This window comes from Pongo pygmaeus, chromosome 21, assembly GCF_028885625.2.
Source record: "Pongo pygmaeus isolate AG05252 chromosome 21, NHGRI_mPonPyg2-v2.0_pri, whole genome shotgun sequence".
In the NCBI taxonomy this organism is placed as follows: domain Eukaryota; kingdom Metazoa; phylum Chordata; class Mammalia; order Primates; family Hominidae; genus Pongo; species Pongo pygmaeus.
The window spans coordinates 56,183,333-56,327,511 of NC_072394.2; the positions used below are offsets into that span (position 1 = coordinate 56,183,333).

The 144,179-nt window shown below is 44.1% G+C and overlaps 1 protein-coding gene, 1 long non-coding RNA gene and 1 other non-coding gene across 11 annotated transcripts; 1 reads left to right on the forward strand and 2 right to left on the reverse strand.

Annotated features, from left to right (window-relative positions):
* Window positions 1-24,929: 24,929 nt before the first annotated feature.
* On the reverse strand, window positions 24,930-62,969 carry ZNF217 (zinc finger protein 217). 7 transcript variants are annotated; one of them, XM_063659416.1, is made up of 7 exons: window positions 62,767-62,969; window positions 61,358-61,448; window positions 54,675-54,747; window positions 38,520-40,308; window positions 35,365-35,481; window positions 32,778-34,331; window positions 24,930-27,130 (listed from the first exon to the last, which is right to left on the reverse strand). In XM_063659416.1, exons 4-7 carry the CDS (start codon window positions 39,964-39,966, stop codon window positions 26,982-26,984), a joined length of 3,267 nt encoding a protein of 1,088 aa, XP_063515486.1. In that variant the 5' UTR covers window positions 39,967-40,308; window positions 54,675-54,747; window positions 61,358-61,448; window positions 62,767-62,969; the 3' UTR covers window positions 24,930-26,981. The 7 variants fall into 7 exon arrangements, with proteins under 7 accessions (XP_063515486.1, XP_063515487.1, XP_063515485.1 ...); XM_054467386.2 differs by lacking the exons at window positions 54,675-54,747; window positions 61,358-61,448; window positions 62,767-62,969 and adding exons at window positions 29,568-29,700; window positions 51,218-51,444 and having other exon boundaries at window positions 27,114-27,130; XM_063659418.1 differs by lacking the exons at window positions 54,675-54,747; window positions 61,358-61,448; window positions 62,767-62,969 and adding exons at window positions 29,568-29,700; window positions 50,853-51,391 and having other exon boundaries at window positions 27,114-27,130.
* On the forward strand, window positions 61,087-92,415 carry LOC129021652 (uncharacterized). 3 transcript variants are annotated; one of them, XR_008496104.1, is made up of 6 exons: window positions 61,087-61,514; window positions 67,017-67,099; window positions 69,052-69,162; window positions 71,103-71,263; window positions 88,373-88,467; window positions 92,354-92,415. It is a non-coding gene; the product is annotated as an uncharacterized LOC129021652 (long non-coding RNA). The 3 variants fall into 3 exon arrangements; XR_008496105.1 differs by lacking the exon at window positions 67,017-67,099; XR_008496106.1 differs by lacking the exon at window positions 67,017-67,099 and having other exon boundaries at window positions 71,125-71,263.
* Window positions 92,416-126,088: 33,673 nt separating this feature from the next.
* Window positions 126,089-126,150, reverse strand: LOC129022169 (U7 small nuclear RNA). The gene has a single exon (XR_008496257.1). It is a non-coding gene; the product is annotated as a U7 small nuclear RNA (small nuclear RNA).
* Window positions 126,151-144,179: the final 18,029 nt, after the last annotated feature.

A 144,179-nucleotide genomic window follows, 5' to 3' on the forward strand; every position in this document is an offset into this window, starting at 1 on the left:
ACAATATAATATATTATATATTATATACAATATAATATATTATATATTATATACAATATAATATATTATATATATAATATTATATTATATAATATATTATATATTATATTATATATAATATAATATATTATATATTATATATTATATATAATATATTATATATTATATATAATTTTATATATATTATATATTATATATTATATATAATTTTATATATATTATATATTATATATAATTTTATATATATTATATATTATATTATATTTATATATATTATATATTATATATTATATTTATATATATTATATATATTATATATTTTTATATATTATATTTTTACATATTATATATTATATATTATATTTTATATATTATATATTATATATATAAATATTATATATTATATATAAATATGTATTATATATGAATATATATTATATATAAATATATTATATATGAATATATATTATATATAAATATATTATATATTATATAAATATTATATAATATATAATATAGATATATAATATAGATAATAGATAATATATAATATATAATATATAACATATTTTATAATATATAATATATAACATATTTTATAATATATAATATATATTATTTATATATAATATATATTTATATATTATATATTATATAAATATAATATATATTATATATAATATATTTATTATATATATATGTCAGACTCTCAGTCAAGTAAAGTTGCATCAATACTAAGTTTAATGAGTATTTTTTTCTATCTTTGTTGTGCTAAAGTGCATGGTAAATCCCCAAGAGCTGCACCTATTATCCAGTGGTGAATCTTTTTATTAATTATAAACATCTTATTAATAATAATAATATAATTAATGTTACTACATGTTGTCCTTCTGCCAGAAACTATGCTTAGCATTTTGTAGGGATTAACGCATTTGCTGGGCACAGTTATTCATGCTTGTAATCCCAGCACTTTGGGAGGCTGAGGCAAGAATATCGCTTGAGCCCAGGAGTTCAAGACCAGCCTGGTAATATAGTGAAACCCCATCTGTATGAAAAACAATAGAAAAAATTAGCAGGGCATGGTGGTGCATGCTTGTAGTCCCAGCTACTCGGGAGGCTGAGGTAGGAGGGTTGCTTGAGCCCGGGAAGTCAAGAATACAGTGAGCTGTGATCGTGCCACTGTACTCCTGCCTGGGCAACAGAGCAAGACCCTGTCTCAAAAAAACACAAAACATGGATTCTTCACTAGAGTTAAGAATTTGTGAGATAAGAATCATTGTTAATAAGTTATTCTACAACATTATTGTGCCAAAGAACACGGTTTTGGAAATGCAACTCTAGACCCTAGAACAGGGTTTCTCTGCCTCAGCACTATTGATATTCCAAAGCTTCTTTGTTACCAGCACTGTTCTGTGCATTGTAGGATGTTTAGCAGCATCCCTGGGCTCTACTCAAGATGCTAGGAGCACCCTCCCAACCCAATTTTGATTACCCAGGATGTCTCCAGACATTGCCATATGTCCCATGGGAGGCAAAATTGCTCCCACTCAAGAACCACTGCTGCAGGCTGCTCCAAAGGCAGTGAGTTATCTCAATTCATTGTTCACAGTCCGTTACAGATAGAACTCCTGGTTCTACTCTTTCCCCTTCTTACTACTGCACTCGACTAGCCTTAACCAATAAATTAAAATATATATATAATATTTTTATATAATATGTTATAACATAAAATATGTACATGAAATTATATGTGGGTCAGGGTGTGGTGGCTCATGCCTGTAATCCCAGCACTTTGGGAGGCTGAGGTGGGGGGATCACGAGGTCAAGAGATCGAGACCATCCTGGCCAACATAGTGAAACCCCGTCTCTACTAAAAATACAAAAATTAGCTAGGCATGGTGACACACCTGTAGTCCCAGCTACTCGGGAGGCTGAGGCAGGAGAATGGCGTGAACCCGGGAGGCGGAGCTTGCAGTGAGCAGAGATCACGCCACTGCACTCCAGCCTGGCAACAGAGCGAGACTCCGTCTCAAAAATATGTGTGTGTGTGTGTGTGTGTATGTATATATAATATATATAATTATGTTTATAACATTATATGTATTATATATACAATTATATATTTTTAAAAGAACCACTGCTATAGAGTCTGGAGGAATGTGTGCAGATTTTTTAGTGGAAACTGTCAGAATGATCTTTTAACTGGATTTGAACAAACTTAGTCCTGGGACACTATCTTAAAAACAATTGGTACTCATGGCTTATGGTGTAATCAACAAAACAAGTATTGCTATCTCTGATAAATCATCATGTGTGCTCCTTGTAACACTTTCTGAGATATTCTAAAATATTCTAGCCTTTGACCCAGTAATTCCACTTCTGAAAAATCTAACCATGAGGAAATCGGAAATGTGCACAAAGGTAAATGCACAAAAATATCAACATAGTGTTTCTATAAATAACGAACACTACAAAGAAACCAAGACTAAGCTTAGGGTATTGGTGTCAAAATGTATGTTTCATTCATCAGTGGAAGGCGTTACATTGTTCAAAAATTATGACTACAAAGAATATTAATAACTGGGGGAATGTTTTCTCTTATACCATTAAGTAAACGAAAGAGGACCCAATTTTGATTATAAAGTTTAATCTTGGCCAGGCGCAGTGGCTCACTCCTGTAATCCCAGCACTTTGGGAGGTCAAGGCATGTGGATCACCTGAGGCCAGGAGTTCAAGACCAATTTGGCCAAAATGGCGAAACCTCGTCTCTGCTAAAAATACAAAACTTAGCTGGGTGTGGTGACAGGCACCTGTAGTCCCAGCTACTTGGGAGGCTGAAGCGCAAGAATTGCTTGAACCCGGGAGGCAGAGGTTGCACTGAGCCCAGATCGCGCCCCTGCACACCAGCCTGGGCAACAGAGCAAAACCTTGTCTTAAAAAAAAAAAAAAAAAAAAAAAATTCAATCTCAAAACAAAATGTTAATGTATAAAAAGAACAGTGCTCAAATGTTAATACTTCAAAACTGTGAGATTAGATTGGGCGTGGTGGCTCACGCCTGTAATCCCAGCACTTTGGGAGGCTGAGGTGGGTGGATCACTTGAGGTCAGGAGTTTGAGACCAGCCTGACTAATATGGTGAAACCCCATCTCTACTAAAATTACAAAAATTAGCCAGGCATGTTGGCATGTGCCTATAGTCCCAGATACTCGGGAGGCTGAGGCAGGAGAATTGCTTGAACCTGGGAGGTAGATGTTGCAGTGAGCCAAGATCGTGCCACTGTACTCCAGCCTGGGTGACAGAGCAAAACTCTGTCTCAAAAAAAAAAAAAACTGGGAGATTATGAGTATTTTCTTTTTCTATGCCCAGCTAGGGATAGTTCTTAATTTGCCAAGAAACCTGTCTCTTTTCTAGAGCAACTGAAGAAACCAGAGAAGAGTAAAGCTCATTCGTTGCTACTGTTTGGATCCACTCCTTAGCACTGTGTCCTCACTAGCTGTGTACCGGTGCAAGGTCTGGTGTCCTCATCTATAAAATGGGGATGATAAAAGTTCCTTTCTCAAACGTAGTTGTAACATTTAAATGAGACAATGCATGAAAAATGCATGGCCCATTGGACATGCTCCATAACAGCGAACTATTTCCCGGTCTGTGGAAATGTACAATGTGTTCGGGGAAATTCAGATGAGTTATTCTTTCTTTGTTATCTTGATTTCCTTAAGAATTTTTCTCAAACCAAAAGAATTAACACCTTTAAAACAATGCCTTCCAACACTGATCTTTATGCAAGTCTCAGTGAAGTTTTCACTGATTTGTTTTTCATGAGGGTTTTTTTTTTTCCATTTAAAGGACAGTCCTTTAGTGTTCAATTATGTTTTTCCAACTGTCTTGCTTTCTCTTTTGTGAAATTATGGTGAGAGTAAACGCCAGCTGGATTTTTTGAATACCCTATCTTACCTGGCAAAATCAAAACTTGGTATCCTTACAATGGCATCAGTTTTTTTCAACGTTACTGGTTAATGAATTCCAAAACTCTGGGAGCTCTGGCTGTCCACCCAAATTAAAGGTTTTCCTGGACGCTTACTTTCATCTGCCACTGTTGTTGCTGTTGTTGTTGTTTTGTTGTTGAGACAGGTTCTCAGTTTGCTGCCCAGGCTAGAGTGCAGTGGCACCATCACAGCTCACTGCAGCCTCAACCTCCCAGACGCCAGCAATCCTCACATGTCAGCTTCCCGAGTAGATGGGACCACAGATGCATGCCACTGCATCTGGCTAATTTTTCATTTTTTGTAGAGATAGAGTCTTGCTCTATTGCCCAGACTGGTCTCGAACTCCTTGTTTCAAGCAATCCTCCTGCCTTGGCCTGCCAAAGTGTTGGGATTATATGCGTTAGCCACCAAGCCAGGCTTCATCTGCTTTTCAAGTAAGCATGTCATGCAATTGCCTGCCCTACCAAAAAAAAAAAAAAAACAGAAAGTTCTTCGGAGGCTAAGCAGTGCCCTTTCCTTTGGGTCATCATCTGTGTGTGACAACATAAGTACTGGGGGAATCAACTTGGCATCTTATGGGGCAGCTCCAGATGCAATTGTCCAGTAGACAGGAGTGTATGCAGGAAGCCCTTGCTCTCCAGCTTAACAGGTCAGAATCCTCACTGTGACGGTATGAGCCAATGGCTGGTCTGGTTTACATTTGTTTACCCAGAGTTCTACAGTTGCTGATTAATTTCCTAAGGTTGGCCTAGAAATCCAGTAGCTGGTTTATTTTAGTTTCTCTTGCAGCCTTTGTTTCCAAGTTGCAACCGAATGCTATCCTTAGCTAATACTTCCCTCGTGTGGACAGAAGCTGCATTACCAATACCTGGGAGGAAAAGCCTTTTCCTCTGATCCCATTTGAAGTCCTCTCTCTAATGGGCTGCCTTTATTAAAACTAAAAGCTGTCTCTACCTGCGTCTGGGTTCTGAGTGCTGTAGAGAGAGAAGGTAACCCAACTGAGTAGAGACTGCTCTAGGTTGTGAGTACGAATCGAGGCTTCACTGCTGGGATGACGCCCCCTCAGGCCTCAGTTTCCTAATAAATAGAACAGGCCGGGCGCGGTAGCTCATGCCTGGAATCCCAACACTTTGGGAGGCCGAGGTGGCAGATCACGAGGTCAGGAGATCGAGACCATCCTGGCTAACACAGTGAAACCCCGTCTCTACTAAAAATACAAAAATTAGCCGGGTGTGGTGGCGGGCGCCTGTAGTCCCAGCTACTCGGGAGGCTGAGGCAGGAGGATGGCGTGAACCGGGGAGGCGGAGCTTGCAGTGAGCGGAGATCGTGCCACTGCACTCCAGCCTGGGTGACAGAGCGAGACTCCGTCTCAAATAAATAAATTAATTAATTAAAAAATAAAATAAAATAGAACAGTAGCCTTCACACACTAGGTATAAGATAGAAAAGTTAAAAGGAAAATACAGCATATTCTCCTAGGCATAAATAAAATTCAATAAACATTCACTATAACTCAGTTCTTGTAGAAATTCAATTATATGCCCAGAATTTGTGTCACATATATAACAAAGTTTCAAATGTATTCAAATGTTACAGTTAATAAGATACAAAGCCATTCACTAGACCAATAAATGTCTTGGTAGCCTTTGTTATTAAGGGTTGCCTCAACTAATATCATTCATTCATTTATTCAAAATATATTTATTTAGGCCGGACATGGTGTCTCATGCCTGGAATCCCAGCACCTTGGAAAGCCAAGGCAGAAGGATCACTTGAGCCCAGGAATTTAAAACCAGCCTGAACAACATGGCATTACCCTATCTATACCAAAAAATACAAAAATTAGCCAGGCATGGTGGTACATGCCTGTAGTCTCAGCTACTCAGGAGGCTGAGGTGGGAGGATCACTTGAACCCAGAGGGTGGAGGCTGCAGTGAGCCAAGGCTGCACCATTGCACTCCACACTGGGCAACAGAGTGAGACCCTGTCTCAGAAACAAAACAAAAAACAAAACAAAACAAAACAAAAAACCCAAAATATATTTATTTAGATGTATTCACTGAAGAGTTAGCCAGGCATGATGGCTCACACCTGTTATCCAGCACCTTGGGAGGCCAAAGAAGGAGGATTACTTGAGGCCAGGAGTTTGACACCAGCCTGAGCAAAATAATGAGACTTTGTTCCTGCAAAGAAATTCAAAAATTAGCTGGGTATGGTGACATGTGCCTATAATCCCAGCTGCTCAGAGGGCTGAGATAGGAGGATCCCTGGAAGTTTGAGGTTTCAGTGAGCTATGATTGGGACACTACACTCCAGCCTGTGCAACAGAGCAAGACCATCTTAAAAAAAAAAAAAAAAAGCAAGTACTATTATTTAGACTAAAAGTCTAGGAAAGAGTATCACACTAATATAGGGTCTTAATATTGCAAAGTAAAAGAAAAAAGGAGCAGGGTGACCCACGTGAGGAAGCAGTTCCACTCCTAGTTATACACTCAAAGAACTTAAAAAAGACATTCAGACAAAAACTTGTCCAGCAATGTTCAGAGCATTACTCACAATAGCTAAAGATGGAGACCATCCAATGTCCATACTGATGAATGGATAAACAAAACGTGGCCTGCATTAGTCCATTCTTACATTACTATAAAGAAATACCTGGCCAGGCGCGGTGGCTCACGCCTGTAATCCCTAAACTCTGGGAGGCCAAGGTGGGCGGATCACGAGGTCAGGAGCCCGAGACCAGCCTGACCAACACGGTGAAACCCCGTCTCTACTAAAAATACAAAAATTAGCCAGGCGTGGTGGCGGGCACCTGTAATCCCAGCTACTTAGGAAGCTGAAGCAGGAGAATCATGTGAACCTGGGAGGCGGAGGTTGCAGTGAGCCTAGATCGTGCCATTGAACTCCAGTCTGGGGACAGAGTGAGACTCCGTCTCAGAAAAAAATAAAGAAAGAAAGAAATACCTGAGACTGGGTAATTTATAAAGAAGAGAGGTTTATTGACTCATGGTTCTGCAGGCTGTACAGGAAGCATAGCAGCTTCTACTTTTAGGGAGGCCTCAGGAAACCTACAATCATGGTAGAAAGCAAAGCGGGAGAGAAGCGTCTCAAATGGCGGGAGCAGGAGAAAGAGTTGGGTGGGGGTGCTACACACTCTTAAACAACTATATCTCATGAGAACTCACTATCATGAGAACAACACAAGAAGATGGTGCTAAACCATTCATGAGGATCCACCCCCATGATCCAGTCACCTCCCACCAGATCCCACCTCCAACACTGAGGATTACAAGTGAACATGATATTTGGGTGGGAACACAGATCCAAAGCATATGTTGGTCTATCCACATCACGGAATATTATTCAACTATAAAAAGGAATGAAACACTGATCCACGCTCCACCATGAGTAAGCCTCAAAAACATTATGCTAAGTCCCAGCTGGGCTCAGCGGCTCACGTCTGTAATCCCAACTTTGGGAGGCTTAGGTGGGAGGATCACTTGACCCCAGGAGTTCCCGACCAGCCTGAGCAACATAGTAAGACCTCCTTGTCTCCTCAAAAAATAAAAATAAAAAAAATTACCCGAGTATTGTGGTGAACACCTGGGACCCCAGCTACTCAGGAGGCTGAGGCAGGCAGGAGGATCACTTGAGCCCAGGAGGTCGGAGCTGCAGTGAGCTGCGATTGCGCCACTGCACTCCAGCCTGGGTGACAGAGCAAGACCTTGTCTCGGAAAAAAAAAAAAAAAAGTTACACTAAGGGCAAGAAACCAGACACAAAAAGCCACATAATTCCAGTCATATGGAATGTCCAGAATAGGTAAATCCATGCAGACAGAAGCTAGATTAGTGGCTGCCAGGGGCTAGGGGAGGGAAGGATGGGGAGTGGTGGCCTAACTGGGCTTCCTTTTGAGACAATGGAAGTATTTTGAAAATTGATAATAGAGGTGGTGGTTGTACAACGTCGTTGAGTGTACTAACAGCTACTGAATCGTACACTTTAATACAGTTTTTCTTTTTTAATTTTTTCTTCTTTTTACATATATTTTGTTTATTGGCCTCCAGCTTTGCATAATGTGGTATATTTTATGTTTTGTAAATTTTACCTCAATATAAATAAACATATACATTTTCAAAACATTTTTAAATGTGTGTGATGTACTGATGAAGAGAACTCAGGCCCTCGAGCCCAGCAGTCTGTTTCCAGTCCCAACTCAGCCATGTGCCAGCTTTTGTGTGTGTGTGTGTGTGTGACGGAGTTTCTCTCTTGTTGCCCAGGCTGGAGTGCAATGCAGCAATCTGGGCTCACTGCAACCTCCCTCTCCCGGGTTCAAGCGATTCACCTGCCTCAGCCTCCCGAGTAGCTGGGATTACAGGCATACACCACCACCACACCCGGCTAATTTTGTATTTTTAGTAGAAACCTCAGGTGATCTGCTCGCCTCAGCCTCCCAAAGTGCTGGGATTACAGGCATGAGCCACCGCGCCCAGCCCATGCGCCAGCTTTATAACCTTGAACATATTCCTTAACCACTCAAGGGCTCGGTTTCTCACCTGAAAATGGAAGAATATGTAGTTCCTTTTCTTTTGGTTTTGTTTAGTTTTGTTTGTGACAGGGATCTCATGCCGTTGGCCGGGCTGGAATGCAGAGGTGCGATCATAGCTCACTGTACCCTTGAACTCCTGGGCTCAAGCAATCCTCCCACCTCAGCCTCCAGAGTAGCTCAGACTACAGGCACACGCCACGAGGCCTGGTTAATTTTTAAATTTTTTGTAGAGATGAGGTCTCACTACGTTTTCCAGGCTGGTCTCAAACTCCTGGGCTCAAGCAGTTCTCCCGCTTCGGCCTCCCAAAGCTCTGGGATTACATGTAGTTCCTTTCCATGAGTTTGTTGTGAAGCTTAAACAACACATTTATCACAATTAACATAGCATCAGGATCAGAGTGAGGGCTTTGTAGCAAAGTTTTTGTTTTGTTTTGTTATTTGGAATCAGTGGAGCAAAAGCACACACACACACACACACACACACACACACACACAGCCTTTGAAGTGAGACACGCGTTTGAATTTTGGCTCTGCCACCTACAGCCTGGACCACATTGGGTAAAGCTGTTTAGACTCTCAAATCCTCAGTTTCCCTGCTCCTTAAGTACAGGATCACATCTGACCTTCCTCATTAATACTGAATCACTTTAATTTAAGCAACGCCTGCATATATGACTGCTCACTAAAATATTATCTGTTGAGGCTGGCGTGGTGGCTCGCTCCTGTAATCCCAGCACTTACGGAGGCACAGGCAGGCGGATCACTTGAGGCCAGGAGTTCAAGACCAGCCTGGCCAACATGGTGAAACTCCGTCTCTACCAAAACTACAAAAGTTAACCAGTCATGGTGGTGCACACTTGTAATCCCAGCTACTCAGGAGGCTGAGGCAGGAGAATTGCTTGAACCTGGGAGGCAGAGGTTGCAGTGAGCTGAGATTGCGCCACTGCACTCCAGCCTAGGCAACAGAGCGAGACTCCATACCAAAATTAAAAAAAAAAAAAATCATTGAAATGATAAAATAGAATCTTAAATTTTCCAGTTATTTTATAGGTTATGATAATCAAACATGTGACAACATTAAGCACCCTGGTAGAGGCAAGATTTGCCAGGTGGCTCTCACATACCCCTGCCTCCCACAATACTACCCCCGCCTCCCATGATATGATGAGATGACAAGGCACTTTACCTCTGCATTATACTCCGCAAAACCCGTAATCCCAGACAATCATGAGAAAACATCAGACAAACCCAGATAGGCAGACATTCTACAAAACACCAACGAGTCCTTCCCAACATTGTCCATGGCATGAAAAACAAGGAAAATCTAAGAAATGGTCACAGACCAGAGAAGACTACAAGAGGCATGATGACGGAATGCAAGGTAGGATCCTGGGACAGAAAAAAAATCCCACCACTAATGGGAAAACTAGGGAATTCTAAATACAGTAATATACCAGTGTTAATTTCTTAGTGTTGACAGATGCATTGTGCTTATGTAAGATGGTAGCACTAGGGCCAGCTGGGTGCAGGGTTGGAACTTGGGTTGGAATTCGGGAACTTTCTGCAATCTCTTTACAACTGTCCTGTGAATATGAAATTATTCCAGGCTGGGCGCGGTGGCTTAAGCCTGTAATCCCAGCACTTTCGGAGGCCAAGGGCAGGAGGATCACTTAAGGTCAGGGATTCAATACAAGCCCAGCCAACATGGTGAAACCCTGTCTCTACTAAAAGTGCAAAACTTAGCCAGATGTGGTGGCGCCTGTAGTCCCATCTACTTGGGAGGCTGAGGCATGAGAATGGCTTGAACCTGGGAGGCGGAGGTTGCAGTGAGCCAAGATCGCACCACCGCACTCCAGCCTGGGTGACAGAGCAAGACTAAAACTGAAAAAAAAAAAAAAAAATCCCAAAATAAAAAAGTTTTTTTAAAAAAGTGTGTATATAGGCTGTGCACAGTGGCTCACACCTATAATCCCAGCCCTTTGGGAGGCCAAGGTGGGAGGATCACAAGGTCAGGAGTTCGAGAACAGCCTGGCCAACATGGTGAAACCCCGTCTCCACTAAAAATACAAAAATTAGCTGGGCACGGTGGCGGGCGCCTATAATTCCAGCTACTTGGGAGGCTGAGACAGGAGAATTGCTTGAACCCAGGAGGCAGAGGTTGCAGTGAGCCAAGATTGTGCCACTGCACTCCAGCCTGGGTGACAGACTCCATCTCGGGGTGATGGGGGCAGTGGGGGGGGTAGTGTGTGTGTAAAAACGTTTTGTGAGCTATAAAATGCAGCCGAGGTGACCTTCCTGTAGCCTCCTGGTCCTCTAATGACCTCTGGCCTGTTGCCACCTCTGCAGCCTGCCAGTCCGATTTGCCTAAAACTAATTCACTGAATAATCAAATATCAAATGATCATTTCACTGACTTTTCCAATTGTGTTTTTAACAGCTTTTTTAAAAGCAAGAATATTTTAACAGCTTTAACAGAAAAGTACAATTTTGATTGCTGATTATGAAATGCAATTGTCTGAATAGTAGCTAACCAAAGCTGATATGCTGTCTGAGAAGCTGCTGGAAGAATCCTGAACATGCTAGAAAGTTGGCAAAATTGAAATCAATACAAACTAAAACATTCCCTTATGAAGTGTTACTTTTTCCAACCAAAATTCCAACTTTTTTTATTTTTTTGAGACGTAGTTTCACTCTTGTTGCCCAGGCTGGAGTGCAATGGCCCAGTCTCAGCTCACTGCAACCTCTACCTCCCAGGTTGAAGCGATTCTCCTGCCTCAGCCTCCTGAGTAGCTGGGATTACAGGCACCCGCCACCATGCCTGGCTAATTTTTGTATTTTTAGTAGAGACGGGGTTTTAGCATGTTGGTCAGCCTGGTCTCGAACTCCTCACCTCAGGCAATCCGCCTGCCTCGAACTCCCAAAGTGCTGGGATTACAGGCATGAGCCACTGCACCCAGCCTCCAACATTCTTTATACAGTAGGGTAGGTTTGGCAATTCATGTTCTTTCAAATGCTTTTTTTTTTGACAGAGTCTTGCCTTGTCGCCAGGCTGGAGTACAGTGGCGTGATCTCGTCTTACTGCAACCTCCGCCTCCCAGTTTCAAGCGATTCTCCTGCCTCCACCTCCTGAGTAGCTGGGACTACAGGCGCCTGCCACTATACCCAACTAATTTTTGTCTTTTTAGTAGAGACAGGGTTTCACCATGTTGGCCAGGATGGTCTCGATCTCTTGACCTCATGATCCGCCCAACTTAGCCTCCCAAAGTGCTGAGATTACAGGCGTGAGCCACCACACCCAGCCTTCAAATGTTATTGAATAACATGTTCTATTTTATTTATTAGGCAAATTTTAGTTCATTTTTGTCAATTTCACCAATGGCCTATCAGCCTTGTTTTTGTTTTTCTAAAAATGAACATTTTTAATTAAGTTTAATTTACATAATTTTATTTATTACACTATTTCTGCAGCTCGTACGATGTACTGGGCACAATGTCGTGTGCTTGGAAGAGAGTTATGAACCAAACCGAAGTCATCCTTGACCTCCAGGAGTTTGTGGTGTGCCAAGGGCTGAGGGCAAATAAACTGATGCTCACAGCCCTGTGAGTAACAGGAAAGTGGGAATGCTTCGGGATCAGGCAGCAGAGGAGGCCCTACATGTGGGGGCAGCCACAGCTAAGAAAGAACAGCCAGGTGAGATCTGAAAAATGAATAGAAGTTTTTTGGTTTTTTTTTTTTTTTGAGACAGAGTCTTATTTTTTCGGGCATCACTTGAGGTTGGGAGTCTGAAACCAGCCTGGCCAACATGGTGAAACTCCATCTCTACTAAAAATACAAAAATTAGCCAGGCGTGGTGGCACGCACCTGTAATCTCAGCTGCTCGGGAAGCTGAAACAGGAGAATCTCTTGAACCCAGGAGGCGGAGGTTGCAGTGAGCCAAGATCACGCCACTGCACTCCAGCCTGGGTGACAGAGCGAAACTCAGTCTAAAAAAGAAAAAAGAAAAGAAAACTCAAAGCCCATCATTGTTTGAACCCACAAGATTCAAGTCTAATTTCAAAAAGGAGGGGACCAGGCCACCCTGAAATAAGATTTTTAGAGCATTTCTAATGTGGAATTCACATTATTGCAAATTGGGTACATACTAAGGAACTCTAACAAGCCTCTAATTCACAACTTCAGATTTGCACAATTCAGATTTGCAGAAAATAAGACCTTACTGTGTCAGCTAAAGTCCAAACAGACCGAATGCTACTTCTCAAGGTATTTCAACTTCTCAACTCCAGGTGTCTTTTGTATCGTAGATGAAAGGAGGCCATTGGGCTGGTTATGACTTATGACTATTTGCTTTATATTAAGGATCAGCAAAAATCAGTAAGAGTCACTAGAGGGTTTCACTTTTTTTTTTTTTTTTTTTTGGAGACGGAGGTTCACTCTTGTTGCCCAGGCTGGAGTGCAATGGCATGATCTCAGCTCACTGCAGCCTCTGCCTCCCAGGTTTAAGAAATTCTCCTGCCTCAGCCTCTGGAGTAGCTAGGATTACAGGCGCCCAGCACCACACTCGGCTAATTTTTGTATTTTTAGTAGAGACGGGGTTTCACCATGTTGGTCAGGCTGGTCTCAAACTCCTGACCTCAGGTGATCTGCTCACCTCGGCCTCCCAAAGTGCTGGGATTCCAGGTGTGAGCCACCATGCCCGGCCAGGGTTTCACTTTTGAATGTGCGCTGCATTCACCTGATCACCTTCAACTCTAACTGATAGTATCAAGGACAAACCAATAAAAGTTCAACCAAAAGTCTGTCTTGCCATTGATTTTTAATATTGCATGTCCACTTCTGGTCAATGAAATGGTAGATCTTGTCATTCTGCGACTTTGCACTCTTCATTGTCTTTTTTTTTTTTTTTTTTTTTCAGACAGGGTCTCACTCTGCTGTCCAAGCTGGAGTGCTGTGGTTAATCATGACTCACTGCAGCCTTGGCCTCCTGGGCTCAAGTGATCCTCCTGCCTCAGCCTCCAGAGTCTCTGGGACTACAGGCATGTGCCACCACCCCTGGCTAACTTTTTTGGTATTTTTTATAGAGACAGGGTCTCACTATGTTGCTTAGTCTGCTCTCAAACTTGTGGGCTCAAGCAATCCTCCCACTTCAGCCCCACAAAGTGCTGAGATTACAAGCATGGGCCATCATGCCTGGCCTCTTCAGTGTCTTTTTATTGACCACAAGATAATGCCCAAATTTCCTTAACCAGCTCACTGCCACCTCCTCAGCCTCTTCATACCCTTTTCTGGCAGAAAACTCCTTACTCAAGGGCATCCCCCTCCTGATGATCCCCGAAACGTGCCTTGTTGCCTTTAACCTCCTCCCAAGAGGGAAGTTCAGAGGGAACAGCAGATGCAAACCCTCCCAGATCCTTGTGCAAGCCTCAGATTAGACAGTTCTTCTTCCAGGAAGCCCTCCCAACCCTCCTCCTGGGGGTCGGGGGCACTGACAGATGAAACCTTCCAGAAATGGCAATCAAGTTCAACGAGGTGGGAGGAGCAGCTCCCGTCAACCCCGTCGGTGTCTCCGCTGTATTAATATTCAGCCTCATTTGGAGTTAACATCAATGATGCAATGGCCCCCGGGTCAGACACCATAATGGAAAACACAGCTGTGCTAAGTCCACTCACTTAAATCCTCTGCTAAACCTCCCCACAGCTCCCCATCACACTTAGAGCAAAAGCTAAAAATTGGGCTGGGTATGGTGGCTCACACCTATAATCTCAGCACTTTGGCAGGCCAAGGTGGGCAGATCACCTGAAGTCAGTAGTTCAAGACCACCTGGCCAACACGGTGAAACCTCATTTCTACTAAAAATTACAAAAATTAGCCGAGCATGGTGGCACATGCTTGTAGTCCCAGCTACTTGGGAGGCTGATGTGGGAGAATCTCTTGAACCCGGGAGTTAGAGGTTGCAGTGAGCTGAGATCCCACCATTGCACTCCAGCCTAGGCGACAAGAGAAACATTCCATCTCAAAAATAAAATAAAACAGGCCGGATGTGATGGCTCATGCCTGCAATCCCAGCACTTTGGGAGGCCGAGGCAGGTGGGTCACGAGGTCAGGAGTTCAAGACCAGCCTGGCCAAGATGGTGAAACCCTGTCTCTACTAAAAATACAAAAAGCTTAGCCGGGCGTGGTGGCAGGCGCCTGTAATCCCAGCCACTCGGGAGGCTGAGGCAGAGAATTGCTTGAACCCGGGAGGGGGAGGTTGCAGTGAGCCGAGACAGCACCACTGCACTCCAGCCTGGGCAATGGAGCGAGATTCATCTCAAAAAATAAAAATAAAAAATAAAATAAAAATTGGGCTGGGTGTGGTGGCTCACGCTTGTAATCTAAACACTTTGGGAGGCCGAGGTGGGCAAATCACCTGATGTCAGTTCGAGACCACCTGGTCAACATGGCAAAACCCCATTTCTACTAAAAATTACAAAAATTAGCCGGGCCTGGTGGTGAATGCCTATAGTCCCAGCTTCTTGGGAGGCTGAGGCCAGAGAATCACTTGAACCCGGGCAGCAGCGTGGGCAGCAGAGGCTGCAGTGAGCCGAGATCATGCCACTGTACTCCAGCCTGGGTGACAGAGCCACAATCTGTCTCAAAAAAAAAAAAAAGGAGGTGTATTGTGAGTCATAACCTCAATTTGTTCATACTTTACTCTGCTATTTTTTCCTTTTTTAAAATTGAAGTATAATACAGCCAGGTATGGTGGCTCGTGCCTGTAATCCCAGTACTGTGGGAGGCTGAGGCAGGAGGATTGCTTGAGGCTAGAAGTTCAAGACCAGCCTGGTCAACAGATCATCTCTACCAAAGAAAAGTTTTTAGAAGATTTTTTAAAATTAGTCAGGCATGGTGGTGCATTCCTGTAGTCTAAGCTACTCAGGAGGCTGAGGCAGGAGGATCACTTGAGCTCAGGAGTTGGAGGCTGCAGTGAGCTATGATCACACCACTGCACCCCAGCATCCCAGTGACAGAGTGAGACCCTCTCTGTAAAACAAACAAAAAAACTGAAGTTTATACATATATATATAAACACAAAAAGTGCCCAAATCATAAGTGTAGACTTCAATTTATTTTCACAACATAAACCAGCGCCCAGACCATGGAACGAAAGGTCTAGAATCCCAAGCGTGTCTGTACCTGCTTGCTGTTTGCCCACCACCACCAGCATAGCACACACCATCCTGACTTCCAGCAGCATAGGCTAGTGCTACCCATTTTTGTCATTTGCATGAGTGAAGTCATACAGAACACACTCCTTTTTGTCTGGCGTCTTTTGCTCTGCATTATGTTTGCAAAGTTTCTCCATGTTGTTGTATGATTGTAGATCATCCGTTCTTGTCACTGTATACTGACCACTGCAAGGAGATGCCACAGTTTACTCATCCATTCCATTCTTGGCAGGCTTTTGCACCTTTGCTATTTTTACTTTTTTGTTTGTTTGTTTTGTAGAGATGAGGTCTCGCTATGTTGCCCAAGCTGTTCTTGAATTCCTGGGCTCAAGCGATCCTCCCACCTAGGCTTCCCAAAGTGCTGGGTTTACAGGCAAGAGCCACTGCGCCCAGTTTATGCTATTTTAAAGTACCAAACTATTGGTATTATTGTTCATGTACTACCATTATTTCTGTACTTAACAAAATCTGTAACCAGAATAATTGACATCACATGGCACACTCAAGGAGGTATTTGTGGCATTAAAGTTGCATCTGGGCTGGGCGCGGTTGCTCACACCTGTAATCCCAGCATTTGGGAGGTCAAGGTGGGCGGCTCACTTGAGGCCAGGAGTTCGAGACCAGCCTGGCCATCATGGCGAACCCCATCTCTACTAAAAATACAAAAATTAGCCAGGTGTGGTGGCACACACCTGTAGTCCCAGCTACTCAGGAGGCTGAGGCATGAGAATCAATTGAACTTGGGAGGCAGAGGTTGCAGTGAGCTGAGATTGCGCCACCGCACTCCAGCCTGGAAGACAAAGTGAGACTCTGTCTCAAAACAAAACGAAACAAAAAACAAAACAAATAAAGTTGCATCTGAATAGAAGTTCAAGAAGCCTTGTGATCTCTGTCATCCTGAGTTTCATTCCCATTTGGGGCGAATGGTGAGTTGGATCATTTTCCTTGCTAGTCATGTTTAGGTCCCACAAACCACACTAAGCCTGGTCCATTTCCAGAAGTTTTTTTTGTTTTTGTTTTTTTTGTGTTTGTTTGTTTTTTTGAGACGAAGTTTCTCTCTTGTTGCCCAGCCTGGAATGCAATGGCACAATCTCAGCTCACCACAACCTCCGCCTCCTGGGTTCAAGTGATTCTCCTGCCTCAGCCTCCCGAGTAGCTGGGATTACAGGCATGTGCCACCACACCCAGCTAATTTTGTATTTTTAGTAGAGATGGGGTTTCTCCATATTGGTCAGGCTGATCTCGAACTCCTGACCTCAGGTGATCCGCCTGCCTCGGCCTCCCAAAGTGCTGGGATCACAGACATGAGCCACTGCATCCGGCCCAGAAGTTCTTGATGGATCCATCTGCAAATGAGGGATAGAGGGAAGAGAAGTGGGGAGATGAGAAGGCAGGAGGAAGGGGTGAGAGAACCAGGAGAGGGGAGCGGCTCCAGGCTCAACCCCACCCCGCCTGGAGCTTGAGCAACTCCTTCCCTTCCTTCAGGACTGGCTTTCTCCCTTTTCCCTCCAGGGCCAAATCCTGTCTCTTAGGACTTGACTCCTCCTTCCCAGGGTCATTTACTTTCCCCTGGGCTTTCTTGCCTTACATCCTCCCTAGAAAATACAAGCCCTGCCCCTGGAGCTCTCAGAGCCCAGCACCTGGGGCAAAGTGGAGAACACAATGGCAGTGAGAGTTCCTTTTTTTCTTCTTTTAATTAAATTGGGTTTTTGGGGCCAGGAGTGGTGGCTCACATCTGTAATTCCAGCACTTTGGGAGGCTGAGGCGGGCGGATCACTTAAGGTCACGAGTTGGAGACCAGCCTGGCCAAGACGATGAAACCCTGTCTCTACTAAAAATACAAAAATTAGCCAGGCGTGGTGGTGCATGCCTATAATACCAGCTACTCAGGAGGCTGAGGCAGGAGAATCGATTGAACCCTGGGAGGCAGAGGTTGCAGTGAGCCAAGGTCATTCCACTGCACTCCAGCCTGGGTGACAGAGCAAAGCAAGACTCTGTCAAAAACAACAAAGGAAGGAAGGGAGGGAGGGAGAAGGAAGGAAGGAAGGAAAGAAAGAGAGGGAGGGAGGAAGGAAGGAAGGAAGGAAAGAAAGAAAGAAAGAAAAAGAAACTGGGCTTTTGGCATCACTGGAAATAAATATCCAAATAACAGCGGTCATTTTGCTCTGCTGTTACAATCACTAAGTGCAAGGACTACACTAGGTAATGAACATACAAGCTAGCTCAAGGAACTTTTAATTTTTTTTGAATTATAAAAAATTTAAAGTTTATTAAAAGCATTACTAATAGAGTTTCATCTTTTCTGCTGCATTTGAAATAACACAAATGTTCCCCGCAGCATTTGAAATAACACAAATGTTCCATCTTTGAAAACTTGCTCCAACTATCAAAGTTGAATTTCAAAGCTGGTAGAACAAGGATCTGGCGAACTTTGTTAACACCCGTGCCACCTGGAGGTGACACTTTACAGCACTAAGTAAAATGCCCCGTCAGTGGTCAGTTAGTTCCATTGAGAAAAATAGCCTTGAATAGTTCAGATGTTCAATTATTGGTGGTCTTCAGGAACGCACTTCTCCCCTACAATCTGGCAGAAGTGTGTTGTGCTCATCGCCTTCTTCATAACTAGAGACTGGTTTGGTTCCCAATGCAACCAAATCTTCATTACTGCTTCAGCTAAATTCATACACATAACCATTTTGCAAAACTCACCCAGCCTGGGCAACATAGCAAGACCCTACCTCTACAAAAAAAAAAAAAACACAGAAATTAGGCCGGGTGAAGTGGCTCACAGTTGTAATCCCAGCACTTTGGGAGGCTGAGGCAGCAGATCACTTGAGATCAGGAGTTCGAAACCAGCCTAGCCAACATGGCAAAACCCTGTCTCTACTAAAAATATAAAAATCAGTTGGGTGTGGTGGCATGTACCTGTAATCCCAGCTACTCAGGAGGCTGAGGTGGGAGGATCACTTAAACCAGGGAGGCAGAGGTTGCAATCAGCCAAGATCACACCACTGCACTCTGCACCTAGGTGACAGACTGAATTCTGTCTCAAAAAAAAAAAAGATTAGCCGAGCATGGTGGCAAGCACCTGTAGTTCCAGCTGCTGGACAGGCAGAGCGGGGAGAATCCCTTAAACCCAGGTCAAGCCATGATCGCACCACTGTACTTCAGCCTGGGAGACAGAGTGAGACTCTGCCTCAAAGAAAAACAAGTTATTATTATTTTTTCCATTGAGATGGTTTTGCTCTGCTGCCCAGACTGGATAGAGTGCAGTGGTACAATCATAGCTCACTGCAGCCTCAACCTTCTGGGCTCAAGTGATCCTCCCACCTCAACCTCCTGAGTAGCTAGAACTACAGGTTTGCAACACCATGCCCAGCTAATTATTTTATGTTATTTTATGTTATTTTATTTTATTTTATTTTATTTTATGTACAGACAGAGGTCTCATTCTGTTGCCCAGGCTGGTCTCGAGCTCCTGGCCTTAAGCAATCCTCCCATCTCGGCCTTCCAAAGTGCTGGGACTACAGCCATGCACCACCATGGCCGGCTAATTTTTGTATTTTTTGTAGAGATGAGGTCTCTCCATGTTCCCCGGGCTGGTCTCAAATTCCTGGGCTCAAGCGATCCACCCTCCTTGGCCTGCTGAAGTGCTGGGATTATAGGCAAGAGCCACCACGCCTGGCTACCTGGCTAAAAGATTTTTTCTTTTTTTTTTTTTTTTTTTTTTTTTTGAGACGGAGTCTCACTCTTTCACTGAGGCTGGCATGCAATGGCACAACCTCAGCTCACTGCAACCTCTGCCTTCTGGGTTCAAGCGATTCTCCTGCCTCAGCCTCCCAAGTAGCTGGGATTACAGGTGAGTACCACCACACCTGGCTAATTTTTGTATTTTTAGTAGAAATGGGGTTTCACCATGTTGGCCATGCTGGTCTCCCGACCTCAGATGATCTGCCCACCTTGGCCTCCCAAAGAGCTGGAATTACAGGAGTGAGCCACTGCGCCCAGCCAGATTTTCTTTATATTAACATGTAGTGGGATTATTGTTGTTCTTGAATTTGTAAGTTATTTAATAGTTTTCCATATCTATTAAGGTAAATATCAATAGCTGTAACCTATTCCTTTTTTTTTTTTTTTTTTTTGAGACAGAGTCTCGCTCTGTCGCCCAGGTTGGAGTGCAGTGGCATGATCTCGGCTCACCGCGAGCTCCGTCTCCCAGGTTCATGCCATTTTCCTGCCTCAGCCTCCCAAGTAGCTGGGACTACAGGCACCCGCCACCACGCCCGGCTAATTTTCTGATATTTTTAGTAGAGACGGGGTTTCACCACGTTAGCCAGGATGGTCTCGACCTCCTGACCTCGTGATCCGCCCGCCTCGGCCTCCCAAAGTGCTGGGATTACAGGCGTGAGCCACCACGCCTGGCCAAGATTCTTCATAAAGCATTAATTACATGGCCACCTCCTTTCATCCTCTAGGACCTGTTAGGTCCTGTCCTGACCACCCAGCTCTCGTGGGTTCTCCTAATTATTCTCTGTCTCCTGCTGATTTCCTCCCCCGCCTCTACAGCAGGGCCATAACTGGTCTGTTGACCTTTTCTCCCCTCCCCTCCCTTCCCCTCCCCTCCCCTCCCTTCCCCTCCCCTCCCCTCCCTTCCCCTCCCCTCCCCTCCCTTCCCCTCCCCTCCCCTCCCTTCCCCTCCCCTCCCCTCCCTTCCCCTCCCCTCCCCTCCCCTCCCTTCCCCTCCCCTCCCCCAGCCCTTTTCTTTTTTTTTTTTTTTTTTTTTTTTTTTTTTTTTTTTTTTTTTTTGAGATGGAGTCTCACTCTGTCGCCCAGGCTGGAGTGCAGTGGTGCATTCTCAGCTCACTGCAAGCTCCACCTCTTGGGTTCAAGCCATTCTCCTGCCTCAGCCTCCCGAGTAGCTGGGACCACAGGCGCCCACCACCATGCCTGGCTAATTTTTTGTATTTTTTAGTAGAGATGGGGTTTCACTGTGTTAGCCAGGATGGTCTTGATCTCCTGACCTCGTGATCCGCCCGCCTCGGCCTCCCAAAGAACTGGGATTACAGGCTTGAGCCACCGCACCCGGCCTAGCCCTTTTCTTTTCTTTCCTTTTTTGAGACAGAGTCTTGCTGTGTCACCCAGGCTGGAGTGCAGTGGCACGATCTTGGCTCACTGCAATCTCCTCCCACCAAGTTCAAGCAATTCTTGTGTCTCAGCCTTCCAAGTAGCTGGGATTACAGGCGCACACCACAAAACCCAGCTAATTCTTGTAGTTTCAGTAGAGACAGGGCTTTACCATGTTGGCCAGGCTGGTTTGGAACTTCTGACCTCAAGTGATCCACCGGCCTGGGGCTCCCAAAGTGCTGGAGTTACAGGCATGAGCCACCGCGCCCAGCCATGATGACCTATTTTCAATATATCTTCCACCACCAGCAACCCCACAAAGACAGCCCCATGACAGTAGGAAATGCTACCTGGTTCATGAGACATATGTCCCTGGCACCCAGCCAGTACTAGCCCTAAGTGCCTGGCACTTAGTGAAAACTCAGTAAAGATATACTGAAGAAATAAAAGCAGGTAGAGAAAAGACCACCAACTTCAACCTCTCCAAAGTAGATTTCTTCGAGTCATTTGATGTTCAGCAGAAAACCGTGTTCTTTTTAAAAATTTTTTTTCAGCATTTTGTTCCTGACTCTGTGTGTGTGTGTGTGTGTGTGTGTCTGTGTGCTGTTTCATTCTCCAGGAAAACAATGAAAGTGCTAAAATCAGCCTGTGCTAGTGTGGACTGTAAACTCCTTTTTATGTAAGAAAGGGAGATATAAATAGACCTGCAAATATGCCTGTGTTTTCAAAAAGAAATAATGAAAAGACAAATCAAAAATTAATTTTTAGGCTGGGCGCAGTGGCTCACACCTGTAATCCTAGCACTTTGGGAGGCTGAGACAGATGGATCACCTAAGCTCAGGAATTCAAGACCAGCCTGACCAATATGGTGAAACCCCATCTCCAGTAAAAATACAAAAATTAGCCGGGCTTGGTGGCGTGCGCCTGCAATCCCTGCTACTCAGGAGGCTGAGGCAGGAGAATTGCTTGAACCGGGAGGCGGAAGTTGCAGTAAGCCGAGATCATGCCACTGCACTCCAGCCTGGGCTACAGAGAAAGACTCATTCTTAGAAAAAAAAATTATAATTTTTAAAAATGGTTACTTTAGGCCGGGCGTGGTGGCTCACGCCTGTAATCCCAGCACTTTGGGAGGCCAAGGCGGGTGGATCATGAGGTCAGGAGATCTAGATCATCCTGGCTAACACGGTGAAACCTGGTATCTGCTAAATATACCAAAAAAAAAAACATTAGCCGGGCATGGTGCTGGGCGCCTGTAGTCCCAGCTACTCGGGAGGCTGAGGCAGGAGAATGGCGTGAACCCGGGAGGCAGAGCTTGCAGTGAGCGGAGATCGGGCCACTGGCACTCCAGCCTGGGTGACAGAGCGAGACTCCGTCCGAAAAAAAAAAAAAAAGTTTACTTTATAGATGGCGAAAGAACAGGGTGAAAGGATGAAAAGCTAGACCTCTCTGATTATACCTGGTTTTCTAGTTTTGACTTTGAAACTATGTAGATGTCTTGCATAACAAAACATTAAAAAACAGCACAGCAGCGTCTAAAGATGGAAAACGATGATTCTGCATATGAAGGGATTGGCATAGCCACACACAGTTTCAACAGGCTCAGTGATGCCCACTTGGTATTCCTTCAGTGGAATCTGCCCAGTAGAGACCAGTGTCCACTGGAGGGCTTGACTTGCTGGGCCCCACTTGCAGAGTTCCTGATGGAGCATGTCCAGGGCAAAGCCAGTAATCTGCATTTCTAACAATTTCTTAATGATTTTGCCAGTCAGGGACAACTTGAAAACTATAGACCAACAGAACTATAAGAAATCTGAGGCCAGGCGCGGTGGCTCACGCCTGTAATTTCAGCACTTTGGGAGGCCGAGGCGGGCGGATCAGGAGGTCAAGAGATCGAGACCATCATGGCTAATACAGTGAAATCCCATCTCTACTAAAAATACAAAAAATTAGCCGGATGTGGTTGTGGGCGCCTGTAGTTCCAGCTACTCAGGAGGCTGAGGCAGGAGAATGGTGTGAACCCAGGAGGTAGAGCTTGCAGTGTGCTGAGATGGCGCAACTGCACTCCAGCCTGGGAGACTGAGCGAGACTCCATCTCAAAAAAAAAAGAAATCTGAAAGGTTCATTGAGCAGTGATAAGAGTAATAACATCGGCATTGTTTCTGTTATATATAGTAGGTTAAAGCCAGGAACCCAGCTTTTCAGAAAATCAAAAATCAAATCAAAGAAAACTCTAAAACGTGAGTTGGAAATAGCAGTATAATTCACTGAGGTTTCCTTTTTGATAATATTGATTTCCTTTCCCTACATTAAAAAGGCCAGGAGCACAACCACCCAGGTAGGACTGAGTGCCCCTTACGCCCAAATTGCCCTAATTACTGCTTCCCATAAAAGGAACCCAGGATTCTTGGATAAATGACGGTTCCCAGGTGTGGGTCAGTACAGGTGGGATTTGGAACATCTCGGGTTTTGTTTTGGGGTTTGTTTTTAGAGACTGAGTCTCACCCTGTTGCTCAGGCTGGAGTACAGTGGTGCGATCCCGGCTCACTCCAACCTCTGCCTCCCGGGTTCAAGCAACTGTCCTGCCTCAGCCTCCCTAGTAGCTGGGATTACAGGCACCTGCCACCACACCTGGTTAATTTTTGTATTTTAGTAGAGACGGGTTTCACAGTTAATTTTTGTATTTTACTAGAGATGGGGTTTCACCGTGTTGGCCAGGCTGGTCTGGAACACCTGACCTCAGGTGATCCGCCCGCCTCAGCCTCCCAAAGTGCTGGGATTACAGTTATGAGCCACCATGCCCAGCCAGAACATGTTTTAACAAAAAGTTAAGAAGCCTTCAGACTTTTGTCCTGCAAACACTGGGCCAACTTGGAACTCCCACTGACCAGAAACAAAGAGACTTGAGGCATCAAAATGATGACCACATGCTCCCAACACATCAAGTGTATAAGACTTGTAAGCTCATACCAAAAATGTAAAAGCTTATTCCTGGGTCACCTCTGGAGAATGCTGGCACCAACTCATCCTCAAAGCTGGTAATCAAGAGGAATAAAAAACAAACAAAACAAGCATTTCTCCTTTTTTTGATTGAAACTGTTTCAGGGTAACCAAATAATCATAAGGAAGCTCTTCTTAATAGAATTTCAATTAACAGATGTGGAATTTTAGGAAGTCTTTAAAAGTGACTTTTGCAACATCAATGGCAGCTAAAATCCTAAGAAGGTTGGTGGGCTGGGCGTGGTAGGTCACGTCTGTAATCCCAGCACTTTGGAAGGCCGAGGCAAGTGGACCACTTGAGGTCAGGAGTTCAAGACCAGCCTGACCAACATGGCGAAACCCTGTCTCTACTAAAAATACAAAGATTAGCAGGGCGTGGTGGCACACGCCTGTAATCCCAGATACTCGGGAAGCTGTGGCAGGAGAATCTCTTGAATCCTGGAGGCAGAGGTTGCAGCAAGGAGAGATTGTGCCAGTGCAGTCCAGCCTGGGCGACAGAGCAAGACTCTAACTCAAAAAAAGAAAAAAAGTGTGGGGTTTCTTTAGTTTTTGAGACAGAGTCTCGCTCTGTTGCCCAGGCTGGAGTGCAATGGTGAGATCTCAGCTCACTGCAGCCTTTGCCTCCCGGGTTCAGGTGATTTCTCATGCCTCAGCCTCTTGAGTAGCTGGGACCACAGGTGCACACCACCACACTCAGCTAATTTTTGTATTTTTAGTAAAGACGAGGTTTCACCATGTTGGCCAGGCTGGTCTCAAACTCTTGGTTTCAAGTGATCCACCTGCCTTGGCCTTCCAAAGGGCTGGGATTACAGGCGTGAGCCACGTGCTGGCCTTAAAATTGTGTTTATAAGCCAGGCATGATGGCTCCATACTCGGGAGGCTGAGACCTGGAGGATCAGTTGAGCCCAGGGGTTCAAGGCTGCAGTGAGCCGTGATTGCACCACTGCACTCCAGCCTGAGTGAGAGAGAGAGCACATCTCAAAAAAAAAAAAAATAAGAAAGAAAACTAAAAAGTTAAATGAAACAAAATCACAAACCAGAAACACAATAAACACTAACACTCAAGATTGCAAAACACCAAATCTATATTTACACTTCCACATATAATAACATAACTTTAAGCTGAAATATATCATAAATAAAACAAGTAATGTCTACTGTTTGACAACTTAAGTATCAACAATTAAAATAAATCAAACTGGAATGAAATAAATACATAAACAAAAATCCAACGAATTGTACCTCTATTATATGTACTGTTGTCTCAAAGAAAAAAAATATAAAACCAGTAGTATACCAATAGTTAATACTGATGGACACAAAAACATATTTTGAAGTACAAAGGGCTGTAGGAAAATAATTGGTATTTTTATACATTCAGAAATGTGGTTAAAAAGAGAAATCTGAAAAGCCCAAAAACTTCCAGCATAATACAAATTGACTTGTTTTCAAATAGATTTGGTGATTCTTTTTTTTAAATACAGGTTTAAATTCCAGCCCTCTATTATCACATACCCCCTTTAAGATTTATGGTTCTAGTCACAGCAAGCTCTCTGTAACACTCATTGGATTAGGCAAAGATTGAGTCAATCATCTTGCAAATGTGTTAATCTTCAAAAATAGGCTATAAAAGTGCAAAACTATGAAAACAAAATCTAGATTATGTACATATGGCTCAGCTTGTGAACAGGAAAAAAAGGTCAATAGTGTACACTTTCCTGATACAAAGCACTTCATTGCAATGCCAGCAGACTGATCTCAAAATGAGTTCTCCCTTGTAACACGGGAGCTAAGACTTCTATCAAGGAGGACCTCCTACGTTGCATAATTTAAAAAAAAAAAAATAATCTTCTAGGATTACCCTTGCTCTATGGAGAACAGCGAGGCCAGAAAAATGAACAGTGCAAATTTATTTTTGAAACAGTTTCTTAATAAAATATTTTGTGGTCACTAAGCCCATGTACTAATACACTCAGCCATGGACAGCACATTAAAGAACAAAAGTTTAAAATATCTAGGAAGCCAGCTGGTGGCCATCTTCTCTAAAACTCAAATTGCATGTGCACTGACAAAAATGTTACTGCTTCAAAACAACCAAAAATGGGAAAATAACTGAGGTCTAGAAACAGATTTTCTCTTTCTAGACTCCCAGCAGGCTCGGCCAGCAGTTCCTTATTCAGAATCAATGTGTCTATAATCAACTCTAGTATGTCCACAGTTCACCCAAATGCCAGATACATTAAGACTACCAAATACAAACCTAAAATGTTCCCCCCAAAATTTCCCTTAAAACTGTTCCCCAATACCTGCAATTCACAGGTATAATTTAGCATTTTTGTTTTTATATACTAATTTAGGCAAACCCCCCGCCACTGAATCTTCCAACAAAAATGATTAATTTGATAGAAACAAATTTAAATAACTGCACATACAGTTTCTTATGTTTACACAATGTGTGGCTGCTCTACAGAGAAAATGCTTGTCTGTAGACACACTCTCTTAAAAATCCTACAAGCCATCCCAACTCCCTCAGTCAAGGTTCCTGGAGGTTCCAGGACAATCTGGAGAGGCGAGGAAGAAGGTGCCTTCCCCAGCTGAGATGCTCAAAGTTGCAATAAAATGCTGCCAACTTCCGAATGGCTGACCTCGATATCTGCAGCACATATCATAGAGGGTCAATACTTCCATTAACAATTTTAAGACAACAATAGATTTGGGTGGATTCAACATAATACAAAATCATTGACAGTTTAAAAAAAAAAACAAACATACATTTTAAATGAAAGAGCACAATAGCAGAAACTGCTCCAAGTGATGAGCTGTATTAGAGAAAAGGAATACACACAGTATTTGAACAAGCAGGTTTACAACTTAGATATTTACAGATTTTTACCTGAGGTGCAAGCATTATATACTTTTCCCCCATCCCGCCCCACCCAACCCAAATGATTTCTCTTCAGCAGCGCTCAAGTATGCAAAAATTCCACTTCTTATTTGGTCAATTCTAAAAAAAATATTATTCAGGGACAAAATAGAGATTTCCAGTCCCCATGTATGTAGGTTCCAACTGTTCCAACTAGTTTTTATTGCTATTTGGTACAAAAGTTAACAGAACAACTTTACAAAACTGTAGTGTTCCTTGCAGATTCCTTATATGTTTTATGTACAGTACAATCACAGCTTATTTCAGTAGCTTTCACCATTCGCTTCTCAAAAGATGAAGTAAATTTTAATTTCATGGAGAATAAGCACTGACATCCACCAAGACCTAAGGAAAAAACATTTTTAAAATGATTAACATCAAAACTGAATACAGTGAATACAGTTCAGAAAATTCTTTCTTTAAAAAAGTATAATAAATAGAACCAAATTGACCTAGAAATGCAATGGGTTCTGTTTTTTGTTGTTGTTATTTTTGAGACAGTCTTGCTCTGTCGCCCAGGCTGGAGTGCAGTGGCGCAATCTCGGCTCACTGCAACCTCTACCTCCCGGGTTCAAGCGATTCTCCTGCCTCAGCCTCCCAAGTAGCTGGGACTACAGGCATGCACCACCACGCCCGGCTAATTTTTTTGTATTTTTAGTAGAGAAGGGTTTCACCATGCTGGCCAGGCTGGTCTTTAACTCCTGACTTCAAGTGATCCACCCGCCTCGGCCTCCCAAAGTGCTGGATTCCAGGTGTGAGCCACCGTGCCCGGCCCTGGGTTCTATTTAAGTTCAACTTTTGCCATGAAAGTATTAGGAGAATGACTAACTAGATAATGCTGCAAACTGTGGAGCTGCTTTTAGTAATTTAACTGAGATGACTTAACCAAGAATCAGAATTGAGTAAAAGGCAATTGCCATGCACAAGAAAATCCCAGCTACTCAGGAGGCTGCAGTGGGAGGACTGCTTGAGCCCAGGAGTTTGAGGCTGCAGTGAGCCAAGATCACGCCACTGCACTCCAGACCCTGTCTCAAACAAACAAAACCAATATGTGAGCTGGTCCTAAGGATCAGAAAGAAGAGGTTGGAAAGCAAAGACAGTGCAGGCAGGATGTTCTCCAGGTGAAGGAAACACAAGCAGAGAAGCTCAGAGCTCCCCGAGAGACACCAGCTCCAGATACAGGAGCATGGCTGTTTGCAACTACTTGATCAGTTGTAATGGATGCTGCAAGTAACCTGCTACCAAAATCTGCTCCTCATAATTCATACACGTTATTTTTATCCTTTAATATAGAGTGGACTGAATCTTATTCCTGTAATGACAAAGCTTTACTCCCTCGTGTTCTTCATCTATCATCCTAAGCAGGAGAAAAGGCTGCAGAACCACACAAGGCTCACGCTGCCCGGGGAGAACATCATCTCAGTTCCCATGAGTCCCAGCGAAAATATGACAGAGAAATTCTGTCCTGGACCACGAGCATCTTTTCATCTTCGTATCCTAGCAGCCAGCAGGCACGTGGTGAAGAGGCTGCTCAACAAATATACAGTGACGGTTTCACAGGACAAGAGTTATCTGAGAAAGAACTAAATCTGCCCGTGAGCCCCAAGCTTTCCATTTAATCTTATTGTTGAATGAGTCATAGTATAACCTGTACACACACATCACACCTTCTGCCCAAACTAATTAACTAAATATAAACTAACAAAACCAACATGCATAATTCTGATACTACTACTTGAGCCTTACGGGATGGGGGTGCACTACAGTGAGACCTTTAACATGTGAACCACATGCTCACGTACTTGCTCCTGTCCCAGTTCCCCTCCAACAGATAAGTACTTGCCAAGTCTTTGAACAAGTTCTTAAACTAGAACGCTGGGCATAGAACCTGGATCTTTGCAGACTTAGGACAAAAACCAGGCTCCTGCCTCTCACAGGCAGAGGGGGGCTTTGAGCAAACTGCATAATCCATGCCTCGGTCTTATCTGAAAAGCATGCACAATATCTCCTAATGCTGGGTCACAAACTTTTTCTGTAAAGGGCCAGACGGTAAATAGTTTCAGCTTTGCAGGCCACGTGGTCTGTCACAACTGCCCGACTTTGTTGCTGCAGCAAGGAGCCAGCCACAGACAATATGTAACAGACGGGCATGGTCATGTTCCAATAAAACTTTATTGATGACGATGCATGAAAAGCTAGTTTGCTCATCCCTTACCTAAGCCCTCTGCTGCAACAGAATTAAATGAGATCTTGATTATAAAACACTTCATTCAATGCCTGGCACAAAGTAAATGCTCAGTAAATTCCAGTCACTATGACTGTTTTTCCTATTATCTTCACTAATATCCAAAGATCCTGAGGACTCTAATTTTAAAACACCTAAAAAATCAAAATCCAACTTAAAAGCAATTTTGTTACATTATATTAGACAAGCTAATGGTTTATTTCCGATCAAGTGAAATCAATCCCGCCCCCCTTTTTTTTAGACGGAGACTCGCTCTGTCACCCAGGCTAGACTGCAGTGGTGCAATCTGCTCACTGCAACCTCCGCCTCCTGGGTTTGTTCAAGTGATTTTCCTGCCTCAGCCTCCTAAGTAGCTGGGACTACAAGCACCCGCCACCACGCCCGGCTGATTTGTGTATTTTTAGTACAGACAGGGGTTTCACCATGTTGGCCAAGCTGGTCTCAAATGCTCGATCTCAGGTGATCCGCCCGCCCTGACCTCCCAAATGGCCACCGCGCTCAGCCAATCCGGTGTTTTTAATTGAAACATATGCTCACCTTTTCTCCCCCTAATTAGTGAATCAAGTTTTTTTGTCATTTGGTCGATAATGTGCATTCCCAATAAAATTCTCATAGTTTCTCTTCTGTGCCATGCTGTTAGATAAGTGTTGATATGACACAGGCCTTTTTCCTGATTGAAAAAAAAAACATGTTTAGAGTTAAGGTCCAACAATTAGGTAAGGTGTGTATAGGTTGTTAGAAGTCAATTTGCAAAATTCCTGACACTGATAATGTAATCACAACACAAAAGTCACACAGTCCCATGCAAGTGTTTTCAGTTACAGCTGAATTGTGTTTATGACACTTGTTAGCACAGAATTTGGTTGATGTCACTAAAATTAAAATTGTCTGGGCTGTCACTAGAAGGAATTAAAAAGCTGGAAAAAAATGACATCACAAAATACTTGAAACGTATATGCATCATGAACCAAACTATGTAAAAGTGTTGCTTTTTTTTTTTTTTTTTTAAATCATTTAAAAGGGGATTTGCCAGCATGGGCAATATGGTGAGACCTCTTCTCTACTAAAAATAAAAAATTAGCTGGGTATGATGGCATGCACCTTTATTCCCAGCTACTCGGAAGGCTGAGACAGAAGGACGGAAGGATTGCTTGAGCCCCGGAGGTCGAGGCTGCAGTGAGCCATGATTGCCCCACTGCATTCCAGCCTGGGCAACAGAGTGTGACCCTGTCTCAAAGAGAGCGGGAAAAAAAAAAGAGGATCTGACTTGCAACACACAGAGCCTTTTCCCCCTTTAAGTAAAGACAAAGTTTTGATTCATGTCCATTTTAAGCACCATGGGGGGGAAATGAAGATTTTTAACCAAAAGGCAGTAAAAATTACTATTTCATCACAATTTTTATAAAATCTGCTGGAGTGTCTGAAAGCAATTGTTTTTTAATTTGCTATCTCTACTGAACCAATCAGCATCAAGCAATTCTTGATAGAGTGTTGTCACCACACAGAATCCTCAGTTTGAAACTAACACAAATTGAAATGTGTAAAACTGAATCTGTTTCTTTGGGGAACACAAACCAGTAGAGCTTCTATGTGATAAAGGAAGACACTGCGGTTTGATCAACTTTGCCAAGGGGAAGATGTCCCTGGGACACTGAGCTACTTTTTTACACATACAGGTACGTGCCAGACACCTGTACGAAGTGACACCACCAGGACACGTTTCTATGGGGAAAATCCCAGTCATCTATGAGGTTAACAATCTACCTATGGGGGAAATAAGGTTGGTTTTAAATTAATACAGTTGTCCCTCAGTATCCGAAGGGGCACTGGCTCCAGGACCACCCACCCCCACCACCCCGGCCAAGAGATACCAAAATCCATGGACGCTCAGGTCCCTAATATAAAAGTGTCGTATCTGCAGTATTCATTGTATTTGTAGTACTATTTTTTCTTTTTTTTTTTTTTTTTTGAGATGGAGTCTCGCTCTGTCGCCCAGGCTGGAGTGCAATGGCGCAATCTCAGCTCACCGCAACCTCCGCCTCCCAGGTTCAAGTGATTCTCTTGCCTCGGCCTCTCAAGTAGCTGGGATTACAGGCATGCGCCACCACACCCAGCTAATTTTGTATTTTTAGCAGAGACGAGGTTTCTCCATGTTGGTCAGGCTGGTTCCCAAAGTCCTGGGATTACAGGCGTGAGCCATGGCGCCCGGCCTTGTAGTACTATTAATTTACAGTATCATAGTGTAACCTATTCACATCCTCCCACATACTTACTTCTTACTTATTTATTTATTTATTTATTTATTTGAGACAGAGTCTCACTCTTTAGCCCAGGCTGGAGTGCAACGGTGCAATCTAGACTTACTCACTGCAATCTCTGCATCCCCGGTTCAAGTGATTCTCATGCCTAAGCCTCCCAAACAGCTGGGATTACAGGGGCACACCAAACACCCAGCCAATTTTTGTATTTTTAGTAGAGACGGGGTTTCACCATGTTGACCAGTCTGGTCTCCCAACTCCTGGCCTCAATCGAGCTGCCCGCTTCAGCCTCCCAAAGTACTGGGATTACAGACGTGAGCCACCACATCCAGCACCTCCCATACACTTTAAATCATCTCTACACTGCTGGGCATGGTGGCTCATGCTTGTAATCCCAGCACTTTGTGAAGCCAAGACAGGCGGATCACCTAAGGTCAGGAGTTTGAGGCCAGCCTGACCAACATGGCGAATCAGTTGAACCCAGGAGAAGGAGGCTGCAGTGAGCCGAGAACATTCCGAGATCGCGCCACTGCACTCCAGCCTGGGGAACAAGAGCAAAACTCTGTCTCAAAAAAAAAAAAAAAAGAAAACCCGCAACTCTAGGTGGATTGGCACTGACTACTGAGCACACCATACATGTGCAAAGGAAGAAAACGGGCTGTGATGAAGTGAGGCAAGCTGGGGCCTCAATTGGCTGCATCTGGAATTTCAACAGCAAGACAAGAATGGACTAGACAGACCAGTGTTCTCACCCACTGTTTCCATGATCACTCCCACAACAGAAAAATAAAATCAACAAGAAAAATTACTCAAGAATAAGGCTGGGCATGGTGGCTCACGCCTGTAATCCTGGCATTCTGGGAGGCCGAGGCAGGAGGATCACTTGAGGCCAGGGGTTTCAGACCAGCCCGGGCAACAAAGCAAATCCCTGTCTCTACAAAAAAATAAATTTAAGTTAGCCAAGCGTGGTGGAGTGCATCTATAGTCTAAGATACTTGGGAGGTCAACACAGGAGGATCACCTGAGGCCAGGAGTTCAAGACCAGCCGGGGCAACTCCATCTCTACAAAAAAAATTTAAAAATCAGCTGTGCATGGTAGCAGCACATATAGTCTCAGCTACCTGGGAAGCTGAGGCAGAAGGATCTCTTGAACTCAGGAATTCAAGACTACAGTAAGCTATGATGACACCGCTGCACTCCAAACTAGATGACGGAGCAAGACCCTTTCTCTAAAAATAAAATAAGACTAAACAAATCAAAAGAATAAAATACACAGGGTTATGAGTTAAACCCACAGAGTTAAGTAAGCTTGGGAGGACCACAAACCACTGCCGGATCTAAGAATGCTTCTCTCTGTGACCCCCAAGAACTTTTGGCTGCCTATCCCCCACCCTTGGGAGTGGTACCATCTCCACTGAGAATGCATGGATTAGCTATTAGTCACTGTACGCATCAGTGCCATTTAAACACAACGCCCCTCAGGCAATACCTTCTAACGTCGAGCTGGATGCTGGACTACCAGCAGGCACACATGTGTAAAGTGGCCCGGAGCCACCATAGGGCTTCTGAACAGTCAGCACATTTGGAGAATCGACCTCACTGGAGCTCAGGAACCTTGGTTTGGGAGGCAGCGCCTGCGACGGATACACACAGTCCTGCGGTAACAGTGATGTGATGCCTCTGACCATATGGTACTTGGGAAGGTCATAGCCTCTTCTGTAATTGGCCCCGGGCTGGTCAACATCAAGGGCAACCACGCTGGACTTCAGTCTTTTCGGAAGGGGCTCACCAAATTCTGCTGCAGTGTTGCTGGCACTCCGATTACAGAAATAGTCTCTTCCTGGAGGTGCCCACGGGCTGTCACTCTTGGCAGGGAAGTCAATGGAACCATTGATGTTACTGCTGCCGAGGGCGGGCTGCGAAGGAGCTACTGGGAGAGGTTTCAATTTTGTCTCGGGTCTTTTTGTCTTATCCGGTGCAGGGGAAACACTGGTTTTAGGAAACATCTCAGATTGCTGTTGCCTGGTGGCGGCCCCTTGGACCCCCACATTCTGCTGTGGTCTGTGGGACTTCAGGTTACTTGGGGCTAAAGTGCTAGAGTCTATCCCTGAAGTCAGAGGGGCCTTGCCTGGCCCAGGAGGGCTCTGCTTCCCCTTCGCAGATGGCAGGGATTTGGACTGCGCCGGGAAAGCAGACTTGGGCTTGGGTTTACAGAAACTAGAGAGGGGAGGCACGTCTTTTCCCAGCAACGCTGGCGGGCATCCGGTACGTCGACTTCTAAGCAAGGACTTGTTTCGACAGTTTTTATGAACGTCAGGATTGTATTTATGCTCCAGTCTCTGGTGCATCATTAAAACTTCTGGATAAAATGTCTTGAAGGTACAAAATGGACAGGTGATACTTGGAATTAAACTTTTACTCAAAGAAATTGCCGGGCAATTGTGAAGAGCCCCCAGGGATAAATTTAAAGGTTTTTCGTGACAATCCACACTTGGCCTGTATCTGCAGTCAGCTGCATTCTCCGTTTGCTTCTCTTTGGGGCTAACTTCAAGGTTATGGGTGGTACTGCCATCCGGAGGAGGAGTAACATCCGCCTTGGTTCTACAGATGAGGTTATTTGCCTGAGTTTCAACTGCTGATCTCTTTTTTAACAGGTCCAGGTAAGCAGGGGTAGGGTTTTTATTCACTTTATCAGCACTGTCATCAGCTGCATTTTTATGGAAATCCTGAGTATCTTTGTGTGCTGGTGAGAGGACAGCGCTGCCCAGAACATTCTGAAAAACAGAAGGCATCTCCTTAAGCTGCTTTGCAGGTGGACTGCCTGTAACATCTTTGGCACCATCAAAAAATCTTTTCAAATTTTTGGTTTGCGCACTGTCAGCGGTTAATAGTGCATCTTCAGTGTCCTGATTTTTACCATCGTTCTTGACTTCAGCAGCAACATCAGTTTGTTTTTCCTTGTGATGTCTCTCCAAGTGATACCTCAGAGATGTCTTCTGGGCTGCAGCATATTCACAAAATTCACATTTGTATGGTTTTTCACCTAAGGCAAGAAATGGCACTTTATTACAGAAGTGTATGAAAAGCATTGAAATAGATCAAATATCTATTTATTGAGAAAACAGGCTTCTTTCCTCCTTTTGCTTTCTCGATCTACTATCACGTAGGATTTCTCATCAGTTCTTTATCACCCTTACTATAAATATTTGAAATTGTGAATACCTATCTTCAATAGAAAAATTAACAGCAACACTTCTAACTTATTTAATCTTCCTAACAGCCCTAGGGAAATATGTATTATTCTACTTTTACAGCAAAGAAAACTAAAAGCACAAAAAGGTTACATAACTTGCCCAAGGGTACACAGATAGTAAGTGGAAGAGATGAAATTTCAAATCTACGCAGCCTCCTACATCATGATGTCACAGCTCCTTTCACAATCTCGACTACTAAATAGATTCTCATTTCATTCTCAATCATAAAGACATAAGATGCAGCATTTTAAAATACTGTAGCTTTTAATAAGATAAGAGTCAGGATACAGCAGTCATAAACTAAACAAATGAACTTTGTCTGGGCGCGGTGGCTCACGCCTATAATCCCAGCACTATGGAAGGCCAAGGTGAGCAGATCACTTGAGGTCAGGAGTTCGAAACCAGCCTGGCCAGCATGGTGAAACCCCATCTCCACTAAAAATACAGAAATTAGCCGGGTGTGGTGGCAGGTACCTGTAATCCCAACTACTGCGGAGGCTGAGGCAGGAGTATTGCTTGAACCAGGGAGGCAGAGGCTGCAGTGAGCCGAAATTGCACCACTGCACTCCAGCCTAGGTGACAAAGCAAGACTCCGTCTCAAAAAACAAAAAAGAAAGAAAAGAAATGAACTGCAAATAAGAACAATGGCTCAAGTTACAATGGCACTAAAAGAATAAAAATAACCACTGCAATCAACATGCTACATATTTATCCTTAAGCTAGTCCAAGGATCTGGCAGAGTATCTGAACAACAACAAAAAAAAATTAGATAACTACATAAAATTTAACTAATGCATGGTTAAAAAAATAAAAGTTCTTTACCTGTATGCGTTCTGAGATGAATATTGAGGTAATAATTTGAACGGAAAAATTTTCCACAATAACTACACTCTCTTGAAGATGTAAGATGCTTTATTTTTCCTCCATCATCATTTTTATCTTAAAGGAAAAACAAAAATTTTTATATAAGAAGGTAGCTGAAGTACATGAATAAGGCATGCTGACTTAAATATTCTTGACATAAACATTTTTGGAAAGCATGAAAAAATTCTTTTATATAACATCGGGTTAGAACAAAAAGGCTAGACACACACCAAATGCTGTTTTGAGGTTCTTTGAAGTTTTAGAGTGTTGTAACATGGTTTTGTTTTGTTTTTTTCTGGGTACAGCAGAGTACACTATTAAATATTCAGTTCTTCGTTTGCCTTAATCACAAGAAAGATCATTTAATAGACTGAATTGCCCGGGCAGCTTCCGGTTCTCAGTATCTCTGAGCAGACAGGATCTGGCAAACTGAAGGTGGACATACATACTGGCGGGAAAAATGATCTTCTTCAGAATAATTTAGAAAAATGAGCCAATTACAAACCGTCAACTTCCCAAACACCAGGGGAAAAAAATAAGCCGTTTAAGGTTAGGATTAAACAACTGACCACTAGAGGGCAGCAAGCACAACTTAATCTTCAACAGAAAAGAAAGTTGGGCTTTGGGCAAGCACCTAGGAAAGTTTGTCAAAATTTAGCAAAGTTTTGGAAAGCAGGCTGTATTGTCCACAAACACTCATGTGGGCGAAACAGATCTGACAAATGAAAACCTGTCCCCAAATGACACAGTGTTTGGCTTTAGGCTTTGCAGGACAACAGGACAATGTGTCTCACGTGCATCAGTCAAGTCCACTGGAAGGAGGACGGAACTTCAAACACACCAGCCCTCCAGAAGACAATCAGAGGTGCTGCCGTTAAAATACCACCCCCAAAACACATGAATGTTTAAGTTTTAAATAAATGTCCCCTTACTGTAGATCATATCACTATCCACCTGTAAGACAGAGACACCCTTGATCTATAGTGTCTTAAAGAAAGAAAAAAAAATTTACTTGATCTTAAATCTTAAAAAAGCCAGGGTGATAGTACAATATGATAAATCTAGACTACTAAGATAATATAAGTTTAGGAAAATCAATTCCCCAAATACAGAATGGCCAGCTTTTTTTTCTTAGAATCATACCCAAACTAGCTGGGTTTATAACTGGGCGTTGTTGCAATTTCCGACTCCCAACTATGTGTCAGGATTTATGGTATGTTGCGTCATATCCAAAAAGCTATGAAATGCTTTTTCTTTAGAACAAAGGACATGACATTTCCACATCTACCTGGTTCCCGCTCTTTCAAGCATCACCTCTGACTTTACAGTTATATTTTTTAAAGGACCGTGATCTTTTTACAAATAGGCTGTTGAAATTGTCCTTGGGAAGTGGAAGACAAGGGACAATGAAGCATTTTGCAAACAGGGAAATAGTAGCAAAGAAAGGTTAAGCAACTCGTAATTGGTCACAAACAACGCAGTGGTAGAACCAGAACTCAACGCCAAGCCGGGGTGCTCCCACCCACAGCCAGGCATTCTGTCCTGCCTGACAATCTAGCCCATGTTTTCCACACCACCTACCAGTAACTGGCCTTTTCATTTCTTTCAGGGAACTGGGGCATCTCATGGGGCCCCTACAACAGTACCGGCACTAGCAGAAACCACTTAGCTAACTGGAGTCTGTGTTTAAAGCCTCTTTTTATGATGCCATTAAGACACTAGATTTGTAGTATGCTAAGTGCTGGGTTTCCTGTGTCCCAGGAAACTCAAAAACATTCTAAAGATTTGATATACAGACTACAGTTCTCACATCAATCACATGATCAGAAAAGGAACTGGCACTGGCTAAAGACCAGGTGAAGGAAGAGTCCAGTCAATCGTGTGGGCAAATTCATCGTGGGTGTCATAAACACAGTTTTCCAAAGAATTCAAGCACACAGTCAAGTTACACTGAGAGGAGGAGGCACTTGTTTTAACCGAGGACCACTTTAATAGATGCTTCCCTAAGACCGATTCATGTTCCCATCATTCACTTGTCAATTATGGCCTGCCCATCAGGGGTCTTTTCAACTGTTTTAAGCAGCAACATCCTCTACTCAAACAAAATATTAAACTGTGATAGGAGAAGCTCTGGCTACAGTGAGGATGGGCGCAACTCCAAACACAGGTGGAATCCTTCGCCCTAGATAACGCCCACCAGGGCTCAGGAATATTATGTGAGCATGCCTTCACAGTGATTGCCTTCTCTTTCTATAAATGCCATTAGTACACTGAAAATTTTGCTGAGCACATGAGCCTTCTTAAAAATGTCTTTGGTGTGCTCACATTCCTTGTATTTTATGACAAATCATTTGGGTTCCTGAAGTACCTATTAATGGATAGCAGCTTGCCAGACAGAAACGACAAACGGACAGCACCAAATGGCTGCCCAAATAATATTCCTGGCTCTAGTTGATCATCACTCCCAGTACCTTTTATGGCCACTAGAAATTCACTACAGATAAGATCAGAAACGCCAGAAAAACTTAAGTGAAGGCTAGGGTCTCTCAATGCTGAAACTACTGACATTTGGGACCAGATAATTCTCTGATGATGGGGCTGTCCTGTGCACTGTACCATACTGAGCAGTGTCCCTGGCCTCTGCCCACTGGATGCCAGCAGGCACGCATGCACGCACACGTGGATGCACACACCCACACACACAGTATGACAACCAAAATGCCTCCAGACATCGCCAGATACTGATTGGGAGCAAAATCGCCCCAGTTAAGAAGCAGTGCATTTGGTCTGGATGCACAAGTTATTTAAAAAAAAAAAAAAAAAAAAAAAAAAAAAGTGTGTTTTGTGAGCAAAACATTACACGTTTAAAAAAAAAAAAAAGATTTTCAGAACAAGGAGACCTCTTAACTGAACCCTGTTATTACAGAAATGAGAAAAATAAGGCCCTGAGAGGTTAAATGACTTACACAGAGTGATACCAAAAACAGCCTGGACTTAACTCTGGCTCTCCAAACCCCACTCCTGGCCAGCGTTGTCTGAAGATGGGAATAGAGAGGGGGAGACAGACAGACAGACACAGGCGGAACAGCACGAGACGGAGACAGGCAGCTTACCCAGATGGATTCCTTCGGGAAGCCCATCCTCAGATCCGTCTTCAGAACCACCTTCCCCGCGATCCACGGCTCCATTTTCATCCAGAGGGGCGGCGAGGTCAGGAGAACACGTCTCCGGCTGCCTCCCGTCCACAGACATGGTGGGCGACTCCGCGCCGGCCCTCCGGTCCTTCTTGTGGACCCTGGAGTGCAAGACCAGCTGGTGGTAGGTTCTGAAAGCTTTGCCGCACTCGGAGCAGTGTGTGGGCTTCTCCTTGCTACTGGGTAACTTGGGATCCGCGTCCACAGAGGGCGCTTCGCCGTGGGAGTGTTTGCACTTCTCTTTCTCTTGCGAGAGGCCTGTACAACTGCCCTTATTTGTTTTGGCCTTTCCAGAACCTTCCGAATGGCTTTTATTCGCATTCCAAATTTCTCCAAGCTCCTTCTCGGAACTCGAATCATCGTTGTCGGTGCTCCCTTCTTGCCCCGACGATTCCTTCACTTCTTCTTGGCCCGACGATTCCTTCACTTCTTCTTGGCAAATGGCAACTTTTCCTTTGGTAGCCAGCTGCCAAGCCTGGAAGGTGGTGAACGGATCAAGCTGAGGTATGCATCTGACAGGCTTCTTCCCCGTTTCGGGGTGAGATTTTGGTCTCAAGTTGAACAACTGCAGGAAGTCTTCCCTCGAGGACGGCATTCCTCCTTGTGGAGAGTCTGTCTGCGCGCTGCTGGTACCGAAAGCAGTTTTTTTGGTGTGCACCTTGCGGTGCTCAATTAGACTTTCTTTATTTGGAAATAGGAAGCCACAAACCATGCAGATTTTGTAAGGAGAGGAGATGCTCTCGGCCGCGTGCACCTGGACGACCTCGTTGATCGTTGCTGGACTCTCCAAGCCTTGCTGCAGTTTGCCCCTGGACCCCGATTTGCCATTATGTGTCCGCATGTGATTTTTAAGAAACCAAGGCTCCTTGAATCTTCTTCCGCACATGTTACACCCGTAAGTGAAAGAATCTTTGTGTGTTCTCATGTGGATCTCAACATCAAAAGCGACTCTAAATGTCTGCCCGCATACCTCACAGCTAAATTCTTCATTTTCCTTGCAGTTCTTCTCCTTGGGAGGTTCTGTTCGCACTTGACTTTTATCAAGCGGACTAAGATACTCTGCTTCAACCCGAAGAACTGCTGGTTCACAGAGGGTAGGCCGGTGTTGCATTAAGACATGTTTATTAAGGTCTTCTGAATGTGTGAAGGTCTGGCTGCAGAACATGCAATCCAAGGGCATATACCCCTCGATTTGGATGACATTTTTTTCTTGCGTAGCTCGGAATGGAACAACAGCGGTCCCTTTCATTGACATGGCGTCCTCCATCTCCATCTGACTGCCAAGAGAGCTGCCAATCACTTCTGGCCCATCCATGTACATTAAGAGGGACTGAGTTGGCATGTTTCCTGTCACTTTTGATTGCATATAATCTCAAAGTTCCGTTGGGGAATTTCTGGAGTTGGAATAAGGCCACTTGTAAGACTTGTCACTCACCCCTCTAACAGCCCTGGGCTTCGAAAACCAGAGCAAATATTTATTATAAAAGTTCAAAAGAAAGTGTATAGTCCTCTAACTTCTTCGAACTTTTAGGAAGCTCAGTGGTGGTGTCACTGGTTCTTTCCACAAACAAGGCATACAGGCTCCCCAATGCCTTGATTCAAATATGAATCAGCACAAAGCATTAGTTCTCTTTGTCTCCATTGAATGAGTGTTTCAATTGAGCAAAAAGTCAATCCCAGCAACCTGGAGACAAGGGATTTCCAAACCCTAGAGGAAAAAAAACAGAAACGGTTAGCTACACTCAGAGCAAAGAGAAGGCTGGTGTGGGTGAGTCATACGGTCTTTTCCACGCAGCAGAGAAGGTACCTAATTCAATTGCTTCACTTTTAACTAATATATAAGGCATCCTGTTAAACATGCTTGTTAATTAAATCACTGGCATTTTATCCAGTCAGTACACTTATTAAATCAGAATTTCATCCAGTTAAAATCCAGTTTAAGTCAGTGCTTTACCGACTTAAATCTAAAATGTCAAGTTTTAGGTCAGAAATTGTTAAATTCAGCTGAATACATTTTAAATGCCACTAAAATGCACATGTGGATGCCATCAACAGCCTCCCTAAATCTAAAGACTACAAGAACTGTGAAAATTAAGATGAAAAAATTAAAACACTTTAGTAAACTAAAATATTTTAAATCCAGTGTATACAAAACAATTTAAAATGTTTCATATACAAACAAATCTGCATCCAACCCCCTTAGAGATTTTGCACATACAGAGGTCAACAAAATGAGCACAGAAATACAGAAACTTTTCTCCTAAAATCCCCATTCAAGAAATACGAAACACCTCAGAATGGTCACTCATCTTGGCCAGGGGAACCCTGATATATTTTGGTTCACTGGATATTCGAAACCTCAATCCACTGTTCAAATCCCGGCTTGCTTTCAACAACTTTCTGCCTTCAGCAAGCACTGGGTGGGGCTTCCTAGTCCAAACAACAAATAGGGAAAGACATACACAAAGCTCCTTTGTAAAATGTATAGATTTAAAATAAAATCCTCAACAGGGCTGTTTCAACATGGCTTAGTCTTTCATCAGAAAATGGGTCCTCTCATTTTTTTAATCTACCTTTCACATCATGCACTGGCCAGGTGGAAAATTTATTTAGCTCTGCTGCTTCTGGTTTAGAAGCTAATTTTCACTCCTGGAGAAGAATTAACTTCTAAAGCCAATACCCTCTGCCTTTATGGCAAACATTGGATAGGCATTGTTTTTAAATAGTCCCAACTACTTAAAACTTAAGTCAGTTAATTCCACCCAAGAAAACCAAAAGGCATGCAAACTACTCCTAGCAAAGTAACCTTAAAAAACAAAAGCATACTTTACTTTCCTCCTTCTCTCTACTTCCTTAAAGAGCAAGGAGGGCCTGTAGGCTCAGAGAAGCCAAGGAAACATCTCCTCCTTTACACTCCGAAATAGAAATTCTCATACTCCTTGTTATCTTTAGTTTTGAATAAACTAGATCTTTAACATTAAGCTTTTCTAAATAAGACTGCAGATCAAAGATTAGGGTAAAGGAAAGAATGTCCTGAAGTCTTTTCTTTGTTGCTATCACAATGGAGGAGGATCAACACATGGGCTGGTGACCAGCTTGGTGTGATATAATAGAACACTCCAGAGACCCGAGTTCTAGTCACAACCTTCAAGGTGTCACTGCCACATACCACATCTTTCTATTATCTATTTAATGCAGTTGGTTAAACTATAGGATGGCCTTTACAGTTCCAATATTCTACTGAAAAGAATATTCAATTACTCTGCTAATCATAATGTGAAGTGACTTAGGTTTCTATACATAGAAGCTTAAGTTTCATTTGCTTATTCAACAAGTATTTACTGAATGCCAGCGTCCCAGGCAAAGTTTTAACTGAATAACAGCACATACCCTAGAAAAACAGTTATCAAATTCTGACAACGCTGTTCTCCTTGGCCAAGAACAAAGACTCATTTATTTGAGGTCCTTCCTACTTTTAGATGCTAAAATACACTTATTTTTTAAAAAATCAAATAGTGGCAATAGGCAATAGTGGAGTTTTTGTTTTTTTTTTTTTAATGTCCTTATTTAGCAAAATCAAAGTTAGGTGAGAATTTGGAAAAAAAAAAAAAAAAACTAAGTTAGTCCCTATGTCAGCTCTCAACATTATTACTGTATTTTAGAAACTTGACTAATATGTGAAACTAATTTTGGGGAACTCCACTTCTCTACTGACATCCTTTCCAAAAAGAGACACCAGCTCTACACTCAGTCTCGGGATTAGAAATATGATGTGAGGCTGGGCATAGTGGCTCACACCTGTACTCCCAATGCTTTGGGAAGCTGAAGTGGGTGGATCACTTGAGGCCAGGAGTTGGAGACCAGCCTGGCCAACATGGTGAAACCCCTTATCTGCTAAAAATACAAAAATTAGCTGGGCATGGTGATACACACCTGTAATCCCAGCTACTTGGGAATCACTTGAACCCAGGAGGTGGAGGTTGCAGTGAGCCAAGAGTGCGCCACTGCATTCCAGCCTGGGCAACAGAGCGAGACTTTGCCTCCCCACCCCCCCCAAAAAAAAAGAAATATGATGGAGTGTAACTTTATTATTTCCCACTCAGGGAAATAATAAAGCATAACTTAGTTACTGAAAATATTTATTAATAGAAAGATGTTTTGGTTCCAATTCTCAATTATCTGGGTTAAAGAAGTTACCATCACTCTTCACACAAGACCTTGTAGGATTATTTCTCTGCAGTGAAGGACAATGAAGGAAGTTTAGTGGGAAACGATCTTAGGATAGAGGAAGCTTCCACTTTGCCTGGGAGGGTGAACAGCCTGGGAGACCTGGAGATGAGGGCAAGCATTCTAGGCCAACGGGTCTTCTTGTTTGGTCAGATGGGGAAGGAAACCCTCCTGGCAAAACAGCAGCAATTCTTTCTCCAGGAAAGCTTCTAAGACTGGACTCTAATAGTCAATTGTGACCAACTGTCCTAGGCTTCCAGGGCCACAGCAATCCTTAGGCACCCCAAATGTGCCATCCCTGACTACCCAGCACACCCCTACCCCCAAAGCATTGTGACAGCTCAAGGATGACTTCCTCTGAAAACCTCTGTCCAGATCTAAAACCATCCTGTTTGTTTGCTTGTAACTGTCTTTTTCTAAAAGTAACACCTCAGGATGGACTCTGTTGCCTTGTCCACTGCTGCTCCCCAATGCCTGGAACAAGGTGCCTGACACAGGATTAGGCACTGGACACATAGCTGGTGAATAAACATCACGGAATTAGCACACGTGTAGAATCAGTACGCACATGTTTGGCCAGTCACTAACCATAACTGATCAGAAATTTAAATTAACTTGCACATTCATCAAAACTTGTACATGGCTATCAGTGACTGCCATCTAATTGCCATTCTGCAACTTCAAGAGTGCAATTTCAAGAGCGTAATTTAAAAAATCGTATTTAATCGCACCATAAAGCTGATCAGCACAAGCAAGAAAAAAAAAAAAACTGCACTATTTGGATTTATACTCACTCTCCTTACGACCCTCCAAAACAAAAATGCTGGGCATCCTAGGGCTATCTCTGACAGCAAATGCCTTCAGCTTTCTTAGAAACTGCTAACATTCTAGACAAAACACTTCCTTAAACTCTAAAACAATGAATAATACTTTAAACCAGGTTTACATCGCTTAAAACCAATTTGCTCATCAGTAATCGTTAAAGTGGTTGTAACAATAAAGACGTTAATAACAGAATACAGCAAAATAGAAATTCTAATCTACTAACAGCAAATCACCATTCCAATTGAATGGGGTGTGTGCACAAACACAAGCCTTCCCAGAAGCCTCCAGCTCTCCACACTCCTGCACACAGAAGGCAGCAGTAAACCGATGGCACTGCTGATAAAGTAAATTGTCTTTCTCGACAAAGAACTGGAGGGGAAAAGGAGGATATTATAATCCAACACTATAATCTAAATGCTTCTAGCTTGCAAGAAAGTGAGCATTATGAACACGCTAAGCTTACTGAAAAGTACTTCACAAAAATGTTTTCCAATGTTTAAAAACATTTTAAAATCTTTACTCAGGTAAACAACAGAACTTAACTCATATACCCCCTAACACCTAAGGCAAGTGGGCTATTGAGTATAGCCATATTTTGAAAGAAACTTCTGTTGGGATTATTTAAGTAGATACTTTTAAAATTTACCAGAGCATAATCTTTGAAATCCAGTAGGAACCATATTGCTAGAAAAGGCTGGAATAGAAGTGTGATGTTCTTTAGGTCACTGATTACACACTGATTCGTGACTAAGCTACTATGAATTCTACCACTACCTGTAGCTCTTGAAATCAGCAAATAGGACACATCGGACACCGCTTAATAAAAAGCACAGCAATCTGTGCTTAAGTACAACTAACTAGGTACAACAGCCACTTTGCTGACAATTACTGTAACTTGGGAATATTTTTCTTTACATCCTGATGTAGTCAAACTGTTAGAAACAGCACAGCCTCTTTGTTTCTTCTGCTTAACAGGTTATCTTACATTGTTGATATGGAATATGTATCTACCATAATATGAAGCAATAAGGTATTCAAAGTCCTCAAAAACACAGAAAAATTATATTTATACACAATTTGTCATACTGCTAATAAAGCTACTTTTTCCCCTTACCGAGGTGTCCAAATAAGGAGTTATTAAAAAATTCAACTTAAATTGCTATTCTCTGGCCAATGCATTTGTACCCTGAAAACTACAAAATTATCTTCAAGACCTGGCTAGAAGTTTACATTTTCTCTGAAAGTTTTTCCTGTCTTTTACACACAGTATTTTTTCTTAATCTGACAAGTGGAGAAAACTCTGCATAGCCATCTACTAAAAATCAAAAAGCTACAGGTTTTTTTATTTTTAATGCTCTAAATTCTTCAACACTGTTTCAAGGAAATTACTAGGGGTCACACCCATGAGGCTAAATGGTCAACCCAACTTTCCTAATTTAGCTGTGGAAAGATGCTTCCAAGTTAAGCGAAAGAAAAAGATTGGAATATTCAAAGTTTATATTTAAGGTTACAACCTAAACTCTTCAACTTGGGATGCTTGTAAAGGAAATAATTTCATTTTGCTGAAACTGTTCATAAATTACCAATTTTAAATACGATTAGAGACCAAAGTACTATAAAAATATAATCATATAGCATATTTGAGTGTCATTAACTAGAAACTGCCTGAATTCATCCTAAATCAGTTAAGGTCAGTTAAGGGATCTTAGTAAGAACATACTAAAGTATAAAATACTAGTTTTAGTTTCAATATTAACAGATACTGTCATCCGCAAAGTGGTTTTTAAAAATATCCTGATCTGAAAAAAAGTTATAATATAAGGAAAGTGAATTTTTAAAAACTTTAAGCAAGATTAAGCATTGCTATCTCTTTCTCCTTTTACTACTACTTAACCAATACAACCTTAAATATCTGTAAAAATTTGACAGGCCTAACTGCACCAAAAAAAGATTTCAGCAAATTAATTAACTGTTAATAAACTTGTTCTATCTTTACCTGCACTAACTCTCTGCAATGAAAACACCGAACGTGTGTATACACACATCTATCTATATATATACACACACACAAATAACTATGCCCACTACCAGACCACTACACCATACCACTTTTTCCAATGAGCGCTCTGAATTAAACACAATTCAAGTAACCTAGTTAAATACAAGCTTAGGCAATGCCTTTTAAGGCATAAGATTGTTCTTTTGCAAGATTTAAATATTCCCCTCCCCATCCTATCTTTTGCTGACTACATACTAAAGTTATATATCTGGCTCTTTCCAGTTACCTGTTTGCTTTCAAAATCAAGGGGAAAAGTCTCCTTTCAATTAATAATACAATCATTGTTCAGTAGATTTATAAACTGAAGAAAAACTCTATATTGATTACAAAAGAAGAAAAATACTTCCTTCAGTATAACTGAGATGCTTTATGTTATCCTTATTTGATAGAGGTAGAAGTAAAAGTAACTATTATTTCTAATTATTTCTGATTCAAGAAATGTCTAGAGTCTACATTTCCAGTCCATTTTACTACATTTTCAATTCCAAAGGTTTCCAGACACACCAGAAAATAATGGAACACCAATACAGAAACACTACACGAATCCGTTAAAAACCTAGCTTCTGAGTCTGGGGGAGCTTTTCTATAGGAAGTACAGTCATGTGGAGGTCAGAAACAAGTTTTGTAAAGCTTAATAAGAACAAAGGCTAAGTAAGGAATCCAACTAACTCTCACATACAACTTCTTCAGCTGTCTTTTCAGGTTTAGTAATTTTATTTCTCAACTTTATCATAAAATTACCAAACTGTCCCCAAATTTCCAGTAACTCAGTTATGCTGATACCCTGGGCAGGAAGTAATGGAGATGTTCAGAACAGTCAGTCAACAAATGTTCAAATGGAAAGCATTCCAACGTTAAATATAAAAGGGTAATACGTGGCGGCAGCTGGCTAGCGGGGGCTTCCCCCCTATTTATCTGGAAGATAGATGTGTACAAGAATTGAGCATGTCATCATGAGCTGCAGATTTTAGGAAAGAATGGTCCCTGTTCTTCCACTTCCTTAAAGTCAGATTTCTATCTCTCCTCGTGGTCTAAATTCAAAAACCTTTGCCCCAGATACTACTGCAAATTTGTCTGTTATTACTGGTTGGGGAAAAATAACCCAGTTCACCTTACTCCAAAAACATCAGCATTTCAGAAAAGTTTTTATACTGCCTCTAAAATGAGGCCATTAAGTGATATTCAATAATCAGGCTTCCTTCACCCGAATTTAAGAAATTTCCTGCCGTTTTTGTGTAATAAATTTCTTTTCTTCCATGTGCATTTAAATTTTAACACCCCTCCCCCCCGCAGAATCTGGAGAAGAGGTGTGCGCATCAAGACCCCCCCACCCGCCATTGTCTCAAGTTTAATTTACATGCTGTAACCAAACCCTTCACTCTTTAGAATATTTAACAAGATTGAGATTCCTTTAATTCCATTTTGGTAGCTGTTCTGTAAATACCTTTCAGGTTTTTATTTTTTAATATCCCAGTAATCTAAAAACTATTCTGTTTTTAGATTTCAATTATAGTAACTATTTAAAATCTTATTACGTTTATTTTATTAGTGGAATACTCAGTTTATGCAACTGTCTCATGTTTTTCATTCCTACTTTCTAATTCTAAGGCTTGAAAACAGCCATTGCTCAGTCCTTCAGCTTCACCTTCCCAATTCATTCATTAAACATTCTGCTCAGGGATTAAACTGAAATGGGAAATTAGGAAGGAACCATTTAAAACAAATCATACCCAGCAACCTCAAAATCTATAACATACAGGCCATATGGGCATACAGGAGATGGGACAATTTGAATTTTTTTTTAAGCAAATGGAAACAAAGCTTCATATAAAACATAAAAAGGGTCCAATCATTTACTTTCAAATAGAGTCAGCTAAAAGTAGCTCCTTTTTTAAAGTGGCATCTTTTAGGCAGTCAAGAGTCATTAAAACTACTCCAAAGTTCTTATCAACCAATATCATGTTTGTGACAACTGTGAGAAAAGAATGTAATTTTATAAAGTGGGAAAACAGCACATCTTTTGGGACCCCTGAGGCTCTAATCAGGCATCTCAGAATTAAGAGTGCTCCAGGGTTGGGAAATGGCTACCCTGCTGTGGCGAAAACATGCCATTTCATAATAAATGTTGTCAAGAGAGAAAAAAGTGATTAGCATGTATCTGCAATGAGGAGATAGAAGGACTTAGTCATTGCCAGGCCATTATATTCCTTAATTATTTCATCAGTTTATAAGTGACTTGATGATTAAGTCTTATTTTCAGATTTCCTCCAAAACAAGTCCACTGGAAGGGGATTAGGGGCTCCTACTCCTCCCTGAAGTTTTCCTGCCAAAAATGGAGGCTCACAAAGAAAATGCAAATCTACCCCCACCTTAAAAAAGTAAAGGCAGTCAAAGTCAAAACCTTCGCTGCTCCTCCTTCCTCCCCTACTACCTGGAAAAAAATTTTGACCGGTTACCAAAATAGATTCCTCAGGGTAAAGGGGAGAAAAGTTTTCTACAAATTTTTTCTAAGTGGTGTATTAGTTCCTTTTTTTGAGTAAGAAGTGAAAGGGAATAGGAACCCAACACAACTGCTAAACTTCGATCTCACAAGTTATTAAAAAACAGCAAAGGTCAAACTGCAAAGCGTTAGAAAAGTGTTGTGAAGACAAAAGGATTAAAAGAAGTGGGCCACTAAAGAAAAAAGTGTGTGTCCTTCACCCATAGAAGTCATATCTTGTCCTCTACTTCCTCCTTCTGTAGGCAAATAAAGACACAATTCTAAAGGACTAGCTTTCCTCATCACGCCAAATAATTAAAATTCCAAACAGATTATTAATCCTATTCTAACAATTAAAATAAATGATAAATCTGCCTTGTAACTACTGACAACTGAATTTTAGATAAGTCACTGCCTCTTGAATTTAAATATAACCGATTAAAAATGGCAGCAACATCAGGGTTAAGAAACAAAACGAAACACTATTAGTCTCTAGAACACTGAACAAAACAATATCTAAAATAAATATGACTTCTCAGAAGGAAAAAAAGTTATCTACCATTAAGGACACACCTTAAAAGTTCTTAGCACACATTAAGTAAGCACAAACTAGTGGCTTGCCTGTTATATTTTCAGACAAAAAGCAATGAGGTTATTCCTCTGCACTTGTCACTGCAGACACATAAAGGCTTTCAGAAACTACATCTATTACTCATTGTCTATCATAAAACTTAGCATTTTAAGTCTTGTTTGATATCAATCAAGAAAGAACATCCACTTCAGGGGAAAGAAGTACAGTAAAATAAGAACATTGTAAATGTCCTTCTTGACACATACAAAGAAAAGGTAAAAGGCCTCCTAAGACCCCTACCTAGTGGCCAGGCCTGGACGGCAGCTGTTGCTACCTCGCCTTTTCTTTTGTTGAGCTTAATCTCATGTCAAGTCATTCAACCAACTCAAAAGCGATGAAGACATAATTGAATCAACCTGAACTAAATCAGACCTAGGCTTCTTAAAACATACAGCTTAATGCTTCCAAACGATCTAGAAAACTAAGAAACCTAGCTACGCTGTAGGACACAGAGTGGCCAATAATACAGGACCCCCAAACCGGCCAGTGGACCACTGCAACCGCCATTTACTTCCTCCGTGTTTAGGAATGTTCAACGCTCCAAGCCCCATACGCTGATTCAGGAAGATAAACTGAGGCTCAAGGAATTTCGAAGTGGCACAATACACCAAAGCCTTAAACCTGAAATGACTATCCTTTTCTGGGGGGTAGGGGGGGAAGAAAAAGAAAAAAAAGTTTCTGGGGCTCTCAGGGTGGCCCGGATGCCAGGGTCCCAGAAGTGGCCTTTTCTAGCTCCTGTAACTAAACCTGGCGGAAAACTCCCCGCCTGCTCACCCCACCCCCACCCGCCCAAGAATGCGCCTTCCCGTCTTCGATGGCCCTACCCAGAATCCCAAAATGTGGGTTCCAACCGGGGCCCTGAACCTCTTCTCAAATCCCCGGGACCCAGGTTCCGGCGCGCGCCCCGCGTGCCGGGTCTTGCCCCTCGGGCGGGACCGCCCAGGCAGCCCCAAATCCAGCCTCCCGGGCCCCCAGCAGCGCCCTCCGCCCCTCCACCATCCCGTCCGGCTCGCAGTCGGGGCCAAATCGAGAGACAAGAGGGCTGTGCCTGAAACTGAGCGGTTTCACCACTCGGCACCTACTGGCAGAAACTTCCCTTAAAAAAAAAAAAAAGAAAGAAAGAAAAAAAAAGCAGCAGCACTTTTGGGCTAGCATTTCAATCCTTCCTGCTCTTTAGAGTTCCCAGTTCTGCTTCCAGCTGGCTTTGGGTGTTCCACTAGAATTGAGTTGTAAAGATATTCTTTAAGTGTTTACAGAACATTAAGACTTAAAAAAAAAATCTTTAAAATTAGAGGAGGAAAAAAAAAGCCACCTTATCGCACACATCCAGGAAACACAGCCCCGTGCATCCCTGCTCAGGAATGAGCAGGCGCCCCGGGACTCCCGGGGACAGATTTTTGGGCACCCGAGGGAGTCACGGGGCGCGCGTCGGGGTCCGCGGCGAGGCCCAGCCCCTCCCGCGGTCCCTTAGACGCGCCCTCCGCCCAGCCCGTGTGGACCGTCCCGGCCATTGTTTACGGGGGATGCCCGTCCGGACGCATTGTTTTGGCCGTTTCCAATTTGCCCCGACCCTTCCCAGGGCATCGCGGGGGACCCCACGCCGACGTCCCCCCTCCGCCCGCGCCCCAAGGGCCGACTGGGCAAATTGGGAGACCCACCCCACGGGGCGACCCAACTTTTCGAAACAGCCCCCCACCGCCCACCCCCGCAGAGCCCCGGACCCCCGCTCCCGGCGGAGATTCAGGGAACCCCGCACCCCAAGCCCTTCTGAATCGTGCAGCGTGAGTGTGACGGCCAAGAGCGGATACAGCCCGGGATCGCCCGCACCTTCCCGCGGGCGGAAGCGCAGGAGCCGGCTGGGGAGGGGGCGCCCTAGAGGAGCGGATAGAAAGCTGAGACGGGGAACTGGGGTCATCCTGGAGCGGGGGGGACAAGACAACGAGAGCCGGGCGCCTCGGGGGCGGCGCGGGAGCCTCCGCAGGACCGGGCGGGCGCCCCGGCTGGCGCGGGCGGGGGGCGCGCCCCCTTTACCTGCGGCTCCGGCTCCTCGGCCATTTCCTCGCGCGGCGGCGGCCGGGACTGAGCTGACACCACTCGGGCCGGCCGGGTTTGAATGAGGAGGAGCGGGCGCGGAGGGGAGGGGGCGGGGAGGGCGGAGGGAGGGAGGGAGGCAAGGAGGCGTCGCGGAGTTTCTCTCGGCCTTTTGTGCGGACACCTCCCGGATTCCGCGCCCGCACCCGGCCCCCCAAAAGACACGGGGAGCCCCGGGCGAGGGGTGCAGCCATCCGCTGAGGCGCCTAGCGCCTTCGCGCCTCCAAGAACCCCCCCCAATAAAAAAGGAGCGTCCCCCACCCCCACCCCCGCCCCCGCCCGGAGGATTTAGGGGCCGGGCTCACCTCGGGCGCGGGGCTAAGGTGAGCGGGGCGGGGGTGCGCACGGGGGGCAAAGACGCGGGCGCCCCCTACTCGTCCGCGCGGGGACAGTGCAGGCGCGGGGGGTCCCTAGAGCCGCCGGGGCGCGGCGCGTCCGGCGCTGGGGGACTGTTGGGTCAGAAAGTGTTCAGGGAGCAGCTGTTGCGCCCTCCCTCGGCCCCGCCGCTCAGAGACGCCCCGCCCACTGCCTTCACCGGCCGCCCGGCCCCGCCCCTGCCCCGCCCCAGCGCCCACGTGACTAGCATAGGCGCGCCCCCGCTCCGCCCCCCGCCGCAGACTCCGCCTCCGGGACGCGAGCGAGCGGCGAGCACGCGCACTCACAGTTCTCGCCCGGCGACTCCCGCGCACGCGCGCGCCGTGCCACCCTTCCCGCGCCCCCCGCCCCGCACCCCTCCTCCCGCCATCCGGCTTAACGTGGCGGGCGCGCGCCGCGGCGGTAGCCGTGACAGGTACCCGGGGAGGGGGGGGTTGCCGCGAGGGTGTGCGCAGGCGCAGACCCGGGCTCCGTCCCCTCCGCCCCCTCCTCTGCAAGGTGTGCCCGGGCGAGGGGAGGGGCCCGCGGCCCGAACCCCTGGGTCACCCCGAATTACAAACAAAAACCTTAACGCCGTTGCTCGCGGGTTAGAAGGCAGCTGTGCGCGAAAAACACCTCATATTTTCTTCAAGCGTGAGGAAGGTCGAGAAGATAAACAGTTTTTAAATGAGTATCTTCAGAAAGCTATTTAATTGTTCTGATTTTTTTTTTTCTGAAAGGGCTGGGCTTGCGCTATTCTAACTTGAGATTTCTAAACTTAGCCTAGGTTCCAAGAATCTACTTGGTTTTGATAGAAATCCATTTGGAGGAAACCGGGGACAAAAAAAGTGGGGACAAAAAAAAAATAAAAAACCGCTACCCTTTCCCCTCCTCCCTACGCACAACTCATTTAAAGCGTTTCCCAACTGTTTTTTTTTCCTTAGTGAAAAAAAGGACAAAAAAAGATCCTGATTCCTAAGGCCTGTGATATTTCCCCATTTTAAGTAAGCCTCGAGGAACCATAGACATAACAAGCACATCCACAATTTTTCTACCCCAAAATGCAAACTAATGCAAATGTGAAATGGATCTATGCAAGTCGCTACCAACAAAATAGCCAAGTATTTGTTTTTACTGGCCTTCGGCATATCCAAAATGAAAAAACTTTAAAACACATCAAGAAAAGCATTTAAAATATCTATTTTCTAAATCAAAAGAACGCACTACAGAAACGATACGGAGCCGGTAAGCAATGCAATCTTAATAAATAGGAAAAGGAATTTGAGAAGACAGCTCAGCAAAGGGGAAGAATTTGCCAAGGGTCATGTTTTGCTGTCATTTTATATATAACTACTAACCCCACATATGGTCTGGTTAGTCTTTTTTAAAAAGGAAGCGAATCAATTACTCACAATTAATTAGCAGTGCCAGTAGATTCTTAGGCCAGCACTAAAAAACTAAATTGGGTGAATTTTTTTTCACTCAAGTCCACTGATATTGATCACTTTTAGTATTAGGATTCCTTTTCTGACAAAAGATGAATACCTTCCTTCAAAAATATATGTTTTAATCTTATTGTCACATTCTAAAACACAGTCCAAAAACACTTCATAAACAAGAAACTTCATTTAACTTTATGAAAACAAATGACTATGAGCCTTGCTACACAACAAAGAAACTATGAACAAGTGGAACCAGGTTGAGCCTTAAGTGTAGCCTCATTCTACATGTTAATGGATAACCTTTGAACTCTGAGACCTTGAATGCTGTAAACACAATAGCACTGATAGTTAAAAATTCTAGTGTCAAAATCGAGCAAAAAGAGAAGTCCAAACTTTTCAGGGGGAATAGGGAAACAATCAAATATTTTGACAAATAATCGTTTCAGTAAGAACAAGGAGATTCCTGGCTCTCAGACCTTGTTGCTACTGAATTGTTTTCTGAGCAAAAACGGTTGTGCTTGTTTTCCCCCTGTGCCCTCCAAAGTTACCACTTTCTTCACATTATAGCATCATGATTTGTTACTGTTTCGCCGCCTCCCTCAAAAAAAAAAAAGAGAGCGCCTTATTATGTTGTAGCTTTTAAAATTGAAAGATGATTATATTCACTGATCTGTCTGCTGAGAGTTTTATTTATATGTGATCCTCCTTATGTTTGAGCAAAGAATTACAAAGAACCTTGTCCTGGAGTCGTGCCAACGAAACTGGGAAATCGTTGCAAAATTCTGCCAGTGACTGACTGCTGGGTTGCAAATACATACTGTGTTTTCAGAAGGACATAGAGGGATCTGAATTCGCCCGGGAGGGCTTCCCTGAGACACATTTTTCCCTTAGAATGTGAGACTCATACTTCCCATTTATTTGGAAAGCATGTGTAGTTCAAACAATTAAAATATGGAAACTCCAAAAGTAACAGGAGAACACTGGAAACATTTGGTTTTGTAATAAAAGCTAGGAACTCATACTGCACGAAGTGAACATTGGTCTTCCTATGCTTAGCTCCACCCACAAGAAATCCAGCTTCGCCATCACTCCCTGCCTAGGCCATCTCTAAAGGAGTCAGGTGCTACTAGATGCCAGCAAAAAAAACAAAGAAGGGAACCAAAAAAAAAGCTCTGCACATGGTACTTGGAGAAGGGGCAGAAAAGCCCCACTTCACCTTGTTTCAATGCAGCAAACATCAGCTACACCTCATTTTTCACAATTATCCAAACAGGCCCTCCTTAAGACATATTTCCTAGTATGCGCTTATAAAATCACACCATTATCTCTAATTTAATCCTAGTGATATAAGGCCTCTTCGTTTAGCCAACATCTGATTTTCTATCCAGATCCTGCCAGTCACAGCATGCTCAGATCTAGTAACATAACAAAAAAAAAAAAAAAAAGAAAAAAAACCCAAAACTTTTGATTTGCTGTATTTAACACTTACTGGAATCCTCTTTTGAGACTCAGCCTTAATTAGAAGAACAGAATGAGGTATGATCTTCTTATTTCACAAGACTTGATTTTACTGTGGAACTATTATAGAAAAACTATTTGGAAACTGTGTGTAAATCCCTGGAGCTGAAACAGAGCCAACATAGATACGGGACGTAAAAGAATTCAGTGTTCAGAGCAGGAAAACCTGAAAAACTGCAGTGAGGAGTTAGCAGGAAAAGAACATGAAAAAGTTAGGCAAACCTGCCAGCATCTGCGAACTACAAAGGACATTTGAGAAGGAAACAGGGACAGCCCTTTGTACAAGACTAAATGCACTAAAGTAAGTAGGAATAACAAACAGCTCAAAGGAGCACTACATTGCTCTTTTCTATTAAGTTTCTTGATCCCATGCAAGTCACTCTTCTGTAAAGTATCACAATAATATACGATAAAAAATAGAGAGAGAGATATATATAGCAGAACTTACCTTTCAGAAGAGAAGGCAGGGTCTGGAACCTGATAACTCTGTAGGACTTCACTCTACCTGGCTCCGAACAATACTGGAAGAGATGTGATTGCTGGTTTTTATAAGCACAGCAAAAAGGGAGGGGTCAAGAATAAGGCTTAATTTAAATAAAGGTTTCAGTACCCTCCCAACTTGATTGGATTAGTCAATCTTGATGAGGTTGACAGCATTTTTTAACTGGATTTGTCCTATTCGATGAGTGCTCTCCCCCATTGCAAGCACAACTCATGACTCCTCTAATATTCTGGATAGTTTTCTGAAATTACCTTCACTCAAAATGTTAATGTAAACTCTCTTAAAAATTGCACACAAAACACAACACTGGGAACACCTCTTTAAAGTTTTCTGCCTTCATTAGATATTCCAAACAGGAAGCTTTGGAATGAGGGACGGAGGGGAAGAAGAAGGTAACTAACATTATTGAAATTCAATCATCATTATAATCTCAAGCCAAAATCTTAAAATCTAATCAGGATAATTTCATCTCCATCTACTCCACTGTACACAGACCTTGCATCCGTCAGCAAACCTTCATATGTCTTAATGGTGTCCATTTATCTTTATCTCTAACAAAAGCCTACACCAGGTACCACTGGCAGGTGCCATGCACGTGAACGCAGAGTCTGCTGTTGGAAATGTGTTGGGAAGGGAGAGTTCCCGGTGAGAATTATGTACATTTAGGAGCTTTCCAAATACTGATGGCATGTTGAGCCATCAGACTGGATAAAATCGCCCGAAAGAGGTGCTAGTATTGGGCCCTTGGGTGGTTCAGCGCCTGGAAGTCAAGGAGAAGAGAAAGAGAGCAAAGGGGACTGAGAGGGAGCAGGCAGTCAGGTCTGAGGGACCTCAGGAGAGCATGGGGACCCAAATGCAAGGGAAGAAAGGGTGTCAGCTCCATCACATGTTCTCCTCCAGACAGAGACAGTATTGTATATGCAGGTTTCTCCAAACTTCTTCCTTTCTAGGTTTCCCTTAATGCTTTCTTTACCTATAATCCAAGACTTTTACCCAAAAAGACTTTTACCGTGGATATCAGATAAATTCACCACCCCTTAATGGCTTCCTATTGCCTTGAGGGAAAAAAAACTCCACAGCTCCCCCCACCAGCTCTGCAGATCTGGTCCCTGCCTAACTCCAGCCTCAAGTCCTAGCAAGCCCTTCACTGAGGCATCTAAACTCCAGCCTTCTCTCTGACCTAGAACCTTCAGCCCTGGGGTTCCCCTTGCCCAGCACCTCCTTTCTCATTCTCTTCAAGAACTTGGCTTCTATTCTTTCTGAGAGTGGTTTAAAACCCCTAGTTCCCTGGGAGGGGGAGGCTCTGACATAGTGCCCTGGTTATGAACATCTTCTCTCCAATAACTTGGGCTCAGATACTCAGATTCTACCTCTGGAGAGCTGCATAATCCTAGAATATTATTTAATCTCTCTCAGGTTTCAGTTTCCTTATCTATAAAAGGGGAATGATGAAGAAGACAATTATAATAATTGTTTGTGTTACTTATATAAGTAATAGTCACATTTCTTCAAGACTCTGGAGAATGAAATGAGACACACTACAAAGCTTGTGAGCCTAGAGTTTTGGGGGCCCTGGCACCGTTCTAGGCATGGGAGATAGAACAGTAAGCAAAACAAATGAATTCCTTGTCCCATTGGGGCTTATCTTCTTGAGGGAAGCAGACAACACACCGGTAGTTATATTTGCAACCTACTGGGACTGGGTCATAGGAGAGGGGAAAAGCCTGCTGTTTTAGACTGAGGCTCCCTGAGGAGCAGAGACCTCCCAGGAAGTCAGGTGGCAAATCATACCAGGATGGGGAGGAGTGTTCCATTCATTCAGAGGGAACAGAAGGTGAGAAGGACCAAAGAGGAAGAGAGCCAAGCTTGGAGAAAGAACTGGAAGGCAGCCAGTGTGTCTGGGGGCCATGGAATGAAGACAAGGTAGGGACAGAGGAGCAAGAAATCAAGGCAGGCCCGTGTGAAGACCGGGGATTTGACTCTCGTTGCAGCAGGATTATCAGTGATCAGTTCTCTGTTCCCTAGTATTTGCCACATCTGCAACACTTGAAAGAGCTCTTTCCTGCCTTGCAGTTGGGTCCCCATGCCCTCCTGATCTCCATCAGTCCTCGCTGTTTGCTCCCTCCTAGTCCCCTTGGCTCCGTCTTTAGACTCTGTTCCTTGACTTCCAGGTGCTGACATGCCCAGGGCCCAATGCTAGCAACACTTTCTTACTCATGTGATTTTATCCAGTCCGAAGGTTCAACATGCCATCAATATTTGGAAAGCTCCTAAATGTCCATATTTCCCACCTGAAACTCTTCCCCTCAACTCCCAAAACACATTTCCAACTGCTGATTTCGTCTCTACATGGAAGGTCCCTGTGTTTACAGGGCAGAAATGTAGACCGTCCCATTCTAAGCGGCCACAATTGACCTTTTCAAAAGTCGTCGTCTGGTTATGTCATAGCCCTCATGCGTCTTAGAATAAAAACAAATTCCCGATAACACAGCCCTCATGCGTCTTAGAATAAAAACAAAGTTCCCGGCTGGGCGAGATGGCTTGCGAGATGGCTCACGTCTGTAATTCATAATTCCAGCACTTTGGGAGTGAGAGTTGGGAGGACTGATTGAGTCCAGGTGTTTGAGACCAGCCCGGGCAACATAGCGAGACCCCATGTCTACAAAAAAATAAAAAATTAGCCGTTGTGTGCCTATACTCCCATCTACTCAGGAGGATGAGGTGGGAGGATGACCTGAGCCAGGGAGGCTGAGGCTGCAATAAGCTGAGATTGTGCCACTGTACTCAGCCTGGGCAACAGAGTAAGATCCTGTCTCAGAAAACAACAATGAAACAAAAGACAACAACAACAAAACAAAACAAAAGTCCTGAGAACATGGCTGTCAAGATCTGGTGGGCCATGCTAAGACTCTGGGATTTATTCCAAGAGCACTGGGAAGCCACTAAAGGAAATGGAAATAAAACCAAAAGAACCATTGAACGTCAAGTAAGTGTTTCTTTCCCAAGAGATATTACTGTCTCCCAAAAGACCCCATCCTGGTTTAACAAAGAGGACATGAAACTGTAAGAAGTTGGAGTCCTGACGGGTGCGGTGGCTCACGCCTGTAATCCCAGCACTTTGGGAGGCCGAGGTGGGTGGATCACGAGTTCAGCAGTTCGAGACCAGCCTGACCAACATGGTGAAACCCTGTCTCTACTAAAAATACAAAGGGAGGCAGAGGTTGCAGTGAGCTGCGATCGCGCCACTGCACTCCAGCCTGGGCGACAGAGTGACACCCTGTCTCAAAAAAAAAAAAAAAAAAAAAGGAGAGAAAAGAGAAAACTAAGGCTCAGGATCATTAAGTAACCTGCCTGAGGTCACACAGCTAACAATTTGTTTCCCTACTTTCCCGACTACAATGAAGCCAATGCACCAGTTGAACCCAAGGTCAGACTCCCCCTTTATCACCAACCTAAATTTCCTCAATTCTAAGAATTGACACTGATGCATATTTCTTGACCCCCTATTTCCAGGATGTTTACCAGTTATGTGTGGCTCTGGGGCAAGGTTGAAACCTCTGCACCCACTGTCCTCCCCTCCCCACATTCTGGAACAGCAATACAGTGTTTCACTTGGTTGCCTGAGGGCTAGTTTCCTCCCGTGTCACTCCCCTGAGTTCTTGGTATACCTGTATTCAGGACCCTCTTCTTCACCAGACTGTAACAGACTGTAAATCTTTTTTGGTTTTTTTTTTTTTTGAGACGGAGTTTTGCTCTTATTGCCCAGGCTGTAGTGCAATGACGCAACCTCGGCTCACTGCAGCCTCCACCTCCCGGGTTCAAGCAATTCTCCTGCCTCAGCCTCCTGAGTAGCTGGGATCACAGGCGCCCGCCAACATGCCCGGCTAATTTTTTGTATTTTTAGTAGAAACAGGGTTTCGCCATGTTGGCCAGGCTGGTCTCGAACTCCTAACCTCAGGTGATCCGCCCGCCTTGGCCTCCCAAAATGGTGGGATTATAGGCATGAGTCACCACGCCCAGCTGAAATCGCTTTTGAAAGGGAAACCAGGCATGGTGGCTCATGCCTATAATCCCAGCACTTTGGGAGGCCGAGGCGCTCACCTAAACCTGAGAGTTCAAGACCAGCCTGGGCAATGTGGCGAAACCCTGTCTCTACAAAATACAAAAATTATTACAAAATTAGCCAGGAGTGGTGGCAGGCACCTGTAATCCCAGCTACTCAAGAGTCTGAGACAGGAGATCACTTGAACCCAGGAGGCAGAGGTTGCAGTGAGCCAAGATCATGCCATTGCACTCCAGCCTAGGCAAAAAGAGTGAAACTGTCTTAAATAAAATAAAATAAAAATTTGCCGGGCTTGGTGGCACACGCCTATAATCCCAGCTACTCAGGAGGCTGAGATGGGAAGATAATTTGAGCCCAAGAGGTCGAGGCTGCAGTGAGCAGTGTTCGTGCCACTGCACTCCAGCCTGGCCGACAGTCTCAAAAAATAAAATAAATGAATAAGAAGAACAGGGAGGAGAAGAGGAGGGATAAGAAGGGGAAAAACAGACCAGGCTCGGTGGGAAGCCAGCACTTTGGGAGGCAGAGGCAGGAGGATCACGTGAGGTCAGGAATTCCAGACTAGCCTGGCCAACATGGTGAAACCCTGTTTCTACTAGAAGTACAAAAATTAGCCGGGCATGGTGGTACATGTCTGTAATCCCAGCTCCTCGGGAGACTGAGGCAGGAGAATCGCTTGAACCCCGGAGACGGAAGTTGCAGTAAGCAGAGATGGAGCCACTGCACTCCAGCCTGGGCAACAGACTGTGCCTCAAAATAATAATGATAATAAAAGGGGAAAAACAAAATGATTTACTGCACCCCCGCTATGTGCCACTCTCAGCTCCAAAGCTGATTTATATTATGGTGTTACTTAGTTCTCCTGATAACCTTCATGCTTAAATCCATTTGCAGATGAGGAAACTGGGGCCTGAGGTTAACTTTCTGACTTAATTCTCTTACTTGAAGATCTACAGCTAGAAGAAAGTGGGATTCTAGCCCAGATCCAATGCCAAAAGCCATGCTGACTCATACCATTCTTTTCTGTCCTAAGTGGTTGACCTTGGCCTTAGGAAAACAGAATAATAATAACAATCACTGATTAGGCATTGACTCTGGGGCAAGCACACCATCCTCCATTTTGAGATCCCCCAGCAGAGTTAGAATCCAAGTCTCCCAGAGTACAAAGTGGCACCTAGGAGCGGTGACCCCCGCAGCAGGTCAGGGCTCAGCTCTTGAAAATGGCTCTCTGGGTTCAAACCAAAACTCGATTCCCCAGCTGTGCTGCTTTGGGACTTCCTTTGAATTCTCTTTGACTCCATTTTCCCCATTTTACAGATGGGGATAATAGAACTCCCTAACGGCTGGGCGCGGTGTCTCCCGTTTGTAATCCTAGCACTTTGGGAGGCCGAGGTGGGCAGGTCGCTTGAGCTCAGGAGTTCGAGACCAATCTGGGCAGCATAGCGAGACCCCTCTTCGCCATCTCTACAAAAAATACAAAAATGAGCCAGGCATGGTGGCTGAAGCCTGTAATCCTAGCACTTTGGGAGCCCGAGGCAGGAGGATTGCTTGAGTCCAGGAGTTCAAGACCAGCCCTGGCAACATAGTGAGACCCCATCTCAATTTATTAAAAAAAAAAAAAAAAAAAGAATAAAAATTAATAGGCTGGGTGCGGTGGCTCAGAAAAAAAAAAAAAAAATATATATATATATATATATATATATATATATGCCAGGCATGGTGGCTCACGCCTGTAATCCCAGCACTTTGGGAGACCAAGGTGGGTGGATCACTTGAAGTCAGGAGTTCAAGCCCAGGCTGGCCAGCATGGTGAAACCCTGTCTCTACTAAAAATACAAAAATTATTTTTTTGTATTTGAGACTCCATGTCAAAAAGTTAAATTAAATTAAAAAATAGTCGGGTGCGGTGGCTCACACCTGTAATCCCAGCACTTTGGGAGGCTGAGGCAGACAGGGCGGATCACCTGAGGTCAGGAGAAACCCCGTCTCTACTAAAAATACAAAAAATCAGCCAGGCTTTGCGGCCTGTGCCTGTAATCGTAGCTACTCGAGAGGCTGAGGTAGGAGAATCGCTTGAACCCGGGAAGTGGAGGCTGCAGTGAGATGGTGCCACTGCACTCCAGCCTGGGCGACAGAGCAAGACTCCGTCCGTCTCAATAATTAATTAATTAATTAATTAAAATATAAAAATAAAATCTAAAAAATGGTACTCGCTGACAAGTGAATTTGGGAGCAATAAGCAAGACCTCACTCGTGGTAATAACGGGCGCGGGGTGGGGGAAGTCGGGGGGTGGCACACAGCGCTCCATTAAGTCATGCCGTTATGATCACGACCACCGCCCGCGGCCGCAGAACCTGCCCGCTCTGCACACCAGGGCGGACACCCACAGACGCGTCCTTCACCCGCGCAGGGACCTGCCAGGGGCGCTTACACCGGAGGGTGTTCAGAGCAGGAAAGGAAGAGATCAAATCTGAACCCGGATCCGTCTCCTACAGAACCTGAGTCGCTCAATCATCAGCTAGATCGCCCAGTGTAGACAAAGCAAGTGGAATTCTTTGAGGAGTATACCTTGAGCTGGGCAATCCTCATAGAAGGTGGGAGACGACCGGCCCTTCAGTGTTCCTGGGGCATCTTCTCCAAAGTGGAGGTCGAGGCAGGCCTAGGAGGAAAGAGAGGCAACTGCGGACGACCCCTCCGCAGAGAAGGTGAAACCGACGAGCTCCAGGTAGGTGTGTCCTCCCCAACCACACCCTCCCAACAGGGCGCTGAGACCGGGGAAGGCCGGAGATGAGATTAGGGTCAGAGCCACACCCCTGACTGGCGTACAGGACAAACTGAAGCCACGCGTCTACACTGGCGCTTGGAACTGAGTTGGCCCAAAGCTGCTTCACCGCTTCCAGCGGAGGGCTTAAAGCGGTCCCCCATCACTTACACAGCGGGTTTTCTCAGAACCCAGTCTCCAGAGACCGCCTGGATTCAAATCCTGCCGCCGCCCTTAACCGCTGGGAGACCCGGGCCTTGGCCTCACCTTCTTCCCAGCCTCACCTGCAGAATGGGTGGGTTCCGAGAGTTAAATGCCCTCATCACCATGAAGCCTGAAAACGGTGCCTGGCACATGGCGATACGCAATAAACGTCCGCCAAAATGACGTTAGCCAGGATTCGCCCCGGAAGGCTGCCTGTTCTCATACAGCCCTTCAATGAGGGCTAATCCCTTTGGCTCCTTTAACAACTTTTTTTTAATGTGGTTAGCACATTTTGTTGACTTTTTTTTTTTTTTTTTAACAAAGACCAAGTCAGCATGTCCTCTTAAAAATATCTTAAGAGATTATGTTTTGTTCCTACTTGCTTTGAGGAATGACTTCGTCCTGGTTGAGTGGGGTGAAAACAGTGAAATGCGAACAAGGATAATAAGACCATCTTTCCTGTTCTGTTTCTTAAAAAAGGAAAGGAGGGAGGAATTAAAAATTCACATGCTGGATTTTAAAGACTGTCTTGCTAAGTATTTTCTTATCAACTTCCTTCTCTTTTTTTTTTTTTGTCCTCATATAAACATAACAGTAGTTGAGTTTTTCCTTTCTTCTTGACTCAAAAAAAAAAAACTGACACATAAACTTCTCCAAACCAATACAGCTGAATTTTCTACAAAGATTTGTAACTGATATGATATATTCCTTAAAGAAAATAAGAATGCTCTGAACAGAAATAAACGGTTTCTGCAGCAGTTTTATTTGAAGCCCACAAATAAAAACAGCATGTCCCCAAGGAAACAAAATAGAATTTGGAGTCGCAGCTAAAATGGCTCTGCCCTAATCCTCTCTTACCCAGTACTGTGGGGTTTGTTTACAGGAAACCCTTGCCACGAGAAGTTTTCTGCTAGTTTTCAACCGTATTTTGGCATCATCAACTCAGGCATATGGAAACAAATTAAATATTCACCTTTAAAAAAATTACAAAGTAAACGAAGAGAACGCTGACCTGTTCCTTTCTACCTTCTTCAGGATGGGTAGAGGCATGAAGAAATGCAGGCTCCCCTCCCCCTCCGGGCCGCGCTTCCCGGCTGGGTGGAAACTATCTCATTACCACATTTTCAACAAGTAGACCAGTTTCCTCCTTTAATCAAAGTTACTTTGTGGTTGTTTGGCAGTCTGCGCATGCCATGTTTTTATAGCTATAGAAAATGCGTATTTATTTATTTTGAGATGACTATGACCATATGACAAACCTAAGTCAGCCTCTTATAGCCAGCCAATGATTTATAAGAGCTCTGAAAAGCCCGGCCTTTAAACATTTTAATAGAGGCTCTCTCATCCTTTGTAAGTGGAAGTGTAAATTGGTACAGTCCTTTTGTAAACAACTCAATGAGACAAGTCAAGGGCCTTACAAATGTTCATACATTTGGATGCAGCAATAACACTCCTGGAATCAATCCTAAGGAAACAGCCCTAATGTAGGAAAAGGTGTTAGGAACAAAGATCTTCGTGGTAACAAGATTCACTACGAGCGGGAGAGCAATATACGTTCACTCTCCATGCATGTGTGGAGGCACACAAATAAAGGAGTGGTTAGTCATCCAAGTTAGGTATCCCCACACGATTACACACAGCCATTTTAAAATTAGTTTTGAAAAATAGGCCATTGGGAAATATTTATAGTAGCAAATGAAAAAACCGAGATGCAAAGTTGTATTTTTAATGAACTCTAATTTTTTTATCAGTAACGAAAAAAGGATGCAATATACATAAAAATATTAAAATTGATTTTATCAGAAAAATTTTAGTACAGACTGAATATTATATGAAAACAAAAAAACTTTATTTCATTAGCTGTGATAATGGCACGGATTATCACAGAATATGTATATATATATATTTAAAGATGTATACTGAAGCATATAGAAGAATGACATGACATATGAGAATTTATAATACTTTAGTAAATTAAAAAACAAGAGAATTGAACCAAAGGTGGTTAACATCTTGAAACTAGAACTTGGCCGGGCACAGTGGCTCATGCCTGTAATCCCAGCACTTTGGGAGGCCGAGGCAGGTGGATCACGAGGTCGGGATATCGAGACCATCCTGGCTAACACGGTGAAACCCCATCTCTACTAAAAATACAAAAAATTAGCCGGGCGTGGTGGTGGGCGCCTGTAGTCCCAGCTATTCAGGAGGCTGAGGAGAATGGCGTGAACCCCGAAGGCAGAGATTGCAGTGAGCTGAGATCACGCCACTGCACTCCAGCCTGGGCAACAGAGCGAGACTCCGTCCCAAAAAAAAAAAAAAGAAACTAGAACTGGGCCTCAGGTATGGGGGTTACTCATTATACTATTTTTATTATTCTCTCTACTTTTGCCTACATTTCAAAATTTTTATTAAAATTGTTTCTTTTTTTCTTTTTTTACCCTTAATCCTATGATGGGTTATATTTAAAAAAATTTTTAATGTTTGTTTTTCAATAATGGAATATGTACGACCCTTTTTCTACTTTCTATTTTTCTCTATTTTTCATAATATACTTATATTAGCTTTGAAATAAATTAACATTTATTTTACCAAAAAGAAATTAAAAATAAGAATAGTAAACAGTTCCACAGAAAAGTTTTTCTTGCCGTGTAATTCTAGTGAATCCTCAGAATTCTATGATAAGCCTGTGTACCTTAAAATGTGAGCTTCTAAATGGTCCAAATCTTTTGGGACGGCACCGTGCCATCTGAGACTGCTGTAAATACGATCAGCTGATAAAAAGGCCAGCTGCAACTAACCATTTTAAAGATTAGGAACCATTTAAAAACACACACACACACACCACCTCTTGCCTCTTAAGTGTTAAGTGGCAAGATACTCTGGTTTATTTCTAAAGTTTCATGCAATAATCACGTAAGCACTAAGCGGGACAGAATTCTACATACCGCCAAGCTGACTCAGAAAGAAGGGTTCCACATTCCTTAATTAGCAGCATCAGAAAAGCACCACTTCCTGCAGTGGAGTTCCCATTTCATCCAGCTACTCCACTGGCTCGGTACATCCTCAAGTTCACGTAAAAGATTTTCATGAAGTCTGGAGACACAGTGTTATTTAATTTATTTCATTTTACTTTGTTTTGTTTTATCCTACTTTATTCTATTATACTCTATCCAATTGTATGTATTCTAATTTTTACACATTGAAGATGTTTGTAATGACGTAGATGCTTTGTTTCCAGACTTTATGGATGTCTGTATATACTGAAATCACAGTTGGTGGCAGAGTAGGTGAACACTTGACCAACTTGAAAATACAGCTTTCACTTTGGGAGGCCAAGGCGGGAGGATCACTTGAGCCCAGGAGTTTGAGACCAGCCTGAACAACATAGTGAGACCCCCCATCTCTATTTTTAATCTTTCTTTTTTTTTTTTTTTTTTTTTAAGACAGAATCTCACTCTGTCGCCCAGGCTGCAGTGCAGTGGAATGATCTCGGCTCACTGCAACCTCCCTGTCCCGGATTGAAGCAATTCTCATGTCTCAGCCTCCCGAGTAGCTGGGACTACAGGCGTGCACCACCACGCTTGGCTAATTTTTGTATTTTTAGTAGAGATGAGGTTTCACCATGTTGGCCAGGCTGTTCTCGATCTCCTGACCTCAAGTGACCTGCCCACCTAAAACTCCCAAATTGCTGGGATTACAGGCGTGAGCAGCACACACCCCCACAGCCCCCACCACCCCCACACACACCCCCACGGCCACCACCACCACCAGTCATCTCTGTTTTTTAAACAAAACAAAATACAGCTTTCTTTATTATTAACAGTCAAAAGATTCAAAGTCCTAGACCAGAAGTTTCTTTTTTAGTACCTATGACTTAAGTTTATGATTTGGATTAAAGTTCTCTGGCAGAACTCCTACAGGATGCCAAAGCCTGAGGAGGATTTCCAAACAAGATTACATGGTTTTCCAATGGGATACATTTGATCACGTGTGAAAACGTGGTGGCAGCACTACTGCAAACTTAAATGAAAGGGCGAATTCTCAGGAAACACATTCTACTTGTAAATATTGGATGTAACCATTGTAACAGTTATTTACTTTTAACTTCAGAGGTTTTAAAGAAATGTAGCTGGGCGCGGTGGCTCACGCCTGTAATCTCAGTACTTTGGGAGGCTGAGGCAGGCGGATCACCTGAGGTAAGGAGTTCAAGACCAGCCTGGCCAACATGGTGAAACCCCATCTCTACTAAAAATACAAAAATTAGCCGGGCATGGTGGCAGGCGCCTGTATGTAATTCCAGCTACTCAGGAGGCTGAGGCAGGAGAATCGCTTGAACCCAGGAGGTGGAGGTTGCAGTGAGCCAAGATCGCACCATTGCACTCCAGCCTGGGTGACAGAGCAAGACTCAAAAAAAAAAATTTCTAGACTTTTTTTCCTTTTTCCTTTTCTAAGCTTTTGTATGTCTGTCTTAGTTTTCAAGTTGTGCAGCAAAACACTGTAGATCCATTACAGAAACACTAAAATTTTAGGGTATAAGAATTCAAAGCTTCTATTATCTGGAACACAAGGGCACCCCTCATTGCCAGTGTATTCTATTGTGTTCTGTTTGCATAGAATCCAGCCTAAATGCTGCCCACCTGGAGTGAGTTGCTAGATGGACTGAAATAATCCTAGCAAACTTGTAATGGTTTGGGCACAACCACTGCTCCTTTGCCATCTAGCTGGTACTGCTGCTGTTACCAGGTCTGTTAGGTAGCAACCGATGAGGCCTCCTGGCCTTGTTGATATTTCTTTGCCTATCAGTGGATCGTTAGTTGGAGTATTTCCTTAGTCACAGACCGGCCTTTTATTGGGATGTTCTCAGTAGGAACTACATTTGCAGATAACAGATGGTTATTTAAATAAGAATGTGAAAAATATATATACTCTTTCTCTTCGGGGGCCTAAGATGGTTTTTGCTGATTCTTAAACCTGTAGATGTTTTCAGGAGTGGATATCTGATTTTTTTTAAATCTCTCTTATGACATTTAAATGTTTAAGTTGTTTGAAAACATTTACATTTTCTGACCAGCCAGCAACACTTAAAATCTTCCATAGTTCCTAAGATTAAGAAAATAGGAGAAAGTTAGAGAGATTTGGCAAAGTATGTAATAACCTAGCAAGGAAATTCTTGAGCAAGAGTATATGGGTTTGAATTTATTGGAACATTTGAAAGCAATTAAATTTTTTTTTCCTCCAAACTTATTTTTGTCCTTTTTAAAGCACACACAGGCACACAACTGAAAAAGACCATTGCAAGTAAAATGAATCATTAAGCTGTTCAAGCCTAGAAACCACCACCAGAGGTATTTATAGCATTATTAGGGTGGAGTATCTATAATCCATTCTCAGACTTATTATAAGTTTCAAGATCCACCCTTTGAAAAGCTAATCCTATCCTCAATCCTCAAATTTAATTAGTATTTATTGATCTTATATGGAACGTCCAGCACAGTGTTAAAAAGGACCGTCTTCATCAAAAAAAAAGAAAAAGAAAAAAACAAAAAAATGGAAAAAAATAAAGAAATTAAAGAAAAAGCAAATAAAATAAAAGGTACCATCTTCCAAATGTGAGAATAGGTGCTCAAATGGTATCTATGGTTCAACTACACATGTGTGTTGAACAAACATAAATAGCATATAGTAGAAGCCACTGTAAATGAATCAGAATGATTCAGGTTAACTTTACAGTAAACTAGAAGAACACTGCTATTAGGTCTGCGTATCTGCCATATTTCAAATACAAGAGTCCTCACATTTTACAGGGTCACTTAGGAAAGATTAGAGGACACACTCTAATATGCAATGTATTTTTTTTTTTTTTTTTTTTTTTTGAGATGGAGTCTCACTCTGTCACCCAGGCTGGAGTGCAGTGGCACAATCTTGGCTCACTGCAACCTCCACCTCCTGGGTTTAAGCAATTCTTTGCCTCAGCCTCCTGAGTAGCTGGGATTACAGGCACCCACCACCACACCGGATAATTTTTGTATTTTTAGTAGAAATGGGGTTTCACCATCTTGGCCAGGCTGGTCTTAAACTCCTGACCTTGTGATCCGCCCGCCTGGGCCTCCCAAAGTGCTGGGATTACAGGCGTAAGCCACCATGCCTGGCCAATTCTTTTTTTGTTGTTGTTCTGGTCATGCAATGTATAATTCTTTTTTGTTTGTTTGTTTGTTTTGAGAAGGAGTCTTTGCTCTGTCGCCCTGGCTGGAGTGCAGTGGCGCGATCTCGGCTCACTGCAAGCTTCACCTCCTGGGTTCAGGCCATTCTCCTGCCTCAGCCTCCTGAGTAGCTGGGACTATAGGTGCCCGCCACCATGTCCAGCTAATTTTTTTTGTATTTTTTAGTAGAGACGGGGTTTCACCATGTTAGCCAGGATGGTCTCAATATCCTGACCTCGTGATCCACCTGCCTCAGCCTCCCAAAGTGCTGGGATTACAGGGGTGAGCCACCACGCCTGGCCTTTTTTTTTTTTTTTTTTTTTTTTTGAGACGGAGTCTCACTCTATTGGCCAGGCTGGAGTGCAATGGCATGATCTCAACTCACTGCAACCTCTGCCTCCTGGAGTCAAGCAATTCTCCTGCCTCAGCCTACGAAGTAGCTGGGATTACAGGCACCTGCCACTACGCCCAGATAATTTTTGTATTTTTAGTAGAGATGGGGTTTCACTATGTTGGCCAGGCTGGTCTCGAACTCCTGACCTCAGGTGATCTGCCTGCCTCAGCCTCCCAAAGTGCTGGGATTACAGGCATGAGCCACTGTGCCCGACCGCAATGTATAATTCTTAAAGAATACTTTTTTATTTTTATGATTAGAAAGCCTTACTTGGCTGGGCATCTGTAATCCCAGCGCTTTGGAAGGCTGAGGCAGGAGGATTGCTCGAGGCCAGGATTTGGAGGTTGCAATGAGCCATGACTGTGCCACTGCAAGCCAGCTCGGGCAGCAGAGCAACACCCTGTCGCAAAAAAAAATCAAGCCCTACATATCATTATAGAAAATTTCAAAATTGCACCCATAAACCCAACACATAACATGCAGAAATAACCACTGCTCCAATTTTGCTGCCTTCTTGCAGCTTTAAAAAAAAAAATGGCCATAAGTGACATTTTGGGCTGGATGATAAAAAGGAAAAAAAAATGGCCATATGTATCTTCAAAATATGTACAACTCTTATGTATTAATAAAAAAATTAAAATGGCATAGTACTTAATTGAACCCTACTCTTTATCTGATACTTTACAATGATCATTTCTCTTAGGTGTCAAAAATAATATAAGACCAGGCATGATGGCTCACACCTGGAATCCCAGCACACCGGGAGGCCAAGGCTGAAGGATGACTAGAGCCCAGGATTTCAAGACCAGACTGGGTAACATGGCAGAACCATGTCTCTACTAAAACTACGAAACATTATCCGGGTGTGGTGGCATGTGCCTGTAGTCCCAGCTACCTGGGAGACTGAGTTAGGAGGATCACCTGAGACTGAGAGTTAGAGGCTGCAATGAGCCATGATCACGCCGCTGCACTCCAGCCTGGGCAACAGAGCAAGACTCTCTCTCTAATGATTGATAGTAATAATAATGTAAAGCTTTTTTTTTTTTTTTTTTTGAGTCAGGGTCTTGCTTTGCACTGTCCCCCAGGGTGGAGTACAATGTCAGGATCATGGCTGAGACTGAAAGCTCATGCCACCACGCCCAGCTATTCTTGGCTTTTTTTTTTTTTGATGGAGTCTCGCTCTGTCACCCAGGTTGGAGTGCAGTGGCAAAATCTCGGCTCACTGCAACCTCCACCTCCCAGGTTCAAGCGATTCTCCTGTCTCAGCCTCCCGAGTAGCTGGGAATACTAGCACGCGCCATCAAGTCCGGCTAAATTTTGTATTTTTAGTAGAGATGGGGTTTCGCCATTTGGTCAGGCTGGTCTCGAACTCCTGACCTCAGGTGATTCACCCACCTCAGCCTGCAAAGTGCTGGGATTACAGGCTTGAGCCACCGCGCCCGGCCATCTTTGCATTTTTATACAAATAAAAATAAGTAAACGGGCTGGGCGCGGTGGCTCATGCCTGTGATCCCAGCACTTTGGGAGGCCAAGGCGGGTGGATCACTTGAGGTGAGGAGTTCAAGATCAGCCTGGCCAAATCGTGAAACCCGGTCTCTACTAAAAATACCAAAAGAAATTAGCCGAATGTGGTGGCTGGTGCCTGTAATTCCAGCTGCTCAGGAGGCTGAGGCAGGAGAATCGCTTGAACCTGGGAGGCAGAGGTTGCAGTAAGCTGAGATCACGCCAATGCACTCCAGCCTGGGCGACAAGAGCGAAACTCTGTCTCATAAATAAATAATTAAATAATCTTTATCCTGGTCCTAGGGATGACCCTGCAAGGAGAAGAGGACTCGAGAGTCAGGGGAACCACATTTGTTGGGGAGAGACTGACTTTTCTCTGTGTACCTTTTGATAACAGAATTATGTTTTAACTTCATAAAAGATACATACGTCGATTTTTTTTTTTTTTTTTTTTTGAGACAGAGTCTTGCTCTGCCGCCCAGGCTGGATTGCAGTGGCGCGATCTCCACTCACTGCAAGCTCCTCCTCCCGGGTTCATGCCATTCTCCTGCCTCAGCCTCCCGAGTAGCTGGGACTATAGTTGCCCGCCACCACGCCCGGCTAATGTTTTGTACTTTTTTAGTAGAGATGGGGTTTCACCATATTAGCCAGGATAGTCTCGATTTGCTGACCTCGTGATCCGCCCTCCTCGGCCTCCCAAAGTGCTGGGATTACAGGCGTGAGCCACTGCGCCCGGCTCTTCTCTTGTTTTTTATTTTAGAATCAATTTTTTCAGGGTTAGGGCAGGGGTGGGGTGAAGGACACAGTAACTAATCATAAGACACCTCTATTTTGCCCTTGAGTAGATTCTCAGAAAAGCCTTGACAACACTCCCAGTACTAGATGGCCTAACCAAATAAAATAAATCTTTAGGCCCGGCATGGTGGCTCACGCCTGTAATCCCAGCACTTTGGGAGGCTGAGGCGGGCAGATCACGAGGTCAGGAGATTGAGACCAACCCGGCTAACATGGGGAAACCCCGTCTTTACTAAAAATACAAAAAATTAGCCCGGCATGGTGGCAGATGCCTGTAGTCCAGCTACTTAGGAGGCTGAGGCAGGAGAATTTCTTGAACCCGGGAGGCAGAGGTCGCAGTGAGCTGAGATCACACTACTGCACTCCAGTCTGGGCAACAGAGCGAGACTCTGTCTCAAAAAAATAAAATAAAAATAAATAAATAAATCTTTACACTATTTGTGGTTTATATTCTAGGGCTTTTTCACTCATTCCCTAGGCATGTGGGACCTCGAGGATGGCGAATCAGCTACCGGGAGGTGGCTTAAGTAGGATTTGCTGCCAGCTAAAGCGTGAGATGCTATTGCGTGTGCAAGGCAAGGCTTTCTTCAGCGGCATCATCTTCCAAAATAGCCCAGGTATATCTCACTGGAATTAAACCAGGCTGCAGGTGGCCTTTCCTCATACTTGACCAATCACGTGATTAATTTAGATCTGTTCTGAAGTATTTATTTAAATCCATTCTCTCCCTGAGTAGGTGTGAACTTTCCTCATCCTACTATTTCCTTGAAATATTTCCACCTTACATGAATGAGCCATTGCACTGGAGCAAGTTTTCTTCCAGAACATAAAATAGATCGTGTGTATTCACACAAATGTAAAAATGATGCACAATTTGAGCTTTCCTTCAAAGAAAATAACAGTGATTCTGGTTTTCATTCCTGGTATTAAACGTTGCAAGATTGGTAATTTGATATCCAGCATGAGAATCTAACATGGGGTGCCTCTCTTTGTCTATCTCTATTCTATTTCTTTTTTTTTTTTTTTTTTTTTTGAGATGGAATCTTGCCCTTGTCGCCCAGGCTGGAGTGCAATGGTGCAATCTCGGCTCACTACCACCTCTGCCTCCCGGATTCAAGCGGTTCTCCTGCCTCAATCTCCTGAGTAGCTGGGATTACAGGCGCCCACCACCAAGCTCAACTAATTTTTGTATTTTTAGTAGAGACGGGGCTTCGCCATGTTGGCCAGGTTGGTCTCGAACTCCTGACCTCAAGTGATCCACCTCTCAGCCTCCCAAAGTGCTGGGATTAAAGGCGTTGAGCCACTGTGCCTGGCCCTCTATTCTGTTTTAATCCAACTGTATGTCTGGTTTGAGGAAATAGCCAGGGACCCATGCTGTGATTAGCCCAACAACCCAAGCAGGGCTGACTCCTGAAGCCAGAGTAGTAACAGAATCAGTTCTGGCCTGGCTGGTCATGGTGGCTCACACCTGTAGTCCCAGCACTTTGGCCAACTGAGGCGGGGGCAGGTCACTTGAGGTCAGGAGTTCGAGACCAGACCGGCCAACGTGGCAAAACCCCATCTCTACTAAAGACACACAAGAAATTGGCAGGGTGTTGTGCCGCACGCCTGTAATCCCAGCTACTCAGGAGGTGGAGGCAGAAGAACCACTTGAATCCGGGAGGCAGAGGTTGCAGTGAGCCGAGATCGCGCCACTGCACTCCAGCCTGGGTGACAGAGGGAGACTCCATCTCAAAATAAATAAATAACTAAATAAATAGGCCGGGCACGGGGGCTCACGCCTGTAATCCCAGCAATTTGGGAGGCTGAGGCAGGTGGATCACGAGGTCAGGAGATTGAGACCATCCTGGCTAACACGGTGAAACCCCGTCTATACTAAAAATAAAAAAATTAGCCGGGCATAGTGGCAGGCACCTGTAGTCCCAGCTACTCGGGAGGCTGAGACAGGAAAATGGCATGAACCCAGGAGGCAGAGCTTGCAGTGAGCCGAGATCGCGCCATTGCACTCCAGCCTGGGCGACAGAGCCAGACTCCATCTCAAAAAATAAATAAATAAATAAATAAATAATCAGTCCTGACCTAACACAACAGACATGAATGGCAAAAAGTTTGATTGTGCAATTTTCTCCATAAGAGGACCTGAGGCAGGTCCTATGCTTGCTGTCTACATTCTAGAAAATAATTTCAATGTATTTTGGATTCATCCATACTAAGCAGTTTTTGCTTTGTTAACTGTTTCACCTTATGAGATTTTTATTTTGAGAACAACGTGTGGTGAACGTTGCGATTTTTTCTCTTCCTCCTCTTTTTTTTCCCTTCTGCTTTAGAAACAAGGTAAGTTTGTATGCAAATAGAGTTCAGGGCGACCACAGTAACATTCTCAGCTTTATTTACTGAATTACAGAGTCTCCCTTCACTTGATTAAGTCCATTTGCATATCTTTAACATGAGAAACACTTTATTCCATTAATGAGTCATTTGAGACATCTTCAGAGTTTATAGCTCCGAAGCTAGATTCGACCATACCAATGCTGAAAGAATGGATGTCTTCTGTATGAAAACTTAGGGGTTGTTTATGTGCAGAGAAAGAGAGAGACGGACAAATAGAGGTCTTTTTAAAAAAAATTCTAAAACTGAAATGTGCTCAAATGAATTAAAGATATTTGAAATATATTTATGTATGTATTTCTAACTAAAGAAATATATAGTATAACATTCTCATTCTATGAATAGGCTATTTCCTTTTGTGCTGCATATAATTAGTTTTCAAAGAATAATAACTATATGTTTACTATTTTTATTTTTTTAATTTAATTTAATTTTTTTAATTTGAGACGGAGTCTTGCTTTGTTGCCCAGACTGGAGTGCAGTGGCACGATTTCGGCTCGCCACAACCTCCACCTCCTGGGTTCTAGCGATTCTCCTGCTTCAGCCTCCTGAGTAGCTGGGATTACAGGTGTGCACCACCACACCCAGCTAATTTTTGTATTTTTAGTAGAGATGGGGTTTCACCATGTTGGCCAGACTGGTCTTGAACTGCTGACCTTGTGATCCACCCGCCAAGGCCTCCCAAAGTGCTGGGATTACAGGCGTGAGCCACCACGCCCGGCCTATTTTATTATTTTTTATTTTATTTTTGGAGAGCAATGGCGCAATCTCGGCTCACTGAAACCTCGACCTCCCGAATTCAAGCGATTCCCTTGCCTCCCGGAGTAGCTGGGACTACAGGTGCCCACCACCACGCTTCGCTAATTTTTGTATTTTTATTAGAGACAGGGTTTCACCATGAGGGCCAGGCTGGTCTCGAACTCCTGACCTCAAGTGATCTGCCAGTCTCGGCCTCCCAAAGTGCTGGGAATACAGGCTGTGAGCCACTGCGCCTGGCCTGAATTTTTATTTTTTTTTGAGATGGAGTCTCGCTCTGTCGCCCTGGCTGGAGTTCAGTGGCAGGATCCCAGCTCACTGCAACCTCCGCCTCCTGGTTTCAAGCAATTCTTCTGCCTCAGTCTCCTGAGTAGCTGGGATTATAGGCATGTGCCACCACACCCAGCTAATTTTTTGTATTTTTGGTAGAGACGGGTTTCACCATGTTGGCCAGGCTGGTCTCGAACTCCTGACCTCAAGTGATCTGCCTGCCTCAGCCTCTCAAAGTGCCGGGATTATAGGCATGAGCCACCGCGCCTGGCTGAATATTTTTAAATAGGAAAACAAAAGAGAGAGAAAAAGAAAGACAATCTCAATGCTTTTCTCAGAAAGAACAGGAAGCCTCAAGGAGGAAGTAGGTGACAGTTTATTTTTCAACAAGCACACGTTATCAAGTGAATGAAATTCCTCTGGAAGCTATAAAATTGAAGATTGGAGGATGGCAGTGTTCAGATAGCATGAAAGGCTGCTCACTATTTAGGAATTTTTTTCAAAGCTAAGTTATTAATGAAAGCCAATTATTTGCACTTTTCCAGAAGGAAACACTGAGTCATTCATGAAATGATCTAAGATTTCGAAACTTGCTTACACCATTTTTTTCCCCTCCTCCTTTCTTACCTGTGCCAAAAACAGAAAAGCCAACTACTCACTGGGGCCTAAATCCAGGGAACCTGCACCAAATTAGCTCAAGACTGGAGTAATTTAACAGACTCGTAATGCCCCGAAGGCTTAGGTCCTACCAGGATGGTAAATTCTGAAGTGCCTCTATTGCCCCCGCAGGATGCAGAGCACAGGGGCCTGGTCCCCACCTCTGGAGGGCCTGTGATTAACTGGTTCTGGCTCAGTAATTATTTAGCCATATCCCTGGCCTGCCTCCAAGTTTCAAGTGGAACAGCAAAAGGGCGTGGGCCCGCAGATAGGCAGGACCGTGTTCCTAGGAGGCATTACTTATTTACAGCCAGATCCCTACGGAATTTGGCCAGAGATGGGATACAGATGAGAATGTGTTTGGCTAGGAAATACTGACTTCTTGTTGCATTTATGGAAAGTTTGTGAGCTTAGGCCAGTAAACCATGTCAAAAACATAGTCAACAAATGTTTGTTTCAGGAGTAAACTGTGAGTGAGGTGGTTTTAACCTAGGGACAGCTTCATTCTGTTTCTTTCCTGGTGAGACAGTATTTCTAGGTACTTTTTAAAAAACATAAATTGAGGCAAATTCACTAAGAGTCAAACCACTGAAGCTTCTGGTTAGGCCGTCAGTGGAAGCTGCTTATTTCATCTTCACAAACAACTGTAAGTCCATGTAGATAAATAATGTAGACAAGGAAACAATGTTTTGATCCAAACAATACAGAAAAGCTTGGAATTGTGCCTCCTTAACGTAATACCTTATGTTTGCATTGTTCTGTTAAAAGGATTTTACAGATACATGATCTTAAAATGTCACTGCAAGGTACAGAGGGGAAGTTGAATGTCCCATTTCACAGATTAGAAAACGGTGGCTCAGAGAGACCATGACCTTCCGAAGGTCACAAAATTAGTACATTGCAAAGTCCATGCTTAAATCCAGGGCCCCTGGCAAGAGTGCTGAGCTTGCCCCTTACAAACTGGATCTGAATGTTCCCTTCTGTATACCAGGACTCTGTGAACTTATATGTCCTTTGGTTTTGCATTAAACCTGAGCTTTTAGCTCCTAGAATTCACAAGGAATATTCAAGTCTATTTCCACTCCCTACCTTGAAGCTCCTGGTCTGTTTTCACAACAGGGGATGTGCCTATTTGAGAAGGAAGTGGTCTAGAGTCTGGTATTAGTGTAAAATGGCTTCCTCTTTTTCTCCTTGAATTTATTCTGGTAGTATTTTATCCCAATACTCGTCCCCCGCACCAAAAAAATCCCAAATTCTGCAACACATTTGAGGAACTTAAAAAAAAAAAAAAAAAAGAAAAACCTTTCTCATCCACTAAGATGTTACTAATGATCACCAGTGATTTTTTAATTCCCTTTGAATATGTGTGTATTTTTCAGTTTTTTTTTAAACAATGATATAGGGTGGGGTTTTCTAACATTTAGGGAAAAATTATTTTTTAAAAATCTTATTATTTTTGTGTAATTCACATGGTGTAATTCACACAATGGGTGGTTATTACTAACACCAGTAGGAAAAAATATCACAGGAGCTCCGTGACAAACCCTTAGGCAGGGTTTAGGTCTCACTAATTTAGAATACGCCTGGTAAGCACTGGTTAAAAATTGATGATCCCGGGAAGTCTTTCTCAAACGATTTTTGTAAAATACCTAGGAGACCTTGAACAGTCTGTTACGGAGGTTTCCAATCCTGGGGAGAAGGACAGAGGGTGGCGTTCACGAGGGATACTGCCTATTACTCAGCTAAAAGTCCCCTTGGCTCTGCCCTCCTCCTCGTGCTGTGAACTGGGAGGAGTCAGCGTTTTCTCTCCCTAACTGGCATTTTTACTGGCAGAATACTTGTCTTTTGTGAACGTTTTCATTTTCAAGATATATAAAAGAAAACTTTGTTCTTTAGTAAGTGATTTTCTCCCCCGACAGGGAGAAGGGTTACAAATCCCTCCCTCTCCAGCGGAGTTTTCTTATCTCTTATTTACAGAGCAGTAGCCATTTTGGGGAGGGGGAAAAGTTATCAGCAACTCACGTCCTAATAATGGCAGATATTTTTCTTAAGCCCTCACCATGTCCCAAGCACTCTCCCAAGAGTTTTACATGTATTAACTCAGTTAATCCTTCCTACAGCCTTATGGTATACGTGCTATTAGGATCCCGATTTTACTGAGGAAGAGACTGAGGAACAGAAATGTAAACTAACCTGCCGAGATCACACAGCTAAGCACCATGCCCTGACCTATTTTTCTTTGCCGCCCGGAGGTATTCATGCAGCCTGCAAACCTTCAATGAAGTTTCCGTGGCTGGGATTAGCTCTCTGACCTCTGTCCCAGAGGCAGAATTTTTTTCTAATCTCACGAGTATAGGTGAAAGTCAGAGTCTCATTACAGATTGAGACTGAACAGAAAGTTGGAATCCATTGAAAAAGAGGTGTGTGACACTGATCAAGGCCAACACTTTTATTTTTGCCCATTTATACTTCCTTAAAAATCTATGAGCCAACACTGTTCTTACAACACAAACATGCAGTGGTTCCCTAGCCAGGTCAGGTCAGCTAGAAAATACAACATACACTCTTGAACAACTAGATTTATTTCAACCCAATTTTCAATGTTTATATAATTCAATTGTAAAATGTTAAAACTTGGGGGATTTTATTCACCAGCTGAAGGACTCACAGTTACTATCTTAAAAAACAGCAATGAATAAGCAAACTATAAACTAACAAAAAACCAAGCACAACAAAACAAACAGAAAATTAGGTTTAATCATAATGCTTGGGAGAATATGTATTTGGCTTAATTACATTTTCTTCTTCTTTTTTTTTTGAGATGGAGTTTCGCTCTTGTTGCCCAGGCTGGAGTACAATGGCACGATCTCAGCTCACTGCAACCTCCGCCTCCTGGGTTCAAGCGATTCTCCTGTCTCAGCCTCATAAGTAGCTGGGATTGGCCGGGTGCGGTGGCTCACACCTGTAATCCCAGCACTTTGGGAGGCCGAGGCGGGTGGATCACGAGGTCAGGAGTTCAAGACCAGCCTGGCCAAGAAGGTGAAACCCCGTCTTTACTAAAAATACAAAAAATTAGCCGGGTGCAGTGGCAGGCACCTGTAATCCCAGTTACTTGGAAGGCTGAGGCAGAAGAATCGCTTGAACTCGGAGGGCAGAGGTTGCAGTGAGCTGAGATCGCGCCACTGCACTCCAGCCTGGCGACAGAGTGAGATTCCGTCTCAAAAAAAAAAAATAAAGAAAAGTAGCTGGAATTACAGGTGCCTGCCACCACATCCGGCTAATTTTTGCATTTTTAGTAGACACAGGGTTTCATCATATTGGTCAGGCTGGTCTCAAACTCCTGACCTCAGGTGATCCACCTGCCTCCGCCTCTCAAAGTGCTGGGATTTCAGGCGTGAGCCACCATGCCTGGCCAATTATATTTTCTAGTTACTCAGCTATCTACAAATAAAGGTTTTGTTTCATCTTTACATATTTTAAATATGTCTTACTATATATTTATATGTATATATAAATATTTCTTGTACTCAATATGTAAGAAATAGTTTTCCATCTTTAAACATGTTTAATATGGTAAACATCCTTTTTTATGAAACAAGATTGAATATCAATAAACTAAACCACAAGTAGAAAAAACTGTCATTTTTCATGGAGAATTCACAGTTCTTTAATGCTCTCATTCTGAATCTGAATAATCATTCATGATGAAATAGAAAGTACAAATAAGTTTTACCCACATGGGCTCTTCATAACATTCCCTGGAGGCTTCCTTTTTCCCACCAAATCTTTAATATCAGTTCTGTCCTTATGATTTATCTCTTCCTCCTTCAAAAGAGAAAGTAAAAAAAAAAAAAAAAAAAAAAAATTAAAGGCTTTTTTTTTTTTTTGAGACGAAGTCTCACTCTATCGCCCAGGCTGGAGTGCAGTGGGGCGATCTTGGCTCACTTCAACCTCCACCCCCTGGGTTCAAGTGATTCTCTGGCCTCAGCCTCCCGAATAGCTGGGATTACAGGCACCTGCCACCGTGCCCGGCTAATTGTTTTATTTTTAGTAGAGACTGGGTTTCACCATCTTGGCCAGGCTGGTCTTGAACTCCTGATCTCGTGATCCACCCACCTTGGCCTCCCAAAATGCTAAGATTACAGGCATGAGCCACCGCGCCTGGCCTAAAGGCTCAGTTTTTATACATACACACACACACATATTTTTTAATGTGGCACACACTATATAGAATATTGCAGTGCAATTTTAACAAGAGAAAGAAAAATGATCTTTGAGATACAATTGAAATTGAAGTACACAGAACTTATATTGTTCATTAAAAATTGTCTTTATTATACAGTTTCTAAACACTGAAGGACACAGGCAAAAGCTATGACCAGCATAAATTTAATTAAGCTTTCTATTCTGTGTATGATGAGAAGAACCGAAGTCTGTCATTTTAAAGTGAACTCCGTGTAAATCCCAAGAGAAAAGTGTAAATGATTTTACTGTATGGAAAAGTTCCGTGAACTTTGAAATTCTTACTGAGCATAATAGACTCATACTGATCAAACCAGGCCAGGTGAAGTGACTCACACCTGTAATCCCAGCACTTTGGGAGGCCAAGGTGTGAGGATCACTTGAGCCCAGGAGTTTGAGACCAGCCTGGGCAACAAAATGGCACCTCATCTCTATGAAAAAAAAGGAAAATTAAAAATTAGCTGAATGTGGTGGTGCACACTTGTGGTCCCAGCTACACAGGAGGCTAAGGGCAGGAGGCTTGCTTGAGCCAAAAAGGTCAAGGCTGCAGTGAGCTATGATCACACCACTGCACTCCAGACTGGGCAAAAGAGTGAGCCCCTGTGTCTAAATAAATAAATAAGAAAAAGCCAAACCCCATGATGCAAAAGATTTTGCCAGTCCCTCTGCACCAAGAAGTGGTGTTCCCTCACCACAAACAGAAGATGTTTCATTCAGGAAATCCTTCACTAAAGGAAAACATAGTAAGCCAATGCAGCCAAAAAAATCATCTATGCAAAGTCCATGGCTGCCTTCTATCTTTAGCATTACAGATCTCAGAATCAAATAGATACAGGCTGAGTGGGGTGGTTTACATCTGTAATCCCAGCATTCTGGGAGGCCAAGCTGGGAGGATCATTTGAGGCCAGGAGTTGAAGACCAGCCTGGGCAAAATAGCAAGACCCCATCTCTATTACACTTACTATTTTTTTGTCTTTTTTTTTTTTTTTTCATTTTTGTGGAGAACGGGTCCTCCCTATATTGCCTAGGCAGGTCTCGAACTCCTGGGCTAAAGCTATCCTCCTGCCTCTGCCTCCCTGAAAGCTGGGATTATAGGCATGAGCCATTGTGCCCAGACTTGAGTGGAGTTATACTTTTTTTTTGGTCTTCTTTTTTTTTTTTTTTCATCTCTATTAAAAATAAATAAGGCTGGGCGCAGTGGCTCACAGCTGTAATCCCAGCAGTCTGGGAGGCCGAGGTGGGTGGATCACCTGAGGTCAGGAGTTCAAGACCAGCATGAGCAACATGGTGAAATCCCGTCTCTACTAAAAATACAAAAAATTCCCCAGGCGTGGTGACACATGCCTGTAGTCCTAGCTACTTGGGAGGCTGAGCAAGAGAATTGCTTGAACCTGGGAGGCGGAGGTTGCAGTGAGTCGAGATCGCACTATTGCACTCCAGTCTGGGTAACAAGAGCGAAACTCTGTCTCAAAAATAAATAAATAAATAAAAATAAATAAAAACAAATAAAAGACAAATAGATAAAGAAAGAGGTATATGACATGACTGATCTGTAATCTGAGAAAAATCCTGTCAGTGTGCAATACATGAAAATCTTACCCTGGGCCGGGCGCTGTGGCTCATGCCTGTAATCCCAGCACTTTGGGACGCCGAGGTGGGCAGATCACCTGAGGTCAGGAGTTCAAGACCAGCCTGACTAACATGGGGAAACCCCGTCTCTACTAAAAATACAAAATTAGCCAGGCGTGGTGGCACATGCCTGTAATCCCAGCTACTCGGGAAGCTGAGGCAGGAGAATTGCTTGAACCTGGGATGCGGAGGTTGCAGTGAGCTGAGATAGCGCCATTGCACTACAGCCTCGGCAATAAGAGCAAAACTCCGTCTCAAAAAAAGAAAAGAAAAGAAAAGAAAAGAAGATCTTGCACTGATGGACAACCATTCAACAACACAGATCTATCAAAGACCTACTCTGCCAGGCAATGCTTTAGGGCTTTGGAGCATGTTGATATATAACACCCATGACGTCCTTGAAAATATATTCTTACAGCCATAAGTAACAAAATGGGAGCCTTACAAAATATGACCAGGCGTGTGTGTTTTCCTTATTCACTGAAAGCATATTGACCAATCATTGTGTCAGTGTTTGTATTGGTGCAGAAATGCAGTATTGCCACAAAAAGCATGGTCCTAACTGGAGTCAACATTTTAGCAAAGTAAACAGACATTAACAATGGTTCTCAACCATTTGTAAGCATTAGAATAATCAAAAGCTTGGTTCAAAATGCACATTGGCTTGCCTGTCCCTGGGAGACTGAGATCTCACACTCTAGTGTCACCCCCACGGATGCAGAGGCAGGTGCCCTGGGCTCACACGTTCTAGAAGGTAATTAACTACGATAAGAATAAATTCTCAGTAGAAAACTTGGACTGGGTGTGGTGATTCACGCCTATAATCCCAGGACTTTTTGTTTTGTTTTGTTTTTTTGAGATGGAGTGTCACTCTTGTTGCCCAGGCTGGAGTGCAATGGCCCGATCTCAGCTCTCTGCAACCTCCACCTCCCGGGATCAAGTGATTCTCCTGCCTTAACTTCCTGAGCAGCTGGGATTACAGGTGCCTGCCACCACACCTGGCTAATTTTTGTATCTTTAGTAGAGACAGGGTTGCACCATGTTGGCCAGGCTGGTCTCGAACTCCTGACCTCCAGTGATCCACGCGCCTCAGCCTCCGAAAGTGCTAAGATTACAGGCATCAGCCACTGTGCCCGGCCATCCCAGCACTTTGGGAGGCTGAGATGAGAGGGTCACTTGAGCCCAGTAGTTCCAGACCAGCCTGGGCAACATAGTGAGACACTATCTCTACCAGGAATAAACAAAATTAGCCTGGTGTGCCTGTAGTCCTGGCTACTCGGGAGGCTGAGGTGGGAAGATCACTTCAGCCTGGGAAGTCAGGCTCAGTGAGGAAATGAGGAAGGTAGTGAGGCGAGGCTGTGCCACTGCCTTTCAGCCTGAGCCACAGCCTGTCTCTAATAAAAGAAAAGAAAACTTGGCCAGGCGCGGTGGCTCACGCCTGTAATCCCAGCACTTTGGGAGGCCAAGACAGGCGGATCACGAGGTCAAGAGATTGAGACCATCCTGGCTACGGTGAAACCCCGTCTCTACTAAAAATACAAAAAAAATTAGCCGGGTGTGGTGGCGGCGCCTGTGATCTCAGCTAACTCAGGAGGCTGAGGCAGGAGAATGGCGTGAACCCGGGAGGCAGAGCTTGCAGTGAGACGAGATCGCACCACTGCACTCCAGGCTGGGCAACAGAGCGAGAGAGAGAGACACTGTCTCAAAAAAGAAAAGAAAACTTGCGTAGTGTTTGCAAGTCAGCTTCTCCTTGGCACAGGAAATACAATACCCGAGGCCCATGATAATTTTAGGGGCCCACAAAAATATTTTTATTTTAATTTATTTTAAGGACAGAAGAGAACATGAATAATATTCATATATATAGTAATATAAAGTATTCATATATAATATATAGTAATGAATTCAGCCGAATTATATTTCCTCTTCAGGCCAATGTAGTCGTAAAATATAATTTTTCATATCCTTTTATGGAGGAAGGGGTCCACAAAGGCAAATATATCTCAGGCCCTTAAGAGTCATGATTGGGCTGTGTATGCTATGGAAACCTGTAAAGAGCTTGGAGGTGGTGGGAGTTTGGACGAGGCTTCTAGGTAGGAGGGACCCATTGAGTGGAGACCTGAAGGGAGAATAGAAATCAACTATGCTAAAGTCAGGGCAGAGGCCGGGCATAATGGCTCACGCCTATAATCCCAATACTTTCAGAGTCCAAGGCAGGTGGATTACTTGAGATCAGGAGTTTGAGACTAGCATGGACAACATGGTGAAACCCCATCTCCACTAAAAATTAGTCAGGCGTGGTGGCATGTGCCTGTAATCCCAGCTACCTGGGAGGCTGAGGCAGAAGAATTGCTTGAACCAGGGAGGCGGAGGCTGCAGTGAGCCAAGATCGTACCACAGCACTCCAGCCTGGGCAACAGAGCGAGACTCCATCTCAAAAAAAGATAATATTAATAATAAATAAATAAAAAATAAAGGCAGGACAGGGAGGAATGAGCACTGAGAAGGTAGAACAAGGAAGAGTTTTCTTTTCTTTTTTTTTTTTTGAGACAGAGTCCTACTCTGTCATCCAGGCTGGAGTGTAGTTTTCTAAGTAGAGGGAACAGGACGTGCAAAGCCCCTGGAGTAGGAAGAAACAGGAACATTTGAAGAACTAAAAGAAGAAGAAAGTAACACTGGTTAGAGAAACTGCAGCCAGAGGAAGAATAGTGTGAAAAGAAACAGAAGCCAGTCAATGCTGGGCTTATAGACAATGGGAAAAGATGGTCTGTTTTTTTCTCTCCTTTGCCTGATCTCTAGTTTGCTTACAAGAGGAGATAAAGATTTCCTTTTATTGGTTTGCAAATTGTACATGAGTACATGAGTATCTACTTTATCTTTTTTTTTTTTGAGACAGTTGCGCTCTTATTGCCCAGGCTGGAGTGCAATGGCGCGATCTCGGCTCACCGCAACCTCCGCCTCCTGGGTTCAAGTGATTCTCCTGCCTCAGGCTCCCAAGTAACTGGGATTACAGGCATGCGCCACCACGCCCAGCTAATTTTGTATTTTTAGTAGAGACGGAGTTTCTCCATGTTGGTCAGGCTGTTCTCGAACTCCCAACCTCAGGTGATCCACCCACCTCGGCCTCCCAAAGTTCTGGGATTACAGGCGTGAGCCACCTCGCCAGGCTAGTTATTATCTTTTTTTCTTTCTTTTTTTTGAGAAAAGATCTCACTGTGTTGCCCAAGGTGGACTACAGTGGCATGAACATGGCACACTGCAGCCTTGACCTCCTAGGCTCAAGCGATCCTCCCGCCTCAGCCTCCCAAAGTGCTAGGATTACAGGCATGAGCCACCACACCTGGCCAGTTATTATCTTTTTAGTGCTAATAACCATCCAGGTTTTGGTTGTTTGTTAGGATTTGGAGATATCTCTGAAAAAAGAAGGAAGAAAGCGTTCATGTTTCTTCATATAGAATGAACCAATTTATAAAAAAAAGAAATGAACCAACTTCTTTGTCTTTCAGAAGTTTTCTTAGATACTGAGATTTGATAGTTAGGCAGGATAATCCAGTTGTCATCATGACTATTATAATTTGAAATGTTCCCAAAAGCGCGTGAATGTGAGCCGATATGCAGCTGGGAGGGGCTGGGGGATGTGCTGTGGGTCTCCTGCGGTGAGGGGCTCCTGCCGGGAGCTCTGAGAAGCCTCCGCAGAATCAGCCGTCGGGCTCCTTCAGCAGCAGCTCCCCTTATCTGTGCCAACGACCAGGGGCCCAACTCAAGGGTGCCAGCCCGTCTTCTGCCAACACAGACTGTGGGATTCTGAGAGTTAGGAGCCTGGGGCCCCCTGGGGTGGGGTGGTCAGGGTGAGCAGGTGGGCTCTGTGAGCCTGTTTCCCCATGCCCTAACTCACCCCAATCCCTGGGTGAGGACAGAGCTCCTGAAGGCCACTGAAGGAGGTGCAGCACACTCCACCTGGGTGGCCCGCCGCAGCTCAGCCCTCTTCCTGCCAGCAAGAAGCCTCTGCCTGTGCTCCTTAAGTTAGCCATCCTCACGCCCCCAGGCAGCTCTGAGACTGAGCCAGGGCCACTGGCAGCGCCCAGACCTCGACCCTTCTCAGACCGAGGTTCCACCACCTCACACCGAGGAGGCAAGGAGGGAAGACCAAAGGCTAGAGGACTGTCTTGGTGGCCCTGGGCGAGTCTTGAACTTTGGTGCCACCATCTGCAAAAGGGAGGAGAGAATGCCTGCGCGGTGCAGCTACGTGGATACGCAGTGAAGACCCGCACGGTGGGACGCCTGGCACTTAACAATGGTAGCATCGTTTTCAGTGCCCAGGAAGAAGGCAGCTGGGACAGGGAAAGGGCCACCACCCCACACCCAAGCCCATACAACAGGAGAGCCACTTTCAGCAGCTCTGAGAAGGAGAGACTTGTGGCCAAGTCAAGAAAGTAAGGTCTGGGCCCAGCGCGGTGGCTCACGCCTGTAATCCCAGCGCTTTGGGAGGCCGAGGCCGAAGGCAGGGGGGGGTGGGGGGGGTGAGGGGGTGGGGTGGGGGGTGGATCACTTGAGGTCAGGGGTTTAAGACCAGCCTGACCAACATGGTGAAACCTCACCTCTACTAAAAATACAAAAATTAGGGCCGGGCGCGGTGGCTCACGCCTGTAATCCCAGCACTTTGGGAGGCCGAGGCGGGCGGATCACAGGGTCAGGAGATCGAGACCAACCTGGCTAACACAGTGAAACCCCATCTCTACTAAAAATACAAAAAAAAAAAAAAAAAAAAAAAAATTAGCCTGGTGTGGTGGCAGGCGCCTGTAGTCCCAGCTACTCAGGAGGCTGAGGCAGGAGAATGGCGTGACCCCGGGAGGTGGAGCTTGCAGTGAGCCGAGATCGTGCCACTGCACTCCAGTCTGGGCGACAGAGCAAGACTCCGTCTCAAAAAAAAAAAAAAAAAAAAAAAGTAAGGTCTGTATCTGCCGACCCCACCCTTCTCCGAAGCCCTCTCTGAGCAAAGCCTTAAGAAACTCTTCTCTTGTTCACTTTTCTTTTGCGGCTTTCACATTTTGGTAAGACTTGGCCAAATAGCTGCTCGAGATAATCAATCACTGGTGGACAGGTTTCTGCTGAGTGAGGTTTCTGCTGAGTGGGGCGACTCAAGGCACGGTCACGTAGGCGGCACCTGTACGCTGCATCCTCATACGACTGCGTGACCATGCCTCTGATTGTGTGCGTGTGTGCGTATCTAAGTATGAGATGCATCCGGGCATGTCAGGGTGTGTACATGTTCGGAAGAGTGTGTAGGAGATTTCCTGTGTGCCGCTCCCTGAATGGAGGAGAGGGGAAGGGTCTTACCTCGCTGAATCCCTTTCCATTGCTGGAAAGAACACCTGGGCAGGAGCGGCCCCAAGACCCGGCCCAGGCCCTCGGAAGGGAGCCTGAAGGGTTAATCCGTACCCTGTATTAACCAGGGTCAACCCAGCGGCTGACCCGCCTCTTCCCTGCTCCTTTGCCATTTCTAGCACCTGGCTTACTTCCTGGCACACAGTAAGGGTTCAATAAATGTATGCTGAGAAAAAAGAAATGTTCCCAAAAGCTTTATGTCTGACTGTAAACATATTCATGAAGACTTTAGTTTCACAATACTTACTCTTTACCGTTATAGAACAAAGGTAATGTATTTTGGTAACTGCGAGGTAAAAGGAGAATTAAAACTGTAAATACAGGCCTCCTTCGGTATTTATGGGGGATTAAGTTCTAGGCCCTCCCATAGATACCAAAATTCACAGACACTCAAGTTCCTTATATAAAATGGTGTACCATTTACATATAACCTAAACATATTCTCCAGTATACTTTGTCATGTCATCTCTAGAGTCCTTTTTTTTTTTTTTTTTTGAGACAGAGTCTTGCTCTGTCGCCTAGGCTGGAGTGCAATGGCGTGATCTCAGCTCACTGCAACCTCCGTCTCCCGGGTTCAAGCAATTCTCCTGCCTCAGCCTCCTGAGTAGCTGGGATTACAGGTGCGTGCCACCACGCCTGGCTAATTTTTGTATTTTTAGTAGAGACCGGTTTCCACCACTTTGGTCAGGCTGGTTTCAAACTCCTGACCTCATCATCTGCCTGCCTCAGCCTCCCAAAGTGCTAGGATTACAGGCGTGAGCCGCCACACCAGCCTCTTTTTTGTTTTTGTTTTTTTTTGAGACGGAGTCTCGCTCTGTTGCTCAGGCTGGAATGCAGTGGCGAGATCTCAGCTAACGACAACCTCTGACTCCCCGGGTTCAAGCAATTTTCCTGCCTCAACCTCCCGAGTAGTTGGGACTACAGGCACATGCCACCATGCCCAACTAATTTTTGTATTTTTAGTGGAGACGGGGTTTCACTATGTTGGCCAGGCTGGTCTCCATCTCCTGACCTCGTGATCTGCCGTCCTGGGCCTCCCAAAGTGCTGGGATTACAGGCATCAACCACCTCACCTGGACCCAACTTATTTATTCTTTATTCTTTTTTTTTTTTGAGACGGAGTCTTGCTCTGTGGCCCAGGCTGGAGTGCAGTGGTGCGATCTCGGCTCACTGCAAGCTCCGCCTCCCGGGTTCACGCCATTCTCCTGCATCAGCCTCCCAAGTAGCTAGGACTACAGGCACCTGCCACCATGCCCAGCTAATTTTTTGTATTTTTAGTAGAGACGGGGTTTCACCGTGTTAGCCAAGATGGTCTTGATTTCCTGACCTCGTGATCCGCATGCCTTGGCCTCCCAAAGTGCTGGGATTACAGGCGTGAACCACCGCGCCCGGCCCCAGCTTATTTATTCTTAATATCCACTAGGCCAAATACAGTGGCGCATGCCTATAATCCCAGCAAATTGGGAGACCAAAATGAGAGCCTGGCTTGAGCCCAGGAGTTTGAGGCTGTAGTGGGCTATGATCGTGCCACTGCATTCCAGCCTGGACAACAGAGCAAGAACCTGTCTTTATTTATTTATTTATTTATTTATTATTTGTTTATTTATTTATTTATTGAGACAGAGTCTTGCTCTGTCACCAGGCTGGAGTGCAGTGGCGCCATCTCGGGTCACTGCAACCTCTGCCTCCTGGGTTCAAGCAATTCTCCTGCTTCAGCCTCCTGAGTAGCTGGGATTACAGGTGCCTGCCACCATGACTGGTTAATTTTTGTATTTTTTAGTAGAGATGAGGTTTCACCATGTTGGCCAGGCTGGTCGTGAACTCCTGACCTCTGGTGATCCACCTGCCTCGGTCTCCCAAAGTGCTGGGATTATAGGCGTGAGCCACCGCGCTCAGCCAGGACTACTTTTTAAAATAGTAAAGGCTGGGCACGGGCACAGTGACTCACCCCTGTTATCCCAACACCTTGGGAGGCTGAGTCTGGAGGGTCACTTGAGCCCAGTGGGTTCCACACAAGCCTCGAAAACATAATGAGACCCTGTTATTTTTTACAAATCGTAAAGATTTGTAAAATCTTTGTAACATTGTGCCATTGCACCCCACCTTGGCCACAGAGCAAGACATTTTCTCAAAAAATAATAATTCGTTAAGAACTTAGACAAGGTCTATACATTGCGCTTGGTTGTTATTCTGCATCTATCATATATGAAGCCTGAAGCCTGATGCTGGTGCAGGGTGTGTAACTAAGAAAAGCACCTTCCTCTCCCCGCCTTGCTCCTTGGAGACGAGGCTCAAGGCTCCAGGGTGAAGAATTAAGTTGATCATCACAACAGCAGTAGCCTCCTAAGCACTCTCTGCAGCTCCACCCCAACTTCCCCTCTGGGCTCTTCTCTTCACAGGTGCCATTCATGCCACTGATCTTTGTTGAGCTCCTACTGTATGCCAGATACGTCAGGACACATTACTGCAAACAGAAACCTTGGTCTTCATGGAGGTAACAGCTTAGGGGTTTAGGAGGGGAGATTTTTAAAAAATGATAAACAAGATAGTAAGTTAAATATAGAAAAGACAGATGATGATAAGCTGTTAAGAAAGAAGGATAGGGCCGGGTGCAGTGGCTCATGCCTATAATTCCAGTGCTTTGGTAGGGCAAGCTGGGTGAATCGCTTGAGGCCAGGAGCTACAAGCGATGTTGCTAGCCTGGACAACATAGCAAGACTCCGTCTCTACAAAGAAAACAAATTTGAGCAACATTTTTAAAAATTAGCTGAGCAGCCAGGCACAGTGGCTCATGCCTGTAATCCTAGAACTTTGGGAGGCCGAGGTGGGCAGATCACCTGAGGTCAGGAGTTCCAGGCCAGCCTGACCAACATGGAGAAACACCATCTCTACTAAAAGTAGAAAAATTAGCCGGGCGTGGTGGTGCATGCCTGTAATCCCAGCTACTCAGGAGGCTGAGGCAGGAGAATTGCTTGAACCCGGGAAATGAAGGTTGCAGTGAGCCAAGATCATGCCATTGCACTCCAGCCTGGGCACCAAGAGGAAAACTCCATCTCAAAATAAATAAATAAATAAACAAAAATAAAAATAAAAATTAGCTGGGCAGGCCAGGAGCAGTGGCTCAAACCTGTAATCTCAGCACTTTGGGAGGCCAAGGCGGGCAGATCACCTGAGGTCAGGAGTTTGAGACCAGCCTGGCCAACATGGTGAAACCCTGTCTCTTCTAAAAATACAAAAATTAGCCAGGTGTGGTGGTGCATTCCTGTAATCCCAGCTACTCAGGAGGCTGAGGCAGGAGAGTTGCTTGAACCCGGAAGGGAGAGGTTGCAGTGAACCGAGGTCGCATCATTGCACTCCAGCCTGGGTGACAAGAGCAAGACTTTGTCTCAAAAAAAAAAAAAAAATTAGCTGGGCGTGGTGGTGCCCACCTGTATTCCCAGCTACTTGGGAGGCTGAGGCAGAAGGAATCCCTTGAACCTAGGTGTTCAAGGCAGCAATGGGCTAGGATTGTGCCACTGCATTCCAGCCTGGGTGACGAGAGAGAGAGAAGAAACAGCGAGCCAGGCACGGTGGCTCACGCCTGTAATCCCAGCACTTTGCAAGGCCAAGGCGGGTGGATCACGAGGTCAGGAGATCGAGACCATTGTGGCTAACAGGGTGAAACCCCGTCTCTACTAAAAATACAAAAAGTTAGCCGGGTGTGGTGGTGGGCGCTTGTAGTCCTAGCTACTTGGGAGGCTGAGGTAGGAGAATGGCGTGAACCCAGGAGGCGGAGCTTGCAGTGAGCTGAGATCATGCCACTGCACTCCAGCCTGGGGCGACAGAGCAAGACTCCATCTCAAAAAAAAAAAAAAAAGAAGGAAAGAAAAAGAAAGAAAGAAGGGGGGGAGGAAGGAAGGAGAGAAAGAAAGAAAGAAAAAAGAAAGAAAGAAAAAGAAAGAGAGAGAGAAAAAAGAATCCCCTTTGAATTCTGAAGAAAATGTCATTTTGAAAGAAAGAAAGAAAAGGCTGTGGATGGTAGCTCATGCCTGTAACCCCAGCACTTTCAGAGGCTGAGGCAAGAGGATTGCTTGAGGTCAGGAGTTTGAGACCAGCCTGGGCAACAAACCCAGCATGACCCTGTTTCTACAAATAATTTTAAAAAGCTATTCAGGCATGGTGGCGCATGCCTGTGGTGGTCCCAGCCACTCAGGAGGCTGAGATGGGGGGATCACTTGAGCCCAGGATGTTGAGGCTGCAGTGAGCTATAACCATGCCATTGCACTTCAGCCTGGGCAACAGAATGACCTCTGACTCCAAAAATAAATAAATAAATAACAAAATAAAACAAAAATAAAAAATATAATTTTCCAGGCACAGTGGCTCACGCCTGTAATCCCAGCACTTTGAGAGGGGGGAGGCCGAGGCGGACGATCACCTGAAGTCGGGAGTTTGAGACCAGCCTGACCAACGTGGAGAAACCCTGTCTCTATTAAAAATACAAAATTAGTTGGGCCTGGTGGCACATGCCTGTAATCCCAGCTACTCGGGAGGCTGATGCAGGAGAATTGCTTGAACTCAGGAGGCGAAGGTTGTGGTGAGCTGAGATTGTGCCATTGCACTGCAGCCTGGGCAACAAGAGCGAAACTCTGTCTCAAAAAGAAATAAAATAATAACAGTAATAATAATAATATTCATTTGTTTGAATAGAACCCAGATAATGTCTATACATTGTGCTTGGTTGATATGGTTTTTTTTTCATTGTTGTTAATAGAGACATGGTTTTGCTCTGTTTCCCAGGTTGGAGCACAGTGGCACCATCATAGCTCACTACAGCCTGGAACTCCTGAGCTCAAGTTATCCTCTTGCCTCAGCCTCTCCAGTAGCTGGAACTACAGGCTTGTGCCACCATGCCCAGCTAATTTTTTAAAATTTTTGGTAAAGACGGGGTCTCACTATGGTGGCCAGGCTGTAGTGTAGTGGTTATTCACAGACACAATCATGGCACACTACAGCCTTGAAATTCTAGCCTCAAGCAATCGTCTCACCTCATCCTCCTGAGTAGCTAGGACTACAAGCATTTGCCATCATGCCTGCTCAGAAAAAAAATCAACATTAACAAAATTAAGAATTAAGTTCTTCAGTGACGGAAGCCACATTTCAAGTGTTCAATAACAACATGTAGGCCGGGCGCGGTGGCTCATGCCTGTAATCCCAGCACTCTGGGAGGCTGAGGCGGGCGGATCACAAGGTCAGGAGATCGAGACCATCCTGGCTAACATGGTGAAACCCCATCTCTACTAAAAATACAAAAAATTAGCCAGGCGTGGTGGTGGGTGCCTGTAGTCCCAGCTACTCAGGAGGCTGAGGCAGGAGAATGACGTGAATCCGGAAGGCGGGGCTTGCAGTGAGCCGAGATCGCACCACTGCACTCCAGCCTGGGCGACATAGCGAGACTACGTCTCAAAAAAAAAAAAAAAACAACAACAACATGTGGCCCAACATGTGGCCTGACCCTACCATCTTGGACAGCACAAATGTAGATTTCTACCATCACAGGAAGTTCAGTTGGACAGCATTGCTCTGTAGGATTCATCTGACTCTGTTTTTCATAGATAGATAGATAGATAGATAGATAGACAGATTTTTTTTTTTTTTTTTTTTTTTGAGATGGAGTCTTGCTCTGACACCTAGGCTGCGGTGCAGGGGCGGAATCTCAGCTCACTGCAACCTCCTTATCTCAGGTTCAAGCGATTCTCCTACCTCAGCCTCCCAAGTAGCTGGGATTACAGATGCCCACCACCACTCCCCACTAATTTTTGTATTTTTAGTAGAGACAGGGTTTCACCATGTTGGCCAGGCTGGTCTCAAACTCCTGACCTCAAGTGATCCACCCGCCTTGGCCTCCCAAAGTGCTGGGATTACAAGCATGAGCCACTGCACCAGGTCATGTTTTTATTTATTTTTTATTAGATACTGGGTCTTGCTATATTGCCAGAGCTGGTCTCAAACTCCTGGGCTCAAATGACCCTCCCGCCTCAGCCTCCCAAAATGCTATTTTTCCTTTTAACGTGTTAGAGAAACCTGGACACATGTCTGTAGAAGTTCCCCACATTTTAAACTCTAGTGATTTCCAACTCCCTGGTGTCGTTGAACCTGTTTCTCCATTCTCTGTACTTCCTGTAAACCAGGAGTTAGACCTAGAGGCTTGATTAGATGCAGGGTTGATTCTTGGGAGCAGTTGAAGATGACAGGCAACCTAATTCTCGGTATTGTGTTAGAAAGCACACAGAGTGAGTGGAATCTAGAAGGATGTACACCAGCACGTTATCAGTAGTTATTTTGGGGAAGTAGGGTGACCTTATTTTTGCTGATCTAAATTTTATTATTTTTTTTCACAGTGAGCATGCCTTTTTCCCGAAAAATAAAAAATAGTTGGTGTTTACTGCAAATCGTATGCCAAATACTGTGTTGAGAGATTCATTTACATGAACTCATAGAACCCTCAGGACAAGTTTATGAGGTATCTACCATCTATGTTCTGCAGTATTTATTTATTTATTTATTTATTTATTTGAGATGGAGTCTCACTCTGTTTTCCAGTGTGGAGTGCAGTGGTGCAATCTCGGCTCACTGCAACCTCTGCCTCCCAGGTTGAAGTGATTCTCCTACCTCAGCCACCCGAGTAGCTGGGATTGCAGGCATGTGCCACCATGCCTGGCTAATTTTTGTGTTTTTAGTAGAGATGGGAGTTTCACCACGTTGGCCAGACTGGTCTCGAACTCCTGACCTAAGGCGATCCACCTGCCTCAGCCTCCCAAAGTGCTGGGATTACAGGCGTGAGCCACTGTGCCTGGCTGCAGTAAACATTCAGAAATATGAAGTAACTTGCCCGAGTTCATATGGTTGGTCTTGGGTAAAGCTAGATTGTATCTCTCAACTCTCTGACTCTGAAGGGATTCTGATTTTGGAAAGCGTGGCATGCAACCCGAGAGACTTAATTTCTTTCTGGAAGATTCCCTCAAGTTATTCTGATGCAGACCCAGGCCTGAGAACCACAGCCTCTCTGCCCACCACATAATGTCACCATCCATAAAACATCTGCTCTCCAGGCTAAATTTGCTCTCAGCTGAAAAGTATTCTGTGCGCATGAGATGTGAAGCCTGAAGCACGATGCTGGCGCAGTGTACCCAACAAGAGCACCTTCCTCTCCCCGCCTTGCTCCTTGGAGACCAGGCTCCAGGCTCCAGGCTGAAGAATCAAGTTGATCATCACAACAGCAGTAGCCTCCTAAGCACTCTCTGCACCTCCACCCCAACTTCCCCTCCGGGCTCTTCTCTTCACAGGTGCCATTCATGCCACTGATCTTTGTTGAGTTCCCACTATATGCCAGATACGTCAGGACACATTACTGCAAACAGACAGAAACCTTGGTCTTCATGGAGGTAACAGCTTAGGGGTTTGGGAGGGGTCAGTAAAAAAAAGATAAACAAGATAGTAAGTTAAATATAGAGAAAGGCAGATGATGATAAGCTGTTAAGAAAGAAGGATAGGGCTGGGTGCAGTGGCTCCTGCCTGTAATTCCAGTGCTTTGGTAGGGCAAACTGGGAGAATCGCTTGAGGCCTGGAACTCAAGAGCAGCCTGGACAACATAGCAAGACTCCATCTCTTAAAAAAAAATTTTTTTTTGAGACAGAGTTTCGCTTTTGTTGCCCAGGCTGGAGTGCAATGGTATAATCTGGGCTCACTACAACCTCCGCCTCCCCAGTTCAAGTGATTCTCCTGTCTCAGCCTCCCAAGTAGCTAGTATTACAGGCACATGCCACCACACCCGGCTAATTTTTGTATTTTTAGTAGAGATGGGGTTTCATCATATTGATCAGGCTGGTCTTGAACTCCTGACCTCAGGTGATCCACCCGCCTCGGCCTCCCAAAGTGCTGGGATTACAGGCGTGAGCCACAGAGCCCGGCCACACACACAAAAAAGAAAAAAAATTAACAAATTAACCAGACATGTTGGCGCCCAGTTGTACTCTCAGCTACTTCAGAGGCAGGCTAAGGCAGGAGAATCCCTTGAGCCCAGGAGTTCGAGGCAGCAGTGAGCTAGGAATGTGCCACTGCACTCCAGCCTGGATGACAGAGTGAGACAGAGAGAGAGAGAGGAAAGAAAAAGGAAGGAAGGAAGGAGAGAAAGAAAGAGAAGAAAGGAAAAGCTGGCCACAGAAAGAAAAGAGAAAGAAGAGAAGAGAAAAAAGAAAAGAAAAGAAATGAAATGAAATGAAAAGGAAGAAAAGAAAAGGCCGGGTACAGTGCCTCATGCCTGCAATTTAAGCACTTTGGTAGGCTGAGACAGGAGGATTGCTTGAGGCTAGGAGTTTGAGACCAGCCTGGGCAACGTACCAAGACCCTGTCTCTACAAAAATTTTTAAAAAGTTATCCAGGCTTGGTGGCACATGCCTGTGGTCCCAGCCACTCAGGAGGCTGAGATGGAAGGATCACCTGAGCCCAGGAGGCTGAGTCTGCAGTGAGCCATGATCATGCCATTGCCCTCTAGCTTGGGCAATAGAGCAAGACCCTGTCTCAAAAACAAAAAAAAACAAAAAAAAGAGGAAGAAGAAGAAAAAGAGGAAGAAGAAGGAGGAGGAGGAGGAAAGGAAGGAAGGAAGGAAGGAAGAAAGGAAGGAAAATGAAAAGGGATAGGTTGAATAGGGATTGTGTGTGTGTGTAATTTTTGAGAGCATGACCAGGGAAGTACTCCCTAAGGCAGGAGTCAACTAATTACGGACTGAGGCCAAATTCAGCCTACTGCCTGTTTATGTACAATGGCAAGCTAAGAATTGTCTTACATTTTTAAATAGTTGAAAAAAGTCAAAGGAAGAATGTTTTCTGACACCTGAAAGTAACTTATGTGACATTGTTTTTCAGTGCCCACAATGAAGTTTCTTTTTTTTTTTTTTTTCTTTTTTTCACCCTGAGTCCCGATCTGTTGCCCAGACTGGAGTTCAGTGGAATGATCTCGGCTCACTGCAACCTCTGCCTCCCGGGCTCAAGCAATTCTCCTGCCTCAGCCTCCCAGGTAGCTGGGATTACAGGGGTGTGCCACCACGCCTGGCTAATTTTTGTATTTTTAGTAGAGATGGGGCCAGGCTGGTCTTGAACTCCTGACCTCAGGTAATCCACCCTCCTTGGCCTCCCAAAGTGCTGGGATTACAGACGTGAGCTGCCGCGCCCGGCATAAATGAAGTTTTATTGGAACACAGCTATGCTCATTGGTTTACTTACTGTCTGTGGTTGCTTTTGCCTGACAAAGGCAGAGTTGAGTATCTGCCACAGAGACCCTGTAAAATATCCACTCTCCGGCTTTTTTGTTTGTTTGTTTGAGAGGGAGTTTCGCTCTTGTTGCCCAGGCTGGAGTGCAATGGCGCGATCTTGGCTTACTGCAACCTCCACCTCCTGGGTTCAAGCGATTCTCCTGCCTCAGTCTCCCGAGTAGCTGGGACTACAGGCGCTCAACACCATGCCACCACGCCTGGCTAATTTTTTGTATTTTTAGTAGAGAAGAGGTTTCACCGTGTTAGCCAGGATGGTCTTGATCTTCCGACCTCAGGTGATCCGCCCTCCTCGGCCTCCCAAAGTGCTGGGATTATAGGCATGAGCCACCACACCCAGCCTACTCTCTGGTTTTTTACAGTTCGCTGACTCCTGCCCTAAGATGTCATTAGAAGAGACACCTGAGGCAGGTGAGGGAGCCAGTCATGCATTTATCTGGAGGAATATTCTAGCAGATGTCACAGCAAATGAAAAGACCCTGAAATAGGATGTCTGCTGTGTTCTTGGCAAGGCATGAAACTCACTATGACTGGAGCAGAGTGGATGAGGTCAGAAAGCAAGGATGGACCAGATCATGCACAGTCTTTGCTCCTAGCCTGAGGCAGATGGGAGTCATGGCAGGGGTGTGTGTGTGTGTGTGTGTGTGTGTGTGTGTGTGAGAGATAGGGTTTTGCTCTGTCATCCAGGCTGGAGCACGGTGGTGCAATCATAGCTCACTGCAGCCTCGACCTCCTGGGCTCAAGTGATCCTCCCACCTCATTCTCCCCAGTAGCTGGGACTACAGACATGAGCCACCATGCCTGGCTAATTTTAAAATTTCTTGTAGAGACAGTATCTGGCTACGTTGCCCAGGCTGGTCTTAAACTCCTGTCCTCAGGTGATCCCCTCACCTTGGCTTCCCAAGGTGCTGGGATTATAGCTGTGAGCCACTGCACCCGCCCGCCATGGCAGTTTTGAGGCAAGGGGTGATGTGGTCTGGCTCATTTTTAACAGGATCTCTCTATTTTAAGAATAGACTGGCTGGGCGCAGTGGTTCACACCTATAATCCCAGCTCTTTGGGAGGCCGATGCGTGTAGATCACCTGAGGTTGAGATCAGCCTGGCCACAATGGCGAAACCCCGTCTCTACTAAAAATACAAAACTTAGCCAGGTGTAGTGGCGTTTGCCTGTAATCCCAGCTACTTGGGAGGCTGAGGCAGGAGAATAGCTCGAATCTGGGAGGCAGAGGTTGCAGTGAGCCGAGATTACGCCACTCCACTCCAGCCTGGGTGACAGAGTGAGACTCCATCTCAAAAAAAAAAAAAAAAAAAAGAATAGAGTGAAAGATAGAGTTAAAAGGAGGGCAAGAATGGAAACAGTGAAACTAGCAATGGAGGCATTCTAATAATCTGGATGACAGATGATGAGGGGTTGAGCCAGGGAGCTGACAGAGGAGCTGGAATTTATCTAGTGGGATTCTAGACCCATGTTGAAGGTATAATTGACAGGATTTGCTCTAGACTAGACACATGAGGGAGCAGTCAGGGATGACTCCGAGGTTTCTGGCCTAAGCCAATAAATGCTGGACTCTCCTTTACCAGAACTGAGAAGACTGTGGGAGGAGCAGGTTGGATGGAGGAAGACAAGGTACTCAGTTTGTGTTGTAGTAAGTTTAAGATGCCTTTTGGATGTTCCAGTGGAACTGTTAAGTAAGTAGCTGGATATGGAAAGCAAGAGCTGGGAAAGGTCTAAGTTTGAGATACATATGTGGGTGTCAGCATTGTAGGGCCATAGCACTGGACGACATCACTGAGACAAGGGATGCAGATGGGAAAGAGAAAATGTAACTTATACCGTGCTTGTTGCTTACCCCATCCCACAGACGACCTTTCCAGTGGGCTTTCATCTTTTTGCATAATAAAATCTAAAGTTCTTACCATGTCAATGTTTCCAGAACACTAGTCTTTTTTTTTTTTGAGATGGAGTCTCACTGTGTCGCCCAGGTTGGAGTGCAATGGTGCAATCTCAGCTCACTGCAAGCTCCGCCTCCCGGGTTCACGCCATTCTCCTGCCTCAGCCTCCTGAATAGCTGGGACTACAGGCACCCACCACCATGCCCGGCTAATTTTTTGTATTTTTAGTAGAGACAGGATTTCACCGTGTTAGCCAGGATGGTCTCAATCTCCTGACCTCGTGATCCACCCGCCTAGGCCTCCCAAAGTGCTGGGATTACAGGCATGAGCTACCGCACCCGGCCCAGAGCACTAGTCTTACCAATTTTCTCCTGGCCTATTAGCTATTAATATCATTGCACTATCCTTTCCTTTCTTCTGGCTGAGCCAGCTCATTCAGCCCTGGGGTCTTTGTCTGCAGTCTCCTCTGCCTGGAATACTCATAGACTTTTGCATGGCTTGCCGGTTTACTTTATTCATAGCTTGGTCCAAATATGAGCACTGCAGGGACCTTCCCCAACTCCTTTAACCAAACAGCTCCCCATTCATCTTGTGTCCATGACCCTGTTTTATTTTCTTTCTGCCTATAAATTTGTATGTTTAGTGTTTGTCTTCTTTGGTGAAACTGTAAGCTTCCACTAGGGCACGGAAATTGTCTTACCGTTGAGCACAGCCTGACATCATAGAAACTCAAATATGTGTTAAATTTAATGAGTGAATAAGGAAGGTACAATAATTTTCTGCTATTTACATTCTGCATTTTCTACCCAAAAGCCTAGCAATGTACCCCATAAACACTCAGTTTAGGAGAAGGCTTTGGGCTCAGTCACAGGCTTCGACACTAGACATGTAGGCAGTAACAGAGGGGACTTGGGAACCAGACAGTGCACCTTCCAGACAAGGAGGGAAAGATGAAACATTCCTGAGTTTGGGCAGTTTTATATGACGATCAGGATAGGCAACTATAAAATAAAGTGAGATGAGACGGGAGGAGCAGGCAATGGTTGGACAGTCCCTTTCCAGTTCCTTGTCTGCCCTATCTTTGCAGGTGAAGGGGCTTCTCTTGGGTGTTTGGCAAGGCAAGTTTTGGTCTGATTCTGCATGGGTGAAGATATGAACACCAGGATGGAAGACTTTACAGGGATATCCAAGTTGCAGCCAAACAAAGTCTCACTCTGTCGCCCAGGCTGGAGTGCAATGGCACGATCTCGGCTCACTGCAACCTCTGCCTCCTCGGTTCAAGCGATTCTCCTGCCTCAGTCTCCTGAGTAGCTGGGATTACAGGCACCTTCCACCACGCCTGGCTAATTTTTTGTATTTTTAGTAGAGACAGTGTTTCACTGTGTTAGCCAGGATGGTCTCGATCTCCTGACCTCCTGATCCGCCTGCCTCGGCCTCCCAAAGTGCTGGGATTACAGGCGTGAGCCACTGTGCCCGGCCTTTATTTTTTTGACAGAGTCTTGCTCTGTTGCCCAGGCTAAAGTGCAGTGGTCCAATGTTGGCTCACTGCAAACTCCGCCTCCTTGGTTAAAGGGATTTTCCCACCTCAGCCTCCTGAGTAGCTGGGACTATAGGCGTGCACCACCACACCCTGATAATTTTTGTATTTTTAGTAGAGATGGGGTTTCCCTATGTTGGCCAGGCTGGTCTCGAACTCCTGGCCTCAGGTGATCCACCCACCTAGGCCTCCCAGAGTGCTGGGATTACAGGCGTGAGCCACCATGCTTGGCCACAAAGTGACTTTCTGTAGGTCTCTGCCAACAAAGAGAATCAACTTTCATCTATTCCTAAAATAAAAGCACCTTGGAGAAGGAAAAACGAGAAAAAATGAGCAGTTATGGGCTGGGTGCATTGGTTCACGCCTGTGATCCCAGCACTTTGGGAGGCCGAGGCAGGTGGATCACGAGGTCAGGAGCTTAAGACCAGCCTGGCCGATATGGTGAAACCCTGTCTCTACTAAAAATATAAAAAAATTAGCCGGGTGTCGTGGTGCATGCCTGTAATCCCAGTTACTCAGGAGACAGGCAGGAGAATTGCTTGAACCTAGGAGGCGGAGGTTGCAGTGAGCCGAGATCGAGCCACTGCACGCCAGCCTGGGCGACAGAGCAAGACTCCGTCTCAAAAAAAAAAAAAAAAAAAATGAGCAGTTATGTTGAAAGGACAGAACTTGGAAGGGCAGCTTGTTGAAATATAAAAGGAGGGTATTTTAGGGCAGTGAAACTATTCTGTATGATACTGTAACGGTAGATACATGCCACTATGCATTTATCAAAACTCATAGTCCTGTACAACACAAAGAATGAACTCTAATGTAAACTATGGACGTTAATTACTAATAATGTATTACTATTGGTTCATCAAGTGTATCAAATGGACCACATTAATGCAGGATGTTACTAATAGGGGGAATTGTACAGATGGAAGGAGGGAGTTGGAGAAGAGGGCATATGAGAACTTGCCACACCGTCTGGTCAATTTTCTGTAAACTAAAACTCCTCTAAAAAAATAAAGTCTGGGTCGGGCGTGGTGGCTCACGCCTGTAATCCTAGTACTTTGGGAGGCTGAGGCGGGCAGATTACCTGAGGTCAGGAGTTCAAGACCAGACTGGCCAAAATGGTGAAACCCTGTCTCTACTAAAAATACAAAAAAATTAGCTAGGCCTGGTGGCACATGTCTGTAGTCCCAGCTACTCAGGAGGCTGAGGTATGATAATTGCTTGAACCCAAGAGGCAGAGGTTACAGTGAGCCGAGATCATGCCATTGCACTCCAGCCTGGGTGACAAGAGCAAAACTCCCTCTCAAAAATAAATAAATAAATAAATAAATAAATAAATAAATAAAGTCTGTTAATTTAAAAATAAATAAATGCTTAAAAGGCACTCTGTCTAATGAGTACAAAAATTGGAAGGAAAATGACCCTTCACTTCACTGCTGCATGAACAGGAAATGGAAATGTTTTTGGGCATATGTATCTCTTGGGAGAGTGGGGTGGAAAACAATACCAGCCACCATTCTTTAATTTGGATTGATCCACTGTTCTTGATTTTGAATAGCAGGTGGCTTTTCTGTGGTTTTATTGTTGTTGCTCTTTTTTGTTTGTTTGTTTGAGACGGAGTCTTGCTCTGTCGCCTAGGCTGGAGTGTAGTGGTGCGATCTTGACTCACTACAACCTCTGCCTCCCGGGTTCAAGCGATTCTCCTGCCTTAGCCTGCTGAGTAGCTGGGATTACAGGCACATGCCACCATGCTTGGTTAATTTTTGTATTTTTAGTAGAGACAGGGTTTCACCATGTTGGTCAGGCTGGTCTCGAACTCCTGACCTTGTGATCCACCCGCCTCGGCCTCCCAAAGTGCTGGGATTATAGGCGTGAGTCACTGTGCCTGACCGTTTCTCTTTAATGTTAGTATTTTGTTATCCCAAAGAAAGCTCTCAGACCACGGAGACTCTTCAAAGACAATATCAAATGTTTCAACAACTGACAAACCTCAGACTTCCTGTATTTCTGTAAGTTACAGTTTTCCCTTCCTCCTTCTAATTTGTTAATATCTCTGGGGCTACAGGCTCTCTCTCTGTCTCTCACAGGTCTCTAACTAGATCAGTGGATCAAAGGTGAGCCTTTGCTAAGTAATCAGGGTAATTTCACCTGTGTAGCAAGCTATTAAAAACAGACCTGCAGGGTTTTTCAAGGACAACCAAGGTATTGATTTGGCAACCAAAAACTCCTGTAGTGCAAGCAATAATACACCAGGGCCAGGGTTTCCAACACTGTCACAACTCCTCCCTCTCCCTGTCCCTAGTGACATTACAAAAGGCACAGCTAAGGCCGATACTCCAGCTCCTATGCCCCTGCTCCTGTCTTCAAAAGGAATGTCACTGTTATAAATTAGACAAGGGAAGAAAAACCTCATTTCTTTGATGATTTTTTTAAAGAGCTTTGTTTTCTCACGCATAATTGTTCTTCTTATTCATTATGCCTTTATGTAGACTTTGCTTTTTCCTTTAAAGAATACACTCCTTATGTAATTTGTTTTGCATTTCTGGAATGAGGAACTTTTCTGCTCATATTGTTGTTAAAATCTAGACAACACGCCCGTGTGATAGATCACCCTGAGCTTTGGAAGGAAATGATTCACCACAATACTGTAACCGAAAGTCTTCTAACACGAGGGCTGGAAGGCAGGCTATGAACCGCATTACCTGCGTGCAGCAGCAATGGGAGGCAGCCAGAGGTTCCGTCGGCCTGCCTAGCTCACTTCAGCTTTGTTCCTGTTCTGTTTCCTCCGTCCGAGTAGCAGGATGCTGGAAATTCTCCTCCATTTTTAAGTTTTAAAAGAAATTCGAAAATTGTGATTTTTTTTTTTTTTTTTTTTTTTTTTTTTTTTTTTTTTTTTGAGACCGAGTTTTGCTCTTGTCACCCAGGCTGAAGTGCAATGGCACGATCTTGGCTCACTGCAACTTCTGCCTCCCAGGTTCAAGGGATTCTCCTGCCTTAGCCTCCTGAGTAGCTGGGATTCCAGGTGCCCAGCACATGCCCAGCTAATTTTTGTATTTTTAGTAGAGTCAGTGTTTCACCTTGTTGGTCAGGCTGGTCTTGAACTCCTGACCTCAGGTGATCTGCCCATCTCAGCCTCCCAAAATGTTGAGATTACAGCGATGAGCCACTGCACCCAGCTGGGATTTTTAATAAGCCACATCTGTCCAGATGGGCCTTTCCAGGCTACCATCTTAAAATTTTGCACTTAAATTTGTATTTAAACCAAAAACCTGCATTAATGCACTGTATGGAAAAAGTGAACACCAAACATATCTATTACTAATAAAAAGATTTCAAACAATAAAGCCAAAAGAGCAGAGAAACTAAAAATAAAAAATATGTATTTTATTTTCCTCTGCATGTTTTTGGTGAAGGCAGGTCATAGATTACGCCCATGTCAGAAACAATGCAATTTTATAATTCTTATGAAAAATGGGCCAGGCGCAGTGGCTCATGCCTGTAATCCCAGCACTTTGAGAGGCCGAAGCGGGTGGATCACCTGAGGTAGGGAGTTGGAGACCAGCCTGACCAACATGGAGAAAACCCGTCTCTACTAAAAATACAAAATTAGCTGGGCGTGGTGGTGCATGCCCGTAATCCCAGCTACTAGGGAGGCTGAGGCAGGAGAATCGCTTGAACCCAGGAAGCAGAGGTTGCAGTGAGCCGAGATCTCTGGTTGTGGTGGTGTGCACCTGTAGTCCCAACTAGTCTGGAGGCTGTGGTGGGAGAATCTCTTGAGCCTGGGAGGTTGACGCTGCAGTGAGCCGAGATTGTCACTGAACTCCGGCCTGGGCAACAAAGCAAGACCTTGTCTCCAAAAAAAAAAAAAAAAAAAAAAACAACTAATTAATATTTCAGTAAAATTTAGGTGTAAATCTGGCAAGAATATAGTTCTTCACTTTTTTTCACTATGCTGCTCTTTTCTAAAATCAGTTGATGAAATTTAAAAATTCGAGTGAATGTGTGTATGAAAACTGAATTAATCTGATATTTTCTTATATAAATTTGATTTCCATGATTACAGCTGAAATTGAGTTTAAGCTGACACAAATATTCAGGTGGTTTTCCTCCCTCCCTCTCTCCCTCCCTCTTTCTCTTTCTTTCTCTCTTTCTTCTTTCTTTTGACAGGAACTCTGTCGCCCAGGCTGGGCATGGTGGCACGTGCCTGTAATCCCAGCTACTGGGGAGGCTGAGGCATGAGAATCACTTGAGCCTGGGAGGCAGAGGTTGCAGTGAGCCGACATCAGGCCACAGCACTCCAGCCTGGGCGACAGAACGAGACCATGTCTCAAAAAAATAAATAAAATGAAATGAAATGATGATAATAATAATAGTGCTGGTCTTAAGAGTGGGCTGTGCGGCTGGGCGCGGTGTAACCCCAGCACTTTGGGAGGCCGAGATGGGTAGATCACCTGAGGCCAAGAATTCAAGACCAGCCTGGCCAACATGATGAAACCCGTCTCTACTAAAAATACAAAAGTTATCCAGGCATGGTGGCACGCGCCTGTAATGCCAGCTACTTAGAGACTGAGGCAAGAGAATCACTTGAACCCAGGAGGCAGAGGTTGCTGTGAGCCAAAGATCATGCCACTGCACTTCAGCCTGGGCGACAGAGCAAGACTCTGTCTGAAAAACAAAAAAAGAGTGGGCTGTGACAGATGGATGACAATCCATTGAAAGCAGGTCTCAGCCATCTAGGTCAATCTGGGCAGCTGCTTATTTCTGTAAATAAAGTTTTATTGGAACACAGTTGAGCCTACTCATTTACATATTGGCAATGGCCTCTGTTCTACTTCTAGTTAAGACGAAGCCTCTAGCGCTCAAAGCCTAAAATAGGTATTAGCTGATGCTTTGCAGAATGTTTACTGACCCCTAAAGTATTTAGTACAGTTACTTGCATCTGGAAGATACCTGCTATTTATATGTTAAGTAAACTCAAAGGCAAAGATCAGCTTCTGTTTATCATTCTTCCTTTCCCTGGGTTCAGCAAAGGCCTTGCACATGTAGTGTGTGCTTTGTAAAATATAAAGTTAACATAATTCGTGATAATAAAATATAATTGTCATGATATAGCATTCAGAGAAAGTTGATAAATAATAAAACTTTGGGCACAGTTTCAATTTAAAATAATCCCAATCTACTTTTTCAGTATTCTGCAATTTCAGTTAGAGTGCAAATAATTATGTAATATTGGAATGCCATTCAACTGGCTTGTATTGATGTGAAGAGAAGTTGGTCAGTGTGAAAGGAAACCAACATTACCATCTTTTTTCTTTTTTGAAGCTGTAATGATCATAAGATAAAATGTAAATGCATTCTTCAAACTTCAAATAATGTATTTTAATGGCCCCTGGTAAAGTTACCTTTTAGAGCAGACACAAAATAAAATTGGGTCCCGAATACTGGTTGGTGCATCATGGGGTAGAGGCAGAGGAAGAAAGCCGGGCGCAGTGGCTTATGCCTGTAATCCCAGCACTTTGGGAGGCTGAGGCAGGCAGATCACTTGAGGTCAGAAGTTTCGAGGCCAGCCTGGCCAAAATGGTGAAACCCTGTCTCTACTAGAAAAAAAAAAAAATGTAGCTGGGCATGATGGCAAGTGCCTGTAATCCCAGATACTCGGGAGACTGAGGCAGGAGAATCGCTTGAACCTGGGAAGCAGAGGTTGCAGTGAGCTGAGATGGGACCACCGCACTCCAGCCTGGGTGACAGAGCGAGACGCCATCTCAAAAAAAAGAGAAAAAAAAAGAAGAAAGAGGGCTGAAAAAGAATGGAGTGAGACATCATTAGCTCACCACCCCAGCTGGAAATCAGTTCAAAGTAGAGCCCCGTCCCATACCAGTCCCCAGCATGGGCACTTCTAATTACAGTCAATGAGCATTTTGTTTGTAAGGGAGAATTTTTTTTTTTTTTTTAATAGAGACAGGGTCTCACTCTCTCGCCCAGGCTGGAGTGCAGCAGCACGATCATAGCTCACTGCAGCCTTGAACTCCTGGGCTCAATTGATCCTCCTGCCTTAGATTCCTGAGTAGCTGGGACTACTGGGACTACAGGTGCAGGTGTGAGCCACCATGCCTGGCCTTGGGGAGAATGTTAACTTCTAAGTAGAACTTAACCAGAGGCAACACTCAAGAATTCCCAAGAGCAGCAGGCATAGTGGCTCCCTCATGCCAGCATTTTGGGAGGCTGAGGCCAAGGATCCCTTCAGCCCAGGAGTTCCAGACGAGCCTGGGCAACGTAAGGTGACCTCATCTCTCTCTCTCTCTCTCTCTCTCTCTCTCTCTTTTTGAGACAGGGTCTCACTCTGTCGCCCAGGTTTGGAGTACAGTGGCTCGGTCTCAGCTCACTGCAGCCTCAACCTCTTGGGTTCATTGCCTCAGCCTCCTGAGTAGCTGGGATTACAGGTGTGCACCACCATGACCAGCTAATTTTTGTATTTTTAGTAGAGACAGGCTTTCACCAGGTTGGCCAAGCTGGTCTGGAACTCCTGACCTCAAGTGACCCATCTGCCTCGGCCTCCCAAAGTGCTGGGATTACAGGCGTGAGCCACTGCACCTGGCCATGGATTTATTATTTTTTTTTACTTTTTTATACAAAGACAGTAACCCCAAGAGGACAGAAACCTGCTCACAGCTGTATCTGGCACCTAATATGACACCTCGCAGGTACACGAGGCTAATTTGTTGAAAGGTATGAAAGCAGGTTCTGTTTTTTTGGCTCTGTTGCCCAGGCTGGAGTGCAGTGGTGTAATCTTGGCTCACTGGAACCTCTGTCTCCCAGTCTCAAGTGATCCTCCCACTTCAGCCACCCCAGTAGCTGGGACTATAGGCATGTGCCACCACAACTGGCTAATTTTTTTATATTTTGGTAGAGATGGGGGTCTTGCTGTGTAGTCCAAGCTGGTCTCAAATTCCTGGGCTCAAGTGATCCGCCCATCTCAGCCTCCCAGAGTGCTGGGATTATAGCTATGAGCAACCCTGCCCTGCTAGCGGGTTATGTTCTAACCCCTGATAATGAACATTTTCCCTGCCCTCCTGGAGTGTATGTTTTAGTCAAGAAAGGCTGAAAGCGATCAAGAGAGCAAACAGGTTCATTATTAATAATCGTGATAATTGCTATGAAGGAAACGGGGCCTAAGGTCAGAAAACCAGAGTCATAATTTTTGTTCTTGACCCAGGGCCAGGCACAATATTTCAACGATGCCAAAAACTCAGTGATTTACATAAATTTTATATATATACGATTTTTTTCTTTTTCTTCTGTCACCCAGGCTGGAGTGCAGTGGTGCAATCATAGCTCGCTACAGCCTAGAACTCCTGGGCTCAAGTGATCCTCCCACTTCAGCCTCCTGAGTAGCTAAGACCACAGGGGTGCACCACCACACCTGGCTAATTATTAAATAATTAATTAATTATTTCAATGTTTTATTTTTAAAAAATTATTTATATAGAGATGGGGTCTCACTGTGTTGCTCAGACTGGTCTCAACCTCCAGGGTTGAAGCCATCCTCCCACCTCAGCCTCCCAAAGCGCTGATATTACAAGCATAAGCCACTGCACTGGGCCTATATAAATACTACTTTAGGCTGGGCACAGTGGCTCACGCCTGTAATCCCAGCACTTTGGGAGGCCGAGGCAGGCAGACCACCTGAGGTCGGGAGTTCGAGACCAGCCTGACCAACATGAAGAAACCCCATTTCTACTAAAAATACAAAATTAGCCGGGCATGGTGGTGCATGTCTGTAATCCCAGCTACTCGGGAGGCTGCGGCAGGAGAATCACTTGAACCCAGGAGGCAGAGGTTGCAGTGAGCTGAGATCGCGCCATTGCACTCCAGCCTGGGCAACGAGCGAAACTCCATCTCAAAAAAAAAAAAAAAAAAATTAGTCGGGCATGGTGGCACGCCCATGTAGTCCCAGCTACTCGGGAGACTGAGGCAGGAAAATCACTTGAACCTGGAAGGCAAAGGTTGTGGTGAGCCGAGATTGCGCCACTGCACTCCGGCCTGGGCAACACAGCGAGACTGACTCAAAAAAAAAATAATAGGCATGGTGGCTCACGCCTAGTCCCCGCATTTTGGGAGGCCGAGGTGGGCGGATCTCTTGAGGTCAGGAGTTTGAGACCACCCTGGCCCTCATAGTGAAACCCCGTTTCTACTAAAAATGGAAAAACTAGCCAGGCGTGGTGGCACATGCTTGTAGTCCCAGCTACTCAAGAGGTGGAGGCAGGAGAATTTCTTGAACCTGGGAGGCAGAGGTTGCAGTGAGCCAAGATCGCATCACTGCACTCCAGCCTGGTGACACAGCAAGACTTCATCTCAAAAAGAAAAATAAAAAAAATCAAAATAGGCCGGGCGTGGCTCACACCTGTAATCCCAACACTTAGAGAGGCCGAGGCAGGCAGATCACGAGGTCAGGAGTTCGAGACCAGCCTAACCAACATAGTGAAACTCCAGATCTACTAAAAATACAAAAAAATTGACAGGCATGGTGGTGCATGCCTGTAATCCCAGCTACTCAAGAGGCTGAGGCAGGAGAATCACTTGAACCCAGGAGGTAGAGGTTGCAGTGAGCCGAGATTGCATCACTGCACTCCAGCCTGGGCAATAGAGTGAGACTCTGTCTCAAAATAAAATAAAATAAAATAAAAATAAATGCAAACAGCCCATGATGAACAAAATATCAAACTTTTATATAGTGACAGAACTGATATTAGGATAAGGATGGCAAGGTGAGCCCTGCAACAGTTTCTCTGCTCCTGTTGCTTAATCTGCAAAATGGGATAAAATGGGATAGTATCTACCTTTTTTTGTTTTTGAGACGGAGTCTCCCTCTGTTGCCCAGGTTGGAGTGCAGTGGCAAGATCTTGGCTCGCTGCAACCTCCGCCTCCCAGGTTCAAGCGATTCTCCTGCCTTAGCCTCCTGAGTAGCTGGAATTACAGGCACCTGTCACCACGCCCGGCTAATATTTTTGTATTTTTAGTAGAGACAGGGTTTCACAGTGTTGGTCAGGCTGGTCTCGAACTCCTGACCTCAGGTAATCCACCCGCCTGGGCCTTCCAAGGTGTGGGATTACAGGCATAAGCCACTGCACCTGGCCTAGTATCTGCCTGTTTTTGTTTTGTTTTGTTTTGTTTTTGAGACACGAGTCTTGCTCTGTCGCCCACGCTGGAGAGCAGTGGCGCGATCTTGGCTCACTGCAACTTCAGCCTCCCAGGTTCAAGCGATTCTCCTGCCTCTGCCTCCTGAGTAGCTGGGATTACAGGCACGTGCCACCATGCCTGGCTAATTTTTTGTATTTTTAGTAGAGACCATGTTTCATCATGTTAGCCAGGATGGTCTCAATCTCCTGACCTCGTGATCTGCCTGTCTCGGCCTCCCAAAGTGCTGGGATTACAGGCGTGAGCCACCACGCCCAGCCTAGTATCTGCCTTTTAAGGCTTTATGAGGATTTGTCCAGAACTTCACACAGGAAGAGCTCAATACATGCTTATTATTCTTTTATTATTTTCATCAATATTATTAATCCTATGCTTGTGTACCACAGAACAAATATTTAAGCAATAACATCAAAATAATTTCAGAAAACTAAATGGGCTAGTTACTGTATTGTGTCGAACCTAAAACATCACCATTTGTAAGATTTTCCATTATTTTATTTACTTATTTATCTATTCTGTAGAGTTGGGGTCTCTGTCACTATATTGGCCAGGCTGGTCTCGAGCTCCTGGGCTCAAGTGATCCTCCTGTCTTAACCCTTCAAAGTACTGGGATTACAGGCATAAGCCACTGCATCTGGGCATGTTCCATTATTTTACGGACTATTAAAGAAATGTTTTCAAATAATAGCAAGATGCCATTGATTGCAAAATACATATTGATTTTAGTTATATTAAAATGTAAAAACTAAAGTGCACTTTAGAATTGATAAAACATAGTATTTGGGCCAGGTGCAGTGGCTCATGCCTGTAATCCCAGCATTTTGGGAGGCCAAAGTGGGCAGATCACTTGAGGTCAGGAGTTCGAGACCAGCCTGGCCAACACCCCCGTCTCTATAAAAATACAAAAATTAGCTGGACATGGCGGCTGAGCGCCTGTAATCCCAGCTAATTGGGAGGCTGAGGCAGAAGAATAGCTTCAACCCGGGAGGTGGAGGTTGCAGTCAGCTGAGATCCCACCAGGGCATTCCAGCATGGGCGCCACAGTGAGACTCCTTCTCAAAAAAAAAAAAAAGAATATTCTGAGAATAAGACTACATATTGGGTGCAGCATGCACTACTTGGATGACGGGTGCACTAAAATCACAGAAGTCACCACTAAAGAGTTTATCTATGTAACCCCAAAACCACCTGTACCCCAAAAGTTATTGAAATAAAAGTTTAAAAAATTAAGCTATTATAGGCCGGGCACGATGGCTCATGCCTGTAATCCCAGCACTTTGGGAGGCCAAAGCGGGCAGATCACCTGAGGTCGGGAGTTTGAGACCAGTCTGACCAACATGGAGAAACCCCATCTCCACTAAAAAAATACAAAATTAGCCGGGGGTGGTGGCACATGCATATAATCCCGGCTACTCAGGAGGCTGAGGCAGGAGAATCTCGTGAACACAGAAGGCAGAGGTTGCGGTGAGCCAAGATCGCACCATTGCACTCCAGCCTGGGCAATAACAGCAAAACTTCATCACAAAAGAAAATTTTTTTTTTTTAATTAAGCTATTATCATTACATATGTTTATTATACTCTTTGCGCATAAAAGTTTATACATTTTCTAACTTTAATTGTACATTTCATTTTCTCAACATAAAATTAACCTTTGGTTACTAAAAAAAATATATTGATAGATGGCAAGCATGCTTCCAAAGGGATTGGACTTGTTGTAGTCGATTGATGTTTATGATTTAAAAAAAAAAAAAAGGAAACAAAACCTGTTCATTTAAACAATCATTATTATTTCCAGGTATTTTATGAGGAAAGGGCTTACACAGACATTTCTGTAACTAATAAATTATTTTTCTGCTTCCTTAGAGTTAATTATTCACAGTTACTTTGCGTAGTTACATGAGTTAGCTCTTCCCAACATTAGTAGTATTTTTTTTGTTTTGTTTTTGGAAAATTTTCATCTAAATCACCATGGGATATAATCACCATTCCACATGTTGCTTTGTTCAGTTGTACAGTACCTACCTTAGCCTTTGTAAAATTTGGTAAATATTACTGCTTTCTGGTTAAGTTCTGTGGAAGAAGGCAGAAAAAAAAATTACACCTCCCTTGTCCCTTGTTGAATTAAGAGTACACAGACTTCTCTTTTCCCTTTTTTAAAATAAGTATCTTGGCAGTTGAAAACAGGTGCTAATTCAGTTCATTCACGATATGAGAAAGATCAATGTACATTTGAAACTCTCTTCAGAGCAGAAAATTGTTAAGAGTTGAGCAAAACAGAAAGCAGGTCCTTTTCTAAATATAGCAACGTCATATGACCCCACTGGTCTTTGTACTCAGAGAATTAAGGTATTAGACACATTGCTCCATGCATGCAGCATATAATTACTCTGGGGAAGAGGGACTATGACCAACGAGCACAGATATTAATATAAATGTTGGGCTTGTGTCTGTCCTTTTTGATCTAAGGAAATAGACTTTTGAATGTTGCTGGGACATCCCCACATGACAGCTTGTCATCTGTGTAAACTTTCCCACTGCACACAGAAAACAGTTCTTCCATCTCTTCGGTTTTATTTTTATACCCCTTTTCACAGCAGTCAATGTTTAAACACTTTTCAAACAGTAGACTTTTTTTTTTCTGTTTCCTTCTTTAACTGTGAGGTCTCAAACTGATGCTAATTCAGTTTTGTCGGTTATCATGATCATTTATGATACTATATAGTTCTCAGTTTAGGTCCCCTGTAATTAATCTCCGTGAACGTGGTGTTTTGTTTGTTTTGTTTGGTAAACAGCTCTTTATAGGGTAATTTGGACATGTATCCTTAAAGCTTTTAGTGCTTTTTAATTTTTTTAATCTTTATTTTTAAAGACCATTTCAAGTTTACTGCGTATCTGGGAGATATTAAAGATTAAATTGGGAGTGCAATGTTCAAGAGCTATCACTGCATTTAAATGTGTTTATCTGCAAGCTAAAATTCTTAACACCACCATTCTATTTTGCAGGAGGTAAGTCTTTCCAGCCAAGCAAGGGTTTGCAAAGCCGAGGTTAGTCAGTAAGGGCCGATACATATTAAAATTGAGAAAAGGCCTGTCCAAGCTTGGGGAAAAGCAGCTGTTCTCACACTGCTATCAGCATTTATCAAGGGGGAAATTTTTGTGTTTGCCCTCTGGGCCCACGGGAGGGAAGGAGTAGAGGGAAGTAACTATGACAGTTGCATATTTGAAGGAAGCAGAGGCCTCAGCTGGTTGCTAAAAAATCAATTTAAAAAATAAATAATGGAGCTCAGGCATACGGCAAGTTGTGGACTGAGAATTTGGTTTCAGGATTAGGGTGTTTCTACTTGGAAATTTACCATCCAGTTCCCTGGACCTGTCTTGGGGCATTTTTGTTGTTGTTGTTGTTTTGTTTTGTTTTGAGACAGGGTCTCACTGTCTCCCAGGCTGGAGTGCAGTGGCGCTATCTTGGCTCACTGCAACCTCCACCTCCCTGGTTCAAGTGATTCTCGTACCTCAGCCTCCCAAGTAGCTGGAATTACAAGTATGGGCCAGCACATCCGGCTAATGTTTGTATTTTTAGTAGAGATGGAGTTTCACCATGTTGGCCAGGTTGATCTCAAACTCCTGACCTCAGGTGATCAGCCTGCCTCCACCTCCTAAACTGCTGGGATTATAGGCGTGAGCCACCGCCCCTGACTTTGGATTGAGGATACTCATTGATTAGTTTCAGATGTCCCTTATGAAATCAATTTCTTCATAAACCTTTTGCTCCATATTGAATTGTCTTTTACAAAAAAGAGTACATTTCTGTATTATTATATACTTAAAATTATTTGTTAAACTATGTATTTTTGACAAATAAATCCAAAGACTCCAAATTTTAAAAAATAACCCCTCTTTTCAAAACAGCCTTCCCAAAGTTAAATTAAAAGTTGAGTTGGGGCCGGGCACAATGGCTCACGCCTGTAATCCTAGCACCTTGGGAGGCCAAGGACAGCGGATCACGAGGTCAGGAGTTCAAGACCAGCCTGGCCAATATGGTGAAACCCCGTCTCTACTAAAAATACAAAAATTAGCTGGGCATGGCGGCATGTGCCTGTAGTCCCAGCTACTTGGGAGGCTGAGGCAGAAGAATCACTTGAACCTGGGAGGCGGAGGTTGCAGTGAGCCAAGATCGTGCCACTGCACCACTCTAGCCTGGGCAACAAGAGTGAAACTCCATCTCAAAAAAAAAAAAAAAAAAAAAAAAAAGGTTGAGTTGGTCTCTATGACCTTTGCTTGTCTTTAAAAACAAAAAAATTAAACAAACTGCTTTTCTGGAATGTCCCTTGCAAAACGATGAATTATAACTTTATCAACTTCCCCAGAGGCCTTCAAAACAAAAGGAAAACGTTAAATTAAGTTCAATCACTCTATTAGTTCATTCTAAAAGGTAACATTCCCCGAAATATATTTTTGTTCAGAGTACAACATTTAAAGAGCCGCGGGGCGGGATAAGGTGGTTCAGGCCTGTAATCCCAGCACTTTGAGAGGCTGAGGCCAGCGGATCACCTAAGGTCAGGAGTTCGAGACCAGCCTGGACAACATGACGAAACCCTGTCCCTACTAAAAATACAAAAATTAGCTGGGTGTGCTAGCATGCGCCCGTAATCCCAGCTACTTGGGAGGCTGAAGCAGGAAAATTGCTTGAACCCGGGAGGCAGAGGTTGCAGTGAGCCGAGATTGTGTCACTGCACTCCAGCCTGGGCGACCGAGGCTCCGTCTCAAAATAACTAATTAAGTAATAAAGAAACCCTCAAAATAAATAAGTAATAAAGAACCGCGAATGCAGCTTTCCTTTTTGAATGCTGAGTGAGGATCCCTGGCCAGAGGGAAACTTGGGCAGATACCGGTCACGATTCACCAGGAGCGCTCCAGATTCAGGGTTTTACTTCCTTAATTACAGAACTGAAACTGGCTAAGTGTTGACTGATCAAGAGTTAAGAGTTTCAAAGTTAAGGAAGCAGTAAACTCATTTCCAAGAGTTGTCTTCCCAAACTACTCCTTCTCCTAATACATGTAGGATTTTCCTAGTCTAAGACAGAGGTCTTTCTCTCTCTCTCTCTCTCTCTCTTTCTCTTTAATAACCCCAAGTATTTGATAGTTCATTAATATGAAAGAGAGTTTTGTAGTTTACTTAATAAAATGTTGAACACCTCCAGAAGGGAGAGAATTTCCCCCAATAACATTATCTATGGACATTTTCTGCCTTTTTGTGAAACCTCCCTGAAGCTTAGCCCTGCCTTCATTTCTGATTAATCACTTGGGCTCACAAGATAATTCAGGAACCACACTCCACCGGTAGTGAACTATCTTTAGGAGATGAATTTATTAAAACTCACTGTTTGATTACTTGGGTTTGATACAGTTCAGCATTTTTCGAATACAATTAGAGATATTTAAATCTTTCCAATAAAAGGAGAAGGTGGATTTTTAAAAAATCCACTATATGTCTCTAAATCATTTTCATTTTATCTAAAGAATGGGGAATTTAACATCTCCAGAAATATCTGGCTTCCTTTTTTTTTTTTTTTTTATGTAGTCAGTAGGTCAAAAAAAAAAACCCACATGTAGTAATAGGAAGTGAACATATTATACACATTTAAAAAATTTGGTCATATATATATCATTTAAACCTGAGTCCTTTAAACTTTGTTCCTATAGAATTTTCACTGTATATTTTCACACATATATATCTATTTTTTATGTTTATCCATACGTAAATACTTACACACAGTGAGGTTATTGAGAAAGTAGTCTTGGAATCCAGATACTAAAACCACAACACTTTAGAATTGGAAACCATACAATTGTGTTTATTCCAGCTCTATCATTATAGAAAGGGATACTTGGGCTGAGAGAAGTTATTTAGCTTGCTTGAAGATCTTTGGATTCCGGTCCTGAATTTGCCACATAATAAATATTGCGCTTAACCTTGAGGGTTTCTGTTTCCTCACCTGTAAAATAGGTCCACTGGAAGACGATTTTTAATTTAGTTGAATGTATCTGATTTTGCAAACACGGGGGTTTTGGAGCATGCAAAAGAGGATGATGTTCAGGAGTCCAAATGACTAGTCAGCCCAACCTTTTTAACCAATGGATTCATTTATTTTGGCCCTGGACAGGTATTAGCTGTCCTTTAAAAGGTTGGCTTCTGGCAGTTTGGGTTTCCCCCACACATTTGCTTCTGTGTATTTTTACCAGCCCTCGACTCAGAAGAATCCAATTAGAGTCAATTCCTTTAATGCAAGTGGCAGCAAATACTAGACTATCCAGAATTGTCAGAATCTTGTTTCCTGCTTTACCCAGCCGTCTTGTCTCCATTTTACATAGTTTTCAGCTTTGCTGGAGGAATAGGCCTGTTGTACTTTTTGGAATTTCCTCAGCCACTCATCATTTCAGGCTGAACATTAATGATTTATCCAGCAAAGGTTATTAAAATTGACTGTAGTCTCTGAAGAAAGGATAGTTTGTCAAACCCACATCTTAAGACTAATTGGATATATTTTGCATGAATTGTGATTAATGCAAGGTAATTTCAGAGGATGGCTTTTGCTAATTAATAAATCAATCACATTGACTCATCTTAGTAGACTGAACTTTAAAAGTTCATTACTGACTTGCTCAAAACCAGAATCCCACACATACATAGTTTAGTGGTTTAAGGCAATTCTTAAGAAAGCAAACAGATTGAGCAATACTTTAATTCAGAAAGAAGTTGCTTAATCTGTGTCCTCTAAAAATAACGTGCCTGAGAAAGAAAAACTATAAAATACAGGCAATACACTAACATATTCCTGCTTCTTGATTGATTTCACATTTACAACAAAGCTCACATTATTATAAAAGATTTGGAAAGGTCATATGGAAACATCACACTACCAATAGAAGGATTTCTGAAGTAGTTGAAAGCACCAACTTTACCTAAAACAACAAAACAAAACAAAAAATGTAACCAAGTTGTTATAAATTGTCTGCTCTAAAGTTCTAGCGATCTTATGGAATAAATGCAGGCTATTATTATTATTATTATTTTTTGCTTCTGCCCAAAGCGAAGTTTAGTTATTTAAAAAGCCACTGGAATTGTGCTTCCAAGAAAGCAAAAATGGCTTGTGTTTTTCATATTACTTTGAAAGGGACAGACATGCCCTTCAACAGAAAGCAATAAGCTGCCATTCAAAGAATGGAGTTTCCCTGCAGCTAATGGCAGTGGGATCTGAATCAGATCATACACATACGTAGAATCTTTAGGACCAAACTACACACACACACAAAAAATCAAAGCAAAGCAAAGCAAAAAGCAAAACAAAACAAAACAAAAAAAGAAGAAGTGTAATTCAAGTCCTGTATAAATTAAACCTACAATAATTTTCTCAAAGTGTATTTTCTGTTTTCGGTTACTAGAGTATTCTAAAACTTTCTCCATGAACAAATAGGAATGTCCATATACAAAAAAAGTGGAATCTGGATTCCAGCCAGGAGGGGTTTGCAACCACGTAGAACAATTGGAGACTTAACGATCTGTAATATTCGTATTATATTCTATAATATTCACTGAAATAGACCTCAATGACTTTGGGCTACGGACTCCATGAATTTCTTCCACATGTGCTTCCTCTGGATGATACGGGAGGCAAGGGAGAGGGAGAGCAAACAGCTGCTTGAGATGGGAGGGGGCAGAGAGGTGAGGAGGAGAGGAGCTTAGGAGGACTGAGATCCTCATTACCTACCCTCAATAGCTGTGGCACAATAATTCTTTTCTTTTGGAATGCAAATATGGTATTTATAGCCAATCAGGTCTTTTGAGTGGATTAACATTTAGTCCTTTTGATATGGGAAGAAAGAAGGGGGAAGGAGAAGGGAGAAAGAAGAAAAGAAATTTAAAAAAATTAAAAGTAGGGAGAAATAGATTAATCCTGACAATAATATAATGATCTCGATAGCTAAACTACGTCGATGTTTCTGGGGTGCCAGGTATAGGCTAACACTTTCTTTTTATACTTATCCCCTAAATCTCCAATTAAGTAAACCTTACCCTAGCTGACACTCCCTCAGTTTCTTCAAATCTTTTAGTCATCTTTCTTGAGGGCATTTAATGTTTTTCCTACTTTAAATTCACACTCTTGCTAAAGACCATCTATGTAAGATAGGTGCACTATTCATGGCACAATTATGCGGTTCTCAGTTAAAATGTGATAAGGGAAGATATGGCTGGATTCTCTTATGATGTAATGTAGTCTTTGAATGACACTTTAAACAGTCACAACTTTTCTCCATTGGGATCCCCATTCTGCCCCTCAAAGCTGTGTGACCTTGGGTACCTCTTCACACTTCAGTTTTGCCATCTATAAAATGGGTATAGCAATGGTATCAAGCCTTAAGCGGCATTATGGAGGCCAAATATGCTAATGTGTATGTTTGGTATAGAGTAAGCCCCAAATAAAGACTAGCCATTGTTTTCGTGGCCATTTTTTGTCTGTTGAGAAACTGTTAATGCAGCAACTTTCTCCGGGTTAGAGTTGGATTAACTAATAAGCTTCTAAGGAAAATATTAAAATTTCCCGTGATTTTCCACAGTGGCTATTTAATGTATATTACATCGAGCAAGCAGGTAAAGAAAAGCAATACTTTCAGGTGTAAATACAGCACCTGGATTGGGTTGATTTTGGTAATTTGTTTTTTTTCCTTAGACAAAGCTAGGTTTTCAAGCCAAACAGTACACAGCTGTAGAAAACCGTCCCTTAAAATTTCAAAAGGCTGCTCCGTATGGGTAATTACTATTATTATTATTATTTCAGACAGAGTCTTGCTCTGTCGCCCAGACTGGAGTGCAGTGGTGTGATCTCGATTCACTGCAACGCTCAAGGGATTCCCATGCCTCAGCCTCCTGAGTAGCTGGGTGTAAAATTACAGGCATGTGCCACCACGCCCGGCTAGTTTTTGTATTTTTAATAGAGATGGGGTTTCTCCATGTTGGCTAGGCTGTTCTGGAACTCCTAACCTCAAGTGATCCGCCCACTTCGGCCTCCCAAAGTCCTGAGATTACAGGTGTGAGCCACCTTGCCCAGCCCTGTATGTGTAATTATGTATCTACTTTTATTCTTGATGTTGTTTATAAGTACATTCCCTCTTGTTTTTCTTACTCATTCTTACCAATGGACTTAAACTTAATTTTATTGGACTTTACAAAGAATTAGTGATTTTTTTTTTTTTTTGAGGGAGTCTCACTCCCTCGCCCAGGCTGGAGTGCAGTGGCGCAATCTCGGCTCACTGCAAGCTCCGCCTCCTGGGTTCAAGCCATTCTCCCGCCTCAGCCTGCCGAGCAGCTGGGACTACAGGCGCCCCGCCCGGCTAATTTTTTGTATTTTTAGTTTAGACAGGGTTTGTTTCACCGTGTTAGCCAGGATGGTCTCCATCTCCTGCCCTCATAATCCGCCCGCCTTGGCCTCCCAAAGTGCTGGGATTACAGGCGTGAGCCACCGCGCCCAGCCGAATCAGTGATTTTATTGATCAAAAAGTATTGGTTGTTTTTTATTTATGTGACAACTTCCGCTCTTAAGTTTATGAATTCCTTTGTATATTAGATTATGGAAGTGTCTTTCAGAAATAAATACAATTTTAAAATATCTATCTATAGGTAATATCCACATCTCTGTGTCTATCGATAGAGAATAACATTTAGGGAAACGGAGAGGGGAGAGGGAGCTAGAATGGAAAGGGCACCTCACAGATGATTTGTCCCCTAACAAATTTGTGTTTTGTTTTGCTTTGAGATTTTACTTTTTTGCAAGAAGAATCTATTTAGGTATTAGTTGAATTTTTCACCGGTCAGGTCCAAAGAACAAGAGGGGGTGGGGAGGGGACGGCGGGAGAGTGTGGCAGGGTGTGGGCGGGGCAGGAAGAAATGGGGGCCCACCCTGAAGGCTTTCTTCGATCCTTTTCTCAGCCATTTTCCTCCTTCCCCAACCACAGAATCGCCCCGCGTGTGCAAGGAGCGGCGTGCCTCCACGCAGCAGCAGCAACAACAGCCGCGCGAGTGGCCGCAGCGTCCACGCCGCCCGCGCGAAGTCGGTGCGCACAGCCTGGCGCGAGTTCGAAGCTGGAGAGGGCTGTAAAATAGATTGGGGGGCGGGGGAGACCACGTGATTTTCTGGAACGCCGGCTCGCTTCTTTATTTTGATTCTCGAGTAAACTTACAATCCCCAAAATGCGTTCAGGGCATCGGAAAGAGTAAAGTCACGTTCCGCTGGAAAGGATCACTTCTTAAGTTCACATGAACCTATTCTTTGATCCTCCTTCATTGCTGCTTAAGATTTACTTCTCTTTCAAATCAAATAATGTGTTTCTTTCTCATTCTGAGAAAAGCTTTCAAGATGTGATTTCCCTTTTGAAAGACTTTGAAGTCTTTCCCCAGCACATCCTTTCTTAAAGGGATTTGGTAAGAGGAGATAGGCCTGGAGGCCAGGGCATTTTAAAGTCACTTTCCAAATACCCTGTGTTCCCTTAAAGAGTCTTGAATTGAAACATCCCAGCTGCTGGAGGACGTTTCCAAATGTGACTCTGTGGCTGCAACACCCTAACGTCTTCTCTCCTAGGACCCTGGTGGGTCATAAAGACGGACAGAGCAGAAAGGAAGCCGTGCTTTAGTTTTTTAAGTAAAACCACTTCCATGGGCTTGCTAAAACAGCAAGGATTCTCACATTTAGTTAGTCCTCTCTGTTAGGACATCAAGGGAGAAACAGCTGAAATCCAGGGCTGAACATTTCCTGGCGCGGCTAGATGTGAAGCTTCCAGTATGTGGAGTAAGAGGGGGCATCTATATGGTTTGTGCCAGGTGGGAGCACCTGCCCCGTGGTGGCCAAAAATACTGACAGCAATTCAAGCTTCTCACTTCCGAATGAGATGTTTGTACACGAAGTGACCTTTAATTGTGTCTTAGAAACTCATGTCAGATCAACATGTGGTTTCACTTATTCAGGAGAGGTTATTACATTTCAAGCTGTTTTGTGTTAGTTTTTAGCATTTAAATGAAGTATTTTCTCTTTCATATATTTGATGTGGCTCAAAGAAGCTTGCTTCTTTTTCTTTTTTTTCTTTATAGATTTTATTGTTTGATTAGATCTTTTTGTCAAGTCAGATCAAAGATGGCTTTCCTTTCTTTAGGAGAGAGATCTTTTATTAAAACAAATCAATAGAACAGATTCCACAGTAAAGAGGCATTTTGTTTAAAAGATTTTGAAAAGAGGAAAAAGATTACAATGAGGGTAGAAGAGAGATGTTTTTATTTTTGTATTCTATTCGTCTGTCAGAGTTAGATGAAAGCAAATATTTTCGCATTCTCAACTTCAGATTTACTGTGGGGAGGCTTTGCAGACTTAGCTAGATAGACACATCCTTATGGAAGAATTCACTTTACCTTTTAGCATCTGGGAATATCCAGGAGCTGGTGGTTCCTCCCTACCTATCCCTGCTCCCTCCTAAGATCACGTAGATGCTGGATTCTTGGCTTTTTGGCATCTTTTTCAGATGAACTCCTTCACATGCTTCAAGAGAAAATGCAGGAGTTTCTAGATAGCATTCATGTTTTTGTAGCAACTTTTAGTTCCCTCTATCCAGGGGCTACCACAGTATATTGAAATGATGTGTTTACTTGGTGGCTATGCTGCTCTTTAGGGGCAGGAAAGGGCTGGTTCACCTTGTCCCTCTCCCTGCTTGTCGGAGCTCAACAAATATTTGTCAATCTGAACTGAACAAAGGCAGAAATGTGGTCAGTATTCCCTGTGCTATTTCTTTTTTCTTTTTTTCTTTTCTTTTTTTTTTTGAGATGGAGTTTCGCTCTTGTTGCCCATGCTGGAGTGCAATGGCACGATCTCTGCTCACTGCAACCTCCACCTCCTGGGTTCAAGCAATTCTCCTGCCTCAGCCTCCCGAGTAGCTGGGATTACAGGCACGCACCACTATGCCCAGCTAATTTTGTATTTTTAGTAGAGACAGGGTTTTTCTCCATGTTGGTCAGGCTGGTCTCGAACTCCCGATCTCAGGTGATCCTCCCACCTCAGCCTCCCAATGTGCTGGGATTGCAGGCGTGAGCCACCGCGCCCAGCTCCTTGTGCTATTAAAAAAAGATAATTAAGATTATATTGGGAGTATTTGGCAGTCACCAGGTAAATAACATCTGTAAAACATCATAGATGGAATATATGGATGTCTCTAGACAGCACTTATTATCTCACTCAATATGTGTTTTTCTTATCTGTCTCTTTTTAAAAAATTATTATTTTTTTTATTTTTAAATTTTTTGTAGAGACAGTGGTTTCACTGTGTTGCCCAGGCTGATCTCGAACTCCTGGGTTTAAGCAGTCCTCCCATCTTGGCCTCCCAAAGTACTGGAGTTACAGGTGTGAGCCACTGCGCCCAGCCAGTACCTGTCTCTTCAGCCTAAAACGTCTGCTCCATCAGGGCAGGATTTTGTGGTAAACATTTAGAACAATGCCTGAGACATAGCAATAGCTCAGAGGTTATTTGAAGCAATCTACACATTTCCTCTTTCCCATTTCCGGGCATGATGAAGGGGTAAATTAAGAACAGTCATCCAAATAATTCAAGTAAAAGACAATCTTGAGGCAGGGTGAGGTGGCTCACGCCTGTAATCCCAGCACTTTGGGAGGCTCAGGTGAGTGGATCACTTGAGGTCAGGAGTTTAAAACCAGCTTGGCCATCATAGTGAAACCCTGTCTCTACTGAAAATACAAAAAATTATCTGGGTATGGTGGTGTGTGCCTGTAATCCCTGCTACTCGGGAGGCTGAGGCAGGAGGATCGCTTGAACCCGGGAGGCAGAAGTTGCCGTGAGCCAAGATCGTGCCACTGCACTCCAGCCTGGGTGATGGAGCGAGAATGTATCTCGAAGAAAAGACAATCTTAAGTGGTTTGCCAATCCAGAAACCTCAGTTGTGTGGTTGCTACAGTTCTCCAGTTGCCTTGGCTGTGAGTGAGGACTTAGGCATCCAGAGAATACATCATGTATATAATAGTTGATGCCTCTCCAGTGCCCCAAACAATATTATCAGTATATCCTTTTTTTGTTTTGTTTTGTTTTTGAGACAGGGTCTTGCCCTGTTGCCCAGGCGGAGTGCAGTGGCATGATCTTGGCTCACTGCAACCTCCTGCTCCCAGGTTCAAGTGATTTTCCTGTCTCAGCCTCCCGAGTAGCTGGGATTACAGGTGTGCGCCACCACACTCGGTTCAATTTTCTATTTTTGTAGAGACGGGGTTTCTACAAAACCTGTCTGGCTATGTTGGCCAGGCCGGTCTGGAACTACTGACCTCAAGTGATTTGCCTGCCTTGGCCTCCCAAAGTACTAGGATTACAGGTGTGAGCCACTGCCCCCTGCCTCCAAACAATATATTCTTTATTCATTCAAATAATCAGGCAATTCCATTAAAACAATCAAAAAATGCATTGGGCCGGGTGTGGTGGCTCATACCTGTAATCCCAGCACTTTGGGAGGCCAAGGCAGATGGATCACTAGGTCAAGAGCTTGAGACCATCCTGGCCAACATGGCGAAACCCAGTCTCTACTAAAAATACAAAAATTAGCTGGGTGTGGTGGTGCGCGCGCCTGTAGTCCCAGCTACTCGGGGGGCTGAGTGAGGCAGGAGAATTGTTTGAACCCAGGAGGCGGAGGTTGCAGTGAGCTGGGATCCCACCACTGCACTCCAGCCTGGCGACAGAACGAGACTCCGTCTCAAAAAAAAAAAAAAAAAAAAAAAAAGCATTGATTTTTATATCAAAGTATCCTGAAGAAATGCTGAAACAAAAATTTTAAAGTATGTCTTTTTCTCTCCATTTCTCCTAACACACTTCAAAGTGTGGATGCTTAATAGAACTTTCTTGACTTGATCCCAGCCAAGGAAATTTAAAAAGTCAAAGCACTTGGTGTGTAGGATATAAGCTCCTTAGTGCCTGAAACCCAGTGAAGTCCTGCTCTCTGCTGTATCTTACACACCTGGCAGAATGCCTGGCATACAGTGGGTGTTGATGAATGAATCGTGTCTGTCTCAGCTACTGTTTTATAGATTGAACTTTAGGTACCATTTCAAATCTTGAAAAGTTCTGGGAGAAATTTCCCCTGCATTTACAATGTAGTGGTTGAATGGCTAACCATTTAATTTGAACCTTTAGGCGGCCACTTGTATGCGCAATTAAGTTTCCAACCACAGTTTGCTTGTTAATTACATATGGCCTGTGTAATTAACAATGTGTGTGAAATACACCAGGTTTTTGGTAATAGAAGAAACAACAAGGAAATATATATGTATATTTCAGAGAAATGAGCATTGAAGGAATTCTGGGAGTCAAAAACAAAAAAATCAAAGCAATTAGATAGTGTTTTCCCCTTCTTTACAGCCAAGGGCCTCTGATAGCAGGTGTAGGCTCTGGTAAAAAAAAGAAAAAAATTTTTTTTTTCTCAGGCCAATGCAGTCTGGCCAGCCTAATTTATTTACTCAGTGCATTGGTTAGCTTTTTTCAATTTTTCAAAATTTTTTTCTTTTTTTTTTTTTTTTTGAGACAGAGTCTCACTCTGTCACCAGGGCTGGAGTGCGGTGGCACAATCTCGGCTCACTGCAACCTCCGCCTCCCTAGTTCAAGCGATTCTCCTGCCTCAGTCTCCTGAGTAGCTGGGACTACAGGCGCTCACCACCACACCACCACCACGCCTGGCTAATTTTTGTATTTTTAGTAGAGACAGGGTTTCATCATGTTGGCCAGGATAGTCTCCATCTCTTGACCTTGTGATCCGCCTGCCTCGGCCTCCCAAAGTGCTGGGATTACAGGCGTGAACTAACGCGCCACGCTCTTTTTTTTTTTTTTTTTTTTTTTTTTTTTTTAAGCAACAGGATCTTGCTCTGTCCCTCAGCCTGGAGTGCAGTGGGCGGATCATAGCTCACTGTAACCTCCAACTCTTGGGATTAGGGATCCTCCCGCCTCATCCTCCAAATTAGCTGGGAATACAGGCATGCTTCATCAGGCCTGGCTTTTTTATTTTTTTGTAGAGACAGGGTCTCGCTATGTTGTCCAGGCTGGGCTTAACTCCTGGGCTCAAATGATCCTCCCACCTCAACATCCCAAACTGCTGGGATCACAGGCATGAGCCACCATGTCTGGCTGTATTGGTTAGCTTTTGCTGTGTAACAAACCACCCGAAAAGTTAATAGCTTAAAGCAACAACCATTTTTTATAGGCCATATTCTTCTTCCTTTTTTTTTTTTTTTTTTTTTTTGAGACAGGGTCTCACTCTGTTGCCCAGGCCAGAGTAGAGTGGTACGATCATGGCTCACTGCATCTTTGCCCTCCTGGGCCTAAGCCCCCCACCTTGGTCTACCAAGTAGCTGGGACCACGGGCATGTGCCATCATGCCAAGCTAATCTTTTTTATCTTTGTAGAGATGGAGTCTCACTATGTTGTTCAGGCTGGTCTTGAACTCCTGAGCTCCAGTAAGCCTCCCATCTTGGCCTCCCAAAATGCTGCAATTACAGGCATGAGCCACTGCACCTGGCATATTCTAGATTTAGCCAGATGGGTTGATCTCTACTGGGCTCTCTCATGTGTCTTTGGTCAGCAAGTCTAGGATTGCCTTGCTCCCGCATCCACTGATTGTCACAGATACAGATACTCAAGGGGTCCTTAGCTGGGACAGGTTGTCTCTGTTCTATGTGGTCACCCATCTTCTGCCTGGGTGATACAGGGTCTTGCTGTGTTGCCTCAGCTGGAGTGCAGTGGTGCCATCATGGCTCACTGTAGACTCAACCTCCCAGGCTCAGGAAAATCCCCCTGCCTTAGCCTGCTAAGTAGTTGGGACCACAGGCATGCAACTACCACACCCACTACTTTTTTATTGGTAGAGATGAGAGTCTCACTATGTTGCCCAGGATGGTCTCAACTACTGGCCTCAAGTAGATCCCACCTTGACCTCCCAAAGTGCTGGGATTGCAGCAGGTGTGAGCCACCACGCCTTCCATATATATTTTTTGAAGCTGTCTAATGTGACCAGAAGTACCTGGAATTGGATGCTCCTGATAGTTGTACTTTACTCACATTTCAAATTTAGCAATAGAGATTATAAAGAATTTTTATGTATACACACTTGTGCACACATACCCTACAGTCTCGGGAATGTAGATTAGACTCTTTTTTTTTTTTTTTTTTTCTTTTTTTGGAGATGGAGTTTCACTGTTAATTGCCCAGGCTGGAGTGCAATGGTGCGATCTTGGCTTACCTCAAGCTCCGCTTCCCGGGTTCAAGCAATTCTCCTGCCTCAGCCCCTCCTGAGCAGCTGGGATTACAGGCGTGTGCCACCACGCCCAATTAATTTTTGTATTTTTAGTAGAGATGGGGTTTCTCCATGTTGGTCAGGCTGGTCTCCAACTCCCGACCTCAAGTGATCCGCCCGCCTCGGCCTTCCCAAAGTGCTGGGATTACAGACATGAACCACCGCACCGGGCAGACTCTTGAAGTTTGTAGGGAAGAGAGGTGTCTCAGCTAACTTGAGGTATTAAGGGAATGGCATATGGCAATAATAATAACAATAACCATCATACCAATAGCTGGGTCAGGATTGCTGCCCAAGTGATCTCATGCAAATCCATTATCCTTCATGAGCCTTGCTTTTCACATCTTATTTTCCTGTAAGACGTTAGAGAACTACTTGAACACTGTTTGCACAAGCACACTTTAAACTTTAGTGTATTACACATACATTAGCAATTATTATGCCCAGAAAGCACTAGCTTTTTTTTGTAGTTGAACAATGTAAATCTATTTTCAGATCCAATAAAAAAGGATACATTAAAATTATTTTCTTCTATGGCCGGGGGCGGTGGCTCACATCTGTAATCCCAGTATTTTGGGAGGCCGAGGCGGGCGGATCACCAGGTCAGGAGTTCAAGACCAGCCTGGCCAACACAGTGAAACCCCATCTCTACTAAAAATACAAAAAATTAGCTGGTCATAGTGGTGAGCGCCTGTAGTGCCAGCCATTCGGGAAGCTGAGGCATGGTGGCCGGCGCCTGTAATCCCAGCTACTCGGGAGACTGAGGCAGGAGAATCGCTTGAACCCGGGATACAGAGGTTGCAGTGAGCCGAGATTGTGCCACTGCACACCAGCCCCTGTGACAGTGTGAAACTCCATCTCAAAAAAAAAAAAAACAAATTACTTTCTTCTGCAGTAGGGATTGTCCAGGCAGAACAGCAACAACAACAACAACAAAAGAAAACAAAATAATAAGTTTATGATTGAAAATCAAATACCTTACCCAATCTTAAATTCCAACTTTTATTTATTTTTATTTATTTATTTTATTTTATTTTATTTGTTGAGATAGAGTTCACTCTTATCGCCAAGGCTGGAGTGCAATGCAATGGTACAGTCTTGGCTCACTGCAACCTCTGCCTCCCGGGTTCAAGCGATTCTCCTGCCTCAGCCTCCCAAGTAGCTGGGATTACAGGAATGTGCCACCATGCCTGGCTAATTTTTGTATTTTTAGTAGAGACGGGGTTTCACTATGTTGGTCAGGCTGGTCTCAAATTCCTTATCTCAGGTTGATCCACCTGCATTGGCCTCCCAATTTCCAACCTTTTAAAATTCACATTATTTTGATGATGATCACTGTGTTTGAGTAAGGATTGTGGGATCCTTGCCTTTGTGGGCTGAATATTGTATTCACAACATTGGGCACAAAACTAAACACAGTGCCTGGCTTCTAATAGGTGCTTAAGATGTCGTTTTTTGGCCACGTGCAGTGGTGGCTCACGACTCTAATCGCAGCATTTTGGGAGGCTGGGGTGGACAGATCACTTGAGGTCAAGAGTTCGAGACCAGCCTGGCCAACATGGTGAAAACCCGTCTCTACTAAAAATACAAAAATTAGCTGGGCGTGGTGGCGTGTGCCTGTAATCCCAGCTACTCGGGAGGCTGAGGCAGGAGGATCGCTTAAACCCAGAAGGTGGAGTTTGCAGTGAGCTGAGATCATGCCACTGCACTCCAGCCTGGGGGACAGAGTGAGACCCTGTCTCAAAAAAAAAAGAAAGAAAGATGTAGGGGTTTTTTTTTAGTTTGTTTGTTTTTTTTTTTTTTAGTTTTTTTAAGGTGGCTTTCCGGCGAAAACCAGAAAGCCTGCGAGACAAATTCTAAAAGAGTTGTAACACTAAGATGTAGTTGTTGAACAATAAAATAAATGAATGAATAAATGAACGAACTTCTGCTGTGGGATGTTCTTTTTTTTTTTTTTTTTTTTTCTGTTGAGATGGAGTCTCCCTCTGTCGCCCAGGCTAGAGTGCAGTGGTGCAATCTCGGCTTACGGCAACCTCTGCCTCTCAGGTTTAAGCGATTCTCCTGCCTCAGCCTCCCAAGTAGCTGGGATTACAGGCGTGTGCCACCACGCTCGGCTAATTTTTGTATATTTAGTAGAGATGGGGTTTCACCATGTTGGCCACGCTGGTCTCAAACTCCTAACTTCAGGTGATCCGCCTGCCTCGGCTTCCCAAAGTGCTGAGATTACAGGCATGGGCCACCGTGCCCGGCCTTTGCTGTGGGATGTTCTAAGTGAATGGATAAACTTTATGTTGGAGAAAGCCCCGCCCACATTTATAGGGTTTATTTCCCTATTGCAGGTTGTTATAAACTTGTGCTCAGGAGTCCTTCATCTGAAGACTGAAGTCCAATCTAGTGCTGAGAACCACTCCCTTACCGAGAGCATTTAGCACAACATAGGCATAATAATAGCTGCCTAATAACCTTTTCCTTTCTGCCTGGCTCAGAGCTACCTTCATTAAAAGCTTTTCTGGGGGTTTCTGTTTGTTCCAAGACCCCCTCCCTTGTCTCTGTATGGGGGAGCTGTTCTCTTCTTTCTTCCTTCTTTCTTGGTTGTTAAACTTTTCGCTCCTTAAAACAAAGCAAAACAAAAAATGTTTTTCTGGCTTAGAGTTTGAGCTCTTGGGTCAGAGGATTTGGGTTTTAATCCCTGTCCTACTGTTTACTCTTACGTGACTTTGTGCAACTTTCTTTTTCTTTTTGGCTTGATTTTGTTGTTTTGTTTTCTTTTGAGACAGGGTCTTGCTCTGTTGCCCAGGCTGGAATGCAGTGGTGCCACCTGAGCTCGCTGCAACCTCTGCCTCTGGGTTTCAAGTGATCCTTCCACCTCAGCCTCTCAAGTATCTGGGATCACAGGTTCGTGCCAACACACATGGCTTTCTTTTTCTTTTTTCTTTTTTTTTTTTGAGACAGTCTCACTCTCACCCAGGCTGGAGTGCAATGGCACAATCTCAGCTCACCGCAACCTCTGCCTCCCGGGTTCAAGCGATTCTCCTGCCTCAGCCTCCTGAGTAGCTGGGATTATAGGCATGTGCCACCACGCCCGACTAATTTTGTATTTTTAGTAGAGATGGGGTTTCTCCATGTTGGTCAGGCTGATCTTGAACTCCTGACCTCAGGTGATCTGCTCACCTCGGCCTCCCAAAATACTGGGATATAGGCGTGAGCTACTGCGCCCCACCCTGCTTTCATTTTTTCATCTGTAAAATAAGAAAGGTAAGCCAGGCATTGTGGCTCATGCTTGTAATTCCAGCATTTTAGGAAGCCAAGATGGGAGGATCACTTGAGCCCAGGAGTTCAGGATCAGCCTGGGCAACATAAGGAGACTCCATCTCCACAAAAATAAAAACATTAGCCAGGTGTGATGGTACACGCCTGTGATCCCAGCTACTTGGGAGGCTGAGGTGGGAGGACTGCTTAAGCCTGGGAGGTTGGGGACTGAGGTGGGAGGACTGCTTAAGCCTGGGAGGTTGGGGCTGCAGTGAGCCATTATTATGCCACTCTGCTCTCGCCTGGGCGACAGAGCAAGACCCTGTCTATAAATAAATAAATAAATAAATAAATAAAGGAGCTAGCTGGCCGTGGTAGTGTGCGCCTGTCATCCCAGCTACTCAAGAGGTTTAGGTGGGAGGATTACTTGAGCCTGGGAGTTCAAGTCCAGCCTGGACAACATGGTGAGACCTCATCTCTTAAAAATTAAAAATCAACAACAACAAAAAAGAGGGAGGTAGTAGGACCTATTTCATGGAATTATTATAACTATAAGAATAGTTATGTTTGGCCAGGTGTGGCGGCTCATGCCTATAATCCCAGCACTTTAGGAGGCCGAGGTGCGCAGATCATAAGGTCAGGAGTTCGAGAGCAGCCTGGCCGATATGGTGAAACCCCATCTCTACTAAAAATACAAAAATTAGCTGGGCATGGTGGCGGGCGCCTGTCATCCCAGCTACTCGGAAGGCTGAGGCAGGAGCATTGCTTGAACCCGGGAGACGGAGGTTGTAGTGAGCTGAGATCGTGCCACTGTACTCCAGCCTGGGCGACAGAGTGAGACTCTATCTCAAAAAAAAAAAGAAAGAAAAAGAAAAAGAAAAAAGAAAATAAAACGTTATGTTTGGATAATATTTACTGAGTGCTTGTTATGGACTCTGAATGTGTCTCCTCAAAATTCATGTTAAAATCTAGTCCCCAATATGGTGGTGTTTGGAGGTGGGGCTTTTGGAAGGTAATAGGTTACGAGGGATGATCTCTCATGAAAGGGATTAGTGTCCCCTTAGAAGAAGAGGCCACAGAGTTAGCTAATCCTCTTTCCACCATGTAAGACTACAGGGAGAATTCAGCTGTGTACAACTGGTAAGACGGCCATCATCAGGGCCCAACCATACTGGTGCCCTGATCTTGGGAATTCCAGCTGTCAGAACTGAGAACTACATGTTATTTAAGCCACCCAATCTATGGTAATTTGTTATATGAGCCTGAACTAAGACAGTGCTTATTACATGTCAGACATTTTCTCATTCCTAATCATCACCGTAGAATCCATCAAGGTGGGTAAATTAAGTCATAAAAATATACCCCACCCAATGCAATAAAGCTCTTTGCGGGACTATATATACCTTTAAAAACATTTTCATCCTTTCTTTCTTTTTTTTTTGAGACAGAGTCTCACTCTGTCACCCAGGCTGGAGTACAGTGGCACCATGTTGGCTTCACTGCAACATTTGTCTCCTGGGTTCAAGCAATTCTTCTGCCTCAGCCTCCCGAGTAGCTGGAATTACAGGCGCCCACCACCACGCTTGGCTAATTTTTGTATTTTTAGTAGAGACAGGGTTTCACCATGTTGGCCAAGCTGGTCTCCAACTCCTGACCTCAGGTGATCCGCCCGCCTTGGCCTCCCAAAGTGCTGGGATTACAGGCATGAGCCGCTACACCCGGCCTCATCTTTTATGAATTGTCCCTTACACAAACATCACAAACAATTGTCCCTTACACAAACATCTTTGCAAACCACTGGTTTAGGAGATGGTGGAATAAAGTAATGGAAAAAATAGCTGTGGATTGTTAGGAAATAGTAGAATATTTTTAAAACAGGATAATAAAATATAGGTCTTTTTTTTTTTTTGAGACGGAGTCACAAGCTGGAGTGCAGTGGCGCGATCTCGGCTCACTGCAACCTCCGCCTCCAGGGTCCACGCCATTCTCCAGCCTCAGCCTCCCGAGTAGCTGGGACTACAGGCGCCCACCACCACGCCCGGCTAATTTTTTTGTATTTTTAGTAGAGACGGGGTTTCACTGTGTTAGCTAGGATGGTCTCGATCTCCTGACCTTGCGATCCGTCCGTCTCAGCCTCCCAAAGTGCTGGCATTACAGGCGCGAGCCACCCCGCCTGGCCAATATAGGTTTTTTTTTTAATTAAAAAAAAAAAAAAAACAAGGATGACTCACATTTTATCCTCTTGAAGAACTCAGTTGTTCTTTGAGGAGTGACTAGTTCCATGGTCAATAAATTCAGGAAATATAATCTCCCCTTGAAAATCTGCAACACGTGTTCATATGTAAAATGCACTAAGAAGTTCTGTAGGAAAGAAAACAGTTTGATTTTCTCTAACCCAGCGTGTCCTATGCTGATTTGACCACAGAAATTTTTGTTGTAGTGTATTCTACAACTTATTAACATTGTGGAATGTAATCTGGAAAACTCTAACATATTGCTGTGTCTACAAGAAACCCAAGCAAGCATGGTACACTCATCGGAATTAGAACGCAACTTCACATGAGATGTTGGTTAGAATCCAGGAGGCAAGGCAGGCAAATGACCAGCTCATTCATTTTTCTTTTTCTTTTTTTTTTTTTGACTTTTACTTTCTTCTTCTTCTTCTTTTTTTTTTTTTTTTGAGAGGAAGTCTCACTCTGTCACCCAGGCTAGAGTGCTACAGTGCAGTGGCACGATCTCGGCTCACTGCAACCTCCGCCTTCTGGGTTCAAGCGATTCTCCTGCCTCAGCCTCCCAAGTAGCTGGGACTACAGGTGCACGCCACCATGCCTGGCTAATTTTTGTATTTCTTTAGTAGAGGTGGGGTTTCACCATATTGGCCAGGCTAGTCTTGAACTCCTGACCTCATGATCCACCCACCTTGGCCTCCCAAAGTGCTGGGATTACAGGCGTGAGCCACCGCGCCCGGCCCTTCTTTTTTTTTTTGAGACGGAATCTCACACTGTCGCCCACGCTGGAGTGCAATGGCTTGATCTCGGCTCACTGCAGCCTCTGCCTCTGGAGTTCAAGCGATTCTCCTGCCTCAGCCTCCTGAGTAGCTGGGATTACAGGCATGCGCCGCCATGCCCAGCTAATTTTTGTATTTTTAGTAGAGACGTGATTTCACTATGTTGGTCAGGCTGGTCTGGAACTCCTGATCTCAGGTGATCCGCCAGCCTCAGCCTCCCAAAGTGCTGGGATGACAGGTGAGAGCCACCAAGCCCGGAAATATTATTTAATTGAGAAAGTTATTTATTCAGTTTTTCTATTTACACTTTCTTGGTTTTTTCTCATGCCTCCTCTGCACTCAAGTTTTCTCTCTGTATTATTTATTTACGCTTTATTATTAAAATGTATAAATAGAGGTGGGGGTCTTGCTACATTGACCAGGCTGATCTCAAATCCCTGGCCTTAAGTAATCCTCCCACCTCAGTCCCTTTCAAAGTGTTGGGATTACAGGCATGAGCCACCACTCCAGGCCAAGTTGTTTCTCTGCTTCATATGTTCCCAACTCTTCTGAAAAGATATTTTGCTATTGTCTAAACCACTTGTGTTCAGCTTTAAAGAAAAGTACAAAGAGACTTGAAGTCATCTAAGATTCTACTGCATAGAAAACAGCATCCTTAACTCTTGGTGAACATCATTTTAGGCTTCTCTTACACAGTAATTTTACATAAATACAATTAAACTCTACAAATTCTGTGCAATATGTCATAGACTTTTTTTTTTTTTTTTTTTTTGAGACAGAGTCTTGCTCTGTCACCCAGGCTGGAGTGCAGTGGCGTGATTTCGGCTCACTGCAACCTCCGATTTCCCGGATTGGAGAGATTCTCCTGCCTCAGCCTCCTGAGCAGCTGGGATTACAGGCATGTGCCACCACGCCCGGCTAATTTTTGTATTCTTGGTAGATGCGGGGTTTCTGCATGTTGGTCAGGCTGGTCTTGAACTCCCGACCACAGGTGATCTGCCCGCCTAGGCCTCCCAAAGTATTGGGATTACAGGCGTGAACCACCGCACCCAGCCCCCTTTGACAGCTTTTGAGGGACATTTAGTTTCTTGGCAATTTATAATTATTTTAAATTGAGCCTTGTGCAAACACCGTTGTGTGTCCAGACTTTAACATTTGAGAGATGTGGCCGGGCGCGGTGGCTCACGCCTGTAATCCCAGCACTTTGGGAGGCCAAGGCGGGTGGATCATGAGGTCAGGAGATCAAGACTGTCCTGGCTAACACGGTGAAACCCTGTCTCTACTAAAAATACAAAAAATTAGCTGGGCGTGGTGGTGGGCGCCTATAGTCCCAGCTAGGTGGGAGGCTGAGGCAGGAGAATGGCATGAACCCGGGAGGCGGAGCTTGCAGTGAGCCGAAATTGCACCACTGCACTCCAGCCTGGGTGACAGAGCAAGACTCCGTCTTAAAAACAAAATAAAACAAAAAAAAACCTTTTGAGAGATGCTCTCCTTTTTTTTTAAAATGCCTTTTCTCACTTTGTGGTCCAGGCTGGAGTGCAGTGGCGCCATCTCTGCTTGATTTCTACTTGATGTAACCTCTGCCTCTCAGGCTCAAGTGATTCTTGTGCCTCAGCCTCCCAGGTAGCTGGGATTACAGGCATGTGTCACCATGCCTGGCTAATTTTTGTATTTTTAGTAAAGACGGGTTTTCACCAGGTTGGCCAGGCTGGTCTTGAACTCCTGACCTCAGGTTGACCAGCCTGCCTCAGCTTCCCAAAACGCTGGGATTACAGGCGTGAGCCATTGCACTCGGCCTCTCTTTAAGGTAAATCCCTAAAGGTAATATATCTGCATCAAAGCGAACCTGTGTTATTTTTTGTTTTATATTGCCTAACTGCCTTTTGGAAAGGTTATACCAAATTACCCTTATTCTGAATGTGCAAGAAACTTTTATTTTTATTTAAAAATTTTATTTATTTATTTATTTTGAGATGGAGTCTCGCTTTGTCACCCAGGCTTGAGTGCAGTGGCACAATCTCGGCTCACTGCAACCTCTGCCTCCCAGGTTCAAGCGATTCTCCTGCCTCAGCCTCCTGAGTAGCTGTGATTACAGGCGCCCACCACCACGCCCGGCTAATTTTTTCGTATTTTTAATAGAGATAGGGTTTCACCATATTGGCCAGGCTGGTCTCGAGCTCCTGACCTTGCCATCCGCCCACCTCAGCCTCCCAAAGTGCTGAGATTACAGGCGTGAGCCACCGCACCCGGTGGAAACTTTTATTTTTTTTGAGACAGGGTCTTACTCTGTCACTCAGGCTAGAGTGCAGTGACACCATCATGGCTCACTGCAACATCTGCCTCCCAGGCTCAAGCAGTCCTCCTACTTCAGCCTCCCAAGTAGCTGGGACTACAGGTGCACACCACCACGCCCAGCTAATTTTTGTATTTTTTGTAGAGATGTGTTTCCTCATTTTACCCAGTCTTGTCTAGAACTCCTGGGCTTGAGTGATCTGCTCTCTTCGGCCTCCCAAAGTGCTGGGATTATAGGTGTGAGCCACTGTGCCCAGCCTGATATCTGTACTTTTTCTTTCTTTTTTCTTTTTTTTTTTTTTGAGACGGACTCTCGCTCTGTAGCCCAGGCTGGAGTGCAGTGGCGTGATCTTGGCTCACTGCAACCTCTGCCTCCCGGGTTCAGGCCATTCTCTTGCCTCAGCCTCCCAAGTACCTGAGATTACAGTCACACGCCACCACACCTGGCTAATTTTTGTATTTTTAGTGGAGACGTGGGTTTTGCCATGTTGGCCAGGCTGGCCTTGAACTCCTGACCTCAGGTGATCTGCACGTCTTGGCCTCCCAAAGTGCTGGGATTACAGGCATGAGCCACAGTGCCTGGCCCATATCTGCACTTTTTTAACCATTTATGAGACCACTTCACTATCTTGAGATCTCCACTTTAATGTATTCAAGGAAAAACGCTTAGTTGTATTGTGAAATGGATCACTTTAGAGAAAAGAAAAATGCCTACAATACAGTAAGCTGGTCAATTTTCCAATGCCAAAAGATAAATGTGAATATCCCTGTCAGGGAATTAGGCAATGTTTCAAGCAGCATGAAGGCAAAATTTGAGTTCAACATTGTAATACAAGTAGCTCTTGGGAAATTCTTATGAGTCCCTTTAAATAGATGTAAATCTATTAAATCAAAGATTTAATTACTTAATATATAATAAGTGACCCACTATTAATAATATAAGAGGTAATACTGCCTTTCAAATTTCTCCCTTTCAAATTCTTGGAATTATTAACTATGTATGCCCCAAACAATGAGTTTCTGATGGTGTATTTCCCCCTGGAAAAGAGCATTCTATGCAATGCCCAGTTCCCAGTACATAGTAGATGTTCAATTAAAAAAAAAAGTTGAGGCCAGGTGTGGTGGCTCACACCTGTAATCCTGCCACTTTGGGAGGCTGAGGTGGATGGATCACATGAGACCAGGAGTTCAAGACTAGCCTGTCCAACATGGCGAAAACCTGTCTCTACTAAAATTACAAAAATTAGCCGGGTGCAGTGGCGCACGCCTGTAATCCCAGCTACTTCAGGAGGCTTAAGCACGATAATTGCTTGAATCTAGGAGGCAGAGGTTGCAGTGAATTAAGATCCTGGCACTGCACTCCAGCCTGGAAGACAGAGGGAGACTCTGTTTCAAAAAAAAAAAAAAAAGTTGAATGAATAAATGGCATATTACAAAGTTAAAAAGTAAAGCATCTGTCCTATCAGTCAGTTTATCTAATCAGCCAGTTGTTCAGAAGCTATTAATAGGTAACCGATGGTGTAAGTCCAGTGTGTTTTAAATAATCCTTTTCTGGACTTTTGCGTTCTTCCTAAGGAGAGATAGGAAACTGGTGGACAAGTGTTGGCGTTGCAACAGTCATGTTTTCTTTGGCTCAGATGGTATTCAAACATTTTGAAATAGTCGCCAACATTTCTAAAGCTTCTACATAAGAATTGGGATTTCTGGCTTTCCTTAACAAAATGTGAGCTCTGGCCACACCAGGTCCAAACTCCAAGCCGCATGGCCATAGAAGGGCTGTGGGCAAGGGACACCCGCCCCCTCCTCCTTTGATTGCCACGGCCCCCACCTGGTGGCCGGCCTCTCTTTTGCCACCTGCCTGGCCCTGGGAAGGCATTTTCACTTTGCCACAGCCTGTTTCTCTTTTTAAGTTTGGTGTGTGTACATTGAAGATCTTAGATTATTGCCTCAATTCAAAAAAATTTTCTTGCCCTCTCCCAAATTTTCAAGACCTCACTGCTGCTGAACCTTCTGTGATGGCCTGGGCTTTGTTCTTTGTCGTCACCAGAGAGAGTAGCAGGAACAACTCTCTAGAGAGAACCATCTCTCAGCCGACTCCACTGTAGGTTGATGGCAATCAAAGACATCGGAATACTTTCTCCTGTGTGTGCGGGTTGGGGGAAGGGAAGGTTGAGAGAAAGGAAGAAGCATAAAGATTAGGAGGGCTGTTGCTCAACCTTCCTGTTCTGGGCCAATCGTGCCTGTCAGACCAGCTACAGAAAGACATGCGCTTGTAGTATGTTTTTTTTGGGGGGAAAAAATATCTTGATTCTACTCTGCTTTGAGAAAAAAAAATACTGTTGACTCTCTTTCTTTGTATAATTAGACATCAAAATACAGAGAAATGTTCTTAGCACTTTGCTATCAGAAAAGCAGACATTTTCGACTTTGTAGATTCCGTACAAGATAAACGCCTTGACCCTTGCTCCCCATTCCCAAATAAAATGCCAAACTTCAATTACCCATTCGTAAGTAGTCTGCATCGCTTTATTTTTCCTTCTGACAGTAGGTGTTTGGTGTCAATGTACATTTTCTTACCACAATGATTTCCTTCCCCAAACTATTAATTTTGTTTTTATGAATAATACAGTATGCCCTAGTTATTATTTAGTTTGATTGTATGCTAGCCTCATGCTCTGCATTTTAATTTAAGTGTAACTGCGCAGGAAAAAAATGCAAATCTCTTCTATTCAAATTCAAAAGAAAATAAATGGATTTTTTATGGCCTAAAGGATCTATTCATTACCAAATCATTTATCTTTTCAGGAAGAACAGTTTATGTATCCAATATGCTCTCGTGCTGTCTTTATTTTCTTTATTTTTTTCTCTTTTGATAAATATGCTCACTCTTTCAAATCTCTCTTGAATCTCTGCTGATAGGGGCAGCTTATAGCAGCAAGAACAAGAATAATTAATAGTATTAAACAGAAAGCAAAGGTTGCAGAGAAAGCTTGAACATATTGGATATTTTAAAAATAATAATAAACAAACCTAAAATTGGATTGTGTCAAATGAATTTTTATTTTAACAATTGTAACATTAAGAAAAAGAGATACACAGTTGGCCCTACCAAAACAAAATGACAAAGGGGTGGGAGAAGTCTGTGTTTTCAACAGACTATCTTTTTTGGGGTCTTGTTGCAAAGAGCCTGAAGAGGTAGAAACACTACTGATTTTGCTTCTAACATGATCAGCTCTTGAAAGTTGGGCATTTTGAATTCTCGGCTATATTTTTTTATATTTTTATTTATATCTTGATTAAATGAGCCAGTTTAGAGGTCACTGCATCTGGGAGGGTGTCCTAATACACAAACAGCTGTGATACACAAAGCAGTTTTCAATAAGTATCTTTCATGTAGCAGCTGGAATGGCTTTCTCCTGAATGAGAAAGGCCCCTAAGTGAGAATAGTGGCAAGTGTGAGTTTATGTATGTCATTTTTTAAAAAAGACATTTGTCTTTTTCTAGAGTACCGTACTTTAAAAATCATATAATTGTGTTAAAGTTACCCAGAATGTTGACTTTTCCCTATTCATGTTTATGTATCAAATTGGATTTCAGGGCAAATTGAATGGGTTTCTTTGTTCTTTCTAGATTAAGTCCAGATAAATAATCTGGTTTAGTTGTGGCTGCATTGTTTAAATCATGCTAATTATAGTGCTTACAATACAATGGCAGAGGGGGCAATTTAAATGTTCATTTGAAGAAGAAAAAAATCTGATGCTGAGCTCAAAAATGTACAGTCAGTCTAACCGCTCCCTGAGGGCCAATTTAAGACTGGTTTTCAAAGACTTGTTTACCCTGAAATTCTTACACACCAGGCATGCTTCTATCCTCACGGCCTAGGTATGGGAACGTTAGTGGTCTCCAAACTGACTTGGAGTCTCATGCAGATAGAGTTCTGATTTCAGAACAGGCTGCTGGCTGCTTCCATGCCTCTCAGAAAGAGCAGGGAGACCTCCCCGGCCACAAACTTGTAGCCCTTTTTGACTGAAGCCTTCCAAAATGAAAGGAAGGGGTTGGCTTTTGAAAAGGTGAAAGAGAGATCCTTTGAGGGAAGGACTGAATGAATGAGCAGCCTCAGGCCAGGGCGAGATAATCAAGAGACTATCTGACCTCTAATTCCTTCAGAGACAAAAATAAATCAGTGCTCAAGGAGGCGCTTTTATTAATCACTGCATGTTTCCTATAAGAAGAAATGATGGGATTAGGGTGGGAAGAGAATACAGGCGACATATAAGCAAATGTTTACCTAGGCTACTTCTTTCTGGATCCTTGGGATTGGTTCTTAACTTTTTTTTTTGAGACAGTCTTGCTCTGTCACCCAGGCTGGAGTGCAGTGGCATGATCTCAGCTCACTGCAACCTGCGCCTCCCAGGTTGAAGGGATTCTCCTGCCTCAGCCTCCCAAGTAGCTGGGATTATAGGTGCCCGCCACCACGCCTGACTAATTTTTGTATTTTTAGTAGAGACAGGGTTTCACCATCTTGGCCAGGCTGGTCTCGAACACCTGACCTCAAGTGATCCGCTCACTTTGACCTCCCAAAGTGCTGGGATTACAGGAATGAGGCACTGGCCTGGCTCTTAACTTCAATTGTCCTCTATTTTATGATTTATGATTTATTTGGGAAATTCCTGAGGTGGGGGCAAAGCGACACATCTAGGTCTTGGCACCTAGAAACAAATAGCACATTAGACTATATTTAGCAGATGATAATGCAGACACTGAAAAACAGATTACGGATGATAAAAAAGAAATAAATAGTGCTGTCCTGGCTTGAAAGTGATGGAATACTGAATGTGAGGCATGGATTGTTTAGGGAATGAGTGTGGAATTTCTCTCCATAAATCACCCGTTGCTCAGGGGCTAGGTGACTATAGGAGGTGGGGACACAAATATATCACCTCATGAGGAAGGAAAGAGAAGAGATTAGATGAGAATCACAACGCCAATGCCAAGGTTGGTGTTGTGTCAAAAACAGTAATACGGACAATAGATTTTGCAGAAAAAAAGAATTGGGAGCCGGTGTGGTGGCTCACGCCTGTAATCCCAGCACTTTGGAAGGCCGAGGTGGGCAGATCACCTGAGGTCAGGAGTTGGAGACCAGCCTGACCAATATGGTGAAACCCCATCTCTACTACAAATACAAAAATTAGCCGGGCTTGGTGGCAGGCCCCTGTAATCCCAGCTACTCAAGAGGGTGAGACAAGAGAATCGCTTGAGCGGGGAGTGGGGAGGTTGCAGTGAGCTGAGATCGTGCCACTGCACTCCAGCCTGGGCGACAGAGCCAGATGCTGTCTCAAAAAAAAAAAAAAAAAAGAAAAAAGAAATGGGAAAAAATAAATAACTGGGAGTAGACTTTTGCTTTGCTCCCATTTCCAGGAATTGTGCATGATTCAAAGTTACTGCTCAGTTGTTGGGCTGATCTGCTCACTCTTTAAGACCCTGGACAAATTCATCAAGCTTTTGCTTTGCACCCCTGCTCCCTCAGCTATAAAATGGGTTTAATAAGAATTCATTCTGGCCGGGTGTGATGGCTCACACCTGTAATCCCAGCACTTTGGGATGCCGAGGTGGGTGGATCAGCTGAGGTCGGGAGTTTGAGACCAGCCTAACTAACATGGAAAAACCCCGTCTCTACTAAAAATACAAAATTAGCCGGGCGTGGTGGCACATGCCTGTAATCTTAGCTACTCTGAAGGCTGGGGCAGGAGAATCGCTTGAACCTGGGATGCGGAGATTGCGGTGAGTGGATATTGCGCCATTGCACTGCAGCCTGGGCAACAAGAGTGAAACTCCATCTCAAAAACAAAAAAAAAAGAATTCATTCCATTTGGTTGTTGCAAAGATAACAGGCGATAATGTACATAGAACGTTTAGCTACACCTGGCTAAAGCTAGGTCTTAGAAGTTGTTTAGTATGTGGTCACAGTTATACTTAAAATACTTCCATAGCTTCTATTTTGATGAGTTGGCTTTTGTGTGTTTATTAATAACTTAAAGTAGAATGGCTTGCCTATGGATCCAGCTACCTGGAAAATGTTCCTATGCTATAGAAAACAGCGTTTGGAAGTTGGACTTAATTCTTTTCTTTTCTTTTCTTTTCTTTTGAGATCGAGTCTTGCTCTATCACCCAGGCTGGAGTGAACTGCAACCTACGCCTCCCAGGTTCAAGCAATTCTTGTGCCTCAGCCTCCCGAGTAGCTGGGATTCCAGGTGCCCACCACCACTCCCAGCTAATTTTTGTATTTTTAGTAGAAACGGAGTTTTGCCATGTTGGCCAGGCTGGTCTTGAACTCCTGACCTCAAGTGATCCACCCACCTTGGCCTCTCAAAGTGCTGTGATTACACGTGTGAGCTACCATGCCTGGCCTGGAAGTTGGAAGTTGGACTTAATTTTTTTTTTTTTTTTTGAGACAGGAGTCTTGCTCTGTCGCCCAGGCTAGAGTGCAGCGGCATGATCTCGGCTCACTGCAACTTCCTCCTCCCAGATTCAAGCAATTCTCCTGCCTCGGCCTCCAGAGTAGCTGGGACTACAGGTGCGTGCCACCACGTCCGGCTAATTTTTGTGTTTTTAATAGAGACGGGGTTTCACCTTGTTAGCCAGGATGATCTTGATCTCCTGACCTCGTGATCTGCCTGCCTCGGCCTCTCAAAGTATTGGGATTACAGGCGTGAGCCACTGCGCGCGGCGTGGAAAAGTATTTTATGGAAAGCACGATAAACTCAGGTTTAGAGGAATGAAGCTATGCTGGTAATAGCGAGTAACTGTTGATTTTCATGTGTAAAGAAGAAGGGAGCAGGTGCAGTGGCTCATGCCTGTAATAACGAGCACTTTAGGAGGCCAAGGCAGGGGGATTGCTAGATCCCAGGAGCTCGAGACCAGCCTGGCACCATAGAAAGACCCTGTCTCTACGAAAATTAAAAAAAAATTATCTGGGCATGGTGGTGCTCATTTGCAGGCCCAGCTACTTGGGAGGCTGAGGCAGGCAGATCCCTTGAGCCCAGAAGGTCGAGGCTGCAACGAGCCATGATCTTGCCACTGCATTCCAGCCTGGATGACGGAGTGAGACCATGTTTCAAAAAAAAAAGGGGGCAGGAGAGAGAGTATTAAGAGAGAATGAGAGAACGAGAGGCCAGGCCTGGTGGCTCACACTTGTAATCCCAGCACTTTGGGAGGCCGAGGCGGGCAGATCATCTGAGGTCAGGAGTTCGAGACAAACCTGGCCAACATGGTGAAACACCGTCTCTACTAAAAGTACAAAAATTAGCCTGGCGAGGCGGCAGGCGCCTGTAGTCCCAGCTACTCGGGAGGCTGAGGCAGGAGAATCGCTTGAACCTGGGAGGCAGAGATTGCAGTGAGCCTAGATCGCGCCATTGCACTCCAGCCTGGGGGACAAAAGACTTCGTCTCCAAAAAAAAAAAAAAAAAGAGATAACAAGAATGAGGCTGGGCATAGTGTCTCATGCCTATAATCCCAGTGCTTTGGGAGGCCAAGGCAGGAAGATTGTTAGAGACCAGGAGTTCAAGGCCAGCCTGGGCAACATAGTGAGACCCTGTATCTACAAAAAAAAAAAAAAAAAGAGATAATGAAAACACACCAAATTTGCAGAAATACCAGAAAATCTTATTTTAGTTATTCCTTTTTGGCTTCTTTTTGTTTTGTTTTGTGTGCAGTGGCATGATCACGGCTTAACTGCAGCTGTGACCTCCTGGGCTCAGCCTCACAAGTAGCTGGGACCACAGGTGTATGACATGCCTGGCTAATTTTTTTTTTTTTTTTTCTGAGACAGAGTCTTGCTCTATTGCCCAGGCTGGAGTGCAGTGATGCAATCTTGGCTCACTGCAGCCTCTGCTTCCTAAGAGAGAATCAAGTGATTCTCTTGCTTCAGCCTCCTGAATAGCTGGGACCACCGGTGCACACCACCACACCTGGCTAATTTTTGTATTTTTAGTAGAGACCAGGCTTTGGCATGTTGGCCAGGCTGGTCTTGAACTCCTAACCTCAAGCAATTTGCCTGCCTCAGCCTCCCAAAGTGCTGGGATTATAGGCGTGAGCCACTGTGCCCAGCCAGCCAAAAAGAGTTACTTTTATAAAAAAACTATTGCAGCCTGGGCAAATATAGTGAGACCCCATCTCTATAAAAACTAAAAAAAATTAGCTGAACATGGTGGCATGTACCTGTCGTCCCAGCTACTTCAGCTTGGGTGACAGAGAAAGATTTAGTCCCCAAAAATATATATACTGTTGTTTGTTTCTTTATATACTTGTATGATAAAGGCCATGCCATATAATTTTAGAGATGCAAAGTTTTCTTTACTGTTCTTTTACAGATTGGCTTGAAGTTGTACAAAATTAAACACAAGAAATACATGTGGCCAGGCACAGTGGCTCACGCCTGTAATCCCAGCACTTTAGGAGGCTGGGGTGGGCAAATTGATTGCGCTCGGGAGTTCGACACCAGCCTGGGCAACATGGTAAAACCCCGTCTCTACTAAAAATACGAAAATTAGGCTGGGTGCGGTGGCTTACGGTTGTAATCCCAGCAGTTTGGGAGGCTGAGGCGGGCAGATCACGTGGTTAGGAGTTTGAGACCAGTCTGACTAACATGGTGAAACCCTGTCTCTACTAAAAATACAAAAATTAGCTGGGCATGGTGGCGTGCACCTGTAATCCCAGCTATTTGGGAGGCTGAGGCAGGAGAATCGCTTGAACCTGGGAGGTAGAGGTTGCAGTAAGCCGAGATTGTGCCACTGCACTGCAGCCTGGGTGACAGAGCAAGACTCTATCTCAAAAAAAAAAAAAAAGCAGAAAAAGAACAAACAAAAACCAATGAAAATTAGCAGGGTCTGGTGGTGCACACCTGTAATTCCAGCTACTTGGGAGGCTGAGGCATGAGAATCCCTTGAACCTGGGAGGTGGAGGTTGTAGTGAGTCAAGATGGAGCCACTGCATTCCAGCCTGGATGACAGAACAAGACTCTGTCTCAAAAAATTAAAAAAAAAAAAAAAAAAAGAGATCTAACAGAAGTTGAGACTCACAGTATACCCAGCACACTTCTCAGTGATTAGCTTATTTAATCCCCAGAGCAGCTTAGTGAAGGAGACATTATTTATTATTCCCATTTCACAGATGAGAAAACAGAGGCTTAACACATGAAGTGACCAGGTAAATTCACATGGCAGTGACAGTGGGGCTGGGATTTTAATGTTAGCAGCCTTGATGCTTAACTTGATTTTTCTTTCTTCTGTTTTCTTACCATAGTATTAAGGAGGGACTTAATGCCATTTGTTCCCTACCCACTTGGCATTCATTCCTACCTACCTTGCTAACTGGCATTACTGATTGTCCACTAGATGCGACACCTATGCTAAACAATGGGGAATACAAAGATCTTAGAGATTTTTTTTTTTTTGAGGCGGAGTCTCGCTCTATTGCCCAGGCTGGAGTGCAGTTGCACGATCTCGGCTTACTGCAAGCTCCGCCTCCTGGGTTCAGGCCATTCTCCTGCCTCAGTCTCCTGAGTAGCTGGGACTACAGGCACCCGCCACCACGCCCAGCTAATTTTTTGTGTTTTTAGTAGAGACAGGGTTCTACCTTGTTAGCCAGGATGGTCTCGATCTCCTGACCTCGTGATCTGCCTGCCTTGGCCTCCCAAAGTGCTGGGATTACAGGCATGAGCCACCGTGCCCGGCTGATCTTAGGGATTGACTGATTGATTGACTGATTTATCTTTTTTCAACACTGGCCTACAGAAGATCTTTGGAATTCACATAAGGTTTTTCTTGGGCCGGGCATGGTGGCTCATGCCTGTAATCCCAGCACTTTGAGAGGCCAAGGAGGGTGGATCACCTGAGGTCAGGAGTTCGAGACCAGCCTGGCCAACATGGTGAAGCCCTGTGTCTACTAAAAATACAAAAATTAGCTGGGTGTGGTGGTGGGCGCCTGTAATCCCAGCTACTTGGGAGGCTGAGGCAGAAGAATCACTTGAATCCAGGAGGTGGAGGTTGCAGTGAGCTGAGATCACACCACTGCACTCCAGCCTGGGTGACAGAGCAAGACCCTGACTCAAAAATCAATCAATCAATCAATCAATAAATAAGATTTTTTTTTTTTTGGAGGCAGGGCCTTGCTGGATCACCCAGGCTAGAGTGCAGTGGCACAATCTCGGCTCATCACAACCCCCGCTTCCCAGGCGCAAGACATCTCCCACCTCAGCCTCCTGAGTAGCTGGGACTATAGGTACGTGCCACCACACCTGGCTAATTTTTTGTATTTTTGGTAGAGACAGGGGTCTCACTATGGTATCCAGGCTGGTCTGAAACTCCTGAGCTCAAGTGATCATCCCGCCTCAGCCTCCCCAAGTGCTGGAATTACAGGCGTGAGTCCCCGCCCTCGGTCGATTTTAGGAATGTAAAGGCTGGTGGAGGAGTTCCAACTCCCTGTGTTTGGATTCACGGATTCTTCATGGAGCGTTTCCCCAGGAAAAGACACACAAACAGATTAGGTGCACAATTACAGGGGTTTCATTAATATTCTCCAAATTTATTTATGGATTCCCTAGACTTCCAAGATAAGGACACTTGGTTTTACAGCATAATCCCCAGATTTTATCACCCATAGGTTTACAGGATTGGGTGACTTGTTCAGGAGACTTAACGAAGTGTTGTTTGTTTAATGTCTACGCTAAGTGAGTAAATGTATGGTCCTCAGTATTCTTAACCCTAAGTTACGGAATTGCTAGACACAGGGCCAGCTTCATTGGTGTGTGTCTTGGGCAGCAGTTGCTTAGGGCTCTGTGCTCAGAAGCGGCTGGTCTCGAATGTCTGGGCTCAAGCAATCTTCCCTCCTCGGCCTCCCAAAGTGCTGGGACTGCGCGCATGCACTACTGCACCCGGCCACCTTGAAATTTTTAATAATTTTTTGAACAAGAAGCCACGTGTTTTCATTTTGCACTGGACCTTACAAATTATGTAGCTGGCCCTTATTAGACATTGTGACACCTAAGAGAGACCACCCCCCGGGAGGACTGAACACTTGAAAAAATAATATTTATTGAGCAGGTATTAATTCATTTAACCTTCACAATGACCCAGTGTGACAGGTTCTAATTTTACCCACATTTTACAGTGAGGAAAGCATTCTGTAAATGCAGTCAATTCTTGAAATGTCTAGTGTTGCTTAGTAATTAGAGGGCCTTACTTATGACCAGTAAGTTTAGAATTTTGCCTATTTGCATACATTCTCCATCTATTTTAAACAAACAAGAGCCAAAAAACAAAACAAAACAAAAACAAACAAACAACAACAACAAAAACAAG

What these genes read in the sequence shown, in the direction of transcription:
- ZNF217 (XM_063659416.1), bottom strand. Translation starts at nt 39,966, where the DNA reads ATGCAATCAAAAGTGACAGGAAACATGCCAACTCAGTCCCTCTTAATG. An exon ending in TCCCGAAGGAATCCATCTGG is followed by an intron (nt 35,482 to 38,519) that starts GTAAGCTGCCTG and finishes TTTTCCTTTAAG; the next exon opens with ATAAAAATGATGATGGAGGA. An exon ending in ATCCAGCTCGACGTTAGAAG is followed by an intron (nt 27,131 to 32,777) that starts GTATTGCCTGAG and finishes TTTTTTCCTTAG; the next exon opens with GTCTTGGTGGATGTCAGTGC.